This window comes from Calliopsis andreniformis, chromosome 10, assembly GCF_051401765.1.
Source record: "Calliopsis andreniformis isolate RMS-2024a chromosome 10, iyCalAndr_principal, whole genome shotgun sequence".
Classification (NCBI taxonomy): domain Eukaryota; kingdom Metazoa; phylum Arthropoda; class Insecta; order Hymenoptera; family Andrenidae; genus Calliopsis; species Calliopsis andreniformis.
Window position 1 is genome coordinate 16931233 of NC_135071.1, and position 141366 is coordinate 17072598.

The 141366-nt window shown below is 43.9% G+C and overlaps 5 protein-coding genes across 16 annotated transcripts; 1 reads left to right on the forward strand and 4 right to left on the reverse strand.

The window, feature by feature from the left end:
* Positions 1 to 579: 579 nt before the first annotated feature.
* On the reverse strand, positions 580 to 75862 carry Nfi (Nuclear factor I). Of its 9 annotated transcripts, XM_076387774.1 has the most exons (13): positions 68222 to 68390; positions 65024 to 65447; positions 61810 to 61965; positions 35156 to 35347; positions 34645 to 34828; positions 26587 to 26640; positions 26323 to 26421; positions 20770 to 20910; positions 16937 to 17080; positions 4801 to 4988; positions 3252 to 3614; positions 2526 to 2760; positions 580 to 1765 (listed from the first exon to the last, which is right to left on the reverse strand). In XM_076387774.1, the coding sequence occupies exons 2-13, from the start codon at positions 65024 to 65026 to the stop codon at positions 1539 to 1541; spliced, it is 1986 nt and encodes a 661-aa protein (XP_076243889.1). In that variant the 5' UTR covers positions 65027 to 65447; positions 68222 to 68390; the 3' UTR covers positions 580 to 1538. The 9 variants fall into 9 exon arrangements, 8 of the variants coding, with proteins under 8 accessions (XP_076243889.1, XP_076243887.1, XP_076243888.1 ...); XM_076387772.1 differs by lacking the exons at positions 65024 to 65447; positions 68222 to 68390 and adding an exon at positions 75663 to 75862 and having other exon boundaries at positions 26323 to 26415; XM_076387773.1 differs by lacking the exons at positions 65024 to 65447; positions 68222 to 68390 and adding an exon at positions 75663 to 75862 and having other exon boundaries at positions 3252 to 3578.
* A 2702-nt stretch (positions 75863 to 78564) lies between these two features.
* On the reverse strand, positions 78565 to 80403 carry LOC143185121 (uncharacterized). Its single transcript, XM_076387855.1, has 3 exons — positions 80329 to 80403; positions 78710 to 78889; positions 78565 to 78666 (listed from the first exon to the last, which is right to left on the reverse strand). Exons 1-3 carry the CDS (start codon positions 80401 to 80403, stop codon positions 78565 to 78567), a joined length of 357 nt encoding a protein of 118 aa, XP_076243970.1.
* Arpc4 (Actin-related protein 2/3 complex, subunit 4) lies at positions 79228 to 83927 on the reverse strand. 3 transcript variants are annotated; one of them, XM_076386348.1, is made up of 5 exons: positions 83814 to 83927; positions 81473 to 81554; positions 80898 to 81224; positions 80652 to 80822; positions 79228 to 80582 (listed from the first exon to the last, which is right to left on the reverse strand). In XM_076386348.1, the coding sequence occupies exons 2-5, from the start codon at positions 81473 to 81475 to the stop codon at positions 80577 to 80579; spliced, it is 507 nt and encodes a 168-aa protein (XP_076242463.1). In that variant the 5' UTR covers positions 81476 to 81554; positions 83814 to 83927; the 3' UTR covers positions 79228 to 80576. The 3 variants fall into 3 exon arrangements, with proteins under 3 accessions (XP_076242463.1, XP_076242464.1, XP_076242462.1); XM_076386349.1 differs by lacking the exon at positions 83814 to 83927 and adding an exon at positions 82164 to 82216; XM_076386347.1 differs by lacking the exon at positions 83814 to 83927 and having other exon boundaries at positions 81473 to 81614.
* Positions 82398 to 84731, forward strand: LOC143184280 (uncharacterized). 2 transcript variants are annotated; one of them, XM_076386346.1, is made up of 7 exons: positions 82398 to 82553; positions 82630 to 82675; positions 82753 to 82924; positions 83002 to 83088; positions 83166 to 83193; positions 83256 to 83714; positions 83811 to 84731. In XM_076386346.1, the coding sequence occupies exons 1-7, from the start codon at positions 82475 to 82477 to the stop codon at positions 84632 to 84634; spliced, it is 1695 nt and encodes a 564-aa protein (XP_076242461.1). In that variant the 5' UTR covers positions 82398 to 82474; the 3' UTR covers positions 84635 to 84731. The 2 variants fall into 2 exon arrangements, with proteins under 2 accessions (XP_076242461.1, XP_076242460.1); XM_076386345.1 differs by having other exon boundaries at positions 82400 to 82553; positions 83256 to 84731.
* A 135-nt stretch (positions 84732 to 84866) lies between these two features.
* LOC143184279 (uncharacterized) lies at positions 84867 to 92941 on the reverse strand. Its single transcript, XM_076386344.1, has 8 exons — positions 92581 to 92941; positions 92240 to 92436; positions 91972 to 92163; positions 91643 to 91897; positions 91517 to 91564; positions 85322 to 91416; positions 85113 to 85232; positions 84867 to 85052 (listed from the first exon to the last, which is right to left on the reverse strand). The coding sequence occupies exons 1-8, from the start codon at positions 92598 to 92600 to the stop codon at positions 84966 to 84968; spliced, it is 7014 nt and encodes a 2337-aa protein (XP_076242459.1). The 5' UTR covers positions 92601 to 92941; the 3' UTR covers positions 84867 to 84965.
* Positions 92942 to 141366: the final 48425 nt, after the last annotated feature.

Here is a 141366-nt window from a genome sequence, read left to right on the forward strand (position 1 = left end):
AGGCAATTATCAACGATACAATTTATAAAGTTATTAATCATTATTATCATCCGTGGATCGTGGATCGGTTATTCTCAGCTTCGATTTGTTCGTCGATCGGCTCCCCTCGACCGTTTGCTTCTTATCCCTTTCTCTCTTTCATACCTTTTTTTTGTGTTTCACTTTCACGATTTTTGTAAAAACGCTTCGTTGTCGAGAAGAAGCCCCTTCCGCCGCTATATCGCGTCTAAACAAGCGTGTGTGTTTGTGTGAGTGTGTTTAGTGTTCCTTCATAAATATTATAAAAAAATATAATAGAAAATTATAATTTCGTTATAATATTTATAAGCTACTCGATTGGCACTAGAAACTTTTTTCTTTCCTCTTTTTTTTTTTTTCTCGTTTTGTTCTGTTTTCGTCGCTAAACCCTTCCTCGAAGAGTGCAGATTCGTGTGTTACGGTCTCCTCTACTCTAAAGTATTCTAAAATTTTACAAAATATCGCGACGACCGTTCTGACGACGCGACGAACGCGGCCTCGTTTGGTGTATGTACAAAAACGCCTTCGGAAGGGTTCTCTCGAAGCAGGAAGAACAGGAAACTCTTAGCTGCGAGATCGTCGATTATCCTCCTAGTTCCCCTCTTTTATCTATCCTCTTGACACTTTAATCGGCGGGGGCCGATCGACGAGTACCGAAGAACGCTCGAACAAGAAACGAAAGGAGGCCCACGCGTCCTCCTGCAGTTCAGAAAGAGAAAGAGAAAGAGAGAGAAAGAGAGTCACGAATTACACAGCGCTGAGAGAGGAGAAGAAAGCTTCCGGTGTGGCTGGGAGGCCCTTCGACGAGCACAGTAATAATTGACCGAAACGTTAACCCTCTGAGGTCAGAGCTCCTACGTCACAGTTCACATCAAGCAAACCTTCAAGTCCCTTTGAATAAATCTACCCCAAAACCGCGTTGCTTTTCTCCCAATCAGCAGAAGACACCCCGAGGAACACCTCAACCCACCCAAACCCGAAACTCCTCATCTACCTCAACACCTTCGCTGCCCATCAGAAACCACAACCCATCTCCAAACTGCCAGCCTCGCACCTCCCCGTTAACCAACCACAGATGTCTCACGCGATGACGCGTGAGCGGCCCTCCGAGGAAAACGCCTCGTCACGCGCCAGCGCGTGATCGGCAGCGAACGTGTCAGCAGGAACCGAGACTTTCAAAGGTTCAGGGACCCACGAACCAGGAACAGTATCCAGCAGACCTCAGAGGGTCAAGTGTTGCCCCGCGTCCCTGGGACTTCGCCTACGATCGCCCATCGATCGATCGATCTCCGTGTGCCTCGCCCCTACCGGAAGTGACACGGTTCCCCAGCGCGTCCGACTACACACTACGATCAGACTCTCAGGCACTCGATTCTCCGCGGGCTTCGGTCGCGAAGCTGAACACGACACGAGGAATCCTGACGATTCCCGTCCGCTTCTGGGTAACTATCGTACGCGGTGAGCAACGACCCCGTGGAACATGCGAGCTTCTCGAGACTTTCCGGTCGGCGCCTCCAGTGTCACGGGGGAGACTTGGGCCGACCGCTCTTGTCCTGCATCACTTGCTGCTGCTGCTGCTGCTGCTGGGCGGCCTGCTGCTGCTGCTGCTGGGGCGTCGGTTGCTGCTGCTGCTGCTGCTGGTGATGGTGGGACGTCGGGTCGCCGCCCACGCCCAGCTCGGCGCCCATCAGACCACCGCCGCTCTTGTCTACCACGCTGCTCGTGTGCACGGGGTGGAAGTAGCGCTCTGGAAAACGGTACAGGCGGTTAGAGGGCAGGCTCTTCTTGGGCTGGGTACACTGCGGTGAGTAGCTGTAGCTGTGGTACAATTTTTAAGGGTTTTCAAGTGCTGGAGGCTTGCGAAGAGGGGTTCTATTTGTCGTTGAGTCGTCTAGGGGCTGGGGGCTTTCGGTTTTGTGGTGTTGAGGGAGAAGGTTTAGTGAGCAGGGGGTTTCTAAGAAGAGCTACTGAATGGCTTTTCTTAGAGTGGATTATGTGCAATATTGGGGAATTTGAGAAGGATCTTTTTTAGTTATACGAGTGTGTTGCGATTGAGGCAGAATCTGAATTGTACAGAAAGTATATGTAATATCTAAGGTTCTCTATTTTGTAATTTTTGTGTCTCATGAAGGAATTAACCCATCCTTGTACTTTTTGTAATATCAGAACGAGTAGACTGTGGATCTTTATACAAATTTCTGTTTTATCTTATATCTTTATCTTTATAGCTCATTGTCTATCACTGCATGAATGGACTAGAGAAACCTGTGACTCGCTAGAAACTAATAACGAGTGAATACTACACTGTACTAAGCCTGAGAATAAGTAGCCACTTCCTCAAACTCTAAGAACCTTAAAAATTGCAATGAAGCTATAGCTATGCACAGCGATGTAGTGTTTTAGAAGTGTTCCGGTACTGTTTCTGCGCTGCATGATGGTTATCTTGGTCAGCAGATGGTCGGGACTTGAAGTATTAAATTCCTTGAAATCATGACACTATTACTGACCCTCGTCCATGGTGGAAGGCGGTTCGCTGGCAGTTCCAGTGATGATGGGCGCGATCATATTATAATCGTCCTCCAGGTTGATGAAGGGTGCAGTGTTCCAGCGTGGTGGCACGTTAGAGACTGATCTCTGAGTGGCCACTGGCCTCGTCACCGAAACGGGGGACGAAAAGAGGGAGAGGTTCGTCGGAGAGATCACCCCTGACATCGAGCTGATGGAGGGGTACGTGAATATTTGCTGCGAAGAGAAGAAGAAGACATTAGAATCATTGTGAATAATTAAGAAGTTAAAATTGATATACAACTACGTTTTTGGTGACTAAGTATGGACTTCAAAATAATGCAGTACTCCCTTTTTTGACAAACAATTATGAATTTTATAATAACGTAGAAATACGTCTTCAGCAATCAACTATGGACTTTAACCCTCTGTATCAAACGACGTATATATACGTTCTGTGTATTTAGTTAAAATCTGGATGACGTACACACACGTTCTGTACACTTTGATCGACTCAGGTGACGTATACATACATTCTACATATTTTGATTAAATCCAGCTAACGTAAGTATACAGTCCATGTATTTTAATTGAACCTAGGCGAAGCATATATACATCCAAAGAACTGTTCTTGAACACTTTTATTTCTTCCAAGACACCCCGTTGATTCAAAGGGCTAAAATGATATAAAACTACGCCAGCAGCTACAAAGTATGCGAATCCCTCACCTGTCCAGGTTGGGAGTGAAAGTGAGCAAAGGTGTATTCGCGGCTGGTGTGGGGCGCGGTGACGAGGATCCTGGCTGGGCTCTTCCTTCCTGCGGGATCGACGGAGCTCTGGCAACCGGAGCTGACGAGGCCCACAGCGGCCGCGGCTGCCATCTGCTCCTGGTTCGACGCCAGCTCCGATGGGTCCGTGGGCGAGGTCGACGAGGTGGGGGGTGAGTTTGAGCTCGCTGCCGTCAGCTCGCCCGTTGACCTGATGATCGCGACGGGCCTGGCCATCGGGGCAGGCGGCGGCGGCGGGAGCATCGAGCTCGGATAATACTGAGAGAACTTTTGCATGCCAGTGCGGGGTCCAGCTAGCTGCGCCTGGAAATACCACACACCCACCGATCAACGTCGTCGACCCATGCGTGATCCACTCACCCCGTTTACTCTCTAGCAATCTTAGATACAGTTGAGGCGAGCCCCTTGTTTGCCTTCTCGAGGATTCGATGGTGGAGGTGGAGATGAAGGGGATTGGTACTGTTTTATAGCAGTGGCAGTGTGTATATTGAGTAAGGGTCAATGGCAATGTGTGTTGCAAACGTGGGGCTACTCAACGTGTCTCAATTTTAACAATTCTAGACACTCTACTTATTAACATATATATATGTATAAACATTTTGAGAAAATAAGAATTTGGAAGACAATTTTTTGTAATTCCATACATCGCAACGTTAATATTGATTCTAGTTTATGTAAAAAAAATAGTCCAGGGCGATTGGAGCACGGATGACCACAGGTCGCAGAATCCGCCACCGTCGTCTCGACTCCCATCACTCAAAAGCTCCGTTCACCAAACTTTGTGTACCATATCTGCCAAAGAACACGAACTTTCAATCCCAAATTTCTGTGTATCTGCCATTAAGCTGGGTCTACATTACATGTTACATAACAAAGTTATGTAACGTTTTCGAAAACAGGAAAGAGACATATGTATGACATCTCTTTTCTCTATTCCCTAAGGATGGGTCTACACTACATGTTATATAACTTTTTAAGGTACATGTCCACTTGTGAGTAAAACTATCGCGAATTACTCTCGAGAGTGTTTTCAGATAGTGAATCTATCTCAGACACTATCTCTCAGTTACTCTCAATGCAATATGAGATATTAAATACACTATCTGAGAGTACTACCAATAAGCAACTCGCGATACCTTCACTCTCAAGTGAACACGCACCCTTAGAAAACAGAAAAGAAAGACATAAAGACACTCTTTTCCATTTTCTAAAAAACTACACAACTTTGTCATACAACACGTAATGCAGACCCACCTTAAAAAGTTACACAACCCTGTTACACAACACGTAACGTAGACCCAGCTTTAACCCTCTAATTCCACCTCAAAACAATTACAATTCACTGCCAAATGTCCCCAGGATATTTTTCCCTGAAAGAACTACATTCCCCCAGATCTCGAAATTGCTCAAAAGAATTTACAGCAATCGGAACAGAGCTTCCTCGGCCTGGCGTCGACGACGTGGCGGCTTTAAAGGATCCGGAAGCTACCTGGGGCAGTTGCTGGGTATTCTCGGCCTCCTGGCAGACGAACGTCACGAAATCCGAGAGGGTGTCGTGACCGTTCTCGGGGTACTTGACCACCCCCGTCGAGGCGGGGTGCTCTGGCTGGTAGTAGGCGAGACCGGACATACTCTGACCGGAACCACCGGCCAGTCCTTCGTGCGGAGAGTGCAATCCTGAAACACAATTCACCACTGTCATCGACTGGCTGTCGTTCGCCCAGGGGGCCACGACGAACCACCCCCTAAACCCATCCACCTGGGAATCGACTCCGTTTCGCGCCCCTCCGAAGGGGCGGTGCTCCTCTCGTCAATCATCCTGACGTTATTACGTTACTCCTCTAAGGACTTAATGGATAATTTATTCGCGGGAGAAGCTGCTATCCGTGCGTTGAATAATATTAATAATTATCGAATCTCGTGTTAATTGAATGGGGGAGTTGAAGAATAGTGCAAGTCCAGAAACCACGTTTCGAGATACTGGATATCAAAGTGGAGTCCTGTGCATTTAACACAGAGGGTGTTAAGTGCATTTCTTTTCTGCATGGCTTAATATACTTTAGCTCTGAGATTCAGATGTGGGATCTAATAGGGTTCACTTGTTTTCTGTTTAATTGAATATACTCTAGCTTTGTTCTCCAGATATAGAGGCCACTAGGATCCACTTATTTCGTCTGATTTAATATACCCTGCTTCTAAGGTCCAGATATGGTATCAACTAGGCTCCACTCTTTCTGTCTGACTACAAACATTTATTGTCTCAACCCGCTTGAGCCCCAGGGTTCAGCTATACTCTTCAGCTGTACTCTTATATTTCAAAATCTCTGATGCTGGACATGCACTGCTCGTCAGCCCCACGATTCAATCGACTCGATAATAAGGCAGCTCTACTGCAAACACTGGCAAGTGTCTGAACTCGTGACGCGAGATAACGTCTAGATTTCGGTATTAATCGAATGCCGGGAAGTTTTCGAAGCGCAATCTGCAGACAGTGTTAATAACCGTTAAGACGGGGAGCGTTAACGAAGCTGGAAAGTTAGCCGGAACGGATCTCGCGGCGAGAGTTTAGTAGAAGAGGGAGCAAACAGAGGTAACGATTGCCGCTGTAAGTCTGTTAGGGGGTGGTTTTAGTGGTGTTTCAAGGGGGTGAGGGTGGGGGCGACCAACTATAACGATCGTGTTAAGTATATATATATGTATATATATGTGTACGCATATATATACACACATATATAGAAGGCACTCCAAGCGTGAGGCTGGCTGGCTGAAATGTACATGTATTTATATACGCGTGTACGCGCGCGTGCGCGTCATCGAATTCCATTTTCGCCGATTCCGTGAACGATTGGGGAAATATCAGCTCCTTGTATCTCGGGCAATGAAACGTTATTTTCGATGGAAGAAGTTTGTTGAGACTCGTCAGAGTGCGCGCGAGCGCGCGCGCGCGCGTTCACGTATATCACGCACATGTGGATATATACATGTATGTATATATACATATGGTTTATGTATATATATATATTGGTTATATGTAGACAGATAAAGATATATATAGATATATATAGTGCAACAACAAACATCAAACAGCAAGGTAACAACGATTAAACAACACATCAAGAAACATCAAGGATAACAACAACATCAACATCAATAATACAATGATATACATATATACGTGATATATATATGTATGCATGTATGTATGTATATATATATATGTATATGGTATAAACAACAACACCAACATCGCAACAACAATAGAGTATAGTAATATAAGGTAGTATCGTACGGAGAGAGAGATAGAGAGAGATAGATAGAGAGAGAGAGAGAGAGAGAGAGAGAGAGATAGAGAGAGATAGAGAGAGATAGAAAGAGAGATATACAGACAGAGTGTGTATGAGCATTAAACAATAGTTCAATCAAGGTTTCCAAAATTAATCGTATCAATCAATCAATCAAGGTCAATTAAGTCAATGTAATTAGAATATATATATCCATCCAGCATACGACATACCCAGAGCATTGGCCGTGTGAGAGTGAGTGAGAGACAGAGATATAATTATTGGTGTGCACGGTTCAGAGCCAGGGCACGGCCTCGATCGTTCGGCGATCCATGGATCCAAGGGTCCCGTGGAAGTTCACCGCGTCGATTACGCGGCAACGACGCGAAACAAATTCGAACTCGAAACTCCGTCTCGAAATTAGAATTCTTTTCTCGAGAACCGAACGTCCCGAGGTCCTGAGATTCAATGGGAATGCCCACCGAATCCCAGCAGCAACGAACCTTCCACTTTGACCCGCGCGGAGGGACTCGCCACGACCCGAGGCCGCGCCCTTAAAAATAGTAATACGTGAACAGGTGGGTGTAACAGGGTGGGCAGACAGACAGACAGACAGACAAACAGACAGACGAACAGACAGACAGACAGACAGCGACAGCTAGCTTACCAGGTAGACCGGTACTACGCAGTTAGCGAGAAATGCCGTCCGTCTGTCTGTCTGTCCGTACCCAAGCCCCAAACGATACGATATTTTCACGTAACTGGAACGAGCCAGCGGCTCGACCGATCTCTCCGCGGCTCGCTCGAACAAGGGACAGGGGTTCTTGGCCAGGTTATAACCTCCGAACCGTTCTCGGTATCCTTCCCCGCTTAGGCGACAGACAGGTCAGTCAGACGGACAGGCAAACGGGGGCGTTAGAAAAATAATATAGATATACACATATAGTACTATACATACACAGGTGAACAGGATACGGATCGCAGAGTACACTTGTCTCCGTATAGAGGCATAGAAGGACGAGACCTCGGTTAGATCACCGGTTCAGTCGCTTTCGTCGATTAATCGACCCTTATCGGCCCTTCGAATATTATTGTGCCACCGAAAGGAGAAAGGAACGATTACCGCGACCCTTGGGAGTGGGAAATGCAATCGTTCTTTCTTCAGTGGTGGACACTGTGCCTCGAAGCTCTTTAGAAGCTTAGGAGGTGTTCTAGGGTCAGATGAATTTCGGTGAGAAAAAAGTGCAGGGCAGAGGTCATCTCGTTCGAAGGTCCAAGTAAAGAATGGTGCAAGAGATTTTTGGGGTTGGTAGAGGTATCAGAGTTAGGCACTGGAGGTTTGATTCAAATGAAATTAATTATTTGTGAATAGTGAATAAGTCTGTATTTGAATAGAATTCTACTTGAATGACAGTGTCGATGAAAGTGTCAGGCTTAATTGTGATATTTTATTCAAATGAAAATTTATTATACCTGTGGAATAGCAAATTTGATATAGACATGGATTCTAGTGGATAAAAAGTTATTCACTGCTCGTGAATAATTAATTTTATTCGTGATTTTTGGTCAAATGAAATCTGCCCAACTCTGTCTAGGGATCGTGCAAGTAGAACAGGTCAGGCGATGATCAGACAGCGCATCCCTCGTCTGACTATGGCCGCCCGTAGCTACTCGCGCGACTCCAGGTGCACCAAACGCCATTACATAAGTTCTACGCTCGTCAAGCGATTCAATATCGAGCTTCCCGAGCTGGGAAAAAAGGAGAGAAAATTGTCCGATGCGTGTGTGTGTCAAAGGACGTTTGTCCTGACGCGATCGGGAAACTTCTCGCAAGCTTCTTACTGGAGCTCCATCCGCTGAACTCCAGGAAATCTATAAGCCTTTAATCGCAAGGAAACAGAATAAACAAAATCGCGGTCCTACGAGTAACTCTTCGCTCACTAAATCCATCTCGACTATGTGTACCATATGCTTGAAAGCGCAAGCCTCGTCGATCGTCCAAGGACGACAGTCAAAAAATAAATGGAAGAGAAGGGAGACACTGAAGGGGAACCAAAAAGTCTATCTCTGCTATAGGCATTTTAACCTCGATCTACGATTCGGTAGATGGAATTTACTTGAATTTGGTATTCATTTTTTTATCGATTCAATTACTGGGTAACCAGAAAAGTTCTATCGCTGATGAAGATATAATAAGGTGTCTTATGTCGCATTAAAAATTTCAAATTTTATAAAAATAGTACAGTAGAAATTACAAATTACATGAGACTTGGGAAAAGCTTAATACAAGGGTGGATTAAAAGCCAAAAGTAATTTTATTTCATCTTCAAAAGTGACAGAACTTCTGTTACCAGATCTCGCGAAAGAAATCCTGCGAAATGTCATGCATGCTGCCTTGATTTAATCGAATCGCCAGGTAATCTGTATCGCGAGGTTCAAAAAAAAAATAAAGTCGACCCTTTCGCCTCGATCTCCCGTAACGAAAACAGAAAACCAAGAAAAAGTGTGTGCAGGGGTTGGAATGAGGCGTGGGGTTACCAGAACAAAATCTCGGCTCGCCTACCAACGACAGCATTGCGCCAACGATCGTGCACACAGCTGCAGGCGGCTATACAGAGCGAGCAACAATTATCATAAATATTCGTATACACATCTATTTAATCGTTATAATTATCGCCAACGTAATTACCGCCAAATATACGTGTACACGTCTATTTATGATAATCGTTTCACGCACAAGTATATGTATGATACATACATATATATATAATATAATAGAGAGTGAGATGCAACACCGAGCTAACACACAGTCTCATTAAGGGCTAACATATATATATAATGTATATATAGAACATTCTTGCTTTCTTCGAGTTCCTCGTGACTCGCTGCGGTTTACCGTATCGCAATCAGACGTCAGGCGGATTTCTCGAGGATCCCCCTGTGGTAGACAAAACGACCGGAGGATTAATCCACTTCCTTCTGCCGACCTTTGTCCCTCTACTCCCTTCCTCTCCCACCCACGCCCTTTCGCCCAAGGCTCCCACGGACCGAGGGGAAAGGGGACTCTTCTCATCGACATCGAACTTCTTTGGAATAGATTTCAAGAAAGGATCTCAAGAGACGGTCGTTATAATTTCCAACAGATGCTCAATTGACGAAATTGAGGAGGTTTCGTTATCCCCTATTCCAAAGAATTCTAATGATATTATAATTTGTTAAGTGGATCGTGACAGAAGTCCCTCCCTTTTATTTTGAAGACTAAGCTTAGAGATTTCTATTAAAAATAAATAATTAACCCTTTGACTGCCATTCAGTATCCCCTCAGACACTTTACCACAGTCAAAGGACTAAGGGAAAGAGAAATATTGTAGAAAAAAGTCTTAAACTCTATCCATAGCTTCCCCATGAATTCCACAAATTTAATACAAGAAAATACTTTTAAAAAATGATCTTAAACTCTATTCAGTTTCCCCACGAACCCCAGAAATTTGATCAGCTCTGAAAAATGTCAGAACTCGGTACACGTACAACACCTCAAAGCGCGGGAGTTTCAAAACCAAGAGGCATCCTCTTGCGCCCAGTATCACATGAAAATTCAAGTTTCGGTGTTACGTGCGATTGAAAGAAAGAAAAAGAGGGCGAAGCGCGTGTAGCGGCGTGAGACAGAGGGGTGTGACTGAATCCAAGACCGAGGGAACGTCCCGAGACGCGATCCATGGAGGCAGACTGCCTACTGACACCGAGTCACGTTCTCTACGTATGCAACGTATGCAGCAACGTTTATCGCGCGTGAACATCGCAAGCACTTCCAATGGACTGTCATCAAACCAATACACAGTATATATATATCAACGACGAGGTCAACACGGTGCAACAACTACCATAACAAAGAGCGTCGAGACTAGGGAGCTCGTAAATTAAAACAGAGAACAAGAATTTCCAAAGAAGAAAAGGAAGAAAAAAATAGGAAACAAAAAAAAGTGGAGAAAGAGAGAACAAATAAAGTGCCACTTTGTTGTACATTGCATTCGATCGACGAAAAGCACGGTGCTTAATTCGGGAGCCGTTTCATTCTCGATGACCGTCGACGGCCGAAAAGCTCTCGCGGATGAAAGGGTCGTGGGTGGGGGTGAGGGTGAAAATGTTCCATCGGGATCGTTCGGGCGCGATAAATCAGCCGTTCGCGATTGTTTTGAAGCTTCCGGCGGAGAGGAGGCTCCTCTGTAAATTAAGCACTGCACTTAGCGCGATTGGGAATAGATCTATTTGAATCGGAGGGGGGAACATAACAGATAAGGCTGGAGAACCGAACATCGTGGAGATCGATAGCGAAGGCGTTCGAGAGAGGATTGCTCGACGGTGCATGCCGCGGCGAACGTCTCCTGCGTTTCTCTCCGTTTTCTCGCCGTTCGTCAGCACGCCCTTTACCCCTTTGCAGCCCTTAGAATACGAGATACCTTCGACGCCCAGAGGGTGGCGAAGCTTCGCCTCTCTTTAAAAGGCGAGTCAATAGAAATCTCGAATATGTATACTATACAAGTAAAATATAGTATACTATATCTACCAATTTTTTAATCAGAAATTCAACAATGAACGAAAAAATGAAAATTCTGTCCTGATCCATACATGGGTCATAGGACTCTAAATACAGGGTGATCAGTTTAACTGGAGAGCCTCCGTGTGTTGGCATCGTTTATTTTAAATGCTGTAGCGTTGTAAGCGCTGCCAACATTCATTAGAGAGGATTTCTACTTAAACTGATCACCCTGTGTATTAATTATGCGAAGGAATTTGTGAATAACTCCTGACCACGAGTTTCCAAGAGGGATGATAGAAGATCTGTTTCCCTGCTGCATCGAAGATACCCCTAGAGTCGAGTGGCGTGTGGTTTACGTGTGTTCGTGTGCAGAGGGTGGCCCTTCACGCAGAAAAAGCCGATGTGCTGTGACGCTTGCGGAGACACCAACACAGACTCAAGAGAAGTATAAAGTGCTGCTATGGAGCAGTGAAGTGGGGTGGGGGGCTGATTGTGCAATTTCGAGCCGCATTGACGATTCGCGTCCTCGTCGCACGCGATTTCGCAACACGATCTTTATTTTATCTTCCATCCCCCTCCCTTCGGGGCTTCTGTATCCGTGCCCTTGCAAGTGGAATTGAAATTCTCGAGTTCTCTATACTCTTAAGATGCAGCGATTCATTTAGTGGAGTTTTGAACAGCGAACTTGTTGAGATTGCAAATTTTTCAATAATTTTCAGCATGTAAAAATTCGAAGATTTGTAGATAAAAAAATTGAAAAGTATGCAAACTAAAAAAATTCAATATTTAATAATTTAATAATCCGAAAAAATTTTTAAATGAATGCTTGAATATTTAAATTTGTGAAGATTTGAAAGTACAAATATCTAAAAATTTGAAAACCTCCACACTTCATTCCAAAAAGGCCACGTAATCTAGAGGATACTGACTAGATTATAACGAAATGGAATGGCTCTCCAAATGAGTTCTTAAATCTTCAGAATATGAAGGCATTGAGATTCCCCGTTTCGAAAATCACTGAGCCTGTAAATCAGATCGAAACTCTAAACTCGAAACTCCCGAAGAAATACTCTCAGAAATTGCCTCCATCTTCAGCCTCCCATTCGATAGTCCATCTAAATCGCCTCTCTTAAAACTCGCGCAATTTTCTCGCGAATCTGGTGAAATCGATCGCAATAAAGCTCGAAGACGCGAATCGTCAGGCTCGAGTTTCAACGATACACAGTATACAATAAAAGAGAGAAATAGAAAAAGACAGAGTGAGAGAGGGGTAATAGAGCAGAATCTACGGGGCCAGTGTGTTTCGTGTCAAAATTGAAACGCTTCTGAAGCCGTCTATGGGGTGTCTGGCTGTGTTCATGTTTTTCTATGTATGTATATGTGACGTGTGTCTCCACTCGTCTACGTACTCGCGTCTGTACGTGCGGCAGAGAGAAAGAAGAGAAAAGGGAGGAGGAGAGAGACACGAATAAGTAGAGAGTGAGAAAGTAACCATGGAAAGGAGAAAAAAATTGACAAACGTGACAGAAATAGAGGAAAATATTCGAGCTGTATACGACATCGTGATGCATCGTGTATACATACACGCGGACACGGACACGTGGAACGAACTCGCTGGTGTTTCTGCTCGAGGAGAGGGTGATTCCTCTCGAAGAACCGAGCAGTCGACACCCAGCATCATTTGTAACGTCACGCAACACCTGAACGATCATTCGCGATCGTGTGTGGTCACCTGCATACGTGGTCATGGCAATTATTCCTTACTTTAAGTTTCTCATCACTCGTTCGCTATAAACGTCAAATTTTTTTAAATAAAATCGATTCACGAGTAACTTTAATAATTCTTTACACTGTAATAAAGCATACTATGAAAGAAGAATGAAAATAAAACCGTTCAGGAGTCAAAAAGTAGGTTTCACTTTCAATCCTATAGGTTTCAGTCTCCATTCGTATTGCTCCGACTAAATAAAGTTGCAGTCAGTAACTCTGTACTATCTTCCACGCTGTCGGTTCACAAATTGACATATTCTACTGAACACAATTATAAGTTCACGACACTGCTGTTGGTTTCTGTGATTCAAGTACATTTCTGTGATTCTTCAACAGAAGAGCCATTTTCCTCGAAACTCAATTTTGGTACAGAAGCTCTTCTCGCGACCAACACTATCTACAATTGTTTAATTCCCAGTGAAGTTGTCCTCCCAATCCCCAGCCCTATAAATTTCCCGCTACCTTCGCAACAGTCAGCTGTGCAATTTGGTTCAGTTGGTTCCATTCCCCCAGTTTACCAACACCGTTAGTGTCAATGATTCACGACGAATCTCGTTCCATATATTTCCCCAACAATATCCCAGCGAAGTGATCGACGTACGCAGGTGTTCCACACGCGTTCGTTTCAGCGAGTCCCACGCACACGGCACGCGTCCGCCGCGTGTACACATATACACGTATGTACAAATTCGTACGTATGTATATATACGTATAATAAATATATATAGAGATAGATATATGTATATATATAGATATAGAACAGTCAATAACCAGTCACAAAGTACCTTTTAAGTCGAGTTAGCGAGCTTCTCTCTACGCTCGGGCTCAGACTGAAACAGAGATCATCACGGTGTCATTTTCACGCGACATTAAGGATTCCTCGCGGACCATCGATCCTCGATCCCGTGGATCGCTGTGACCTACCCGCTCGTTGATGATTTCCTGCCCTCGATCCCCCTCCCACGATCGACATGTCCTGTCTCCTCTGTTTTAGGATTGCTTCGAATCGAGCTGAGAGACTACTTCATTGTCAGGCATGGATTACAGAGAGGCTAGAGGGGCTATGACACTGGACCTCGTTTTTTAAGGAGATTGATTTTTTCATAATTAAAATAAAATAATTTAATAGAGAAATTTCTTGAAGTACCACAAGTCGTTCTAAAATTATTATTTATATTCATTTAATAAATTCCTTCGACTGGCCCACATAAATAGAATTCTACTGTAGCTGCAATATTTATCTCTTCACTCCACTGTGCGTGCCTCGTTGGAAATACGAAACCAGAAGGACGTCCGTCCTCGAAGGACCGACGTTAATTTCTTGAACGTCCTTCGGCTTCGTTTCGCCAGTCGAAAAATCGCGTCAAGCCCCACTAACCTACTTTCAGCTTGCGATCGCTAATTTAGAAGAGCATTTGCATCGAACCGCAGCTTAGCTTCATCTCAGATTATTCTCTACGCTCGTTGCAGTTTGCCTCGTTCTTCTAATGCTCCAAACTCTAATTCAACCTTCAACGAGCACCATTTTTCGCTAACCTTCTCGAATCTTTCAGCTCGACTCGCGGCTTATGTTCGATCGTCCCTGGGGATCGAGATCCAGGATCGATTTACTTACATGGATGGTTGGCTGAGCTCAGTTTGGGTCTATCGCACACTGGACATTCGGGGCGCCAAATGCGCTCGAACTCGGTGCACGCTGCGACGGGGATGCACATTAAAAACGCATCATCCCCCAAGTAAAAAGAAGCCACGCTTCCAGAAAACGACGTTACAGTACCATTTAATGGCCCCACGTATCGCCACAATTATCACCCAACTAGAACACTCGCAAAAACTACCCCACTGCTTCTTTTTTCCCAATTTAGAACCTAGGAAATTTTTCCAAGTATCAGGTGTAGAAATTAATTCCTACAAAGTTATAATTTTACATTCAATCAATCATAACTCTGATAATTTTTTTTTGTGGAGATATTCAGAAATTACTTGAAAAATGGAACAAAGTTGCTGAGAGTAATGGAGAATATTTTGAACATTAAAGTTTCTATAGTTTCCTTTTTCTAATAAATAAGGTAAATGTCCCATCACTTAACGTTCAAGATCTCAAATGTCTCAGTAATTAAACAACCTAAAACTGCATGTCCCGATACTTTAATTATGAGGTCCCAGAAACTGGGGATACTATTTTATGACACCAGTTATAACTTTCAATTAGGTTATCTAATACATCAGAATTTAAATTTAAAATTCAATAAAATTAACGTTAATGTTTAGGTATTGGGACATAGTCAGCTACTAGGACATTCACCTTATATAGTGAATTGTCTTTAAAAAGTCACCCAATTAATTTCTACACTCAATACAAAGTGACCGTTTCTAAAAATAAGAAACGAATGTATCGAGCTTGAACCGAGTTCGACCGTCATGGGACGAGTCACTGATCGACGAAGGTCAGGGGTGAATCGTCGGTGATCGCAGGCGAGCGAGAACGAGGGAAGAGGGTGGAGGCACCCGAGGCCGAGGTTCGATCGATCTATCGGGCCTGTGTCGACGTCACATCCGCGTGACCAGCAGCGTCCCGCCAGCGACACTCGCCGACGTCGAATGTTAGACATTTGTTAGTGGACTCGTCAGGCAAAAGCGGACAATAAAGAAGCGCGCGAGGGGTGGGGATCTATCGAACTCAAGGTCGATATCTGGCTTCCTGGGAGTCGTCTCAGGGGATCGCGAAAAAGATAGAGGGTCTTTAGAGAGGACGAAAGGGGGAGCAGAACCACGAGACTGCCCCTGAGCGCTGATCGAGCGCTGTGTCTCTGCGAGTGGCTGTAGACGTCTTTGAACTCTGATTTGCTAGCGAGTGCGCATTCCGATATGCTGAGTACTTACAGTTCTCCCCATTATTAAACGCTACGTTAAGAGAAAACACGCTTCCGTCACTTTTTCTTTCGAGGGGTGTTCTTTCTCGAGGGGATCGCTTAGATTATTATGCTAGACGTACTTCGGGGATACGAGGGTGCACCCCGACGCGGGGACGACACTTTTGGGGGTGAATCCAGGGCGCAACGATACGGGGAACTCGTACGAGTGGAGGTCCCGCTTGGCCTTGTTTCCGAGTTACTGCAGTCGAGTTACTTTGCGTCCTGTGGCAATCGTTGGACGTTTTTTATGGAGTAACTTGCGAGCTTTTAGTGGGACGTGGACTCGTACGAGCGCCCTGTTATCGTTTCGCTCGGCACCCCTGAAGAGGCGTCCCTGTGGCAAGGTAGTACCAGGTGAGTTGACAATCTTTGGCTGATGAAGGATCTCCTGACTCTGGGAGATTTGAGAAGTTTGAGAAATCACGGTGGTGAATTGAAATTTCTAGGGACTGGTCAAATCTCTTCATTGAAGTCAGAACGATATTGTATGGTGTTCATTTGAGACATTTTTTGGAGAATTATGTACTTATTGAAATAATTTGAAAGTGTAGAATACGCTTGATTACTTAGTTAAGTCGAAGCATCTTAAAACTTGAATCTTTGAATATTTGAAAATTTGAATATTTGAATATTTGAATCTTTGAATATTTGAATCTTTGAATATCTGAATATCTGAATATCTGAATATCTGAATATTTGAAAATTTGAATATTTCGGTATTTGAGACTGTTAAAAATTTGAATATTTGAAGCTTCTGAAAATTTGAACATTTCAATATTTGAATACTTTAAACTGTTAAAAATTTGAATATTTAGTAATTTGAGAAATTATCTATAATCTGAATGTTCACCCCTTTTAAAAAAACAAGAAGTCCACATCACCTTCAATTTTATTACGAATACCTTTCAAAGTTGGCAAGTTCTACAAACTGTAAAGGACTCACTCAAAATTGAGCGCTACAACCTAGAGCCCTTGGAGGAACTCTCCTACCAAAAAGTTGTTAAGGAGCCAGGAGATCCTGTCATAACGAAACTGTTCGAACAGCCACTTTAACAAATCTGAAACGTTATCGGGAGCTTATATACGAGAGATAGTGATGGGATCGAGCATTCTGGCACATACCCGTTTGCGAGTGTGGAGAGTCCATTCCACGATGGCCGTCCTCGGGCCTGAGGACTGGCGAGAAGGTTGGCGCGCTCGAAACGGAAACCGTCGGGGGCTTTTCAGTCTTGTCGTTCCTTATGAGCTGATGCACTGGTGGTGGGCCTGTGGGAAAGAAAAATATAGGAATCAGTGACACTATCCTTGCAGTGGAATTCAAACTAAGAGAATGTTTCAAAAGCAAGGGAAAATAAAACGAAAGGAGTGGAATCTTTTTGGTGAAGCACAACTTCGAGAAAGAATGAGCTTCTTCGGGATATACTTCAAGAAAAGCAGTAGCTGTTGAAAGTACTGCACAGAACAAGAGATTTAGAAGCGAAGTCTTAAATCAGAAGTAGAATCTTCTTCATTCCTTGTTTCCCGCCCTCTCATGTGGTAGGAAGTCACTAAGAGCCACGTGAAAGCGAAACTTTGTCTTCTTCATAACACCCACGCAAGACGGCGAAACAAAAAATATACTGTCTTTGAAAAATATTGGAGTGCTCTGAAAGTCTTCCAACCTTGTTGTCATTCTAGTTTTTGCTCTTTATTTCTGATTTATGGATTTAATTTTCTTCAAACACTACGAAATATTCAAATGTTTAAATATATAATTTTTTTTAAATGTCTAAAATCCTTCATTTGTCTTCAATACGTGTGGGAAATATACAATAAAATTTGTTAACATCGACAGAAGACAGAAGTCTCCTTGTCTGACCAGTGACTGAATCTACTGTGAAGTAAAAGCATCCTCACTTAATGTACTCTTCAAGCCACTCCTGTAGCACTTACTTCAGTCCACTTCTTTCATTATTTTTACACAAACTAAGACTCATTACTCTCTCCCAGAATTCTGCATTCTAATTCTATACCTTAAAACTTAAATAATAATCCTCGATGCACTAGATACTCCTCGAAACGAGAAAACTAATCCACACTACCTCTCTCACAATTACGTACCACTTCATCCCTCGCTTCCTCAATACCCCCACCCTCCAAGCATTAATCATGTACCACTGTGACCCAACAACTACCCCCATTGTCCCTCAGCAAATAAAAAAGCCCTGTTTCTATTCCTCCAGCCGAGGAGCGTCGCTATAAAGAAAAGATCAATCGATCCCGGTCGCGTCTCGGCGTCCTTGGCACAGAACAGAGTCCCGACGCGAGAAATGCAAGCGAGTTAATCTCGCAGAAAGGGGCGCGCAAGAACCGAGCAGACACGGAAGAGCCTGTCTTGGTCAACGCATTTGCATGAGCGTAAAGCCATCGTCGGGATCGCCGTTTCGCGGCAATAAAATTAGGTTCAGCCGAGCGGCGATATTTACGCCCTGGCTGTTAATTTAACGACAATACAGTCAATCAAGCGTCCTCCACCCGCGCGTCGCCGCCATAAAGGCAACGTATGTATGATAAAAAGGGGAGCGAGCCGTAGAATGCGGTTGGCCACGGTCCAGGTATGCTTATTGCCGGAATTTTTCTCCTCCGTGTATATTTTGCCTGAGAAAGTGGTCATTTTATTCCGTCCGTAAATTCCGTCAATCCGCGACGGGGCTCCACCCCCTCGTCGCGTAAAAGTCGAAACTTTCGACTTACTTCCAACCCACCCGCCTGCAACCACCCTCTGCACCCCTATTCTTCGCGCGTGTTTATCTCTGTGCACGGTTTCGCTTGCCTCGCGAATATTTGCCCAAGGGCTGTGGGGTCGTCTGCGATTTTTCGGGGGTGGGTGCTGCTCTCCAGGGGACGCAGTGTGACAATTAAGAGATATTTTTATTTGGAGAGAAGTTAATACTTCCTGGTGGAGTCTATGAGTAAAGATTGCATCACTTAAATAAGATCACTGTTCTGTATTCTGTGTTTCCGTATGGCACCAGTAACACAGCTTAAATTATAAATCGAATAGCATATCTGAAGGAGATAATTCGAGCAATGATAATTGGAGAGTAGACGCAAATAAAATGCAGAAAAGGTTTCCCCATTCACAGTGTACAAAGAGGATTTTTCCAAAAGGGGATTCCTCTACCATCGCGAAATTAGCACCGAAAACACTTTGTGCGATATTCGTGAAACCCCTATTCTTCTGCCCCCTTTCTCTATCTCCCTCTATTTTTTTCCCCCGAAAAAGCCTCCGCGTCCGGAAGTTATTCCTCTTTTTCATCTCCATCCAGCGACTTCCGTTCCGGAGGGGGTTATCGTTTGATCGATGAAAGAGTTAAGAGGGGTGAGAGCGAGTGCAGCGGGGGAGGTCGGCGCAGGGGTCGTGATAAAGGGAGGCCGACGGGAGAATAGAAAGAAAATAGAGAACGGAAAGGGAGAAATATAGGGAAAATGATCTATAGAACGCTGAGCAAAGTAGATCCCGATAACAAAGGACGCCCCGATAAGCCGCCGGATGAGATTGAACCGAGGGTGGCAAAAAAACCGTCCGACCCATGACCGCCCGCAAATTTGTTACTTAAGCCCCGATCCGATTCTGGCAAACTCGAACGATCTGCTTGACGAGCCATCTTGTGCATTTTGCTAATTCACTTTGCAGGAGAAAAATCACGGTCTTTCCTTGAGGAAGATCAATGCTCTCTTGATGTCGGTAGATTATAATTAATAAAATTCCTCGCCTGTGCTTCCAGAAAATAGGAGGATTTCCTAGGTGGAACTCAAATATTATTTCAAAGACAGTGTATGAGCGATTAAATATATCTATCTGCTAAACAAATATTAATTTTGCACAGACGGATTCGAAGAACAGAACTTGAATTTGAGGGAAACTGGAGCGATGTGCTATCTAAGTAGTGGTGAAAAATAGGAAAGTTCCAAGCATGAGAGTAATGGTCACAGTTGACCCGAAGGAAATATCGAAAAGGAATAAATCGAGACGATAAAATAGACTGTAAAAGAGTTCCGTGTTCCTCGGTGGCACGCAAAACGACGCAAGATGTCGTAGAGCACGATTCCGCATAGTCGAGAGTGTCCTCGAACGGTTTAATTTTAGTGGGCGGAAAAACGATAAAAATACCGTAAAATCACGGTTTCGCAAACAGCAGCTTGTAAACAAGGTCTCTGTGCGACGAGAGTGGGCGAGTATCCCGACGAGGTGCATCGCGTTGCGACGGGATTGCATCGACTGTGAAGCATTCGATTCGCGATAGGTTGGATCGCCGCGCAATATGTAGTGGCGCTTCGAATCACAACGCTCTGAATCATGTAACACCGATTCTTTGCACTGCCAAGTGTGAGGCGTCTATTCAGAGGACTTGGAGTCACAATGTGTCAATGGAGAGCGTTTAGTCTCACAGTGCTTTGGACTCACAGTGCTCGGAATTTACAGCGTTCTGGACTCACAGCGTACTAGATGCAAAAAGATCTTGATATACAACGCTCCAAATAATTCTTCCACTTGAGAGCGCCCTGAATCACAACACTCTCGACTCACTACGTGTTAACTTCTACAGTTTCAAAACCACGTATCGACTTCTACAGTTTGAAATCGCAACGCATCAAATTCACAGCGCTTCAAATCGGGGCGTCTTCGACTCACAGCGCTCTCAATTACAACGCATCGATTCCCATCCCCCCAAGTCCCAGCTTCTCGATCCCAAACGCCTCGAGCCTCAACGCATCGATTCCAAGCGCTGTGGACCCGAAGCACCGATTCACAGCGCCTCAGCATGCATCACAGAACAGCAGCACCGCGAGGCAGCGCATTGCCCCAGCGTCTCGCCGCGTCGCGATGCAGCTGCACAGAGGCTCGCGCGGCAACGTGTGACAGCGCGCGTCCACTAAAAATAAGGACGAAAGGCAGAGGTTTTGAAACTCACTGAAGCTAGCCGCTGGCTGAGCATGATCCGCGGCCGTGGCTGCGGACGGAGGGGTGTAACTGCTGCAGTAGTACGGCGGGTGCTCTATTTTGATCGTGTTTATTTGAGGCTGCATGTCGCTGAGGTCATGCAGTATGGACGCTGAAACCAGACACACATTAGCGGTTACGGATCCTCGCGCGTTCGTACGTCATCCGCTCCTCCTCGTCGTCCTCTTCGTCGTCTGAGTCGTCTGAGTCGTCTGAGTCTGAGTCGTCGTCTTACGCTCCCGATTCTCGCGAGGAAATCGCACTTCCGCGCGCTTCCCTTCGAGAAACTTCCCCCTCCCCGAGCATTAGCGAGGTTGCAGGGGAGGATGTGGCTTTTTCGGGAGCGCATTTTGTGGAAGTGCACTCGATGCATCGAGGGTGACGGTGAAAAATAAGCATTATAGATTTTCATGGGGTTCACAAGTCTTTTTGACGTTAGCATCCCTTAGGTGAATTTTCGAAAGCGTGTGTAATATCGATGCATCGAGTGGTTGAATTTATAGGGCTTCTTTCGAATATTTCGTTTGTGGAAATATTCTTTTCTTTGGGGAAAATAGATATACAGGGTGTCGAAGCTGAAGCAGGACACGTGAATATCTTTTCTGTTTTTAATGACACGAGCTTTACTAAAAAAGTAAAGAAATGATCAAACACAGAAGATTATTCTTCTCTCGAAATCATTTTAATTATTTTGTGGATGATTTTCGTGTCATTAAAAACAGATGAGATATTTAGGTGCCCTGCTCCAACTTGGACATCCTGTACATCTACATAAGTATGTTAAATAATACTGTAATTAACACATTGACTGTTGAAAGTATCTCATACTACAATATTACACTTATTTTACACCCTTCCTAAGACCATAAACGCTGCATAAGAGTTGACAAAGTAAATTATCATAATTACTCTGAGATAAAGTTGTAAGTTAAGAGTGCTCACCAGCGATCACTTCACCAGTCAACTTGTTAATGTTAGTTCAATTGCAAACACATTAGGGTACGAACACATTATTACTGTCACGTCTCGTGAAATCACGTTACATATTATAGTAAATTTGCTTCATTCCAAACCAAGTGAATTCACTTTACATACTACAGTAAATCCATAGTATGAGCCAAGGCTTTCCCTTATTTCACACCTATTTTGCTATAATATGAAACAGACTTGCTATACAGGGTAAGTCACACACCTGTACCACTCAAATTTGATTTTAAACCTCTCTAGAGTATGCTCCTCTTTGATATGCTCCTCTCAATACAAATAATTTACAAGAAAATTCAGGTAGTACAATTACTGTGCTCCACCGAAACCAATAGAATCTACATTGTTCTTGTGCTCATCTCGTCAGGAGCTCACTATACGCGACTCACCCTTTGTATCTAACGCGAGTTCGTCTGACACTAATGTGTTCTTACCCTTACAATAACAGCATGCAGTTCATCCAGTCTACTCGTAATCTAAAGTCACCAACGACAATGCATCCCTACGCGATCCCCTCCCAACGATCGATCAGTCTGGTCTGAGAAGAAATCGAAAGCGACCTCAGTGCCTGTGGGAGAACAGCGGCGCGAACAAGCTCGTTTGAAGCGGGCGGGGTCGGTTAATTAATCGTTGCCCGGCCATTAGAATACGCTCCAGTTACACGTTGCGCTGAATCAGCGGGACCGTAAAATAATAGGATTCCGGTTTGTCGCAGTTGGCGACGCGTAAATATAGGGATCCCCGTGCACGACGGTCAACGACCAATTAGGTTGAGCTAGTGCCGCTAGAATTTGCATCCCGTGTAAGCAACTCGCTCGTAAAGCTGCGTCCCTCCCTGCTAGAGACACTGGATCGCGACTTCGGCTAGGGGGTTGTCCACCGCCCATCCAACCCTCACCACCGACGACCGCCACCACCAACGACCGCCACCACCAACACCAGACAGCGGGGAATATCTTCCGGACTTCTTTGGACCGCGTAATTTACGCGACACTGGCGATTGTATCTCTTCTGGGTCTAGTAATTTTATTGCCAGCAATGGGGGAAACTATTTCGTCCCTGGGACCTGTAATTTACGTTCCACGGGGATGGAGGGTGGGGAGGATAAAAGGTCACTTCGGCTGAGAAGATTACTTGAGGAGGTGGTCGTTCTCAGGTTGGAGATTTTAGAGAGTTTGAATCTTCTGGGGTGATTGAAGTTTTGGGGAAGTTTGGGAATTTTTGGGAATCCTAGGTTTTAAGGGACTTGGAGCATTTGAGAAACTTTGATTTTGAGGATCTTGGAATATTTTTGTCTATTTGAGACTTCAGAGAATTTTTCGAAACGTCAAACCTGTAAGACTTTATGGAATTCTGAGATTTCTGAGGTCCCTCAAATTAATGATATTATAAAACAAAAAATAAAACTGTTTAAGAGCAAGTATATCTATTTATCTCGACGAATTTCTAATTGGACCACGTGTGCTGACGTAGTATTGCTGCAGCCATTCGCGTTTCGTTTCCCTTTTTCTCCCCCAACCCCGAAAACACATCCTCCACTTTTTCGCGACCACTCGAGCGAATCCACCCTCCTCTCACAGAAAACGCTCACGACAGGATTTTCCAGCTGCGATCTCTCTCAACATGTCTGGTGCTTCATACAATTACACTGACCATACAAGGGTGCAATTTCGTCCTTCGTGTAGAAAAAATTTGTGTCTAGTGTCTACCAGAAGGATCAGACATATTAAACCAAAATCTAGCTAGAATTTCACAAGAGATGGTTCCATTAAAGACATTACAAACAAATAACAGATCATCCATAAATCTTCGATCTCAAGAGTCACGAGAATAAGCTGCTTTTAAGGAGTTAAGATGTACTTTAATATTCCCCGTATTTCCTGGTCCTCAACCCCCAAAAGCGCAACTGAAATCCGCGACGACAATCGCCACCCCCAAGAGGCAGCGTGTTTCTATTATGCCCCGTCTTACACGTCCCATCACACACCACCGACAGGATATTCTTCTCTATTTCACATCATCCACCCCCGCGGAAATTGCGCCCCTTTTTATCCCTCGAACATCGGCAGAAAAAAAGCCCCTGGAAAATACCGTCACCACCCTGCGGGCCTACCCTTTTCCCTCGATTCCGCCACACATGCACACACGTGCAGGCGCGCACGTGCACCGTGCATTGTTGACAAAAAAGGAGCGACGTATCCGAACGAGGAGGGGGAGTGGCTGGGGGCTGGAAAAAATTCGTCGAAAATCGCGCACGGCGCCGGGGCCGTGATTCAGCGAGCTCTTTTTTTTCGCCAGCAGGCGGGCGAACTTTGAAAAAATCTCCCGGAGACTTGGCTCAGGGGGTGAGGAGGGGGGTGAACGCCAGTCGGATGGTTAACCCTCCATGGCGCGAGTTCTCGTTGCTCGTGGGTGGACCGCGGTACCAGAGGCGGCGGAGCCCTGATCGGGTTGAAGGGAATACTGTAAAAGACTTTTGGGAATGCAGAATCGAGGCAGAACCGAACCCTGGCTTTTTCAACCCCCGCCCTCCTGGGGATTGAAAAACCCTCTTCAAGGTATTGAGTCTCTTGTATTGCGAACTCTTTAAACCATCCCGCTCCGCTTTCTTTTCACTGCACTGTCTGCCTGATTATGGGGAGAAGGAAAAGGGTCAAGCACGGAGCTCTCTGCTGGCGTGTGCCCTTTTTCTCGTTATCAAGCGACTCGGTACCAAGAGGTGGTCTGAAGAAATAGAGGGGCTTGATGGGTGCAATTTTTACGATGGGTTAAAGCTGTCGGCCCACTTAACGGCATAGCACATCAGTTGCACCAGACTAACATCAACGTATGCAAATTATAGTAGACACTGTAAAAACTTGACACAGTTAAAGGTATAATTAAGAAAAACATAGGTTCCCAAATCTCTCAATTTAACATTACTCAAATATTCAAATCTTAGAATTCTCAAATTTTCAAACACTCCAATATTCAAGTACTCAAATACTAAATCCTCAAATTAAATAGCTACAGACTTTCCCAATCATCCCACGCATCAACAACTCCTGACCCTTCCTAACATCAAACCGAGCTACCAGCGAATAACCACTGTACCACCATAAATTTAATAACAATCAAGCCCTCCCATTAGCCAAAAAAAAAAAAAGAAAAGAAAAAACAGTTCTAGAGATCGTCGAGAGACAGCAGGAGGATTCAGTCACCCCGTGAGCGAGACGAGAGAGGGAGAGACAACGATAGGCCAGGAGAAAGAGAGGCAACGGAGGCTCTCTCAGCAGCCTCTGAGGCCGTGAGCATTGTTCCCCGTCTATTAATACACCGGGTTGCATACTAATCTCCTGCCACGGTGACGGGCGGAGGGGGACAGGGGGGGATGGGACGAGCAGGGAACTGCAAAAGGAGTGGAACGGGGGGGAGAGAAGGGGAGGAGCGTGCAGATGCATACGCCGAGGCGTTTCGAGGCTCGCGCCCGCTTCTCGATACGCGCTCCCCTGCCCTATTATTCCATTTAGCGACGATGCACGCGTGCCACGATGCTCCCTTCGTTCTGCATCGGCATGAAAGCCGATTTTGTTTGCCTAGAAACCGCTGAGACTGCTCGGACCGCTCGGGGGTGGCTACCAAGAGGCATATCTGGCGAAGGGTGAAATATCTCTGGCTGTGAGGCAATGCGAGACGAGATAGGACTTCGAGAAATTTTGGTCCTTGCGGTGACTCGAGTACTTGAGATGCAATTTTGGTATTTATTATAGAAAAGATAGATTGAATTGATTTTTCAGGAGTAAGAGTATCAGGGTGGAATTATTCTACGTTCGAGTAAAATAGAAATGAGAACAAATGTATAGAAGGGATGCAAAATGAAGAGTTGGAAAAATTTGTGAATTAAGAAGTTGAATGTTTGAAAATCTGAAGATAGAGAGCTTGAGTTTGAAATTTAAAATCGTCTGTGGTGAAGAAACTTTCGCTACCTTTCCGTAGCGAGGTCCTTGTTCTTTAACTGATAGGGCTTCTCGAGTGCCCCCATCGTGAAGAGAGTAAAGGGTGAAGGAACACCAGGCAAAGTTCTGTGCGAGATTGCGAAGCGTTCATCAGGCTCTTGATACTGAGAGCATCGAAGTGGTCTCAGGCATGTCGAAAGGATAACTGTCAAGTGGCGGCCGCGAATCGCATTCCGCCTCTAAAAATACGTTTCCCGTTCGTTTACCGCCGACATTCCTCCCGATAAACAGGCATCGATAGCGGAGCAGCAACGTCACCGATAACGAAAATGGTCCCCCAGCTACTGTGCACCGTTCTCCCCTCCCTTCGACCTTTCCCCCTCGATCGCGAGCATCATCGTCGTTGGTGACTATTATCGAAAGGATGCTTTCAAAAGGTTTTCCAGATTCGATTCACCGATTACCTTTCGAAAGCATCCGTGGCTATGGTTCCTGAACGAAATCTCTGTTCATTTGACGGATCAGAGTGACCGGAGACTTTCGATAACCTAATCGTTCTCTGTTAATATCCATGCAAGAACCCACTGGTGAGAAAGAGATCGTACCTTTTGAAAGCATCCAGAGCTCCTTCGAGCTGAAGACACCTGTCGCTAGGATCGTGTCATTGCAGACAACACCGTTATATAGTTCGTGGTAGCCTGCACCTGGGAACAGAACCCAGTCGACGATATGTTTAATCGTTTCTTACTGGAGGTCTCAAGTTGGGTGAATTTCCATGGGGATCAATGAATATCGCGTGCTACGATTCTGAACGAGATCGAATGATTTTTCTTTTGCTTGAATTTGGGGTAAAGAGGAGGGAGGTTTACCTTTTCGCCGCCTCTCCTCTTCCTTGCTGGCGTTGCAGATGCCGTTGAGGACCTCTGGAACAGTAAGATGCAACACGCCAATTAGATTAATGGGGTGGTTAGTAAATGAGAGGGAAAAGGAAGAGCAAGAAATGTCGTAAAGTGGTCTTGATGGAAAAATTGGTTCCTCGTATTTTAGTTTGTCTTCTATCCCCTTCTCTATTAAACTCAACTTACAAGGAATGTCACTTTAGTATCATCTTTCGATTCCGATGAAACTTGGTATACGAGTATTTTTTTTAGCTATTAATATTCATATTTAGTGAGTGAAAACCACCCCCAAAGGCAGAGTACAGAATACATTTTGGTGAATATCTCGAGTGTCATTTACCGCATCTTATTGCTCACAGAAAACCACTCATTTTATATATTTATTATCTTCTCTACCTGCATTGGTATTAACTAATGTTCCAGATATTTACGAAATTGTATTTTCCACCGCCGCTTCAGGGTGAACACAAATATCAACAGCTAAAGAAAAATAGAAAAGAAGACACCCAAGTGATGTTTCTCATCGAAGTAATAAATTTTCAATACTATTTCAAGTCCAATACATCGCAATTTTGATCTCCTCTACTATATTCTAATTAATAAACATCCCTTTATTCCTTCGCTCAATTTCCTCTTCCCTCGCCTTCAAGCCAAAGCCACCCCGCCCACTCTTATCACTATACCCCTCTTCTCAGCTCATCGAGGGAAATTTCCTCTTTTCTTTATATTACACCATCATCGTGAAAAACGATTTCGGGGATTCCTGAGAGTAGAAGCAAGGTTCTCGAGGTCTCCAAGACCTTCTAGCGCCATCCAAGAGGGTCAGATTTGGGAAACGATATCCTCGGCGCATCCCATCTCACCTTCGCTGTCACACGGTGTTTTATATCGCGGGCACCTTACGCAAATCTCATTACGCAACATATCACCGAAATACACGGGAGGCCCGGAACGGTGCACTCGAGTCCCTCGTCGAGGGTTGGCCGAGCGCGGCGAGAGTGCACAGGGATGACGGGATTTATTCGACGCGGATGGAAATTCGTTGGAAAACACTTTGCGCAATCGGGACCCTCCTCTCCCTCGTTCGTTAAACAACGACTCGCAAAAACCAACCGACCCGCTATAAATAGACGTTAACAAACATACGCGTCCACTCTTGCGAGTTATTTTTAATTGCGACTCAGCCTTATGTCGTCGTCGAATCTCGATGCTGTGGAGGATGAGTCCCCTGCGACCAGATCGCGAAATGGCTCGTCTTTTTCTCCTTTCTGTGGATTCCAGAGTTGTACTAACAGAGCTATACTAATTTTCTTTCTGTGGGGAATTCTTGTTTAGTAGATATTGAAGGTATCGATAGAGATGAGGAGGCAGACTTCAGAAGAAAATTCAGGTGATAGTTACTTGGCTCACCCTGTACATTTAGAAAACTATTAGCTCCTAAATAGTGTTTTCGATTTACCTGAACTACTAGAAACTAGTATTCTATGAAACATAAGAAAGATCAGCGCCCAGAAATAGTGACTTCAAGACACATTTAGCCAGCCATTTCTTTTTCTATGTTTTCCAAGATCCAGCAGCGATGATAACAGCCCCCAGAATGATATATCGACTAATTGAAAATGAGGGAGATACTCTAGCATCGATAGATGATATTTTCGACCACTTGCCAAAGCAGTTTCGTAGAAATAGAAACATTTCGGGTAGTCAAATGATCCAGTTAATGCGACAGCGGGAATTCGTTCGCGAAATCGACGCGACGACGAATTTGCGCTCGCGAGATTAATTGCGACACCGAGAGCGAAGGATCATTCGCCGTGTGAACAGCAAAATTAGTCTGGCTGGTGGTCGACAGGTGCGTGTGCGGCGCAGAGATTTTCAGAGACTGTTAGATAGGCGCACAGGCGGTCTTGGAACAATAATAGAGAGCAGATCTGTTGACGCTATGTAATCCATAAACTGACGAGAAATTTTTAGCAGCTTCAAGGACGATCTCTAACTCTTCCTGCATATATTTAAGAAACTTGATCTCAATTTAAAAAGGCAAGAAGAATTGTATGAATCGTGCACTGATAAAAGAAAAAGCTTGACTAATAATGATAGTAATAGTGAGACCATCAAAACAATTGAAAGAACTTCACTAGAAGTTAAAAACTAAAATAAAAATTACAGTATTTTATAATATCCTTAGTATCTGAGGTTCTATACAAAAAATTCACAGCCAATCTAGTTCAGCACTCTCTATAAATCTGTTTAAAAAGCATTAGTAGCAATGCTTTTCAGAGGACTTCTCGTGGAACAGGCACAGTACTTTATATATATAAATCAATAAGATCCTGTGAAAAACTTAATTTTGACAAAAATGGTCTTGGGTTACTCTGGCTGTGAGCTACAAAAATTATTCACGTATATTTCTCAGGAATTAATATAGAGGATTAATCCCACCCCCTCAACGCAAAAAGTCATCGCGAAGTCATGTTTCAAGGGTAGCAAAGATTTTCTCTTTCAGAGGGCTGTTTTTAACAGGACGAATGGTACCCAGCATGGAAGAAGGGCAACGTGATAAATCGCAGGTACGAGAATATTCGTTTCAGGTATTCGCGGCAGCACGAATGAAAATCGAACATATAAGCGGGCGAGCAACGTGTCTGAGAAAGAAGAAGAGAGAGGGTTCGGTACAAGATGTCCGTCGCCTATTTATTTATAGAGCGAGCACACATCGGCACGCATGGTCACATGCTCGCGTGCACGGCACACCGACGAGGACGCGAGCCTGCTCGCAAGCGCAGCGAGCCTTTTCCTCGGACCTCCACAAAATCATCCAGGTCCACGCTGGTCCACGAAACGACATTTCATTATTCACTTCGAGATCACTTATCGAGATTCATTCACTCGAGTTGAAATGTTAGAAACGTGGTGGTTGAGATGTTAGAAAATGTCCACGGTCTCAGTAAATAACAGGGTGAATTCTCAACTTGGGGAAAGTCTGAAGGTTCAAGAATTGAAGACAGTCTCAGTGTCAAGAGTCTCAGAGCTCGATCAAAGCTTTTTCACACAGAACTTGGGGCACTGAGGTTCGAAGCTTGAAAATCATTTTTATCGACACTGGAATTTAATGAAAGATTAAAGGATCCCAAAAATGAAAGTGAGCAAAGCTTTCGTATTACAAAGTCTCATACTGTCTTTGAAAAAAATTCTCTAAAAGCTCCCTCTTCTTCGTCCTCTCAACCAGAAGACTCTCTTAAAAGTCTTCTTTAAAAAATTCTTTTTAAAAGTAGAGTCACTGCCAGAAGGATAGAATTTTGAATGAATTTAGCACAGAGATCAAAATGATCCATACAATTATTCCTAACAAACATTTAATTCCCCAAAAACATATTGTTTCTCTTTTACTATCGACTAAAACTAAGTAAGTATACAACTGATAAGTATAAAGAGAAGTATGTTCCTCTAAATTACATATTTTCTCAAAGACCTGCTATTTTGACCCTCCAGTAAAACAAAACAGACGTAGCGTTAGTCTCGATAGTTCTACTATCAAATCGTCAGGGATGTGTTAATTTTTGGCAAATAACCCCCCGTCCAGGCGACTGCAACGTAATGAGAAGACCATTCGGCAAAAAGGACAGGGAAGCCCACGTGGGCAGCGGTTGGAAACGCGACCTAAGGTCTCCCCCAGTTCTATTACAGCCGGGGCCGGATAATCCGAGTCACACGGACAGCTTTTCCCGAGGAGTTTTCGAGGCGGTCGGCTAAAACGGAGCCGCTGGTTCGCAGGCGAGCGCGGTGGCATCGCGAAAATGCGATGTCCGAGAACGACACACGCGTGCAGGCACCTGTCCTCTCTCTAACACTTTCATAAGAGACGATGATACTTACGCAACCGAGCGATATTTAGCTCTTAGGGCGAATTCGCCGCGCACCGTCTCCTCTGTCCCCGACCCACTCCTCTCTATCTCTCTCTCTCTGATTTTATCTTCTGTTTTCTTAGATTGAAGATAGATTCCCTCGACATAGACTCCCGACCGACGAGCTCATAGCGAGAGGCTCGTGTCTGACAAGGAGAAGAGCCCACGAGCTTTCGCTTTTAGAATAAGACTGGGTATAATTTCTAGTACACATATAGTGTGATTAAATCCTTATACTGTTCGTCGAAATGGGTTCTTGTTCTTGAGAAATTATAATTTCAAGTTTCAATATAAATATAGGCAATGTTCAACGCAGACACTTTGGTAGTGTTTTAGTCTGTAATAAAGATTGTGTACTGTGCATCTACTCTAGCGAATACCTATAAATATATAATCCTCAGTGGTGCAAGACTCGACTCTCAGCTATCGATCAGATATTTACCAGAAATTCTACACACAGCGTGTCCCACACAAAAATCAAATTTCTCAGTTCTCTGTACCCTACGATAAGAAGATAAAACATCTCTGAATGCCTCCTACATTTTAAATGCCCAAGAGAAAAGGTACACCCTTTACACATTGTCTCCAAAATACGTCGGTACTATGCAGAGACCTCAAAGGAGCAGGAGCCTCGAAAAAGGAAGCTGAAAGGCTGCTCGATATTAGGAGGCAACAGGGCGGCGAAGCGAGATTGAAATATTAAGGATCCCTGGTCCGCGTCTCGGCGGTACTTCCCTTCTATAATAATACCGTCTATTAGGTCAGTCGAAACGAACGGAGCAAGTGTCTACTTTTAGCATACGTCGACGCGGCAGATAATCCGAAAGGGTCCCAACGCGAGGCGAAGCCTTCGACTATCCGGCACGCGTTCGCAGCCGCGGAGTTTATATTATTGCGGTGCCCGTGTATATTTACAGTGAACCAGGAATTTTTATGATGTTGATCGCTCCCTGGCTCGCTGGATCCGCGATTTTTTCATCGTCCCGCTGGTTATAGTGATCGACGAGAAAGAGAGTAGCTTTGGCTATTGTCACAGAGGCCTGGTCACGAGATCTCTGAGGTACGAGACAGTGGGAGAGTAATTCCCAGGAGACGTTCAATAAATTAAGAATTGGAGAACTTAGGGTACGATGGGGGGAAGAATAGGGGAAAGGGTGAACTGGGTCATGAGATTTCAGGAGATTGTGATTTGCAGTGAGATATGATGGAGTATAGTAGGGTAGGGTAGATTAGAGTGGTATAGAGATTGGTGGAATGTACTGTGATGTCTGTAACGAGATGATCTTAGTTGCTTTTTTATGTAGGATGGTGTTGGATAGGTCTAAACTTTTTGGTGAAGAGAATAGAACGAAGTTGATTACAGTAGAGTATAGTAAAATGGGACAGATTAGGATAGAATAAAGTTTTGTAAGGTATAAATAGGTGGATCAAAGTAGAGTGGAATAGAGTAGAATAGAGTAGAAGTAGAATAAAGTAGAATGGAGTAGAGTAGAGCACAGTAGAGCATAATAGAAGTAGAATAGAATAGCATAGAATAAAAGTAGAATAAAGTAGAAGAAAGCAGAACAGAGTAGCATAAAGTACAATTAAGTAGAAGTAGAATAAGATACAACAGAGCAGAAGCAGAATAGAGTACAATAGAGTAGAAGTGGGATATAGTACAACAAACTAGAAGTAGAATAGAAGAATAGAGTAGAAGTAGAATAGAGTGATATAGAGTAGAAGTTGAATAGAGAGGAATAAAATAGAAATATAATGTAGAAGAATAAAGTAGAACGCAATAGATTAGACTAAAATTCAGTAGAACAGAGTAGAATTCAGTAGAACAGTGTAAAATCCATTAAAATCTACTGAAACGAAATAGAAAAAGCTAACATAGACCAACAGAGAAGACAGCAGAGTAGAACAGACTAACACTCAGTACAATATAGTAGAATACACTGTAATACAGCACGTCAAAGTACCCTAAAATAAACCAGCCTCCAATCTACATCCCACCCTTACCTCCCATCTCACTGAAACGCAACACAGCGTTGAGCATGTCACCAAGTTGAATTGACCGGTAGAAGATCAACGATCGATGAAAAGGATCATGGCGCCAGCCCAGTGGGACCATGAACGAAGGCGAGAGTGACTCGGCGACGAACCGTCTGGAGAGTGCCCTAACCTACCCCATGTCTTGGCAGCGCCGCGTTTTTTTCTCTTTCTCGTAGGTGGCCGCGGGTAGGCCTCGCCAATTTTTGCGTCAACCGGCTGTAAACATTAGAAAGCCAGCTGCCAAGGCGCGCTACGGGTTCGTAACCTGCGAGCCAGCGGAACAACGCGGCCCGAACGGGTTGTGCCAGGACGCGTGCACGGAAATTACGTGTTCCCCGGCTGAGTCAGTGAGTTCGATGAAATCCCGACGAAAGACTCGGCGAGGCTGCCAGTCGCGGGCTTTTCTGGCAGCTGATCGATCGAAACGTCGATGAACGGACCTGGGACACGTGCTCCGCTTCCATCCTTCGTTCTCAATCCTCTTTAGAAAGGAAATGGCGAATTTCGATGGAACTATAGCCAGTGGAGGTTTAAGAGGGAAACCTGAGGTTTCCAGAGACACTAATATGCCTTTGGATACGCTTATGAGATGGCTAGCAGGAAATTTCTGGTGGTCTGATGTGTTTCAGGCTCCCAGGGATTTTAAATGGGGTTTTGGAAATCCCTAGGGGATTACTGGGAGAAGATTTGAAGAAGTTCAAGGTCTCTAAGTCTTTCGAAGACCTCGATTTGTCTCTGGATAGATCTATCAGATGACTGTTAGTAGATTCCTGAAGATTCGTAGTCTCTGAGGCTCCTAGGAACCTTGATGCAAGACACGAACTCAAGAGCTTGCACTAAATCACACCACAATATTTTCGAAGCAACTTTCCACCCATTAAACCTTCAAGCGAGTGATCAAGAATTAAACAACTGGTAGTACAAGAAAAAAAAATACTTCAAAATTGCCAATCAATGTGGGAAAAAGCTACACAAAAATAATTAAAAAACGTAGATACATCTCCAAACACGAGCCTTACGCATTGCAAAGTTAAGTCTCATAAGAATTCCCCGCGAGAAAAGCCATCTCAATCGATTCCACAAACTATCATACGCCGCCTCAAATTCCTCTTTAAAATCACCTGGGTCCACATCTGGACCGCCTTTCGACGCTGCGCAAGATCGATTATTCTCGAAAGTGATTCTTGGAGCCGTCGCGAAAGGTCTTGCCAATCGGATCGGATGGTTATAGATCGGGCGGCGCGAGAACGGCTGGTTCCTTCGGGGTCTTTGTCCCTTTGGCAGACGGTGCCAGCGAAGAATGGTTCTCTCGCGCGCGGGAACCAGCGCCATGAACGCGAGCCCCGTTGTATGGGGGCCGGGTGAAATTGGCAGAGCGTTCCAAGAAACTTTGAATCGAAGCCGAGTGGAGTGGACACTTTGAATGGACGGATGTGCGAGTGAATGAACGAGCGTCCGACGAAACTGACGCGAGACGTCGACCTGCTTGGGTCTGCTCCGATCAGCCTGACTACAGGGTGGCAGTTTTCGATCAAGTAAGAACGACGACAGTGTTGAAATCGAGATGACAACGATAGAAGTTGAGGACGTTGAGAGTTGATATCGTTCGAAAAAAAGAGAGTGCTCAGAAAAAAGTGTGATTGTTGAGCCCTTATGAGCAACAGCTGCTGGAAGTAGAGGATTCTAGAAATCAAGATTGCCTCCAACCACTCACAGCGCATACTTAAATGAAGATACCACTGATCTATAATAACCCAAGTTTCTACTATCTCTAATTTAGATCATAATTCAAACTTAATCAAGCTAGTCTACGTTCTTCAGTTTTTAAGACAGAGTCCTACTAGAGTGTAGAATACCTGAGATCACGAGACGCCCCAGCATCCCGCCCTCAGTTCTAGCAGCCACTTCGCTCAGATCTCAGACATCGTACAGGACTCGTGAAGCAAAGACTTAGCAAAGGGATCCCTCTGCTCTGACAACTCGTGGAAGGAAGAAAGAAAGGAAGCTAATTTCGCGGAGGAGCGAATTTACGGGTCGACAGATCCGGGTACAATCGGATCGAACGGTTATAGTCGTTGTCCCTTACCGTGGCTGGTGATAAAATTGGCGAGGTAGAGATCGAGTTCCCGGACGGAGACGTTGATGTGATAGGGGTTGACGCAGAGGCCCGGCTGAGCGCATTCCGCAGTCTTCTCCAGCCGCTCCCCGTCCGTCGACTCCAGTGGTATTGCCTTGAACAGGATCACCATCACCAGGTCCAGCCTCCATACCTGTCGGCAGGAACGACAGACCAGTCGTTTATTAGCAGAGATTTCAAAATATAAATGTCTCAAGATTCACTCTGAAGCTTCATCTTGAAAAACTCTTAGCGTCTGAAAATTTGAAGAGCTGAATCTTTGAGAACATTGGAAATTAAAAATGTTCAAGTTTTTCGATATGAGAATTTGAAGCTTTGAGAAATTAGAAATTTTAAAATTCGTTCTAGTAGTCATAGTCAATGTACCAAGAATTAGAATTGATTCTAAGTTAGTCTAAATAGTTTGTCACCGCGGGCAGAGCCGAACAAGTAGATTAAGATCGTTCCTAGCCAGACGTACCTTGTCGGCCTGACGCAGGCAATCGATCCGCCGCATTTTACCCTTCTGATCAGGATTACTTAGGACACACATTGCTGGCCTCTTCCCAGTGATACTGAGCACGAAGTCCTCCCTGTACTCCTGCGTGATATCCTTTCGTAATTTCCCTAGAAGCCGCGAGGCCCATTTCTGTTTCACCTCCAGTTTCTCGTTCTGCAACAAAACAAAACCATCACCATAAAACTACTGTTCCACAGTCATCCTCTAAAAAGAAGCTACCAATAAAATCATTATAACTCCCGTTTAATTAACTCTCATCTAAAATCTGCAAGGATCAATCTATCAATCTACTCGCGCAAATAAAGAAGACGACAGACTAAAATAACTGCTCCACAATGATCCTCTGTCGACGAATTCCTGCCCTATGTCCCAAGCATGTCCTCCACCAATCTTCGACTCGAAGTTCGCATCCTGCACGATCCACAGAGGAAAAACTCATCCGTAAAAGGGAAACGTGGCAGGAGGAATTTCCTCTCGCTTGAGGCTACCTCGCGGCAAGAACGAACTCGAACGAACTCGAACGAAGTCGAGCGTCCAAACGACAAACCGTGGAAGTTCTCGCGGCCTGGAGGGAAGAGGAAGCGGGCCGAGGAACCGAGGTACACGATGCATCATAAATGTTACAGCAAGCATATTCCGAAGTTCCCCATATCGACGAGTCGCGGCAGCTGTTGATCCGGAAAGTTCCCATCGAGAGTTTACAAACTCTCTGGCCGATGGCTCGGGACCAAAGCAACCGACGACCTCAAACTATTCGAAACGATATGCGGGATCACGTTCCCCGACTCTCTGCGACAACCCGTCTCTACCCCACCCCTTCGCGATGCCCCTTCTACGCGATATCTTGACCTTCCCTCGCGCGTGTTCTACGTGGCTGCCCACGTTTTTAATCAGACTCGCGCTCCTCTGCATAACCCATACTCGATGACGGAAGTGGAGCGACCCGCTTACGAAATGCGACGTGTGGCCCCTGTGTACTGGACTATTCAAATTAGTCACTGCAAGAGTGGGAGATGAGGGGGAGAAAGTACGCTTTTAGCATTTGAGAGGGTAGTAATTACTGAGAAACTACCCTTGCTCGATTTTATGATATTTCTCTGAGAGTACTTTATGAGGGTATTTTGCGAGAATATTTCATAAAAACCCTAAAATGTGTATCTATATTGCAATATTGAGGTAACAATTAGAAGATTAATAAACTCTCAAGTCTCTTCCTGACGTCTAACTTCCTCAACTCATCACTGACCCAAAATTCAGATCATACTCTCATTCCCACTATACCCCAACTAGAACCCTACAAATTATAAATAATTAAAGAAACAATTACCCAAAGCTCCACTGTACTTCAATCCTTCCACATCCCCCAGCACCTGTACCTTTAATCTAATCCAACTTCGACGGCCATGACCCAAGGAAGACAGCGACGTAGAGGGGCACGAAAAGAAATCGGTCAAGTCTTTCACGCGGCAGGAGCTCCAGGAATAGGTATCGCTTGCGGGTCGGTCGCGTGCACGCGCGATTCCTGCCTCGCTCGCGCGAAGTTTCGCGGGCTCGCACGTGCGTGCCGTGAAGGGGCTAGGCGGGATAGATCGACCAGTGTCGCGTCGCGGCCCGATGCATTCCGCGCGCTTTCGATGCATTTCTCAGGGACCTTATGCACCGGTGCATTTGCTATTCCACGGGTGACGAGGGCCACGAGCGTGCTCTGCATAACCCCGCCTCGCGACGCGATGCGCTCCACTCAGAGGTCGTCGTCTTCGTCTTTGCGCTTCGCGGGATTTCCACGCTGACAGGAAGAACGGTCGCGCGATACTCTTCAGCGTATGTACCTATAGACACGCTTTCGAAGGATGATGAAAATCGAGAGCCACAAATGAGAATTTTTTTTTTAAATTTGGGTAGGTGAGAGTAGATAAGAATCAGTGTGAGATAGTTACATTCAGATTTTGCAGATGAACTTAGATCTGTTCGTTGAAGAGTTTTGAAGAAATTCTCTGTGATTTTCTTCTTGTAAGAGTATCCCTCTAGGAGATAGATTAATGAGTATTTAAGTAATTTGTAACCCCTTCACGCTCGATGTTGCCCACATGCAATTATTAATACCTACTTTTAGCTCCCAGAAAATAAACATTTAATATATTGTATTTCTTTTTGGTACTGTATTGGTGCTATAATTTTAGTATTATATTTCTTTCAGTTTTATATACATAACAGTGATCCCCGAATAGTACGTACCAAGCTCAAATTTTATATGAGGCTAATTTAGTCCCCCATTATCCACGAATAATAAAAACAGACTGTTCTTCCTAGAAATTAGTAAAACATTCAGCCCTGCCACCAACCCTTTAATTAAAAAAAAATTACTTTCTCGAAAACTTAAGTTTTTCCATAAACCTGGACCTAAGACTTCACAGACCCTTCAATACACTTAAAATAACAGAATCTTAAATAACATCTCTTCACAAGTTCGCAGACATGATAGAATCGAAGTCCACCATCCCTAGCTTAAGTCGACCCCTGTCCTCGTTACAAATACATCAGCGAGCGACGATCTTATATCAAGGAAGCACCGTCTATTTAGTGGTTCGCGCGAGTCGCGCGTTTTTCGCGCACGCGAAAGGATTTCAGGCACGTAGGTACACTCTCTCACGCGCAGAAATGTCACGCGGGACGGCCGCGGTCGACCCAACTGTGGGAGAGACTCTCCGCAGCTTACGGTGCATCCTGCATAAACCCGATCAAGTATGCCGAGTGTGAAGGTATCCCCGCGAACGCATCGCTCGCCGCGTACCGTGACATGCGTATGTACACCTAGGCGCGGCAGTTTACCTCGTTCACGCTGCCGATTTCTCGCGATTCGCTATTCGCGCTTCGACCTGGCTACGTGCTGACCGACCCCTACGATACGCCGTGCTTTCCTAGGCGCTTCGCCTATCATCGGAATTCTTCTATTTTTATTTTTCGATTGAGGAACAGATTTAAAGCCAAGCCATTTGGGTCAGTCACCGAGATTTTTGGTTAAGAGACGAGTCTTTGGGATGGCAAAGTGGTCGTGACACTATTTGTACTATTTTTTATTTTACTTTCTCTAGGAAGCAAGTACGTGATAAATGAAGCATTGTTGAAAAGGCGATTTTAGTGTTTTGGGGATATTGATATTCATAGCTTAACTCTGTAACTTAATTATATCGTTTTGCCTTGCAAATTAGGGATTTTTTAAAAATTTCTTTAAAGTTGCTTTAAAATTTCTTTATATTTTAGAATTTGAAGTAGATATAGTAGAAGCTGAATATATAGCACAATCTTTAAATCACTTTTCTTGAAACCTATAGATACATAAAAAATTGCTCAGTGACTACCAAAATAAAATTCCTGTAGATTATAATTAAACGCCCTTTCTAAAATCACAGAGAATCCCAGCGAATAACAAAGAGAATCGAATATACGGAAATTTGAAAAGTGTGGGGCTAAAAATCGCATTGGAGCACACCCCCGTTCCAATCGACTGCGATTTTAGACCCACGGGAGCTAACATTCAATTTATCCAGCGATGCAAGAAAATCTGAATATACTTCTGTCTCGAGCAGCGACCTCCTTAAAGGCGAATCGAAAGACGACGCCGTTTCCGTTCACCCTGGATCGTCGATTACCATCAGCGAGGAATTCTTCGAGCCCGACTCCGAGAGTCGGGTATTGAATAAAAGCCGTAAGTTTCTCCAGGTAAATAAATCTCAGAAGGCACTTCATTTTTATGCTTTTCTTTCTGTACGACATTCACGTACAGGCCGTTCGATCGGCCTCTCCCTGCCTTCCTCTCGTTCCCGGGGAGGCAGTAATCGAATTCGTCTCACTTCGAGCCAACGAGCTCTCGTTACATACAGTCAGTGAAATTGAACGTAAATACCCCGCGTCGAGGGAAGGGACGCTCCTCGACGATTTGCCGCGTTCCGCGTGATTATCCGAAAATAAGCGACCCTCTCCCTCGAATTTTCATTCGAACGATTCCACCCGAGAAGAAAATCTGACACGGTTGCTCGCGGCATTGTAGGGGACGTTCTTGTAAAGCTGTACAGTGTTTCACTTGGTACAGAGTCTCGGTTTACTGACGAATACCGAATGATACATTTTTAAGGATAAAATGTATGTCTGGTAGCTAAGAGAGGGTGCATACATATGTGAGAGTTGAAAAGATGAAAATTTTGATAAGCTAGAAGATATAATAACTTTCAGAATGAGTCTGTAGAGAAATAATTTGACGAATCCATGTGAAACAGGATAGAGGAGGCCCTCTAATTATATAAGAGAAAGGAGAAAAGATATACGAAAGCAAATACGACAATATTACAAGCAATATAGAGGTGGCAGATGGATAAAAAATTGTACCTTACAACCTATATAGAACGAGCTTATATCGAAGAAATACTGTACCACAATCCCAGCCCATGACAAATAAAACTCCAAAACCTGATCAGCCAAAATTTCCCCAAGATCCCCCAAGGAATACAGTTTTCCCAGTATTATTGCCTCTGACCGTAGAATTCTACTCGAGAGTTTCTCGAACTGTTCTCCTCTCTTCGGGGATTTTCTCCAAGCAGGATCGATTCCTCGGGGCTCCATGGAGCGAGAAAATGTGGCGGCAAGGTAAATTTTGCAGAAACCGTCGCCCGACAATATCAGAGCCTTGAAAGACTCAAGAAAGGGGGAGGGTGACGGAGGCAACAGAAGCGGATTCACAAAAGCTGCAGCTATTTCGGGCACAAACATCCCAGGAATGCGGGGACGACGTCGAAACGGAAGTGGCGTGCGGAGTGGCTTAAAAAGGGGGCCAACGGTCCGCGGGTAATCCCAGGGAAGTAAAGGGGAGCCCTCAATAGCAATATCCACGAGAAACAAAGCCCCTCCGCTCCTCCGTGCCCGAGGAAAAGGAGAAAGAAAGGGGGAGGAAGTTGCTACCGCGGAGCGATTGTTGGAACGCGGAAGAGCATCGATGCACTCGGACGTTTCTATTTCCGTTTTACATCTAGCCGCGAGGCCCTTACCGACCGCCCACGAAAACGGAGGATCTCGAGGAGAGGAGGAACTAGAGGAACAGAGACAGCCTATAAGCATTGTTAATATTTAAATTCGATGGTACTTGAATATTTAATACTGAATTATTTGAAAATTTGAAGATTTAAAAATTCGAGTATTTGAATATTAGAGATAATAGAGAGGTTGAATTTGAAAGTCTTAAATATTTTCGAATAAAAATAAGTCTGAAATTTTGAATGTTTAATATATTTGAAATTTGAAAACTAGGGAAGTCTAGGATTTTATGATATAATATATGCTACTGCTGATAAAAAATACAATAAATAGGAAAGGAATTCTCTAGCCCAGCCCACGCTTCACGCTGACCCTTTGATGTACCCATCCCTCAGTTCCCTTAAAACTTGCGCTTCGTGTCTAGAGTAAGTCACAGTGAAGGAGCACACCTCTGCGCGACCGAGACACGGAGGCAACAGCTGCCGCCGATTTATTTTGGATTTGCCGCGAGCTGCGAATATATGACACGTTGTATGACACGAAGCATACCTGACACGATGCGAAAGAACCAGACGTGTGTCACGCTGCCCTCGCGTGGACGTAATTGCGATTAGAGTTCGAAGGAAAAAGAGATACTGGGACATTATTACAAATTTAGGTGCCATTCAGTACATGTCGAGTCTATACAGAAATGCATGTGGTAATAGTTATGAATTTGGCACTGCATTAGTGTCAGGCATTTCATCACACGAAAAGTTTGAAGATTTCAAACTCTTGAAATTTTTAAATTTCAAATTTTCAAATATTCAAATTTTCAAATTTTCAAATATTCAAATTTTCAAATATTCAAAATTTTCAAATATTCAAAATTTTCAAATATTCAAATTTTCAAATTTTCAAATATTCAAATACTTGAATATTCAGATTTTCAAATATTTGAATATTTAAATACTCAACACTTCAAATCTTTTGATATTTCATTCAGTAATAATACTGAAATTTTGTTAAAGTATGTAGATGCTCCACATAATTGAATTCAAATAATCGGTATTCGTGATCGGTGGATTACAGTCTAACAGAGGATCAAAACTTCACCAAGAAGAAAGTCAAGCACCACCGAACGGTAAGACATCCTGGAACACTATTCCAAGCTAGAGCACTCCACCAAGCTCGAAGCTTAAGTCACCAGCGAACTCAAGATTTCCTAATCCTTCACGGGCAACTCTAGATGTTTGCTTAGAGTTTCTCGAACGTGCATTAGCTGCATCCACGAAATCGCGATCACTGGCTCAGAATAGACGATCGAGTAGGATGACTTAATTGATACCGCATCAAAGACTCCTCTGTACGTTTCAGACTCATTTCCCGAGTAATATTCTCCAAAGCTGAATATACGTCCACAATTATTCTCGTCTCCCTGTTTCCTCGCCCCCTCGCTTGTATGGCTTTTTAAAATTCTACCTGCTCCATTATGCGAATACGCGTACCCACTGCATTAAGTGCATCCTCGTATTCGCGTGCACCGAAATTATAATACATATTACGAGCGCTCTTCTCGCGGATGAATTTAGCGAACACACGCACGTCCCTGCGTACAGAACGACCCTTCCCATCCATTTCGCTTCCGGGAAGTTTAAAAAATTGGTTTTAAAAATTGAGAAATTTTCGTTACATTTGCAGCAAGAAAAGAATATTCAAATTTACTCATTTTCGTAAACCTACTAGGTAATGTACCTTAATGTGTAGTAAATATTAATGAAGAGATATCATAAACTGGAGATATTTAGATATAAAAAGGGGTAGCAAATTAGGTCCCAAATTCTGGTACTTTCGGTAACCCTTTACGTTCCTTAAATTAGCAGTCTTTCTTTGAATGTTTGGCCCTCTCGTGATTCAGATCCACAGATAATTCAGAGCCATCCTGGATCCTCGAATATCCACAGCCTTCGTCTAATTACCTCCCTCGACTCTTCATCGCAGACAATCGGCTATTGAGGAAGGGTTAAAAGTCTAAGGGGGTTGATTTGGAAAATCGACTAAAGCAAGGGCTAAGGAAAATTTTCTGAGGGTGCTTTCTATAATTTTAACTAGCTTATAGCTCATAACGAGGTAATACTATACTGTGAAGTGACGCTTTTGGTCAAAGGAAATCTGAGCATGTCATCGAGCTAGCATCGAGGCAACACTCTGTCACAGCCTCGAGTCAGCCTCCAATGCGACTCAATGACAGCCCCTCGACTGGCTCAAACAGTCCGACCACCCTCAATGCAAACACACTCGATAACAATCGCGAAACAATCCACGCTCTCGAGCCTCTCGAAGCCTAAAAGCAGCCAATCAACGACTACTGGCAAACTCGATCAAAGAAACACCGAATCGAGCCACCCTATATAAAATTCTTGCATATATCGTCTAGAATCCTACTATATGTTTGTCTGTGTACATACACTCCTGCTCAAAAGTATTAGGACACTAGATCGATCCTTTATATACGCAAAATTCATTGGAGATATGTGTCCTAATACTTTTGGGCGAGGGTGTATGTGTATGTGTGGATGTGTAAACGTAAATGCGCCCCTCCACCACCCTTAAGAAAAGAGGGGAGAGAGGGAGGTTGACCCCACTCTCAAAATGCTCAACTTCGTCGTTGCCATCGCCCCTCCACTGCCTGCCACCCCCACTGTGCTCACTGGCAACCCCCACCCCTGTCGCCGCAGCGAGAGGCTCACGAGCTATTTTCAAGCGCGGGAAATAAAGCGCAGACCGCATTTTTAGCCTAACGGCCGACGGTCAGCTCGTTTTCGCCTTTCCTCTCGCGGGGGATGGGGAGGACGAAGGGGACAGACTCCGTATCTAACCCCCGAGGGAGGGGTTAATTGGGGTTGCGTAATTGAGCGCGATGCGATCGACAAGGGATGCGGACCTTTTTTTCTCAGCTTTAAGTAGAACGCTTCGTTTACGAGGTAACTGGGAAATTGTTCAGTTTTTTAAGGGATGCTTTTGAAGCTTTCGGGGCAAGTTGTATAGTGATCATTTTTTTGACGGTTGCTTTTCCTAGATTTGGATTTTTGACTGTAAGTAAGTCAAGTTTAATAACTTGTATATTTAAAGGTTCGTTAATTTAAGTTCTGAAACACTTCGTATATGGATAATTGAGTGATTTAAAAATTCGAGAGCTTAGGTATTCAAAAATTGGATATTTTAATAGCAGAAAAATAGAGAATTTAGAATTTTGAAGATTTGAGACTATATATAACAAGATTTGAAGACTGCAAAATCAGAGAATTAGAAACATTGGTACTTCAAAACTGAATAGTTTGAAAATTTAGAAATTCAAGAATTCTAGAATTGAGGAGTTCAAGAATTCAAGAACTGAGAAGTTCAATAATTGAGAAATTCAGTAACTGAGAGATTCAGTGCTTACAAAATTCAAAAATTCAGGAATTCAAGAACATTAGCTCGAATTCAAAGATCCACAAACAACAGTTCCCCTAATTCCGAAACGCAGACCACACTGCACATAATCCTCCACAGTGTATGCAACCCTTAAAACCCGATCCTCGCGGAGGAAATTCGCCGAGAGGTAGAAACGCACGCAGCCGCCGTTGTCCAGTAGTCGCCCAACAATTCGAACAATTCCCTTTCTCCAGTTACGACGCGGCGGTCATAAAAAGCGTCGGCGGTGCTGAGGGGGTGAGTCTGCGGGGAAGTTTTTGAACGAGCCACGGCCCTTTAACACGCGTTACGGTGTAATTTCGGCTCTAAACGATATTCCAGGGCGCAACGAGGACGCTGGGCCGCCGAGTCTCGAAACTTTTCCGCGGTGGTTTGGGGAAGTGAACGTCGCTCGCGCTGGGGGTGTCACGGGGTGGTGGCGGATGCGTTAAGGAACGAAAAATCAAGGAGGGCTGGCGCCAAAGCCACCGGCGGAGTTTTAATATTTAGATTCAATTACGAGGAGAAAGAAGGCATCGTTATGCGGCAAATTGTCGCAGCCTGCTGGACCGCGAGGGGTGGCTGGGGGTGGGGCAAGCCTGACGGAGAGAAGAAGAAAGCTCGAAGGGGTGGGCCGCGTTATATAGGGACCTAATGGACGCCTCGAGTGCCGTTTTTCGGGGTGCTTACTTCGCGAAAGTTATTGTTATTGGAGACACGAGGAACGATTTGCGTGGGGGCAACTTTTTCCACGGGGGCTGAGGGGCGGGCTGTTGCACCCTTGAAATTGACAATTAGAGGAACGACGGCCGACTGCCGGCGGCAAATCTTTTACAGAGGATCTTAATGAATTTTTTTTTTTTTTATACCGAGATGGGGCGGGCTTTCCCAGGTTTATGTGAGCATTTTTCCAACAGTACGAGAACTGCCGCGACACTTTTACTCTTTCTGCTCTGGAGGCTCTTTCACGCATCACTTAGGGTGGAATGGTGTCATTAATCGAATATGTTTAAGACCCTCGTGATACTCACATAAATTAAGTTTTGTGTTTCTATAACGTAGTAAGTATATCAAGAATTAACATTTACTTCTTACTTAGTATCTAATTAATAATACTTCTAAAAGAAATAATGACATAACGTATTCACAGATACGCAAAAAGGAAACAGCTTCTTGAAATCGATTTCTTCACCAATATCTAAGCCCTAATTTATATTTTTTTATTGGAAGACAACAGTGAAACAGAGAAATAGCGATGACTTTTGTCTTGCATCAATTTGCATTACTAACTACTTGTACGTGCAAAGTATGAAAGTATTAAATCAGTTTTTCTCCCGCACGGAACGCTTGGCGCGCTCAAAAGGAAAGGCGCTACTGTTCGGTGACGAAGAGACAGAGAGAGAGCACGTGGCCAGCTTCTTGGCGTACGCCAAATCAACAAGGTTAGCCCCCTACGTACCGAATTACGGGTTTACGAATCTTTGGCAGCCGGCGAACCAAGGTTGGGTCGGCCATGTGCACGCGACTTCCCGTGCCACGTGCTGTTTCGCGTAAAATCGCTCGCGTTTCTCTGGCCAATATAAAATCATGTCCAAATATCCCACGTAGTCGGAAATCGAGCGTGATTCTCGACATGGATCCGAAACTACGATAATTTCCGCCACGAGGTATGATGGAAATTGCGAAACTTGAAGACCATATCGTTGGAAATGGGAAATAAAGACAAGTTGGATTTTTCACATTTTTGCTCACAGCATTTGGACATCTTAAGATTTTTCATATTTCAGACTTTCGAAGTTTCAAACGTTCACATTTTCAAATTTTTGAAGTCCCAAGTTTTCGAAGTTTCAAATAATCAAATACCTACTTATTCAAGTTCCTCAATTTTCCAAGTGTTAAATATTGAAATTTCTCGATAACTCTGTATTCAAATTCTCTACATCTTCAAGTATTCCATATTAAAGACCCATGTATCTATACGTATGTCCCTAGGCTGTACACAGATGACAACCCTCTACGTATCTAAAATTCTGCGCACTCTGAAGTCCTACACGCGTGGAACTCCACGTGCCCCGAAATCCCGCAACCCCAAAACTCAGCCTCCCCCGAAACCCCCAAAAAGAGCCGCTGCGCCAAGGTATCATCGAGCTAAAACCGTCTGGTCTCAAGCAACCCCGCCTCCGACGGGAAATCCAGCATAAACCAAACACGCCTCGAGACACAACGCTACAACCCTCCCCTGGCTGGTGAATAACGATACAGCGACAGAGGAGCGTTTCTGGAAGACGACAAAGCGAATAAAACGCAATTCCGTGGCCGTGCTACGTAATCGACGATTGCCCCCAGACGGTTCGTCGTCTTTCCCCCTCCTACGTCGAGCCCAGATTGCGTTCGGAAAAATGTCTTTGATAGAACGTCCCGTCTTTCCTGCTTCTAGCATTCAAAGGGGTTTCGACTGCGGAGGACGGGGGAGGAGGTTAAATTCAGGCCAACCCCGTAAGTGTACAGAGGCTGTGCGCGATCTAGAGGGTGGCTCGGAACTGTAGATCAATGGAGAGACAAATTTTCTCCTTTAAATATATCTATGATGGAAGACTGAGTAGCTGAGTATTTATCTATCTCTTTTAGAGGAGGCTGTTCTGTGTACTATAAAGGGCTTTGGAGGCTTGAGTTAAAGATTTGTGTAATTGGATCTTGAATTCTCGAATACTTGGAAATGTTATGCATAGTTGAATATTTGAGACTTCTAAAGATTAGATATTCGAATATTTAAATACTGGAATATGTAAAAATTCTAATATTTGAGTACTTCATGTTTTGAGACTTAGAAACTTTAAAGATCTCAGTATTTAAATATTGAAATATCTAAAAATTGTAACAAGTATTTCAATATTTCAAATATTGACTCTTCAGAACTTCAAACATTAAAATATTAAAATATTGAAATACCTAAATATTCTAATTCTCGAAGACTTAAAAAATTTCTTAAAGTGTCTCCGAAGCCTCCTAAACCAATTTCTGTCCGCGCTCATGGAATGAGCCACGCTCGTTTCATCCCCCGTCACTCGATCGACACGTTTGCACCCTTGAATCGGCCAGGACAGAGATTTGTCCCGCAGCAGAGTTCAGAGGAGCGCGTGCACGTGCAGCGTAGGACGACGTCCCGGTGCACGCGTGTGTGCATCGGCGGCTATGCGCCTATCGATTCGGTTTTTCGGCCGCAGGCCGCCTCGTTTCGCCGCTCTCCGCCTCTGTCGCGACTCCGCGCTGTTTGCCCCGTGTTTACGCGCGCTTATCCTATCAAAACCGTGCATATACGCGGTGTAACGCGTGTCACGGGAATTAAGCGAGGAAATGAGCTGCCCTGACGCGGAAATTTTCAACCCCCCCGACGTTCCCGAGGGGAGGGATAAAAAAGTTGGCCCTCGTCGGGGCGATCGATGCACTTTGTGCAACGTTGCACTCGGCTTTTCGGGGATTCCCCTTCAAGAGGCTGTCGCGATTACTATGGGCTGATTGCTCGAGTAATTGATATATAGGGTGGACCATTATTATCCTTCCACGAGATCAGCTTTCTAATTTCAGTTGCCGCTGGGGTGAAAATTGATATGTTTTGTTGTGTATTATTTGAGGTCGATTTATGCAACCGCCGAGCAAATATTATGTATACTAGTGAAAAATCACAAATACACGATTAGAAATGATGAAACACTATCTCTACGTGTTTTTTAAAATCTGTAAATATAAAAATATTTGAAAATTGTAATATTTAAATATTAAGACTGACTGAAAATTTGAAATATTTTAGACTGAATTTCTGAAAACTGAAATAATTAACTACAGATTGAATTATTCAAAAATGTGTAGTCGTGGGATTCTCATGAACTCGAGTAGGTATCTAAAAATCGAAATAATTGAAACCTTGAATACCTATCACAAATACCTACTGAAATATCTGAATATCGTAAAACCCCAAAATATCCAACTTTCACATTACAAAATTTCGAAAGAACTTCGAGGATTGAATATAAATTAAGGCTAAAGTGCAGTAAGGACACCGAGCCATAGATCATCCCCGAAGTAGCCTTCAAGCATGCCGAAAAGAAGCAGCGAAATTCGGCAAAACCGAGTCTGCGAGCAGGTTACATAAATTAGCCAGGGGAAGAAGCTTCGGAAGCTCTCCCATAAATCCAGGCAGCGCGTCCTCGCTCCTCCGTAGCAGATTTCTCCTTTGAACCGTCGGCGAGCCCCGTTCGTATGCACATGTACGCGATGGCGAAAAAGGTGGAGCGCGGGCCGCGGTGTGCAGCGAGGGCAGGGGTTGGTTCGCGTCGATCGAAAATTTATGGGAAGCCCATAGGTGGTGGGTTCCGGTTCCAAGGGGGTTGGGCACCATCGGTGGACGACGATGGCGAAGGGAAGGAGAGGCTCGAGCGCTGGGATAGACTCGAATATATTTATTAATTTGGCATGCTTCCCGACTGTATAGCCGCTGGCCCCTTACGTTACTACGTTATGACGCGAACAAAGCGACTCCGCGATTTCTTTATAGGCAATTCCGGCCTCTGCATAGAGCGTTGTAAATATCGCGACCCCTCCCACGCTCGAGTATCACCAGCCACCCCGTTTAACCTCCGCCACCCAACCTCCTCCCGTGCGTTACCCTCGCTCCCTCGACCCCCCTCGGGGCGCTTCATTCCGCGGCCCTTTGAGCCGCGTCTTCGCGACCGAGACCAAGTCTTCCACGCGAAATCGCCGCGGGTTTCGCGTTAGACAACCTTCTTGGCCATTTCGAGTTACGACGCGCGATTGCTGGGTGATTTCGTCTGGGGATCGGAGTACTATGGCTTGTAAATTGCTGAGACTCTTTGGGTGAAGGTTTGGGGGGTTGTACTGCACTCGTTTGAAGAAGTTTTGAACATTGAGTGGTGGTAGAAATAGTAGGGTGATGTGATGAGAGATTCTGATTTCTATTCTTTGGTGTATGGAGATAGGAAACGAGAATTGGGATTGAATATGTGGGGCGTGAATGGACTGTGAGAATCGAATAATTGAAAATTTGAGACTTGAGTATTTGAGTATCCAATAGTCTGAGAAATCCAATAGTACGAGAATTCCAATAGTTTGAAGAATTAAAATAGTCTGAGGAATTCCAACAGCCTAAGAATTCCCATATTTCTAAACTCTCAAGTTAAGAATTCAGATACTTAAGACTTAGATTATTTGAATATTCGACAATCTATTTGAAACTCTATAAATTGAAATATTTCAAAATTCGACCAAAGTAGAAATCATACCTATACAAATCACTTCTGCAGTACCAACACCTACTACCAGCATCACCAATAATAGCACAACTAGTTCTCGTCACCCCTCCTCGATAACTAAAGCCTGAATATCGCCCAAAACGGCGCCACATAAATATATGAAAACGTCGCCAAGCGACCCATTTCTCAAAAAGAAACAAAAAAATAATCTCCTCAACGAAATTGCCAGAAAAAGGCTCCCTCCCTTGACGGATCGAGGAGAATCCGCGAGGGCAGGACGATTCCAGGATCAGATACGCGCGAGGATAAGAGAGGCCGCGAGTTTTCTAATCTGAGTGCCGAGCGTTGCGAGATCATAGTCGCGAGGGGATGGGCGAGCATAATTCATTCGTGTCTGCGAGGCAGTCGGGCGTCTCCTTGGGGGGTTGCTTCAATCCGCGCGCCCCTCGAACCCCTTTATTTTCGCGGGTCGACTCTTTCTTTCGCCGTCGCATGGAATTCCGTGGACAGATTTATTCAGCGGGGAACGATCGTTTCAAGACGATATTTCCTCGATTCTTTTCCCCGTTATTCCGCGACAATGGGGACGAGAAACGGCGATCCAGAGCTCGCTGCTTAATCAAACGGCGAATAATGTTTCTGGTATTAGAGAAGAATGGCCCTCCGTGATGTTTCACTTTAATGGCACGCGAAAAGTTCTTGGGAATATTTAACCGATTCAGGGAACCAATTTATCGCAGTTGGGGATGAGTGATTTAGCATTTTTTGGAAGCCTTAACTTATATCTCTGGGTCAAAGAGTTTCTATAGGGTGGCTTTCATCACACCCCCTTAAGAAAACTGTTGTTAGTTAAAAATGTGAAACTTTTCTGAAGAGATACACAATTTATATTTGTAAAATTATTCGATTATGAAACTATGAAGTATATTTTAGAAAAAAATTGATAATTTTTTGTGGTAGTTTTCCTACGTGGACCATTTTAGAATTGAGTGAGTCTTTGTTTGTCATGCACCACAAAATTTATGTTGAAGATTTTTGACACGTCTACTGAATGTTCATACATCTTGGTCGATCATATCGTCCTTGTCTTCCCTGAACATACTGCACTTTAAAAACGCCTGAACATATAATTTGCTATACCCGACGAGGGAAACACTGACAATAAATAATGCATTCTGGCAGTGATCCGCTCAAGCATATAGGAAACCGCCTGTCAAACGTGAATTAGAGATTAATACCAGCGCTATATAATAAATATTGCATGAAAACTGCAACTGCAATAATATTTATAGTCGAAGAACTTGGCACTGGAGCTAGTGTTTGGGAGCAACGAGAATAGAATTTGTTTTTACAGTAAAAAGAAAACAAACGACAAAGCTATTTATTTAACAAAACGCTGTGTTAAACAATACAATTCCTCTTGTCGTGAAACGACCTGTATGCATATGAAAATATGAACACCTTCATTTTCGAAACGAGAACTAATAATATCACTGAAGCAGCGTGAAGGTGTCGTACGAGGATCGAAAACGCCTCGGCCAGAAAGACGTCTACTTGTTCCTCTAGAAACAACGCGGTAGCACTGAGATATCGATTAAACCCCCGTTTAAAAGTTAAACCGCCAGAATTGGGCCAAAGTGGGGGACCTAACGAATCCAATCGACTTATCGAGCCGCGATGAATTTCGCAGTTCTTCGCCACCCTCGCCGCCAGCCCTTAATCCGGCCTTTCCTCGTGTACCCAACAATCAATCTGACAAATCGAATTGGTTGCTCGCGCACTCCAAGCCTCGGCCAATCGAGCACTGTCTCAGAATTCGCTCGGCCTCTGGTGAAAGACGGCCAGAGGAACAATTGCGAAAGGAGAGAATTATGAACCACTAGAGAATTATTTCGCGACTAGACAGAATTATTAGATGATTAAATTGAATTATTAGGAGATAAATCGGGGGTTTGTGCGATCGAATTGCAGCATTTGTAGTAATCCCTTTTTTTAATATTTGGGATGAGGAGTGTAGCGTGTATGAATGGTTCAGTTTGCAAAATCTTAACGCAGTTAACTAAATAAAAAAAGAAAAAAGAATATTTGCAATTGAATTATAATACCGATATCACGCCAGTCGAGAGTTAAATGAAACGAGCAGTGGAAACAGTCGATCCACCTCTCGACAGAGTGAGACAAGTCACGTATAAAGCTCGCTTCTAAAGTAACGACGTCTCGCCACCCCGACGCTATTATTATTTAACAAAAGAAAGCGCAACACTGCAGACTTGCAGAGTTCTACGTCCTCCGACACACAATGCAGCACAACTTAAAAGAAGTCTAAAAAAAATTTCATATTCATCAGAAGCCTACACATTTTCTGTCTCCAGCACCCCGTCTTCAAATGACCAATCAGAATCAGAGGCCTGAGAAGAAAGGGGTAGCTACCCCAGAGGATCTCCAGAAAGTAAGAACCACTGAATCTTCCCTTGACTCGGCGAAACCTAGCTCGATCGCTTGCAAAGCACTATTCACTTCGCCCCTCCCCCTCTCTGGGCCAGGAAGTGAGAGGCTCCGAAAATAAACGATTCTGGAAAGACGAGTCCCTCCCTCCAAGAGGCAGAGACCCACGAGACGTCGGCGGTATCGTTCAGACGCGAAATAATCTGCTTCCGCGTTCCCTCCCCCCGCCGCCCATCTTCCCCTCGACATCCATTCGGCGTTTTATTGCCAAGGAGAGGCATATCGCATATGTCTCGGCGAGAACCCTTTCGCGTGGGCTCTCCCACCCTCCGACACCGCCCCCGCGTGTTACGGGACGGCGTGAATATCCAACACGCTCGAAGAAACGAGCGTGCCTCCGCGGAAACGCCGGAAACAATGGCAATAAAATTTTCGGAACGGCCTCAGCTCTCTCTCGCTTCGGGCCATCGCCCACGCGCCCCCCACCAAGCGTCCTCGATGCTTCCTCTTCCTCCTGGCTTTATGGCCGGGAATCTGCGCGCGTATCGCGACTTCCGGTACACCTCCTGGCACTTTCGTCCTATGGACCCCCCTCGACTCCTTCAGATCACCCTCAATCCTATGTGACCCCCCTTGAGATCCTACTTAAGACCCTGAGACTCCTCTTGAGATACTATTTTAGACACTGAGACACCCTTTGAGACCCATCCTCGATCTCCGTGAGACTTCCTTTGAGAGATCTCTTGAGAAATCCTGAGACTCCCTGATACCCTCCCCTCAGAACCCTTGAGAACCTCTGAGATCTACCTGAGATCTCCTTGAGACCTACTGAGACCTACTGAGACCTACTGAGACCTACTGAGGCCCACTGAGGCCCACTGAGGCCCACTGAGACCCACTGAGACCCACTGAGACCCACTGAGACCCACTGAGACCCACTGAGACCCCCTGAGACCCCCTGAGACCTCTGTCAGATCCCTTGAGACACACTGAGACCCCCTGAGCCCTCTGTCAGATCCCTTGAGATCCCCTGAGACCCCCTGAGACTCCCTGAGACCTCCCTCAGACACCCTGATATTATGAAAAATCCACTGTTATGGTGTCCAAGAAAGTGAAGATTTTTGTAGTATTTAACTGGGGAGATTGTGAGATTTTTAGGATGCTAATTTTTAGAGAGTACTGAATTAAGAGATGCTGTCGAAAATCGTCGATGACAGCATCCAGGATAAAGGATCCCCCTGATTCTTAGATCATTGAGTTGTAGAATATTATAAAAAGTCGACCATGTGAGAATTTAAAAGAGTCTCATTTCTGGTATTTATATGGGAAAAGAGAGAAATGAGTGTGGAGTTTCGAAGTGCTAAGTATTGTGTCTATTGGACCATTGGAGGCCAGTTCGAATCTTCAAGGAAGTCAGTCAACTGTACTGTATCTGTACACAGAAAACATTCTTGCAACACAGAACAGGCAGAACTCGGAAAGAAGGTCATATCCGACATACGTTTATAAGAACTTCGTTTGTTATTTTCGTGTCCTGAATCCACCCCTACACTACTCTTCACGTACAAGTTATGCAGAGCGTCTTATATAGTATCTTACACTGATATGCAAATTAATCTAAACACAGCCCATTTTATCGAAGAAAATACTTGACATGTATTTCTATTCAAGAAAGCCACAAATTTCCACTTACAAAAATATAAAAAACAGATTCATTAAACAAATATAAAATACAAATAAAAATCAGTGCATCACACATATGTCCCGATAACATCAAACGCGTGAAAGATAACTTACTGAACGAGACACTCATAAAATTACTTTTAAGTAGAAACAGCCTGTCCCACACGGACACCCGAAACTCCTTCATCTTCCTCCGTCACCAACTCGAACCCCCACCAACCCCCCAAATAAAATCACTTAAATCTCCGCGCACACAAAAAGGCTCAAACAATCGCTGCGTGCACACAGATCCCCGCAATACTGTACCATTCACCCATTTATCCCATTCATCCAGCGCCTTCCCTCGCAGCCCCCAACAAATGGGTCTCGTTAACCCCTCCCCGTCCGTGTGCCACCTAAAAACCAGGTCCACCCCTGTTCGAGGAACCGCGTAATCCTATACGCGGTGTATCGATAATTAATAACCCCGAAAGCCGAAACATAATCCAACATTAACAACGCGGCCCCTGTACGCGCGGCGTGCTCGACCACCCGCTCTCCGCCTTCCCACACCCTCCCTCTGTTCGACCCGAGCGTAAACTGGAATACACCACCTCCTCGTGACGAGGAGGTGCGAGGTGCATCGTGATGCGATAGCCCGCTTGAGCTCGTTAGATGAATGGGGCCGACACACATACCGAACAACACTGCAACTAACCGACGCGAGGGGATGGGTATCGTGAAACCGGGGGAGGGGGGAGGGGAGGAGGAGGGGGAGGAGGTAGAGGTAGAGAAGGGTCGACAGAAAGAGAGACGACAAGGGTGCCAGAGGTAGGCAGAGAGAGCGAGAGAGAGAGAGAGAGAAAGAGAACAGCAGCGACACAGGAACAAAGGGGGAGGGTTTATAGGTGGATGGGCGGGTGTAGGACAGAACACGAGGGTGGAACAGAGGGGGGGGGAGGGAGAGGGCTCTGTGGTGGTCGGGCCGAAGGGCAGAGCGGCGGGGAGGGGGATTCGGAGGACGGGGCTGCTAGTTTGCATAAATTTAGGAAATACAGGGTGGAAAATCGATATCCGCATAGAGATTATAGATGGTGGTTGGTAGGCGCCGCGTAGCCGCAGCCTCCGTCGCGACGGCGTATGCGCTACATGTCTACGCTCTCTCTGCCACCCCGCTGCCCCCCCCTGCCACCCTTCCCCTCCTCTTCGACCCGCTGTCCGCCGACCGGCCATGCCCCGATCCCCCGACCCTTCCATCGTGCCCGAAAAGCGCTCACCGTGTACCCGTGTACTCGGATACTTCGGTGAGGGGGTGTTGGTGGCTGCACTCTCTGCACACCCCGCGCGCACTTTGCACCATCCCCTTCGTCCCCTGCGTCTGCCGCCCTCTTCTCGCGTGATAGCGCTTCTACACGTTCTCCGCGTCCTACAATGTCCCTCCGTCTCGGTTCCACCGACGAATCCTCCGTCTTCTACCACGTTCGAAAACCTCCTCCTCCTCCTCCTCCCTCCCCCCCAGTTGTCCTCGCGTCCCCTCGCAGCCCCAATCGCTGTCTCTGTTTCTCGAATTCGGTGTGCGTCTGGTTTTGTCTCCTCTCGTTTCACCCTCTTCCTCCCTCGCGCTCCGTGCCTTCTTCCACCGCTGCTGAGTCCTCTCTCGCCGTCGAGTCTCTCGCTCACCCCTTTCGGCTCGACCACCCTCACCCCCGCCCCTCGTTCGTGCAACGGAATTGAAGTAGTCGATATCGTCCTGCGGCCTGTCTCGAAATTAAGAGAAAACGACCGACTCGGACCCTCCCCACCCCAGGAAGAATTTTTCTTGCTCCCTTTCTCTCTCTCTTTCTCTCTCTCAGACACACACACTCTCTGTCTTTCCCTCGCCAACCCCTCGGTCGACTAGTACAGCGTCACTCTGGCAATTTCTGCCTCCCTTCCGCTGCCACTGTCTTCCTCTGCTCCGTTCTCCTCGTTCTGTTCCTCCTGGCTGGATGCTAGTCTTTTTTTTTTTAACTGTTTCGCTGCCGAGCAACGTGTTCCACGTTTTTCGCTTTCTTTCCCCGCGCGGACTGGCGGCCGCCCCGTGGGAGAGGGTGGACAGCGGAGGGCTTTTTCGAGGGCACTTTTCCGCGGAACGAGACCCTTAGAGGAGGGGGGTAATCGCGTCTCTGAGGGGAGCGATTATTGGGCGATTCGAAACGTAAACACGTGGAGTGAGAGGGCTTCGATTAGGGGTTCGAGGGTGAGCGGTAATTTGCTGGGTAGTAGAGATTGGGGTGATTTTTGGAGAATGGGGTGGGGGGATTTTTTGAGTTTAGGTGGAGAGTCTTGAAGATTTTTAGGGGTGAAGGGGAGTTTTGGATATCGTGTTGCAATCCCTGGGGATGTTAAACTTTTCAGGAATATTATGGCAATTTTAAATATTGAATTATATATTCCAGTGTTTTGTTGTCACAAAATCATATAAATGTGGATGAAATAAATTATTTTATTTTAACTTCAATCCAATGATCCCTGAAAAGTTTAAGGTTCTATGAAACTATGGAACTTTCTTCTATCACGTGAGCTACCTTGATGTATGCTTTCATAAATGAGCACTAATCGCCACCTTAATTAAAGGGCCGAGAAAACTTTTATCGAATTTCCCTATTTCCCTTTTTCCCCAAAGTTACCTAGATGCCCCACTTCAAAGTAGTTTCTAGGCGCTGTGATACCACGTTCCTTGCAGTAAATCTTGCTAGATCGCGAGATAAATATGAAGAAAGAGATTTCAGGGAACAGATAACCAACTTCGGAGTCTACCGAGTTAGAAATAGACTTTCCAGAATCGGAACAGTAGAAAACAGTTTAGAGACAAGATATCCCCTTTCGAACTGAGTAGGTGTCTCGATGCCATTCATCTTAGCGAGTGCAAATCGCCTTTTTCCTACTTATAGGTCACTCCAGACTACAAACTGCCTTTTTGATTTTACGCGACAGACACACGTCTGCCAATCAGATTTTTTTCCTGATTCCTCGACTGACTTTGGACTACGAATCACCTTTCCCTCGCCATACAAAAGGCTTCAGACTGCAAAGTGTCTGCTTTCCAATTCTATGAATCTTTGGACTACGAAGTGCTTCCTAGTTCGCACTTTCTGGCTGGGGATTGTCCTTTCTTTATATTAACCTATAAACTAGTTCTACTGTGAACTTGGTCAATAGTTTCTATCCTACCACTTTCTTCTCAACATGAAAGGTTCTCAACTAGAAACAAGCTCTGCATAATAAATCCCTGTTTCCTGAACCAAAGACCTAGCAAGCCTCTCATAGTCTCTTCTACCTAATAAGTTTCAGATTACAAATTGCAATCCTCGCAGGGTCAGCGATAGACTACGAATCACCTGCTTCAATTTATATGACAGACTCTGAGTTACAAATCACCTGGCTGTCCTCAGACTACGAACTGCCTTCTTTCTATTTATTACGGCCACTAGAAGCCCACAGTTTCGATGTTTCATCGTTCAAGCAATTCAGAATTAAATTTAGATGAAATGAAAACGCTAAAATAGAAAATAAAGTTCCCCCTCATATTCTCATACTTTTATATTTTCTGAGTAGAATAATAATGCTTCTCTAAATTAATAAATTACTCCAGATACTCCATCCTACGAAGATACAAATGCACCAGAATTCGTGAACTATTCACAAACAGTATGGAAATTAAATTTCCTACAAATCGACTGTTTTTGGTGTTCACGGATAGAAAATTTGTGAACTGTGTACAGACATAATTTGCAATGTTCAATGTCCACAAATTGTTCCCTGGTATAGACCCAGCTTAAAGAAGACATTGCTTAATTTTTCCAAAAAAAATGGGGGAAAACACTCGTGAAATACCCTTTTCCAGGCCATCGTGGCGCAGAGTTCAGGGTCCGAGTTGAACGTCCCTATTCAAACGATCTCGTTCACCAGCTTTCGAGGATCGCGATTAGAAAGAAGGCCTGTCGACGGCCGTTTCGCGAAACGTCCATTCCAATTTTCCGAGGACGAGCGTCGCATGTCAACGAGCCTGTTTTCGTTCTTTTTTCCCCTCCCGCCGACCCCGTTCCCCGCCGTGTCCTGTGTAAACGCGGCATAAAGTGTATCGTTTTTCTGGCTCTTTCTGGAAAGCATCCGCGACGTACGTGGACGGCGTGTCGAGCGACGAGAAAGTGGACAAACGGGGCTCGCGAAACGTTCGGGTTCGGGTCGACGCACCTCGTGCCACGACACGCCACGAAGGATCGATTCGTTTGCGTGGAAAAACGACGGTTCGACCCGCCGAAAATTCGACACCACCCACACAACGATATTTCCCGATCGAACTGCCTCGAAAAGCCATTCCTCGAGCTCGCGCGAGAGGATACTATTTCGGGACTAATTTTATCATGCAGGAGCTCGCGACACTCGGTCGATTTTTATTGTCACTCTTCGAGGTCCATTTGAGGGACATTTAAGATCCATTTAAGATCTATTCAAGGTCTGTTTATGCAATCGACGAACCGAGCAAGAGCTGAGCAAATGTCATATATACTAGAAAAAAGTCATAAATAGACAATTATAAACGATGAAACACTATCGATGTGTACTTCGTCGGTGTAAGCGATCGGCTCAGCTCATAGTTGTCTCGTCGATAGTATAAATGGGGCTTAAAGGTCCATTTATCCTCGATTGGAGATCAAAGTGTTTTCGGTGAAAATTGGGATTTGACACTTTGGTTTTCATAAGGTGTGTAGAATGTGATAGAATCACTTTAGAAGTTTCTCTAGATAGTTATTTGTATGTAGGAAATTCCATGTTAAATTATTAATTTTTGAACAGAAATATAGATACTATGTAACATGAAATTACACCTGCACCAGCAAAGATGAATAACACTGAACCAGAATTACGTAATTTTGGTAAAAGTATAGCGATCGCTGAACAGTGTTGTCCGCGGGACTTTTGCAAAGGAAAAATAGTAGTTTCGATTAAGTTTGTAAATGGGTTCGCCGATGATGGCCAGCAGCCTTTCCGTCCGCGCTCGCAATTTCATAAAGCCCGTCTATAAATGGCGGAGGGCTCTGCCGAGCCTGCAAGGCTTCGTGCGACGCAGATTAAATGCACTTCATGTAAAATTCAACGTGACCCCGCGCTGCCCCGGGTATACTTTCGTTTTTAAAAAGTTCCATTACCGGAAACGACTTTTGCCTCGTACGGACGCCTATGATGGATTCCGAGGGAAATTCTTGGGCGAAGAGGGTTGGAGGGAAGTTTACCTAAATATCCTAGATACATTATATTATTAACCTGATAGGGAAATATTTTCAAAACTTAAGATGTCGAATGTCCCAGTCAGTGGGGTACTGAAGAATACAATACCTCAACACTGGAATTATGTCCCAGTAACTGAATATACTTTCTACGATATATCTTTATTTTTTATTAGTAGGACTGATAAGAGACTTTTATTAGAATTTAAGCTGACAATTAAATAAAATCAGTGTGCTGTGCAGATACTGATACATGGTCAGCTACTGGGACATTTACCTTACTTAAAAATAGATCCTTAAATCTATCTTTTCTTCAGAAACAAACCTCTGCGCCAATCTCCTCCGAAAAAAATTAGTAAAATAAGGTAACAAGGGCAAAGACAGAGCCAAGAAGCGAAGAGATCCAAGGCAACGTTTTCCCTCGATTTGCAACCCCTTTCATCGTGCACTGGTCGAAGAGGGTAGCAGAGGGGGTGGTCTAGCGAGGAGATAAAAAAAAAAAGGGTATCCAGTGGCCGACGATTTTCTCTAAACTCCACGATATATCGATCCTGGAAGGAGTCCTTTCACGAGCGCATCGGTTCCCATCCGCGTCCGTCTGTCCGTCCGTTCTTTCGTCCGCTAAATACCGCAGCATCGCGAAATTAAAATATTGATCGAACGCCGTCGCGAGGGAGAATACGAATTGCGGTGGAGAGAAGAGAAACCACCCCCTGCTGGATGTTTCCTGCGGACGAGGCTAAAGAGGGGCTGGAGAGGGGCGAGGGGGCGGCAGGTGGGGTGGCGATGGGAAAGAAAAAAAGAAAGGGAAGGAAAAAGATTGCGGTCCAGCCGAAAATTCGAATGTCAATGACTGGTCGAACCGAGCCGACGCCAACTTAGTTGGATATCGAGAGGTTCGTCGACTCCTATTCTTTTCCACCGACTGCTCGCGAGGGGTGAATGGGTCAAAGAGAAATGTGCTTGCGCGATTGCATCTCGCGACAATGGTCCCTTAATTTTAAAACGAAGTTCTGTCAAGATTCCATCAATGACATGTTTTGGAAGCTAATGAGACATTAATTGTAATGCAATTTTCTGACACTTCTCTCAATAGTCTTCATTGGAAATCTTCATTTTCTTTATTCTTAATTATGTGGTGTAGTATTATAGACAGAGTTGAGTACTCGACTAAAATTTCGAATAAATTCTGCCTTGAATGAAATGAATTATATAAGAATGTTTAATAATACTTGAAATTTAAATTTTTATGGAGAATAATAATAATAATAAATTCAAGTAATTGAGATATTCTTGAACAAAATATTCTCTTAATACCACATAATTAGTAACTTGAATTTCAAAGCTCGTAAATTGATCCCCAGCACCAGGTGAAGTATAAATATTTTATTTAATGAAGGCTAGCGGTGATCAACGTCCAATGGTGGGACCGGAAGCGGAGACATTCGAGGACACTGAGGAAAGTTTTTGCGGCAACTTTAATCGCGAGCATAAGTCTCCCCCAGCTTTCGAGAAAAGTTACTCGCGGCCTGAAGTTTCGATTACACTCGACCGACTGTTTTCCCAGCTCCCAGCGACTTCCGGCTGGCCCTCGAAGAGACCCGTTTCCTTTTACCAACGACACTTTATTAGGAGAACAAGCTTTCTTATCCAAACCACCGAGAAACTTAAGATTCTTCTGTACCCCCGATTCGCGACTCTTCGTTACGTTTTACAGCGAGGGATATTGGAGAACGCTTCGGCTTCCGGTTTATTCGAAGAGAAACTAAATGTTTCTGCTCTAATTATTATTATTTTTAATTAGTTGTTTGTGGTTCATAAAGAAGCAAGATTTATTTTGACACTTTTTTCGTCTCGGACTTTTTCATGTATTTGGTGTAATTTTTTTACGTTTCTGAATTTTGTTAGTAATTTATTTTAATGCTTGAATTTTATACTTTTGCCTTGTGAACTATTTTTAAACTAGTGAATTAATATTGTCTAAATTAGTACACTGAAGTTCGAATAAAAATGAAAATATTAAATGAAAATAAATTGTAAATTCTCTGTACAGAGTTTCATGTTTGCAACCACCCTGAAGAATTCCAAGTACCCAAAAAGTCCAATTTCACCCTTTATGTCCTCCATAAACCCAATAATAATATCTTCATAAACGTTTCACAGAACTTCCTCATCCCAAGACTAACAATAAATATGCACTCTCTGATTGTAAGTGTTGGCATCATTTCACAATACCTCAGAGAACCACAAGGACTTAAGATTTATAAACACCGTCAAAATTCTAAGCATACTTGGTTCACGAGTAATATTTTAATCCGACTGACAGTTTGCAGTATCTTCAGAACGTAAAGGGTCAATAACTAATTTCATTAAAGATTCGGTGGGGGATTTCGCAAGAAATTCCAAGGGTCCCAAAATTAAGCCTGCGCTCGGTCGTCGATTTTTCAAGCTCCGCGTAGCTTCATTAATATCCTCCGTTTCGCACGGATTGTTCTATTAATAAAAGTGGCCTAATGGCGATCGTTATAGGACGATCGAGAACCGCTGGCTTTGAGGCTGTGAGCGATAGCGCGCGTCACCGGGGACGCTTTGCTCCCGAAATAGTCTCAAACCTCATTATTTTTATTCTTAACCATGAAATTAGTGAGCGAGCCTCGCGGTTCGACTTTCGTGCACATCGTCTGACATTTATTTCACGCCCTGCCGCGAACTTTTATCGGGCAACTTCTATACCTGCCCTGGAACGCCTACGTTTGAGAAACCGAACCCTGTCACGCGAATTCGATTCGAATTCAGGCATTCCTACCTTTTTCTAATCGTGCCATTCTAATTATTGCCTCGCGGGTATCACGATCCCTTAATTGTACCGAAACTCAAACTTAACCCTGGTACCATCCTCGCGTTTTTTTTGTTAGTCCAATCGCGAGTTTTATTTTTTCAACGAGTTTTATTATTTTGAGAGAAATTCGAAACAGTTAGGGTGGGAATACTACTATCACGTCACGTGAAATCATGATACATATTATAGCAAATTTCTTTCTTATTATGGCAAAATAGATCTGGAATAAGGGAAAAACGTCGAGTCATAGTGCGTTCATGTCACGTAATATATCAAATCTGTTTCATATTGTAGCAAAATAGATGTGACGCAATGAAAAAGTCTCCACTCATGCCATGGATTTTCTATAATCTGTTACGTGAGTTCACGTGACGTAACAGTAATGTGTTCCCCCCTACTGTTGATATCTATACTTCTAAATTAATTTCAACCTATCCTGAATCATTACAATCCAAATACTATATCTCCTTTCTGTAGAGAATAGTACAAAAATTATGTAAAAAATCCTTTACTATCTTTATAGCTTACACAAGTATACTACTGTACTGTACTATAGTATACTAGTGTTATACACATAAGAAACATTAATATTAAAACTATGCCTATCCTTCCTCCAGAAACTACACAAATCAACATGTTAAAAATAAATTATAATAATTAAGAATAACTCACTTGGAGCTCCTCCTTGCACTGACGTTCCTCTTCGAGACTCATCCGCTTCTCGTGCTTCTTGTAGTAACGCCTCTTGGCGGCTTGAAGGTTGAACCACGTGTACGAGAAAGACTTCACGAATGGTAGGAGGGCCTCAATGAATGGATGGAACTCATCCTGCGGACACACGGTAACGACGACTGATTAGGGATGTCGCTTTTCATCCCTCGAAAACGAGACTGAACCCTCGCACTCTTTCACTGATCACCAAACCCTCGGCCGACGTCCTTATCGTTCGACATTCGGGCAAGGACTGTTTTGACACTGAGGAAAACACTGAGCGTCCCTTGTCGAGGTGGGGGTCAATTCCGAGAATTTAGTATGGGACTTGGCTGAGGGTTTCGTGAAAGTTTATGACCTTTTTTTCTATGAGGCTTAAGTAATAAATGGTTTAGAAATTTTTGTAGGGAAATTATACCTGAGAAAAACTATGGGATTTTAAGTAGTATTGTAATATTAGGTTGATTGGAAAAATGTGACAAATTCTTCTGTTTGAAATGTTAAAATATTGGAAAGTTAAAATAAAATATTTAAAGTAGGTAGAATTTAATAAAAAATAAATTAGGTATATATAATACTGGCGAATAGATTTGACTTATCTTTAAATTTGTCACGAAATTTCTAAATCAACTTAGTATTTATGGTGGTATTATTTAGTTCCAGCTGGAGGGTGGAAGGAATGCAATTAGGGAAAATTTAAGTAATGAAGGTTCATGCTATAACGTATATAAATATGGAATGCTTTTCCTGTTCTCGAAGAGTCGAATGGGTTAGCTTCATGCAGTGGATTTACCATGCGTGGACCTTTTAATCATTTTTGGAATAAATTAGCATGCTGGATTTTCAGCAGCGAAGAAGAAAGAAAAGGTACAGTTTACCCCTAAACGAACAACTTCTATTGTTTCACTCGAGAGCACCTATCCTCAGAAGAATTTAATTCACCCTTATACAGAATATAAAACAAGAAATCGTAAGGTAACAAAACTTACAAACATTTAAATATTCCAAATTTTAAGCTTTTTCAATTTTTTAAGTGTTCACAATCTTTTGCATATCGAACTCTCACCGCTTACAAATGTACACTGGTACAATTTAAAAGATGCATAGTAAGGAGAACAGTGTCTGACCACTGACTGCATGTATCTACTGCAGCAGGTACAAGTAGAAACGTCTCACAGGCGCGGTGTCCATTCCTCAAACTCTCAGAATCATATTCTAATATTCTAATGAGTCCAATACACTCACACATAACACCAAAATCCAAAATCAACTTTCTCAAACCCAAAATCCAGAACTAAAAAATTTAATCCCATTTCCTCGACTCATTTTCTCTTACACAATCCAATTTCCACTTACACTACCATGCAGAAGTATCTGAACACTCTCACATTAGTGAAAATGCATGAAATACACTTTATTACATATACTAACCGATACCAAACATTATTCTCAACAGTATTTGTAAACCTCATACAATAATCGTCTGAGATAGTCTGTATCCAGAACTACAGGGTGATTAGTTTAACTGGAACCCTTGAAATAGGTGTTGAACACATGGAGGGTTTCCAGATAAACTGATCACCCTGTATACTACAGAATTTTAATCGAAGAGAAGTGAACGTACTTCATGCATTTCCCATAATATCAAAATATCCAAACACTCGTGCACAACAATGTATACTGCTTCTGAAACACCCTATAGAATCAATCCCCGTTTACCAGGACCTCGGTGTCGAAGGTTGAACCGAGTCGAAATCTGTTCTCGAGAGTCGCCCCGTCCCCCAGGCGAGTGGACGTCAGCGGAAGGAAAAAAGGTCTCAGACATCAGGGAGAAGGAAGCTGCTCCCCTTATCGCTGCTCCGAGCTCTTCCGGCGGATCGAAACGTCGATGAATCTCCGTTTTCCGGTCGCGGGACCAAGGGGCAGGGGGGAAAAGGCCACTTCGTACGGTCGATTGTAGGTCGAGGATCGTGCATCCCCGCGCGATCGTCCCTTTGTGAGGGAAATGCCACCGCGGTCGGAAGGGGGATGTAAACATCATTTCACGGGGGATCAATTTTCGGCGACTTCCTCTATGGAGCACTCTCGCATGAAGATCAGCCCCCGTCCGCGGAATATTCATCGTCGGAACAATAACGTACGCGCTCTCATCCACCGCCACCTCACCCACGCCCACGCCGCCGCCACCCCCGAAACCATCGAGTCGTGACGCGATGCGCTTTTGATCGAAAGAGCATCGAGTGGACGAGCTGTACGCTAATGACTCGCGATCGAGCTGACGGCGAGCTGGGGAGGGAAGCGTCGGGGTGAGAAATTTCCACCCCTTTTCGGGGGATGTTTGTTTAGGCCTGAGTGGACGTGGGAATTTGAGGAAAGCTCGGAGAACAGAGGAGTTAAGTCTTCCAATCTCTGAAGTTTCAAATATTCTAATATTTAAAAATGTAAGTTCTTTATGTTTGAAGGACTGAGATGTTCTTCAATTTCTTTTACTTTTTATGTAAGCAGATTTTCGAATATTTTAAATGTTCCAAAAAGGAGTCGAATTTTTAGATACAGCTGTACTTCAATTTTTAAGTATTAAAAGTTTCTATATAGGTATTTGAATTTTTGAATTTTCTGCTTTTGAAATATCCAAGCGTTTAACTATTGAAGTATCTGTTTAGAGTTTTGAGGACTTCAGAAGTATGAAAAATTTGTAGATACCCCAGGTCCTCTCAGAATTGAATATTAATTCCAATATTGTTCGTAGGAAATCTCATACAAGTAAAAAAGAAGTATCCAAAAATTTCTACCTTGTCACAGAAACACTTGATTCCAACTGATCACCCATAACAACCCCGCTCATACAAAAATTCCACATTGTCTGTACATTTTCAATACACTTAATAGTTACCACTTCACCCCCATTCAATCTCAGCCACCATCACGCTCCACAGCCAGCAGAACCCGAGACAAGACCAAATCCCAGACCTCCCACCCCCTTCAGATACCTAATCCAGTCTCGCAACCATCCACAGAGCCCGAATCCTCCACAGATTCCCGAAACAGCCCAATCGACGATTACGCTTTCATGAGCGAAGCAACGAGAACAAGGTGCGCAAGGAGGGAAGGTAAGTGTACTAGGTCGAGGAAGAACACAAGGGTGGCCTGTGAACAAGCGTCAAACGACACGAACCATCGAGTATTCGCAAGCACTGCGGCTGCTGTGGCACACTACCGTCTGTCTGTCCCTCCTGCCGTCCGGCTGTCAGAAGCACCGATTCTCGCAGTAACAACCGTCAGGGTCGCAATACTCCTCCGCCACCCTGTCGAAGATAGATCGTGGCCTCATCTGCACCACCTCTGCGCCCCTTGCTCCTTCCCTTCGCCCTTTTTTCAGGGGACCAAGCTCGGTCCAAGTAGAGGGTCAAAGTCGCTATTCCTTCTCGCAAGCCTTTCTTGATTCCTGCAACTGGATCGTCTCTTGGAGCGCGCTTGGCTCGAGGTCAGACAGAGGTCAGCGTGGGCTCGCCTGTGGACTCGCTGCAGGGTCACTGGGACTCTTCAAGGATCTTGGATCGGCGTGGACGACAGCGGCGAGATCTTCAGATGATGAGCTTCTGTTGCGAGAAAAGGGACCTTTCACGATTTGCTCTGTCACGAGGGAGTTTGGTATACGACGTGGGGGAAACTCGATCGTGGCTTTTTGGTTCAAGATTTTCTTTCAGGGAAGTTTAGATCTAGCTAGCTGGAAGTTTAAGTTCTGCGCGCTTTCGTGGAACTACTGGGGTATGCTTCTCGAGGAGACGTTCACCGCGTGCTACTGCGAGGAGAAAGCTTCCAAACTTTCTATAAACACTGCTCTCGAACTTCGGGCGAACTACATGGATACCGAACTCGATCGACAGAAGAAAAGAACCTGGTACAATACAGTGTTTCCTTGATATGAACTGAGTAACTAGCTTACGCCAAGAGACACGTTTCTGAAGTCGACTCACACTTGTGATTGCACGTGGTGGTATTTTCAGAATGAATCATACAGTGGGCGACCAAACTCTTATGATCAGACAAAAATATTGCATATTCTACTTACTTCTATCTGAGAAAGCTAGGATTTCTATAAATTCTTATTCTTATAATAACAAAATTAACAATCTAACTCCTCTTGATCAATAACTCCAGTTCATGAATTGCTTGGACTTTTGTCTATTTCTTTTTCTTTCCTCTCAATTGTTAATCTTGTATATATCCATAACTTACATTTATTCTTTTATGTACAAACTGTGCATATACTTTTTGAAAAAATAAATAAATAAATACTTTTGTGCCAAAAATAATTCAATTTTAAATATAATAAGAATGTGAAATATAATTTTCAATTCCATTTTCGTCCAAACTTCAAGTACTTAAATGAGTATTCAAAGTATGTACTTATAGCTTGATCAGTCACTGTAGTGAGTCACAGTATCTACAGACAGAACTTTCTTCTCTACACGATTTGGGGCTACAGCGAATATAGAAGAGAGATTATATCGAATACTGACGTGTCGAGACTTCACCAGAGAGTAGATACACACTTGGAGTACAAAAGATACGAGACTGAGACTTTAGCGAGGCCAGCAGAAAATCTCTGAGACACGGCTGCTTTGTCACCGCGATTCGACGAACGCTCGAGCACAAGCGACGCTTTGGCTTGCACATATGCAAGAGTGGTGCGACTGTGTGCACGCGTATCTATACGACACGCTGTTATTTTCGGACGGCGAACGAAAAATCAAAGGCGTTAAGGAGGTGGCGCACAGTGACGCCGCGACCGTCGTCATCGCGGAAGAAACCACGGGGAGGGCAAGGACGTGGGAGAGGGGGCGGCCAGGGACCATTCTTCTAGAACGTGAGATTCACTAACAGGGTGATAACTAACCTTTACACTCGAAAAGTGAACACGAGTTTCGTGAAAGTAATAATATCAAAAGTATTCAGCAGAGAATTTAATGAACATTCTTGCAGAAGCAGACAATTTGTCTTGAACCACAATTGTGGGTCAGGGGACTATGGAAACATAGGTTCAGTTTGAGAAAATTGAAGATTTTAAGAAAATTCTTGTGACACTTGGGAGAAACATGAAAGATGGTAATTTTTTCGAGAAAATTATGCTGAAGAATAGCTCAGAAGAATTGCTAAGGGTGGCTGAGTTGACACGTGGCTGCTCATAGAAGTTCAAGACTATACTCTGAATAGACCAGAGTAAAATTACCAACACTGTAAAATGAGACTCAGTGTCACTTAGACCAAACAGGCTATACTTGCTGTACATTGCAATTCACATTTTTGATAAAACTAAACTGGGCCACTAGTACGGGACTTGGCTTCAAAAACATGTTCTTCGTTATGAACTCGCCAGTAAGTCTAAGTTTACGTCGAAGAAACACTGTATCTAGAATTCGTAGCCTAGCGAAAAAAATACAGCACCATCCCTCAGAAAGAAAGCATTTTCTCATTTTCCTCAATAGTACTCCAATTGCAAAGGAAATAGTTTACAGGAACTAGTGTCTAGTACCCCTACTACGTTCCCCTTTTTAATACTCAATAATTATTTTCATTTCTTGTAATGAGATTCACAATTTTCCTAAAAACACGAAACAATTATTCACTATATACATTTTCTAGAATCTAGACATTACAATCCTGAAATCCCTTATCGCTGAAGCCCCTGTCTCACTTAAGAACTTCTCCCATGGACACAAAAGAAAACTGGTCCTTAAATGATCATAATAAAAACCTCTGCATTTGCATCTGTAACGACACGCCAATAATAAACATCCTTCTACCTAAGACACGTCCAAAAGGAACGCAGCAGGGTTAAAGATAACCGCGCGAAAGTACCAAACTCCCGCGCCCCAGTTCGCGACGAAGAGCCAGGGAACATTCCAGAACTACTCCACTTCCGAAAAATCATCAATCGACTTGCGTCACTCGATATCCCCCAGCAATCGCGAAAACTCGCCGAGGAAGAGGTTCTGGACGACGAAGGGGGCAACTGGCGGGCACACGTGTCGCGGGAAGCATCTATTTGCAAGGCGAGTTTTGGTGCGTAGTTGTCGGCAATAAATCGGCGCGGATTCTGCGCGCGGAGGATGTTTATCCCGTCGCGTCGACGGAGGCTACGTTCCCTCGACGATCCCCGTCTGAAGATAGACCCGACGGGAGCACCTCCTCCCTGAAAATCGGTCGACAGGTGCGTTTCGCGATCGTTCTATCAATTACATAATTACTTTCCTCCCGCGAGCCACGATCAAGTTTCCTCGAAGAGGCCTTAGCACAATTATAGAACACAGAGCACAAAAAGAAAGAGAACCGTGGAAAATCGCGACATCGAGTTGCACTCTCTACTTACTAGCAACGACTAAGGCTAAAGATTCTTATAGAGAGAAGGTATCCTAAGTGAAGAGGATCCTCGATCCTGTTTCCTTCGCGAGATCAGCCACTCTCGATCAGCTGATCCTACGAGCCGCGAATCGTCCTGGGAGCACGACGCTCGCGTCGCAGGATCGAGCACAGGGGCCTTCCCTCACTGGTCGGGTTTCGTGTCACTGAACCGAGCCTTCGTCACTGATCCACTCGATCCGATTTCTATTTGATTACTGAGTGGCCTGTCGATCGGTTCCTCGATCGGTTCCTCGATCGGTTCCTCGATCGTCTCGCGATACGGCGCACTGGGTACCGTTACGCGGATAAGAGTCGCCTCGAGCTCCTCCGCGGGTTGCGTTGAATCGCCGGAGAAAGACGAACTGAGCGGACGTCTGCGACGCGAGTGGCGCGAGCCACGCAGGGAAAATCGACTAGCGCGAGGCAGAGCAGGAGGACCGTCGACGCCGGAGCGACGGGTACGACGTCGGTCGTCGCGACGACACTGAGACGCCGGCCGTCGAGACGCGCGTATCTAGACGCGCGGCGAAGGCACCGCGCCGCGGCCAGGTACGGCACCCCAAACAGTTATTAATAGCCTCTGTCCTAGCTTACTAGATTTGCCCTCGAACCGACGCAACTCCTCGCTCTCTCTTTCTACCCTGCTTCGGGAGTCCCCTCCCGTCGACCTGACGACTCGGATACGGGGCTCTCCCCCTCTTGGATCCTCTGAGGGAACAGCCGCGCGGGGATTCTCAGCGGATCGGCGATGAGAGAAGATGGGACGAGATGGGACGAGATGGGAGAAGATGGACGCACCTGGGTCCAGATGGGATTAATTGGAGCAAGATGGTAGGAGATGGGTTGAGGTGAGACGAGCTGAGACGTGATGGGACAGGATGCAGTGGAGCTGGGTCGAGGCGAGACCAGTTGAGACAAGATCGAACAAGATCAGACAAGATGTGGGTGAAGAGGTGGATCGAGCTGGATTGAGATGAGACGTGCTGAGAAGGGATAGGACGAGCTGGAATGAGCTGAGATATAAACGAGATCAGACAAGATGTGGGTGAACTGGTAAGAGGTGGGTCGAGCTGGATTGAGATGAGGCGTGCTGAGAAGGGATAGGACGAGCTGGAATGAGCTAAAGTATGAATGAAGTGGGATGAAATGGGTCGATCTCAATTAAGACGGGGCGTGCTGAGACAAGGTATGGACGATCTGGGACGCGCTGAGACAAGCTGTAGCAAGATGTAAACGAACTGGGCCGTGCTGAGATAAGATGTGGACGAGTTAGGGTGGGATGGATTGATCTGAGTTGACTTGGGTCGAGATGGGACGAACTGAAACAAGATGGATCAACCTGGGTCGAAATGAGACACACTGAGTCATACATATGAAGATTTTCATATTGGGAGTTCATTTTAGAAGAGCATTGTAAATACATCACCCTTGAAACCTTTGAAGCCCACTCTGACCATTAAAACGTGATCTTACTCGAGAATCACAGAAATTTGATAAGGGTTGTTACTGCTCTAAGCAAATTATATCTGTTTTTATAGAACAATCTACGTATAACTTAAATTACTAAAAGTGACTAAATTTTATTTTTCTAAATTGAATTCTTATTAAAAAAGAAACTAAAAATCAAAATTCACTGTCGAATCAAACTTACAGTACACAAGTACTAAAACTAAAATTAAAAATGTTATAATATATCTATTTATTCCTTTAAAAAAGCGAAGCAAGTTTACAAACTGTCTTTTCAAAAAAAGTTTCAAATTATTGTATATTCGCCTTCCAGAATCCTGATTATAGAGTAGAAGTAGAAACTCCAAACAAAAATGCTTGAATGCAGAAAATATCTGCACTGAATGTAGCAGAGCTAGTGAATTGTTAAGAAACTCATGCTAACTTTTCTAGCAGAGAAGTTCACCTCGAAGTTTGAAACTCCTATATATGTAGGTCAGAGAAGTTTGCCGCGCATTTTGGTAAACGCTGAACCAGAATTTTTTTCCAAGTTGCAGGAATTGCCCGCAGAAGCGTTCCTCTGTCGTTTTTCAGCAGCCACCGAGCGTAAAATTCACGCGCTGCGACAGTTGCCTCTAACAGGGGTCGTCCCAGAGGGCGATCAGCAAATTGCGCGAAACTCGACGAAGAAGGCGGAACAGTACAACTGATTCTTGCCACGTTTTAATCCCCCCGTGGACGCTGCTGTCCTGCCTGCCGCTTTTCGCGTCAATAAACCCGCGAAAAAAACCAACGAGAATAGACTTTTCCATACGCTAAAAATAGGCTTGCATTGTGAATCAACCGTTCGATGCTGTGGAAGCTGAAAAACAGATTCGATGCATTTACGCTTGAACTTGCATACTGCGGAAAAACATATCGATTCAGCGAGCTGAGAAACACAGAAACGGGGAAAAAAAATCGACGAAATTTAAATTTGAAATTCAATATTAAGAATATTTCAATACCTAAAGCTTCGATATTTAAATACTCGAATATTCGAAGATATGAAAATCCCTAATTTAAAGAATCTTGCAAACTAAAACCCTAAACATCACCCTCTGCTATTTCTCAAAAACCACCCTCAATCTTCCCTCCTCAAAGCCTCCAAAAAATCTCACCCTTCCTCCAAGAATCTTCACCCAAAAATTAGCCTCCAATCAGACTCCCATCAGTCCCCTATCCCCTCAAGGAAGGCAGCAGCAGCCAGCCAACAAGTGCGACAGAATCGACCCCCCACTAACTCAAGCTCCGCGAGTCCGAAACTCACCCCCATAAATCCTGCGACGTTCGCGATCGCGCGGGGTTAAGCGCTGCGAAGACCCGACCCTCTCCCTGTAAGAAACAAAGTAGACAGCGAGGAGGAGGAGGAGGAGGAAGAGTATGAGGGTTGAAAGAGGGTTGAAAGGGGGTGGGTTCGCCTGGAGTCCGCAGTAAGAAACGGACGGCCGAATGTCGGACGTTTGTAGAAGCGTGTTTTGCGGGACGGTCCGCGTGTTCCGTCGCTGGACCGAGGACAGGGGGCGCGGGGGGGATGGAAAGAGGGTGAGAAGAAGCGGCAACGGCGATGGAGGGCGAGGAAAAAGAGCAAGAGACAGAGAGGGTGGCGAGCACGCGGCTGCTGTGAGCGCGATCGATAGCCAAACTCCTCTCAGTCTGCCATAAGATAGACACTGACATAGACTTCTCGGCGTAGATAGAGAACGCGTTATGCATGGACCCCCTGCTGTGCAGATACTCGCAATTTTTGATAGGACCACCACCCACGACACCGACCCCCTCGACGCGCCAGCCGATACTTTATACGCGGGAGATAAGACAGATTGGCTGGGGCGGTTTCGTAAACGAAATGGGGTGAGCATTGCTACTGTCTCGAGATGCGAGGAGTTGAGATTTGCTTCTGAGGGTGGGAGTCTCCTCTCCAATTGGACGTGATGGGTGTTTAGGGTTAGTCGTGACCTCGGTCAAGGTGATCGTTGTGAGGGAGAAAGGGAGAGGGTTATTGAAGTCTCTGAGAGTTTTATACGAGTTTTATAAAATACACTTATCTCATGTTAGTGTACCAAAAACGAAAGAGAAATAAAGTGTACGATATTCTAAATGAGTTTTTATGTCAAATTTCTCCCCAAAACTAGTTACCAATAAAAATTCTACTGTAAGTCAAAATGACCCTGCATTCGTCTCCCGCGACCATCGAAACCATTCGCCTTCCTAAGGTTAAGGGCCAATGCACACGAACGATATTTTCACGCACGCCTTCGTTGCAATCATATATTTTTCTCTGTTTTCCCAATTACAAACAATGAAGACAGATATATAATCGCAACGAGAACGCGTTAGAATTTCCCTAGTGTGCATCAGGCCTAATAGATTAAACCTCCAGAAATTAGGAACCTAAGAGCTCACAGGACCTCCCTTCCCAGTTTGTCAAAAAAAAACTTCTTCTAATGTGCATGTGAGTTCACCGTAACTCACGAGGTGCTAATATTAAAAGCGATTAGAGCGAAAAGAACAGGGGAGTCCCTCACGTGACGAGCAATTTTCCCGCTGGAGGTGATCGAGGATCGGCCAGGCACAGGGGAATCACGGTGGTAATGCACGCGTCCGACATATCGGAGCACACCACCCAGAGTAAATACCGTGTTCGCCGCGCTAATGACTGTTCTAAGTTTGCTGGAGGCGAGGACGCCGGTTCCCCGAGGACAACGAACCCTCCACGGCTATATCCACGCGACATTTCGCCGTCTAAGTGGGCTACGAAATTCCGATTGCCGCGGCAAAGAGTTCACGGAGCTTTTGCCCACGTTGCTCCGCAAACTGTCCTCAATTTGTAACTGGGGAAAAAGCTGAAGCGATGGACTTACTCTATGATCCCTCTCAGCCTAGAATCTTAACCCCTTGCCCTAGGTATAGTCTACGACTGATTACTCTTACTTGTGACACAAATTATATTCCAAATATTAAAACAGAAATCGCTGCATCCTTGAGCTTAAAAAAACTGGAAAAACTGTAAAATTCTTTAGCACTCAGTGATTACCTAAGTCACCTAAAGAAGTCAATTTGAGTACCCAGACAAGTGACTACGCCAAGCCTGAACTCTCGATAAACCTGAATCTAGCTAGTCTACCTTAAAACCGAAATAAATCCCCTAAATAGCGAACCCATCATCGTCAGCATCGAATCAAGTCGAGTCTGCCTAATCCTCGTCCAAGACTAGCAGAGTTGATCAGACACCTACGTGAAAGCAAACAACGCGGACTGAGCAAACAAACCCAGCGCCACATCGGCCCCAGTCATCGAAGGGCAAGAACAGAAGGCTCGGAGGTCGAAGGGCGCGATGGGGCAATCTAAATATAAGAAACGGGATTGTGCCACGTGACTTCGGGTTACGTAAGATTCGTCATTGTCGGTATAAATAGTGCCACGGATTCCTTACATAATTACGGTCGAGCGGGGTTGAGCGGGGTGGGGACGGTTCCGCGCGTAAATGAAAGCTGCATTGCTGAAAATCAGCTGACGGGGATCGAGAATGGAACTCGAACGATCGGGACACGGCAAGCACGTGGAACAATCCCGGACAGGTTCGCGTGCGGCCCGCCAATATACGCCAGGACGTGTTTATATGTGCATCGGTATTTACACGCGCCGAGCCAACGCTGCTCGGGCGCCGCGTCCAAGTGCAGCGTTACTGATCGCGTTGCATTCGCCACCCCTCGAATATCGCGCCCCACGTCGCCGGCCGACACCCTCTGACACCGCGTTATGTGCACGCCCCTCCTTCGCTAATCCTCTTTCGACGAGACTCTTCCCCCTTTTTTTACGCCCTCGTCTTTTTCTGTCTCGCGAGAACCGAAGGCGCTGCGGGCTTAATAAATTAAATACTCTGTGCCTCCCACTACTAATTCCTTTTTCCTTTTCTTTTGTTGGTATTGCTGTGGTTGACTGTGCCATTGAATGGCTGAGGGTCCTTGAGTGAGGGGATATTGGTGTTAAAGGAATGTGGATTTTTGGAAAATTTCTATTTTTATGAGTGAGAGCGATTGGGGTACTGAAGTCTGATGTTGGAGATTTATTTCAGTTTTGTGACTCTAGAGATATGATTATTTGGGTTAGGTAAATGTCCCAATACCTGGGCAATTAAGATGTCAAATGTCGAGGGATGTGTGAGAAGTATGAATTGTATATAACTCTTCATCTCTAATGTAATAGTAGTTTATAATGCACATCTTTCTAACTGAGATTTAATACCCAATATTTGAAACTATAAAAAAAGTGGAAATAATCTCCTTACCATCCCTAAAATTTTATTCAACAATTATTCCTTTTCATTTCCTACTTATTTCTTCAAACTACGAGCCAAGACAGAATAGCTTCGCCATCCACTAACACTTCAAGCGTGGATAAAAGTCCCCATTGACCAGCGACGCTAACAGACCACCCCCGAAGCTAAACAATTAGCTCCCAGCTTTAGGATGATTACGTAATTTTCTGATTGGCCACGTCTAGCAGATAATCACCCACATTTCTGGTATTCTACGATCGAGAACTGTAAGGAAGTCCAACCACTGAGCTTAGTGAAGAATTTTCGCGACGGAGAGCGATGAATCGTCGAGAAACGCGATTCCTTGTTGAAAGAAAGAACACGTTGCGAGGTGAATCACAGAATCGACGAGTTTCCATGAACACGAGCGAAAACAACGCTGTTTACCGGATGCGTCGCGATCACTGCTGCCTGGAAAGCTTCGCGGTGCACGCGAGTCGCACGTGCTCGAGACATCTTCCAATCCTGGAGCTTGTGATCCACTCCTTTCGAGTGAATCCACGATTGACAATCCAGTTGGAAATAATATCACAGAAAAGAAATGGTGATGAAGTAACTGAGACATTTTTTTGAAGACTGCTAACGATATTTCAACCCTCTGATATACAGAATTTGCTATTTTTGGTTGGAGATTTAAAAAAATTCATTTGGGAAGTTGGGTGAACAGAAAGAGGAAAAAATAAGGTAATTAAGAATTTGTTGAATATACCTATCTAATAGCTATCTATTAATTTGATGTCAAAATTTTGTAATTATGGCCTAGAATGCATCTATTTAAATTGGGGGTTGAACAAAATTTTTCTTGGAAAAATAGACTTTGGCTAGAAAGAGATGAAAAGAGAAATGGAGATTCAGAACTTTTTAAAAATAGCAAGTGAAGTTTCAACCCCCTCAGATTATGATATTAATAATTGAAGAACCTTCATTTGAAAATTAGCTAAACGTAGAGTAGATGCTTACACGTGGGGCACTAAGTTTGACTAATTCTCTTAAAAAAGAAATGAAAGGGAGACTCAACCACAAGAGACAGATTAGAAGTATTCCTCCCTAGAAGATATCCACGTGCCTTTAATTAGCAATAGCATGTATAAATGTCTAATTCTTGTAACTAGAATATCTAAGAATCTTCTAGAATCTAGAAAGGCTGTGTAACACCTCTTCAACAGAATCTTTCCTACCAACTCCAGAACTTGCAAGAAGTGAAAACAAGCACACAGGAAACCGAAACAGTATCTAAAAGAAAAATCCAGCAACTCTCAAAGAAACTTCCTCCAAAAGACCCCTACTCCCACTCACAATCCTCTCAAAGTCTCCCCGCAACCACGCGACAATTTCCCAGCACACAAAACCCAAACCCACCGCCTCCACCTCAACAAAAGTCACCTGTATCTCTCACAAGTAATTCCACCCTCAGTCATAAAACCATATCGCGCGGATCTCCTCAACATCATCCAGCAAAACACACTCAGGGAACAACACCAGCACTCGTATCAGTTAGCAGTTCAGTAGGAAGCGTGAAGCGTTAAGCACACCTTGGCATAGAACGAAACAAGCAAAAAGTAATCGCAAAGAAGCTTCTGTCATCTAAATGATCGAACAGCACCTGTCCTACGGAAGGGGCCTGCAGGTAAGTCGAGACATCCGGTTCCACCATGCAGCTCCTCAGAGTGTCCGGGATGAACATGAGTAGCTGGGACGTCGGCCGTGGTACAGGCTGAAGCCGGCTTGCACCGCGCTGACAGTCCTCCAGCGAGCGTATGCCCGCCGACAGCGTCGTCCTGACGTCCTGGTACGATCGTGGTCACCACGGCAGAGGGTTCTGCCACGTCTCCCTCCAGCTGATGCCCCGTCAGCCTCCAGACACGCTGACTACAAGCTGCACCAGCGGCTGGACCAGCTGGACGCTTTCGAAGCAACCTTCGGCTGGACTCGCGACCCGGTCCAGGCTTCCACGCGCTCGCCCCTTCGCTTCCACACCGACCTGGTCGACGAACAGCGGACAGACTCGTTGGAGGCCGGTCGGCTAGGTGTCCAGCGAGCGCCACGAGGTGTTTTCCTCCCCTGATCGCGCGCGGCCACGCACCCGTCCTCGACGCGCTCGCTCGTTTCCGCGTGGCAACTTTCGATGGAGCTGCTGGTGCTGGTCTGGCTGGTGAACCGTCGGCTGTCGGGTGGTGGCGGAACACCGCACCCAGGCACACGCATCCTATCTAACAACCACGAGCCACAACTCCTAACTCTCGACTTTAGGCCCTCTCTGATGCTCTCTCGTGCCACGCAACCACGGCTCTCGCTCGCTCCCTTGCACGCTCTCCCTCTAGCCACCGAGCCCTCCCTCTACCGACTCCCTACCCCTGCGTTCGACCTCCCTCCTCGCTCCCTCTGCTTGCAGTCTCTCCCTCTCCTCTCCCTTCCTCCGCGACTGGGTAACCCTTGCCACCACGAGTACCGACTGTCCCTCTTCCTCTGTCTTTCCTCTGCGTGCGTGTGCCTCTTCAGATTCTGTTTTCCCTCCTGTCCTGTCCCCCGTCACTCGACCGCCCCTTTCGCGACGGGAACGTCTTCGGGACGTGGACCGACGTGCACGACGTGAGCGCGAGAACACGCACCGGCTCCGCTCCTTCTCCGGTTCCCTGTAGCTTCCCGTTCCCGTTCGGGAGACGCCAGGCCCCAGACTACGCCGACGCCGAGCGTCCGCCGCCGCGTCGGCGTAAAAAGCACGCGGCGTCGCGCAAGCTCGCGGCACCGCGCCGCGAGGACGCCTCAGAGAGGCACGATGTTTGGGAGGGGAACGCAGAGAGAAGAGAGAGAGAGAGAGGGAAAGAGAGGGGTGAACGAGGGCTGGGAAGATCGAGGGAGATAGAGGGAAAGGAGAAAACGAGGGAGTGTGGTGGAGGGGCGAAAGCTCGTCGTGAGAAGGGATGAAGAGTGAGAGAAACCTTCTGTGGGATGGAAGAGGATGCAGGGGAAAAGAAATGGAGGAGAGGAGGGATAAATAAAAGGGGAGGGCTGGGAGATAAATAAAAAGAGAAGCTGGTGGAGGGGCGAGGCTAGGGGTAGTGGGGGGAGATTGAGGACTTGAGGGGAAAATTGGGGAAAGATGGGACCGATGCGGTGGAGAACGTTATGGGAATGCGAGTTTTCAACCCCTGCGGTGAGGCAATTTGTCTGGTTATATTGGAAGACACGGAGGTAGAAGAAAAGAGCTTAAAGCTGGTTTTTTGTATGTTATACGAGTACAGTGTTTCCTCGATATAGGCTCACTGACTAAGTCTATTTTAGCTATTTTATTTTTTACTGGATGGTGGTACACCATCTACTCTGAAGTTAGAACGGAATAAAAAATATAACGTCACCCTTATTAGTGTGACAGTGTAAAGATAATTAATCGACTTGACTATGGATCATATTTTCAAAAAAAATATGTTATCCGTATTTAAAACTGAAATCACCCTTTCAATATAATACTATCAATCACCATAACAGTGCCACCATAAAACTAAAAATAAACTTTCTGTTCTCCACCACAGTATCAATGAACTTTTGACAATGTTTCAAGAAGATCATGGCATTCAGAATAAAGAAAAACTTCCCTAATTACAAACACAAAGAAAGATAATCAATACAACAGAAAAGAAGCTAAAGAAGAAATCAAAGAAATTCTCCACAAATACAGATGAGACTAACTCGAGAAACAATAACAGCCATTGAAACCCGAAGGACGCGAGGAGATATAAAAAGCGCTCAAGATCACAAAGAAGCCCGCCAAGAGAACAAACCACTCGTGACAAAGACCAATGATCCCTTGACCAAAGTCTCGATACGCGAGACTCTGATATGCAGATAAGGGTGAAACAGAAGCATACAGAGGGGGTGGAACGGAAGCTAGAGCAGGAGCTAGGAAAACTGGCTCGGGGATCGTAAGCTTCTATTTATCCTGCTCGTTTTCGTCTACCTGCCTCTTCCTCGGCCCTCTTCTTCGCGGGCTATCTACAGCCACCGCCGCCAGTCTCTCTCTGGCCGTGTATTTTTGGTCGCTCGTTAGGAATTAGCTCTATGGACCTCCGAAGGTCTCCGCTAGCAGCCGAGTTCCTCCCTTTCCTCTAAACGACGCTCTCGGCGGATCAGCCGCGCTAAAACTCCCCCGTTACGACCGACCTCGAGGACAGCGTCGCCAGGGAGAGGGTCGAAACGACGTCCCCACGGAAGTTTGTCAACAATCTTCCCGCGAGCTTCTCCCTCGCGAAAATAGCGCGCGCTGGAACGCGGTAATCTCGGAATCGCGACCGCCGCGAACGAGATTACGCGCCCCCTTCAAACTACCCCCAGCGACGAGATCTGGGGGGGAAGTTTCTAACTGGCCGCGAGACGACAGGCTTAAAAGTTTCCACGAGGATTCCTGTTCGTTCAGTCTCTGCTCCCTGTGGCGTTTGACCTTTATCAGGCGACTTTTTCACGCGAGTCTTGTGAAAGAGGTCCAATAATTTCTAGGATCTGATTCTGCTTCATAGGTCCATGTTGTTTGATGGGGATGAAGACACTGTTAGTGGGAGGTACACCAAGACGCGTGTAGACTGGTCGAAACGCGCGACAGCGATGCCCCGTGGCTGGAAAACTCGCGGACTGTCACTGGTGAATGGCTTTGCAGGCCTGCAGGTCACTGTTCTTCGCTGGAGTACCCTTCTCCTGTGGACAGAGCTGTTGTGGACGTGATGGATTCCTGCGATTCGGGGAGAGCTGGGTGCTTTGCGTGTTGCGGGCGATCAGGGGCCCTGGAGAGAGGAGACGTTGGTAGAATTTGGGAATTGGAAGACGTGTGGTACCTGGAGACTGCGATAGAAATGGATTTTAGTGAAAATTGTTGCAAAATGGTAAAAAAGTTTGGATGGTCTGATGATTTTTTGGGGAACCTTGTGAGTGAATCAGAATTGGAGTAATTCTAGATTAACAATGAGATGACCTGAAGAAACCTATTTCTAAGGAGAAAGCAGTACAGGAGTTGATGTTGGAAACTTGGAAGGACTAAACAGGGAACACCTTAGAGAGGTGAAATTTGGGAAGCATTGAAGTCAGAGAACAGCTTCCAACTAGGAATAACAATTAACACTATTTTCAATCAAACACAACATAGCTCTTTACACCTTCAGGATTCTCAAAGCACAGTAGCGTCATGATGATTCTTCTCATTTATTTACATTTGTATTAGTATTAAATCATATGGTTACAATGATCCGTAAGATAAATAGAATTTTATAAATGCAAAAGAAATTGCACGCTTTACGCACACACCACCGTCTCTCACTGTTCACGTTTGCTTCGAGCACGTCATTCAAGATTTTAGCGAGAATGGAAAGTAAAGCGCCAAATTGATCGCGTATTCAAAGGAAAATACGTGAACGCGATCCGCTTAATGGAATTAGAAATCAAAGAAATCGCGATGTCGAAGTCCCCCACTGTGTTTCTATCTGAATTTCGATGAAAATAGTTGAAACATTCAAAGTACACGCGTGTCATACTCCGCTAAGAATATGCGATGCCGCAGTAAAGATACAATTTTCCTCCTATCTACGATAAAGAGTACTTCAGAACTCCTTAGCGCTATCCGTAATGATTAAAACATTTGTAATTACAGTCCCTCGATCGCTTCTCTATGCTAAGTAGTATTTTGGCAGTTGTTCAACACATTACGATATACCAGTGTCGGTGGACGTCAGTTGTGGTTTATAATTACTAGTGTTAACAATGCACAATATAACCGATGACTTCGCGATTAGGAATGTCCCCCAAAAATTCCCGGTACTCGAAAAAATAAATCTTTCGACTATAGCATTTGTGCTAGACTTGCAAGAGTACATAACATTAAATTATAAGTGTCGTTCAACGAACCACTAAAGTACCTTCGTTTGCATAGTTTTTACTGTTACCGTGTGATCGTAAAAAAGGTACGCTATGGGCAGATTATGCAAAATTCGTAAGAGAATCACAAGATCGAAAAAGTCTAGACTCAAAAAGGTCTATACCGATACCTCTACCAAAAAGCTACCTTCGACGTGTGTAAAGTTTATAAAGTGGTTTTCAGTTTCGTCATTTACGATATTTATATCCCAGACTTCGGAACATTAAAATTAGTTTTAGAACGACGCTTTTTGAATAGATGCCAGTTCGTGTTTCTTTCCTTCTTTAGAAGAAAAAAAACGTTTCCTGATCCCAGCATCTATTGCCTTTCTACTTGTTACTGACTCGTTAAATTAATACCGTATTGTACTTACATGTACATCAGACTTGTTATTTGTTATACAACTGGAGGTAACATTGAGTACGTGGTGAAACTGAATGGACTTCATGATTGGAGAACAGGAATCGGTGTTTGATTAGAGGGTCGATTTCGGATAGGATAGGAAATTGTCCGTAAAATATTTCTAACTGCGATAACCAGCTTAATTTACGGGCACTGTTATTTTTAGCGACCTGGCGTTTGCAATTATTGCTATGTTTGTAACACACCTTGTCCCAGGAATTAAAACTGAAACCAAAATTGCTATTCACGCAACTGCATATAACACTATAAAATTAATCTATCTTATATACTGACCCTTTTCAAGAACTCTTCAGCACAAATGCGAGCCCTTGCATTCATAGATAATTTCATCTCGCTGATCTCTCTGTCGATCTCTTCCATAAAATGAATGACAAAGTCTACAATTTTGTGTTTGTACATTTGTTCTACATGGATGTTCGTGATTAAGAAACTAATATCGTAACCCTGTAAAAATAAACTGATATCATTGATTCTGTTCGTTTTCTCTAATAATATTCCACAAATATAAAGAATACATACCTCTACTGGTTTCCTCCTCAAAATTATGAAATGTTCTGCCCTCATTGTCATAAATCTTGTGAAATTGTGACACAGAATCTTTTCAAGATCGTCTGCCTGTTTCACAGCAATGCTTATTCTCATACTATTTATGCTAGACTCAATCAGCACCTTTTCCTTATCATTCCTACTGATCAATATCGGCGTAAGAAGAAGCTCTTTACTGGCTCTCACTTCCACTTCAGGCTTGTTATGTTTCTCAACGATTTGAGATGAGAAATTTTCCAGACACATTGCAGCAGTAAGTGTCCGCCTTACTGCTGTCAGATAAGGCTTCAGCGTCCCAGACTGCAAGAAAAGGGAATTTAAAATCACAAATTACACTGTCAGAGCAGTAACTCTGATAACCATAAAATTCACTCTGACATTTCGTCAAATAATATACAACAGACAATTGGCATAAAAAGAAACCGTTAAAAAATGAGTAGAAATCCGTGACGTGGATATCATGTCTAACCCATAAGAGAATTTACATTATCTCCTCAAGGAAAACGAGTGAACATAACCTAAATTCTAATTGGAGTAGAAACGCTTACCATTTTATAAAGAAGGAGACTACAAAGATCTCGCGAGCCGCTCGAAATCTAACAATATCGTGCTCCTCCACGTTCGCTCTCTCTACAAAAAATTCACGAAAACACGTGAGAAATGACACATTACGTTCTGTGCATATCAAAGGGGGGTTGGGCCCGGCCGATTTAATTTCAACGGCGTGGGGCGTGTTCCCAAGTTCGCTGATAACGACGACTATTTTCTCTCTCCTTTTAATCCACCAACTTCGACAGAAATGGAAACAACTGTCAACGAATCTAAACGAATTCAGAACACATCCGCTAAAGGAATTGTCGCGTTTCTTTACACACACGCCTGCATTCCTGCAACGTGTGTAATGATACGCAATACTACACTACAGTATAGAGTAGGCCAAGTGACTCTTTCTATTGCTTATACAGATTTTATTTTTAAAACCCTTTTTATCTCAATTAATGCTGAATAAAACTTAAAATATACATAAATAAACGTTATCTATATGAATTATGCACTGTGCCAAAAATTTGTATAATTTTTTCAAGTTCTGGAGTAGAAAACCTACTTGAGCTACTCATTGCGATAAAAATTTATAAACTGCAATGTAGAACAAGGCTTTTTCTAAGCAAATAAAAATATAAAGTACTTAATCTACGTTTTTCACTTTTGTAATTTTATGTATCTGCGTTAAAAACTTACAGAATAATTCCTGGAGTATAAATTCAGCCGAGTGTGCACCTCCGAACTTGGACATTTTCGAAATTTGTTGTTTTGAAATAAAGGCACTTGCACAGAAAATGTGACTCACATTCCTTCGAGTCCACTTGAGCCCACTTCTTCGAGAGGAATGATTTACGTTCGGTTGTGGCGCGCATTTTGTGCATCACCACGCTCTCTAGCGGAAATGATAGGAAACAACTGTTTAATGTTTTTCCCTGTATCGTACAATACGAAATGCCCAGTGTTGTGAATTTTGCAACGAGAACGAATGTATTCGACCCGTGTTTACGATGGTTATTTGTAAATATTATCGACAAGGCAATTGCCGTTATGGACAATACTGTCAATTCGAACACATAAATAACTTTAGTAAGTACAAAATTATGGTATAAAAAAAGTTTCTTACTAATAACGTTTTTCTTTCACGCTAAACTTGTTCTTTTAGGAGGCAACACTAAGGTTGAAACTTACAATGAAGATGAGGACACAGCGTAAGTACTGTATTATTGCAATAAAAATTTAGCATATTTGAAGATATAGTTGATTTACTTTTTGTATATTAAAAAAGGGTTACTGTGGCAAAGGAGGTACTTAGTGCTGAGAGGGGAGGGCAGTGGTTACTGTCGTGCTTTGCACCCCTCAAACAAAGGCCATGCATACCTGGCATGGAAGATTTGTCCCCAGAGGAAGTACGATGGGAGATGTACCAAGCTCAGAAGAATGGAATGGTCGAGCAAGCGGTTTGTATACAAAATTATAGATGTATTGTAATGGTAGAAACATTTACAAGCTATTCTACTTCTATTGTGTTTTTTAGAAGTTACGTTTTCAACAACTTTGTCAAGATATGAAGGCAAAAAGAGATGCTCTGAAGAATCCAACTCGTGAGACTATAGCAATGCTTGTAAGTAATATACATTGAAGCATCCTTGTTATATGAAAAGTCTTAAAAATCTCTAATAAAATATATTTCTTTTCCAGAAAGAACTTCAAGGAAAAGGTCAAAAAGGTAAAGTATAACTGGTAATCTAATTAAACAATCATCTAATTTCTTATTTTCTCTCCAATTAGGGCTCCCTGGCAATACCACAACTTCCAATGTATTTGGGAATAAAACATATACAATGCCAGTTCATCAAATGAATAATCAATCAATATTTGGAAGGCCAACTACCAGCTCCAATCCTGTATTTGGTGGGACCTCAACTTTCGGCAGTAATTTAGGGAACTTTGGCAGTCCAACCAGTACCAGTTCTATATTTGGATCTACCTCAAACACTTCTACGTTCGGAACAAGCGGTTCCATCTTCGGTGGAGGCGCCGCACAGTCTGTTTTTGGGCAACCGAGCGTTTTTGGAACGCCCAACCAAGTGAGCAATGTTTTCGCCAGGCCCCAGACATCCCAATCGACTACATCAGTATTTAATAACACCGGAGCAACCTCTAGCCCTTCACTATTTAGCGGTTCCACTTCCCAGTCTAGTCCATCCATCTTTGGCGCAGCTAAAACCTCTACTGCTAATCTGTTCGGTGGGTCTTCCACTTTACAAACTACGAACCCTATGTTTGGAACCACCGCACCCTCCGGGACATTTAGTTCTGGAATATTTTCTCAATCAAAAACAGTACCTGCTTTTGGAGGAGCGCCCATCTTCGGCGGTGGAGCGAATTTCGGAGCCACACCTGGGTCGATATTCGGCGAACAACCAACATTCGGTGGATCCAGCAATCTCTTTGGCGGACCCAACACGACAGCGCCTACTTTCAGCTCTGCTGCTCAGTCCACGAACGCATTTGGGGCCACTACAGTTGCTCCGAACGTGAATATATTTGGAAGTACTCAAGGTGCCACGCCTGCCATATCCACGTCTAATGCGTCTCCATTTGGTACAGTTACACCTACGACTAGCAGTCCCTTTGCCACTGCAGCCTCACAGTTTGGAGCTACCAGTTCAGCCGCGAGTCCCTTCTCGGCACCTGCGTTTGGAATCACAACAGGGGCTGGTGGTGAGGCTTTTGGTACTAACGTTACGTTGTCTGGTACACCATTTGGTGCAGCGAGTACTGCAATTAACTTTGGGACAGCTACCACTACAGCAAGTCCCCTGTTCACAACTTCCACATTCGGCGAAACGAAAAGCTCACCATTTACCAGTACGATCACTACTGCTACTACTACAACCACGAATCCATTCGCGCCTAGAACGCAACAGACTACCTCGCCTTTTGGCAATTTCATGGGGAAATCGGCGGCTAATACTGTTACAGTGTCCTCGAGTGAATTGTTTGGAAAGTCTCCACTCAGTTCCATAATGACGACAGCTGTTATCGATGATAGTATTTATTCAATACAGGGTCAATTAACTGGTGATGAGGAAAGTATGTATTTAGCGGAAAAGTTTACCTTTGGGAAGATTCCGTTGAAACCGCCTACCAAAGAGTTGAGGTAATTTATTGTTGGGGATGTTTAATGAAAGATATATGATGCTGTGATATACTCGTTTCCTATGTATGTGCAAATTAAGACAAACTTCACTGTAGCAATGATGAATAATATATTTGTCTGTGTCTGTTTTATAGTACTTGATAAAATGTTCCCTATGTGAACAGATCCATGTCTCAAAATTATAACGATATGATATAATAAAACTTTGAATTTACATTATTTTAAATTCCAGTGAGTTCATTTCCAGAATCTCCTTTAATTTAATCAATTACATAGCTATTTACATATTTACAATTATCCATTGGTCGGCCTGTTTCCTCCACTTTTACTCACTCTTATACATTTTTGTAATGTATTACGCCAGGAGGAGGCGGTGGGGGAGGAGGAGGAACGCTATTGCCAAATTGACTTCCTTCTGATACCTAGAAACAAGATTAATTCAATTTTAATTCAATCTCAAGCTCAGTATTTGCGAAACAAACCTGTGGCAAATGGCAGAGTGGGTTCGTTGGATAATTAGTTCTCTGTACATAAGCTGTAGACTGATTTGGTGGCTGTGACAAGCCAGAAGGTATACCATTTGATGATTTGTACCCTGTGACCTAATTAAACAATTGCAATAATTACCCAATAATCTGCATTAAAAGCTACACGGATACACAGAATTAGAATAATCAAGGGATTCACGTACTTTGTCATTCATCTCGGGAAATATAGTGCTCAAGTTAAAGTTGGTCAAACTTGTGCCAGAGGGATGATGACTCATAGTCATCGGGTTGCTCGAGACTATTCCTCCTCGTGGCATGTTTGGATTCATCGGGAAACCAGCTGTTGCCACAGAGGGTACTCCTTGAGGTCCAGCCACTGACGGTGGAGGTGGTAAACTGTTCACAGCTTTTGTGTACACATTTGCCTGTGGATGATTTTGATAAAGGGGGCTAGCATGCGGTGGTGGAGGTGGTGGCAAGAATGTAGAGTGATGGTAATCTTCCAGAGGTGAATTGATGCCAGAAAGAGGGAACTCCAAATTCTGCATTGTTCCATCGAGTCCTTTCCTCTTCCCTTTCTTCGCGTTCGTAGAATAAGTCCTCTTATCACAATTCTGATGCTTTCCATAGTGCTGATGATTCTTTGTATTGCTATTTATATTGGAAGTTGATGTTGTCACTGTGGACGTGCTAGACGAAGTAGCAGTTGAGGAGGCTGCCACATTGGGTAGAAGGAACGCGTTTGCTTCCATGTAATCAGTGTTATCGTGCAATGGCATCATATAGTTAGTAGGTGTATTGGATATGCTGGTTATAAAATTAGATGTAGGATAAATATTTGTATTGGAAGAATATGTGTATGAGTTAAAGTTCTGATTGACCATTTGTCCGTAACCACTTCCATCATCTGCGTTTGAGAAATAATTGATGGGCATGACTGAGTCTGCAGTAGGTAAGCTAGCTTGAAATTTGTTCTGAGGATAGTTAGTAGTAAACTTTATAGAGGCATGTTTATCCTGATTCGTGTCATGTACACTGTTATTGGTTCCTATCAATGCTTCTGCAGTATAATTGCTTTTACAATTTCTGCTCCTCCAGTGAACATTATTCTGCTGATACTTTTGTTGCTGCTGCTGTTGCTGCTGTTGCTGTTGATAGCTTTGATCCGAGAAATTGTGACCAGACGATTTCTGTTCTTCATGTCTCTGGTGCAACTGATCACTGCCTGAAGTTTGCTTCCTAATATCCATCTGTCGTTTACTGTTCCCCCTGGGACTGGTATTACTTTTTCTCTGATGTTTCCTAGCTTGTTGCTGTTGCTGCTGCTGCTGCTGCTGTTGATGCTGGTGTGCATGATGATGGTGGTGCTGATGATGATGGTGTTGCTGATGATGTTGTTGGTGAGATTTCTCAGCCTTCTCATGTTCCACTAACTGACTAACAGAAAGGAATGAGGATCCAGCTCCTGGATGTTGAACAGTCTGATTATTCAGCACAGTATGGAAATCGCGTCCTGTAACATTCCCTTCTTTATCTTTCGTGGGATCCTTACTTTGGTCAGAAGGAACTCTCGAAGGTACTTGACCGAACAAGAAATTCTGTTTCTCAGGTATATTGGTACCTAGATCTAGATCACCCACCAAAGTTGGAAGACTAGAGGGAACAATATGCTGATCTATACCCTTAACTGTTTGAGCTTGCTCGATATGAACACTGGTCTTCGTGGGAGACCAAGGAAACGGTTGCTCCTCGGAATAGAATACTTCTGAAGTTCTCTTTGGGTCGCTTTGCAAAACTGGTAAATTAGGAAAACTGTGGGCTGCGACATCGTAATTATTATAAAACTGATTCGGTGTTCCTTGATTGTACGACGGAGTCTGAGTGAATAAATTGTTCTGACAGAACTCAAGCTCCTTGCCAATAGGCGGCAGTATGATGTCAGTAATGTTCGTGTTATGCTTGATTTCTGGTGTCATCATCCAATTCACGGGCGCCCTGATAGCATGCTGTTGTTGATTTCCTTTTGACTTTGTTGTGGTTTGTTGCTGCCCATGTTTTCCATCGTTGTACGCGACAGTATCATGCTGAAGAGGAGGAATCTGTCCTTGAATCAAAGGCTGGTATTTATTTTGATTCTGCTGCTGTGATTTATCTGGATACTTGAAATTCGAGCTAGCATAAGTCTCCACAGAGTACTTCATTTGGCTACTAACTTCAGGTAAATCAAAGTTCACCTGTGAATCATAAGTGGACATTGGATAGACAGCCTTATCCTGCTTCGTAGGTATAGGTTGATGATTCTTCGGTCCATGTTGCTGCTGTGACTGCTGGTTCATTCCAGAATACTCGTTTTGAATATACTCAGACTCCATTCCATACTTGGACTTATTATTCTTATTTTCCGCGCTAAATTTATTATAGTCATTACTACCCGAAGAAGCTTGACTCTGACTCTGCATACGACTCTGCTTGCCAGATGGTGGAACATTTGTTTGAATATTCCTTACTTTGGTAGGATCTACGAAAGGTGGCTTCTGTGGTTCCATCCCAGACTTCATTCTCGATTTGTCAATATTTGTTACGGTCGAGTTTGTTGAATAGACATCATTTGTTAACACATTGGAGAAGTTCTGATTCTCTTTATGCAGAGGAACATAGCTATAACTCTCACAAATAGTTTTCGCGTCTGTATTATCTGCTTGACTCGGTCCCTGTTCATATTGCACCATATTATTACCCCCGCCAACGGGTGAAAAGGTGGTCCAAGATAGAATACTAAAATTGGAAGAAGTGTGAGCAACAGTGGTTGTTGATTTTGCATGATTGTCAGTGACAGTGCTCTGCTCGTAGTTGGACGTAGCAACGAAAGAAGTTGGTTCTTGAGAGTACCTTGAAACAGAGGTATTCTGAATCAAAGATTTACTGCTCATGTTATTTGAAGAACTCGTGTTAATCTTCTTCAGATCCTTATTCGTATAACTATAATTCTGAGTGTCTTCTCCCTTCCCTTGGAACATATTCGTGCTCTGGTTTAGAACATTCTGTTCAGCTTGAGTGCTCATGGATTCCTTCACTCCATACGAAAATGTTTGAGCAAAGGGATCAATATCCATTTTCTTCGTGGAAGTGTAATTATTGTCGCGTCTGTGATCCTGTTCCTGTGGCTTTGATCTCAGAACGTCGTTCAACTTTCCCTCCTGATCTACAATGTTACTAGTCGTCGAATCAGAATCCTTATTTATTTTCGTATAGCTACGTTGATAATGATTCTCAGATGAGTTCGGTATAGAGTCTTTCTGATAGCTCTGATTTCTGTTAGAAGTACTTGCATTACCAGTTCCCGTCGAATATGGCACAGAGTCTTTCCGAGGCAGATTTTTGTTCTGATCAACAGGGAAATCACTGTGGGAATTCTGAACAATATGATCCTTTTCGTGCACTGTGTAACTCTGATGATTGTTCTGCTGTGTAGTTAAAGCGTGGGTGTCTTTCGGCTGCGAGTCGTAAACAGTTTGCATACCTTGGGAAGAAAGAATTGGAAGAGATACATCCTTAGATTGTATGGAATAATCCTGTTGCATGTTCTGAGATGAAGTTGGAAGAGTTCTATCGACATGACTCGAATAACTAAGTCGATTGTTGGGTATAATATTAGAATCATTTAGAGAATCTTTACCATGAACCCCATAAGCAACACGAGAGCTGTGAGAGTCTTTATCCTTCATCTGAGACGTGTAATCTATTTGCATAGACTGTAAAGGTAATGACGAAGTGTTCGTCGTCGTTGTGGTGTTAGTTAAGTGAGAAGCCAAAGATGTCTGAGACACACTAGCTGCCACATTTTGATGTACTCCAGCTGAATTCGCTTCCTGAATTGTTCTACCATTGCAAACATTTGAACTCTGTTGCAGACCAGATAGGTTGTTATCAACAACTGTTGAATAGCTAGACAGAAAGTCTTGAGAGGTGGAATAACGAACGCTAGTGTCACAACTTGAAGTCTGAATTGGGCAACTAGTTTGGTTCGCCTTGTTTGAGGTAGAAACAGTTCCAATTTGAGAGGCAATAACATTTTCACTACTTGTATTAGTAATCGTGTTCTGCAAACTTGTTGTGAGCTGCCTCTGACAATTTTCCTCTGTTTCTGTATTAGTATTGATCGAAGTAGCGCAAGATACGTTTGCTATGGAGTATAAACTTGCATGGGAAAATGAATTTGAAGTAGACTTTTCCAAAGAAGGCGCCAATACACTTTGCACTATTTTGTAAGGTTCCCGCAAGGGTTCATTGTTCACTACTTTAGGTAAGGCTTTGGTAGACGAGCTGCATTCCACTGGGACAATAATGTCTGAGTTCACTGGTTCACTAACAGGCGGATTTTTCTTCTCTTCACACGTTACTTTCAGACGTTTCTCCGCAATTGCATGCGGTGGAGATGATGTTTTTATCTTGAAACTATTTGGTTCCATTGCTCCAATTTGCAGAAGCATGGGTGGAGTCTGACTGTGATACTTGAAATCTTCTTTCATTTCTTCGTCTAAGACCTCGGTTTTACCATTCAACGAAGATACCAATGGAAACGCCATCAGAAATGCCGCCGTCGGAGATATGGATTCAGGATTGTGGGAGCTGGAAGGTACTTGAAGAGAAGCGAATATATCGTTTGAGAGGTCCGAGTGTAGACTATCAGTCCTGTTGCTGATGGGAACGAAGGTATTATCTGTGTTGTATGACAGTGGTGCTTTTGAAACTTCGTCTTTCGACGTCTTCGATAACTTCGTTTCGTCCTCGACTACGCTGACTGGAAGCAATGACGATGACTGTGTTGTGGTGTCTGACGTTTGAGCCACCGTCGTTGACTCTGACTTTAATGTTGTCGTAGTGTTGGTATCAAGATTGAGAATAATCTTGTTATTCTCTGCGTTTGTTGTCCCGTCAACGACTTCTGGTTCTTTAGGTGCTACTTGCAACAGATTGTCCAACTCCGTGCTTAGATTGCATACTTCCTTTATCTTTTTTGATTCCACAGATTCTTGGACGACTACCTCAACTTCTGCCAAAGGTGATTTAGCAGTAGGAGAACCAATATTGCTATCAGATTTCTTTAATGCGCTGTCTACAGAAATATTCAACTCAGTTTCAGGAGAAACTGGTACAACACCGTTATCAGATTTCGATTGAGCCTCTGAAAGGGCGACGACTGATATTGTGTCTGAAATTGACGTATTCTGAGGTTTCTTAGTTTCACACTCCGCGTTGTCCGGTTTTATGCTATCACCTGATTTCGAAGAGTCAGAGATATCTTCGTGATTAACATTAGTAGCACCCAATGAAGTTGGGCAGTCTACATTTGATTCGGTAGAAGATTCTTTCTCATTTACTTGAGTAAGTTTCTGATTTTTATCTTGGGCTTCGTTCGTGTCCTCGCCTATCTTTTCTATAACGTGTCTTAAACTTTCAATCGACTTGCAAGTCACGGCAAAATCTGCTTTCGAGACAGGTAGCGAATTTATCTTAGCGGCAGTTTCAGTATTTTCATTTGTTTTTCGTTTCTTGTCGGCTGGCTCGACGATAGATTCATCTTCTGCGCTCGAAGGCCTCTTAAGCAAGCCTTTCTGCTGCGAGTTTGCATCTTCGGTATCCTTTACGCTCTTTTCTTTCTCATTTTCCTCCTCCACTCCTTCCACTTGTTGCTGAGTCTTGCCAGTCTTAACCTGACTTTTATTTACTTTCGGCTTTACTTCCGTGTCCTTTTTATTCACGCAATCTTTCGATTTTTCTAGCTTTTCTTTATGAACCGCTGGGATAGGAACTTTATAAGTCATTGTAGTTTTCGTAACTTCTTTACCTTTGGGCAAAATGCTCTTATGACCACCGATCTTCGACGCGTTGATTATATTTTTTACATTGGATGCCCAGTTTTGTGAATCCACAACCATGTTTGCGCGAATGCTCGGGACTGTGTTCAAAGTGACTTTTTGTACTGTATTAATTAAAGTTTGATTACAGATAGATACGACGGGATTTTGTACACGATTTGTCAAGGGCTGCATGACAATCATTTGATTTTGTTGTGTATTGCTAAGAATTATTGGATTTGCTGGTTGCTGTTGAGTATTTACAATTATATTAGATGTCATAGGTGTCACCAAAGGCATTAGTTTACCTCCAGACAATATCAGAGTGTTTGGTGTTAAATTAGTTACAGAATTATTTATACATGGTGTTAGAGACTTTCTCCCATCCTTCTTCTTTGCTTTCTTCTTTACTTTCTTCTGGGAATCTACTTTCTGCAATGCTAAAAATAATATTTATGCAGAATTGGTCCTATATGTAGCTACAGCCTTATTTAAAATTCATCAGTACCATTACTTATTATTTATACTATTAATACCTACCATTATTTGCTTTACCATTTAGTGAACTAGCGACTGCTGCATCAGAACCTAATTAATCAAATAGTTAGTGAGCTATTCAATCTTTTTACACGTACAAAAAGGTAATACTTTAAAAGCAACATTTACTTGCATCTATTTGGCGACATTCTGTGTCTTTTGATCCAGTCTCTGATGTATTTCCTACTGTCTCTGAATTCTCTTCCTTACTATTTGCACAGTTTGCTTGGTTCTCTTGATTCTCAATGGAACTATTCACATCTTTCAAATTATCACTATTCTCCACCAATTTTTTGGCAGATGACTGAGAAGAAGCTACAGATTTCCTCTTAGAAGGCACTTTAAGTTCAGCAGACTTTTCCTTCTTGTTTTCAGAACTTTTAACTGAAATAAAACATTCTGTAAGCACTCAAGAATTCTTTAAACACATTTATCTTTCTATTCTTCAACTCCCTTACTTTCTTCTATCTTGCCTAAGTATTTCTCTGCATCATCAACATTGATTTTATTCGACCACTTCAATGGAGATATCTTTTCAAGAGCTGGTTCTGCAGGTACAGAAATTCCAGCTTCTCTCAGTAACGTTGACAATAACTGCATGCGAGAGAACAGCTGAGTTACCAGTTTTTTAAGCCTAGCTAATTCTTCCTCTGCATAGAAACAAAAACAGAAATGGTGAAGAGGCAGAATGAAGCACAGCATCCGAGAGTTATTAGACGTCCTTACTGTGCGCTTCAGAAGCATGAGCGGAGAATAAATCATCCATACGACTATGGAGGTCTTTGATGTACTTTGAAGCATGGATCAGGATGTCGACTTTGTTGCGTTTGCGACCATCCTGATGTGGCGGCAGGAGATCCGCCAGAGTTTTGAAGTACGTGTTCATACGTTTTCTTCTGTCTCGCTCCCATGTTTTCGCTTTGCTGAGGAGACGTCGACGTTAACGGGCGTTGTGTTAGTACTCAACGGAACTTCACACGACAGCAAACATTCTGACTCGTCCTCTCGAAAAGGGGAAATCTTCCCCATAAACGAGGAGGTTAGATAGCTAGCTGATGGACACTTACGTGTTCTCCTTTCGAGGCATAATTTATCCCCTTGGCATCGTTTTGCGTGCAGAACGCGCTGCGAGAAGCGCAGATTGGTCACTTGTGGCTGACATTACACACGACCGACAATCGTTGTCGAAAATTTGACATTTCGCCCCTTCTGCTGGCTCGATCGCCGAACACACGAAATAAAAACTGATGGACCTCAAGGATCGCGACATTTGCTCAAACCTGCACGCCATCTACCGAGTTTCGTCCATGAACGTTTCGATTTGCTTAGTGATCATTGATAGTGTAGAAATCAGCTGAAACTTCCTTATCGATCTATGTTAATATAACCATTAGGAGGTAAAGTCTGTAAATTCCTACTTGGCTTTAAATTACAAAAGGAAATTTATCCCTCAAATAATATGAAATATGTATGAACAAATTTATCTCATAAGTAGAATCCAATAATGACAATTTATTTTTCAATTAGAATTTTATATTTAAAGTACAAGACCTAGACCAAAAGGGTAGACAAACTGAATTGGATTTACCTTGAAGTGTTCGATGGGGGTGGATCACCTTAGCAATCTTCTAGAGGGACTCTGTGGACCACATCCTTAGAAACCCCTTGGAGAGGTTTGAGTAGGGATAGTCCCTGAGGAAGGGTAAGGTAGGGTAATAAAGGTAAGGAAAAATTAAATATGTTACTTGAACTCATTTGATGATTATCTGAACCCTCAGAGTGTAAAAATTAGAAATATTAATGAAATTCATCGGTGAATGCGCTGTTTAAAATTGTTGCTGACCTAACAGCTAATAAAGATGGAAAAATTAACATTAAAGGTCGGGGAGGAAAGAGGTATATATAAAATAGGGGCAACAGAAGAGATAAATTGAAAATTTCAGTAAAAATTTCAAAAATTTGGAATATTCTAATTTTTGTGTATTTGAAATTCTGCCGTCAACACATAATTTTAATTCCTGTCACCCATAGTGCTGTAATCAGTCTAGACTGAATCGATAACTTTGTGTATGATTGGAAAATGGTAAGAGGGCTTGCAATCCCCTCGAACGTACGATAAAAATATACATTGATTAATGAATGGTATACAGTTTTCTACTCTATTAAAGTGATTTTCACTTCTGTTCGTGTCAACAAAAATTATATCAAACATCTTCGTCGGTAACTAACCAGTGTTCCATCGTTTTCAAGTTTCACTGAGTTCCCTGCAGATAGCGCCGACAGTACTCAGCGCGATGCACTTGCTGCATCGAAATTGCAAAGTGCATCTTGGAGCATCTCGCATTCCCGCGACACGAAATGCATTCGAATGCCAAGAGGATTGCCTTGAAGGCGTAACTAATACAAACTAAGAATCGCTGTCTCTAGAAACCTTCTCTATAAAAAATGAAAATCTAGGTGCTTCAATTTTGCATGTTTTTTAATATTAAATGAATTCTGCGATCTTTTGCACGCTTAAAATATCCATAAACGCCTAAAAATCCACAGTTTAATGATCAGAAACATTTCGAAAATTCGGCGAGCGACTTTCCCTGTGGCGAGGCCGCATCAAAAATACCCAGAGGCTGAGTTCTGGCGTCGCGACATATTTTTTCCACTTTCATCTGAACAATTTGGCGCGGGATTTCGGCGCCTTCGGGCACGACCGTTTATTTGGCAACGCCGCCGCGACTCGCATATTTCACTGTCAGCCTGTTTACAATAAAATTAACTCCTACTCGTAAGGAGTAAACGGGCTTCGCGTTTAGAAAAAGAGGAGGTAAAACTGTCGCGAAAGAGCGTCAAGTGCAATATGTGAGCGGGCATATTGCACTTGCATGGAATGCAGCGGGCTGCTACTGAAACAGCAAAACTCGAGTGACTATTCTCCAATGACTTACGAGACCGAGAATATGTATGTGACATTAATTGGGAAAGTAGTCCAAGTCAAAAACCTAATTACTTATTTTGTAATGTAAATGGAAGCAACATGAAACAAGAGAAAACTTAAATTTTTCTAAGTTCTTTACTCACAATTAGATCACTTTCATAATAAGCATATTTATGAGCTGACTAAATTCTATGAAATTTTCATTTACAAATACTGCATTAAATTAATTTTTATTCCCTAAAGACTCTCGAAACAAAAATCCTCACAAAATATTCTAACTTTTCAAGAACCTTGGACTCTAATTACAGACACAAAAATCGAAAGCACTTCGTGCAATTAATTCACTGGAATCGTTTATCTATTCCATACGAATTTAGCTAGTCAACATAATTAGGTCTCCATCAAGTTCAGTCAAGATTACGTTGCAAAAATCTGCAGCAACGCGAGTCGTGCAGATAAGGAACTCTGTACTTCCATTATCCCTCGGACTTAATAAAGACGCTCGTTTACAGGCGGAAAGTGGAACTCCACGAGCCTCCGCTCCACAGAAAGAACAAGAAATCGTTTCCAAGTCGATGGCGACGCGCAGCAGAGCACCCTAATTATTCAACTGTTAATCACCGAGGAAACATTTATTTATACATCGCGCCCGTGCGAAATTCTAGTTTTTAACAGCGCAGCGTAGCGCGTGCGGCACTAATTAATGATTTAAGCAACACTCGGCCGAGTTTCGCGTGTACGTTACTCTCACGCATCTACGTTTACGCTCATCGCCTCGGAGCCCTGGCCAAGGAATGCGTTGCGTATAATTACGATCACCCCGTGAGAATCATTTATGCAATTAGCAGCTCGCCTTTCAGGAAATGTCTTCGAAGGAAGCCGACCACTTTATCGTTGGGCTTGCCTTACGAGCTGCGCTCGAGGGGAGGTTCCGGTCTAGGAGGCTACGAAAAAGGTCATTTTTCAGGATTTCTTCCTTTCCCTTTTTCCCACTAAACTAACCTGAGAAAACTCAATGAACCTCGTTAGTCTCGTTAGTATCAAGTTATTAGTATCGAGTGTCAAGTTTTGCCGCACGACTTCAGAATCATTCCACCCCCTGCGAAGCATCCAAGAATAAAAATTATAAACCCAAGTCATATCCCCAGGGTTTCAGTATCAAGCTACCCTTTCACCCTAACGAAGAGGGGCGTGGGGGTGTCCGAGCAGCTCCAGGGTTAACGAAACGAGCCAGCTTATCCGCTCACGGTCGACGATTCGAAATCGACGACGGTCACGGGGGGTCAGAGGGTGTGGGTCGGTCACGTCAGCGACGCGACGACGAAAGCTGATAAGGGTGACGACAAGAAGAAAAATTCGTGGCGTGGCACGGGTGTCTGCAGGATTTCGCGTGGAGGAGCGACCCAGCCAAAGCACTGGTATTGATTACGAGAGGCCGCACCCTCGCCCACCCTCTGCCACCCTCGGTCGGGGGTTGGCCGTCGCAGACCGCCGCGACACTGCAACGAGAGAGAAATCCTGCGCAGTCGTCGCTGCATCCCTCTGCGCCTAGACCCTCAGGCTCCGCCGATCGATCGCTGCCCTCCCGATTTTCCTCACGAGCTACGTTCCCCTGGATTCCCGGGGATCTGGGGCTGCTCTCCCAGGGGCCCATGGAAACGACTCTTGGGTTACTGGCTGAGACGCCTTCGCGAGATTTCAAAATGCATAAGTAGGGTAAAGATGTTAGAATGTGGAATGTGGGATTTTAAAGTTTGATACAAAGAACAGTTATTTTTCTTAAATAAAGGGGTTTGGGAGAAAAACTACCCCTGAAATGGAGAACATATTCTGGATTTCTGAAACGAAGCTCGAGTATAGGGGAACCAGATTGTATTATAGAGAAATGTGGTATAGGTACTGTGATGGAAACGTAGGTAACTCCTTATAGAATTTCATGACTTGAATGACTAATATTAATATTAATTATTAATATTTTGGTATTGTAGAGTAACATATTTAGTGATTCTCTAAAAATGACAATTGAGAACTCAGAAAGCTTTAAATTTAAAAATATGACGTATGAAATATACTCTCTGAATTCAATTTTCAACAGAATTTCATTATTCATTCCCAAAATTCTTCGTACCTCTGAAAATAGACAAATACTCCTCAAAATCAGCAAAAAATATTGCCAACCATATCGAAATCCCAGAAAATGGTGGACGAGCCATATTCCCAAACTGGGATACGAGAGGGTCGCGCCCAGCTCAGTTCCTAGGGGATGCTGCCCCAATCAGGTCGCCGTTCAGATTATACTCTCTGCATCTCTGCGCAGCATCCCCTTGGACCAACCCCTATCGCGGAAAATGGCGGAAATTCTGCGTCCAACTTTGACCGAGTCGTGTCCACGCATTGGAGCGTCCATCTTAAACGCGAGCCATAAACGACTGGCATGAAACTGTCGAAAACGTCGTCATAAACTAGATTGGACGATTAGCTGTGCAAGTGGGGACAGTAATTTCTCAGAATGTCGAAATACGACCCAGTCGAGGCGACTCTCGAACGTTTGATACCCAGCTGATGATCTCGGCTGTGTTATCGCTGATGTCCCCTCTTCGAGGGAAGATTTCGCAGTCGAGATACGTGGTTGCGCCAAAGCGTTTCAGGAGCCTCGAGTGCCTCGCCTTTTGCAGCGGCTACGTCGACTCGTTCGACCGGTAGTTCGCTCGGGGAACAGGCACATGCCTTCGGTTTTCGTTCTTTCTTTCGATCCACTTTCATTGGCATGAGATATGAACGTTTCCGAGGAATTAATGTCGGCCACGCGTGAAGTTACGGGCCTGAGTTCGAGTACTCGGGGATGTCCTGTTCTGGTACAGAGTGGCGCTACTGGCATTCGAGTTACACGTGTATGGATATAGAGGAGATATTCCACGGGTGATGATAGGATAAGCTGAATGATGGGATCACTGAATACATGGCTGCAACTTTGGAAACTCGTGGTTAGAAGGCAGTAGGGATGAAGAAGTTGAAAGTCCATCCATAGTAAATATTTGATTACAGTCTTTGAAACTTTATGGTATCATACATATATGTATTCCTATATTTTAACCTAAACACTTGGTATTACTGTGCCTATTCGTGGACACTAGTAGTACCTAGACAGAACAGAATCTAGATCCACTGAAATCATCAACCTACAGAACCCAAGACACCTAGACCCCAGAATAATAAAATCCCATTGTCAACTCACCATCATTCCCCTGAAACCTGTCATAGATCTACTCGATCCAAGACCAGTAGAACGTAAACCCAATGTAATCCAAAATCGATAGAACCTCGTCTCAGTAGAACCCATACCTCCTATAAACGCCACCTACCGGAAGTCCTCAGCTAACCAGGATCTATTTTCAGTCACCTAATCCTCTCCACAAGCACAGCCTTCCTAAAACAATGCCACGAGCAGCAGCAAGTGTCAGACAGTCCCCACGGAATCGTGTCACCGCGTTTGCCCAGCAAACACTCTTCCACGTTTCGTAGGACACGCTACCATCGAAGGCCTAACGAATCGATTCGTTAGACACATCGCCGAGTAAACAAGCTCATATAGCTCGTATACATAATTCGATCGGCGCGTACGGTTCTCCCATTAATATTAATGATATCGTTCTCCCTCGACGTTCCTCACTTTTATTTCCACCGCTTCGTTTCTAACTCCGCCTTTCTCTCCCTCTTTCGCTCGGCGCCTCGCTCCTCGAAGACAGTGGAGCGCCGGTTGCCAAGCGGCGCGGCACCAGCGCCCGGGAAAATGTAAATAGGAAACGCGAGGACAAAGGAAATGGAAATTCCTCGGTCGCCCGTGTTCCGTTCGAATATAATAAGAACCGAGACTGTTCCTTTTTTTTTTTTGCAGAGTAATGCAGCCTCGTTGCGCGCGACCGAATGGAAATTATATTCGTGCCGCTTGCGTTTCAATGCGCGACGAGGTTACGTGACACCTACCCAAAGGTCAAGAGGTTCTCTATGAGCCGACACCGACCAGCCACTAACACTCCCCGCCGTCATCGGTGTGCAGCCGGTTCAAGGGAACGCCAGGCTTTACGACACCTCCGCGACGGTTGTTTAAACAATTAATCCAGGACCCCCGTGTCCCCCTTCGTGGCGTTTCATCCACGGCCAGGTGTACGCGCGCGAGCCTCCGCGTGCCAGCCTTGCAAGCGACGCACAAAAGTGGCCGATTGGTATTTCCACGCTGAAGGCTGACATCTCTTAAGCATCTCGCGGCTCCAATGGCGCGAACGATAGCTCTTTGTTGGTTGGATCGAGTTCTCCTGGCCCGCGAGAGCTTGTTATTGGCTCTACTCGACGTGTAATCCTTGACGTCTTTGTGCCACAGTGGTGTGAGTAACATTGACTGTCTCCAGTTGGGAGACAGAGGCTTGCATTCAGGGGGAACTTCTGTTTGCTACCTGGATGTAGCGCGTTGCGATGGGGACACTTTTGGAGTTTGTAGAGGAATGTTATTGGGGTCTTGGGATCAAGGGAATGGTGGATTAGGAGAACTGAGAGGGAGTAGAATTGAAGGAGAGTAGAGCCTAGGATAAGTAGATTCTAGAGCGAGTGGAACTTGGGGCTAGTTGAACTTGGAGCGGTGGAACCATTGAAATCTAGAGTCAGTAGAATGTAGGGTCTGAAGAATACAGAAACAGTAGAGCGTAGAGGGAGTAAAGAACCTGGGACCTGTACAAAATCTGGGATCAGTAGAGAACCTAGAGTCTGTAGAATCTAGAATTAGTAGAACCTAGAGACAGTAGATCCTAGGGTCATTGGAATCTCGCACCAAAAGAACCTAGAATCAATGTAGAACCTAGGATAAGTAGAATCTAGTGTCAGTAGAACCTAGGGTCAGTGTAATCTCACATCAATAAAACCTACATAGCATCAGTAAAGATCTTAGGGACAGTAGAACTTAGGATCACTAGAACCTAGGGTCAGTATAACTTGAGCTCAGTAGACCCAAAAGGTCAATAGAACCCGAGACTAGTAGAACATCATATCTACAGAACCCAAAATTACTGAAAAAAGGAATTAATGAAATTTAGTATCAGCCTAGCAAAACCTAAGTAAAACCTAAAACAAGTGAAACCTGTCATAGTAGAACCAACTTAGAAAATGTAACTCTTAAAGGTAATGAAATCTTTTACAATAAAAAAAGGAAGAGTTTCCTTATCTATCTGACAGCAAGTGAAATACCCATTTTCGATGGTTCATTTTGCGCTGAGGCTACCATGCATACATCGATCCATCGCACCTGACTTTAAGGCCTCTCTGTACCCTTCGTAATGACCTACATACGCCGTTTTAAGCGTAACAGAGCGACCGTATAAATCAGCGGAAGACAACGGGGAGCAGGAAATGAACACGTGCCAGAGTCATTGATTTACGATCCTTGGAGCTCGAGGAGCGCGTAAGAGGAGTAGGGTTTCATTGAAATTACTTGCAACTTTGAGACGTTCTTCAAGGAGGATCAATACCTGAGTTGGGAATCCCTTCAGACGCCATTGCAGGCCACAGTCACATGCATACGTGTCGAAAAAGTGGACCTTAGGATAGACACTAATTTTGGTGGGCATTGTGGCTGCAGTCATATAAGTGGTTAATTTTGTAAAATATTTCTGTATTAAATGTTTATTTGGAAAAGGAGAAATTAGAAGGTTATGTTTAAATTCTGATCCTAGATTCTACACTGATTCTAGTTTCTTTTGACCCGAGGTTCTACAGTAATCCTAGTTTCTTTTGACCCGAGGTTCTACAGTAATCCTACTTTCTTTTGACCCCAAGTTCTACAGTAATCCTAGTTTCTACTGACTCCAGTTTCTCCCATGCATAGTTTCTCCTAGCCCTAATTCCTATTATCCCAAATCTCAAGTCCCACTACCTCTCACTTCCACTGCTTCAATGTTCCCTAGTCTCGATCCTCGTCAACTCCCGAGATTTCCCCCCAAAAATTGATCTCATTCGAACAACTTGGAAATCCAGTTTCGAACACCATGACCGAAATCGCGAGACTCGTTTCCTCCAAGAGGCGACAAGGAAAACGAGTCCACTCGAGTGATAAACGGTCCTGGTCCGCGTTAATCATCACTAGGGAAGCGCAACAGGTTCCAGGGGCGACGCGATTACGATCGATTTATATACGAAGAGGCCCTTCGGGAGTATAATGAACGGTGCCCCTGATCGGCGTGTGCGCCACAGATTGCTTCGCAAATTTTCTGGGAATCACGACGCTGAAGGAGTTCCACGGTCGCCAGGGGACTCGTCTTCACCGACAATCCTCGATCCACGAATAGTACCTGCTCGAAATACCTTCAAGTTTCTTCAACCTAGTCGAGGGCGACCTTCGATTCTTGGTACCCTGAAATCTCTATTGGAATCGCAATTAAGAGGCTCGACAACGATCGAAGAGCTAGCTGGTAGTTCTGGAGCGAGCTGTACGGGCCCGTAGACACATTCGTGGGGCTGCCTACACGACCAGGCCCCGAGGGACCGACCAGTCTGGCCATATTAGTCCACAGAGGCCACGAGGAGGCTGACGTCAGCAAGGGTCACGTTCTCCTGTCGCGACATAGAGTCCTAGACACGTTCCTCGTCTACTGCGTGTCTGTATGCATCTCTATGAACACTTTGGAATCTTGCTTTTGACTCTTATATCTATCGATTCGTCGTGGACCAGTAAATTCAGTAAAAAATGCTCGAGGACTTATCCTAGAGAAGTGATATAGTTATTAAGAGACGACAAACTATTAAATTGTGAATAAAATTAGGGCTCAATGGAGTGTAATTAGGACTAATTTTAAGGTCAGAGATAGAAGAGAATAGACGCCAGGAAGGGCTAGGTATAACTGTATTCCAAGGGACTAGAACTCGGAAGCCCCAGACTTCCGGCTATTTGCCACAAAGTTACTGCGATGCGATCGGCCGATTAAATCTACAGCGTACTTCGAGCCTCGTGGGGGAAGGGTTCCACGAGTTCTTTTCTAACGAGCTACATTGTTGCACGCCACTGACACGTTCGTTTCACACGAACGCAACATGGTCATTCGATGCTTCCTTGATATTTGCATGAGCTTTCGAGGCATGAAAGAGTTGCAAGGGAGACTTTCTGCTGGGAAGCAGACCTCAGTAATCCTTTGAGGAATCGTCATGGCTTTTACGTTACTTTGAATCTGGGAACACTTGGTGACCAATTTCATTATTCTCAGTAGACTGTCGTTAAATTATACTTCCACTATTAAGTGGACTAGATTAATCAAAGTTCTCTGTATACCATTGATTTCAGTCCTTAAAAAAAGGACTTTCATCCATATTTTCAGATATTATTTTGTTTACTGTCATTATTAATACGTAAGATTAAAACAAAAAATCACACTTGTAACAGAAGTCCTTTTTTTATTAGTGACTCTAAGCTGAGAGAAAAGAAACAAGAACAAGTGTCCTAAACTCTGACAAGAGACAGAAAATCGTATAAGAGGAACATTCTCTCGTCGCTTGTCTCCCAGTCGAAGCTTTCCACGTGTTATCAGACTGTAGTGTCTCTGAGCAGGGAGATAGTGTGTTTACGCGGTGTTTCGCGGCGAACCGTGACACCCTGACTCCGCTTCGATTAATAGTGGCCCAGGCGATAACCTCTGCGAATCGGCTCTCCAATGCTACGGAATTTCTGCTTCTGCCGATGTATTTATAAAGCTGATTCATTTATACGTTTATTCGCGACGTTACATCCTTGGATGTGCCTGCCCTCGTCTCTGGTTGCTATGCCAGAGAGTCTATCACAATCGAGGGTCTAGTTGTTGACGTGTTCCTCGGCTCGCGCAGCCTCGGCCTACAGATGGGAACGCTTCGTTTCTGAGCTCCTCGAGGCACCGCCCTCGCTGGGACTGAATTAGGTTTCTAAGTTTTGCTAATCCTAAGCTCTGATACTACTGAAGTCACGTAATCGCGGGATTTGCTAAGCCTAGGCTCTGGTTGTTGGGGTTCTCCTAGTCGCAGGCCTTGCTAATTCGACGGTCGCGGGGTGTTAAGCTCTGGGGAATTTCTGTTCCTAGTTTGATCGTTCTGGGGTTTATTGGAAACATAGCTGTATTGAAAATGGGAATTTGTATTTGAGAGAAATCTGGATTTTTTGAGTTTGAAGTTTGACGTGTGTCCTAGAGACTAAGACTCTCTGGATTTGGTAATTAAGGAAATTTGGAATTGAAGAAATCTCTGATAGATCTAGTTTACAGTAATACCATCTTTCAGTACTGATGTGATCATATGGTGAGTATTTAAATATTAGAATATCCCAGTTCTAGTTAGTAGAATTTAGGACTAGTACAACCTAGAGTCAGTAGAATTTAGAATCAGTAGAGTCTATGGTTAGTAGAACCTAGGGTTAATAGAATTTTGGACTGAGAGAACCTAAGACTAGTAGATTCAGATAAGATCTAGGTCTACAATCACCAGAACTTCACACCAAATTTTCAAAATCACCAATCTTCCATTTTCAAAATTTCTAGCATTCTAATATTCAAATATTCATATTTCCTCGACAACGCAATATCTAATATCAGGATTCCAACGTTAACAAACAGACTATATCAACACATCCGAGGTCAATTGCAGCACCAATATCTCACTTCACTTCTCCGAGATGAGAGTGACAGCGCACGCGAGCAAACTTCGTGTCCTCCGTATAATTCCAAGGTGCAGTGACTATATCAACAAGCACACAGGCGCACAGGTACCTAGAGAACACTCTACTTCTAATCAACCCTAAATCTAGCCGCATTCCCAGTCCCTTATCTCTCTTCCAACGCTCGAGGAAGCTCAGAACCGGAAGCGGTAACGATAGTCCAAGAGATCCGCGAAGGTCCCAGTGGAAATCACCTCTGGTCACCTCTGCGTCGAAGTTGCTGGCTCGCTAATTGAATACGAGCCAAGGAAAACGTCGGTGCGCGGTCAGGATGGCGAGGCATTAAATGTGATTTGAAAGTAAGAAGCGTACGACCGCGGCGGAAGCAAGTGGCTCGCTGTCAATGAATATGTAGGTTGGCCCTCGACCTCGTGTCTCCATACGCGTATGCTCTGACGGTAGCTCGCTCGTGCACCGTTCAATGAGCATGCATGCAGATCCATCGATAACGCTGCTCTCGATTAACCTTTTTATCTCGCGTGGCATCGCGCGTACTCGTCCAATTCCACCTCGACGCTCCCCCGCCGACGAAAATTCAATTTTGCAGGAAGAGATTCGTCAATTAACGCCGAGGATGAACGACTCGAGGAGGGGGACGAAGACTCAGCAAGCGATTCCTCGCGCTGGAGGATAGAGGAGGCAATAAAGCGGTTAGCGAGCGTTTTTAAGCGGCGAACATTTAAATGCGAATTTCGTATTTGAATAATGCATACGGCGGGGCAACTTATCGCGTCAATATTTCCTCTGCAGGATGGTTATGAAGCCGTGCCACGTTGCAGCCACGGAGGATGTCTCGAGCGTACCAGATCAACGAGCAAAAATAGCGAACTGCACAATGCGAATATTCGTCCTCGATCTCTGGGGACCGTGGCGATCCTGACCAAGTAAAGAAACGTGTATTGCCTGGATTTATTCACTTTCTTGTGGGCACTGCGCGACTGTGAGAAAAACAGGGGTCTTGGTTCTCCCTTTTTTTTTTTAGGATGCACTGGAGTAGATGATGGAAGTAGAGAAACTTGAGAATTGTGAGATACAAGTACGATGGGATTGACTCTTGGGGATTCTTAGGGCAGGGAGTAAATGGGAGGAGGATTAGTGGAAGTGGAAACTAGGACTGATAGAGAACAGAGCCAGTTTTTACTGTAATGGTTCCTGGAGGGTTAATAGAGTACTGGAATCAGTGAAATCTTGAATTAGGAGAACCTCAAGAAAATGTAGAACTAATAAATCCTAGAACTAGTAGAATCTAAGACTAGTCTGGAATCTAGCACCAGTGAAACCTAGAATCTTTAGAATCTAGGGTCGGTGAAATTTACAATTAGCAGAGAGTTTAAGATCACTACAATCTAGGAACAGTAGGATCTAGGATAAGTAAAATCTAGGGTCAGGAAAGAACATAAGATCAGTAGAACCTGTGTTTGCAAAATTTACAGGCAATAAAATTTAGAATCACTGGATTCCAGGGTTAGTAGAATCTAGAGAACCAGTAGAACCTAAGATCAGAAGAGAACCCAAGACCAGAGAACCGAGGATTACTCGAATCTAGATCTAGCAGAAATCTAGGACCTGTAAAATCTTCCACAGCTAAAATCTAGTTTCAGTAGAACAAAGGATCAGTAGAATCTACATCCAATAAAACCCATAATCAATCGAACAAGGTAATCCTCTTGATCCTACGTTCCACTAGTCTTCACTTGCCCATGTAAAACTTCTCAAGAAGCAAACTTCCCACAAACCCCATACCCAGAATTCTTAAACTTCCACTACTTTTACAATTAATTCCCCTTCTCACCCCAATTAAAATCGATCCCCTCTTTATTAATACCCTTCCCTTTTAACTCTAAATACCTGAGCTAGACCTCGAATATCTTCTTACACATAAATTCTCATAACACATTCTACTCGAAATTCCACGTTGCAATCTTGTTGCAGCCATGCACTTATGCCTCTTTATAGTCTCATTTGCAAGATATTCCTGTGTTCCAGGGCCTGTCCTTTGATCTACCCAGAGATTCTCAGCAGCAGGCAGCGCTTGGGCGTGCAAGGTACAAACAGCCGAGCTGCTGCAAGATTCCAGCGTTTAAAATGCGCCAATGTCGCGCAGAGAGAGCGAAGCTTTCGATGCGACACGTGTTGTCGCGCGAATCGAGGATTGAACCGCGTGCCAAGCGCTGTCTCGTTGGACTTTCCACGCCACTTGCTGGCGACAGTGTTGCGCTGCAAGCTGTTCCTCCTTCTCATCGGGAACTCCGGCTTCTGTCGCGTCCGACTCTTTACATCGCAATATAATCTCGTTCTTGATCCCCAGTTGGCATGCTGTCAATACTACAACGAAAACGGACCATAACAGCGCTATCAAAATAATTTCGTGAGTAGAAATAGCTTCGGTTCAAGGAACCATGAACCAACGCCGAGGATACTACGTTGACGCCTCGAGTATACGTTTAGTTTCTCAGAGATAAAACTGGGAAGATGAAAAAAGAAAATTTCTCTGATTATGATTAACGAAGGGAAAACGTAATATCGTTATCCCTGATTTTCCTAAAATATTTATTTCTAGTATCTAGAAAATGCCATCGTCAAAGGATCGACACTTCATAAACGTCCTTATCCCAAGTGCAATCACGCCTGCTGTGCATTGCCCAAAATTCTTTCGAATTCTTTTCAAATTCGTCACCGAAAGAATCTCAAAGCAAACGTTTCAGTCGCGACTTGGAGGACATTGCGCAACGCAGACTCCTGCGGCACGCGGCCGAGGCAGCAAGAAATCTGAAACAGCGGGTCGAAGGTTGTGATAGGTTCGCACTTTGCTTCGCGATCGTAAACACGTAACGACGCGTGTTATGTCGTCGTCGTTGGCATCTCGCGTGCACACGCGCGCGGAGGACGTTGGATCTCGCGTCTATTATTAGCCCTCGTCGCTGTATGCATTCGTAAGTAATCTCTTATCGATAGCTGGCTGTCCTTTGCACCTTCTCACATCGACGTTCCTCCTCGCCCAGCGATTTCTCAGCCTCCTTAACAGACAGGGACATCTGACCCTTCGATATTCGATATTCCAGCGAGGAATCGCTGCAGAGAGGTTTCTTCTCTTGCTGTGAAAGAGGTTTCCTGAATTCTGGAACAATTAGCCCGACGATTAGGCCAGTTCGTCAAACGTCAGTGTCGAGTTTAGCTGATAGGCTGGCTGGTCGTGTGCTTCGTCGCTGAAGAGACGGCTAGGAGGCACGTTCTCCTGCGAGTCTATCTTTAAACTTCTCCGCGTTGAAAATAACTCGACGACTTTTGCTTGGCTTCGTTGTGTTCGCGAGCGACGCGACTCTTCCTTCTCGTGGGCGTAAACGGGCCATAGGAATGCGCATAAAATTACGCTAAAATCTTCTTTTCCTGCGCGCGCTTCCGTTCGACTGTTCAACTGCTTTGTTCGACGACCAGCGTACCTATAATATTCTGCTGGGCGTTGGGCATCGACTTGATGAGGAGTTTATAATAGCTGACCGAAGCATTTAACTCATTAAGACACTTCGAAATGCCATTTTAAAGTGAAAATTTGTGTAGAATTGGTCTTAGTTATTTAGAAATGTATGGAGTGTGATTGTTCTGTTGTAATTAAATACAGTAGAAGCTTGATTAGCAGGCTTTAAGTTGAAGAACAAGCCTGGTGACTTATGACTTATTATTTTTGTAGGATGATCAAATTTAAGATACAGAGGATTTACAAATAATAGTAGGTATTTAGAATTGTTAGAGTTTGGAACCATGAGGAAATATAAAATCAGTAGGAATTAGAATCAGTGGAAAATAGAATTAATAGAACCTAAAATCACTAGAATAGAACAAGAAGAATATACAAATATTAGAATCTAACATAAGTAACACTTAAGCTCTTTAGAGACCATGGTTAGTAAAATCTTGAATTCAGTAGAACCCAGGACCAGTAGAATCAACAGTTGATAGAACTTACAGTTCACAGAATCGCAGATCAGTAGAAACTTGAGCGTATAGACTTCAGACTAGAGCCTCAGGTTGGTAGAATCTAGGGTCAATAGATCCTAGGATCAGTAGACGACCCAAGATGAGTATAGAACCTAGGATCAGTAGAAAATCTAGGATCAATACTAGACCTAGAACCACTAGATCCTAGAATCAGTAGAACGTGGATCCAATAGAACCCAAGCTCAGCAGAACTTGTTCTAGTACAACCTAAAATCAGCAGAACACAAACTCAATAAAACTACACGAAATAGAACCTGAGACCAACTCATAGAATCTAAAACCTGAAACCAATAAAATTTCAGACAACTAGCACCTGGAACTCCCAGAACATAAAACCCAGAACCAAATAGAACCTAGTATAACCTAGCATCTAACTCCCAATAACACGTGAAACCTCTACAATCCAAGATCACCGCAATGTTCCATATGTAAAAGGCGGCGCCAGAGCAAGAAAAAGTCGAAAGGCTACAAACTAGCAGAGAGGCTAGCCCCAGGCTTACCTAGTCGTCGCAACGAAATCGCGAACAAACGTGGCAAATTACGGTTGGCTATTAATACGCCGACTGGCCGAGCAACATTCTAAGCGGGCAGAACGCGTTGTTTCGCGCCGACGCTCGCTCGCCAAGCAGAACGAAGAATTTCAGCTCGCCTACTTCTCCTTGTCCCCGCACCTGCTGCTCAGGCATTCAGGCAGGGACACGCAATTACCTGGCGTTTTTCTCGCGGGACGATTAATAACGCACCCCGCGACACGCTCTACAATTACGCCCCGAGTTAATGCGGGCCCGCGATAAACGGTCGCTTGGAATAATCGAGCCTGCAGAGGATCGATGCCTTCCTGATACTCGGCTAGCTTCTAGCTGATTGCTTTCCTACGCTCGGTTGACTCGCGCGGCTATCAGGAAGTCTATATCCTCTATTGGACTACTAGGCACTTAGTTTACATTATACGTGCGTATTAGAAGCTTTAGAAATTTCTAAACGGCTGGCGTAGAGGCGTTACACTCGTTACTCGCTAATCACCTCGCGATTTATTAGTAATAATCTATTTATGGAATGAGTTACAAACAATTTATTAGGGCGAGTTAGTACTTCAGATTTTTTAAAAGTTTATTCTGCCTTGGGGCAGATATTGAAAGAAGACATGGTCCTCTAAAAATTTGAAAATTCGAATATTCAAATGTTCTTAAATTTAAATATTGGTGGTATAGGATTTAAAAAGGACTAATAAATTACTTCTCGAAGGAATAACTTCTCATAAAGTAAGTTCCATAGTTTCTTCTATATATCTTCTCTACCTTCAAATATATGTACCTCCAAAATCGCTGCGTCTGCTCCATCTCCTGTACCCTCCACAGCATCGTTCGGGCGAGACTTCAACGAATTGCAAAGGTGTGGAAAAAGGTGAGGATTCTTGAGTCCAGGCAGCGTCGGGCAACAAACAGGGACAAGACAGGCTTAGAAAGGAATGCAGAGCCAGCGGGGCAGAGTTGCTGCGGCTAGTCAGCGACGCCTCGGCTCTCATTTGCAGCAATACACGCGCCTATGACCGCAGAACACGGTCGTAGATACAATACAGGGCTGGCGAGGAACGAGATCGTCCTCTTTCTCTCTCCCTGGGTCTTTATCCAATCGACTCAATCGACCATAGGTGCGACCGCCAGCGATATCCATTCAATTCTATCTCTGTCCACCTCTGTCTTCGCGAACGTTCGGCCAATTTGTCCGTGAAGGGATCGACGGGGATCTTGCAATTGGATTCTCTTGGGGAAAGTGTGGATTTTATATCACAATAGAATAGAATGCATAGAACAGTTCAGAGCAGAAGTTGGTCAACTTTGATAGACGAGAGGAGAAATTATCGTAGGATCATCGTAGGATTTTTCTAGTGAATTAAAACCTGAAATCTTTACTCTAAGACACTATATCTCGATTTCAAGTTTAATGCATATCTATCACTGTGTCTTTTTAATTTGAGTGCAGGTTTGGTATATAAAAAATTGGAAAATTTGAAGACACACACAGACTTCCTAAACATTTCTAAACAGCAGGAAGCTCAAACCTTCTCCTTTAAATTAAAATAAAAAGTAAGTCGCTGTGTTTTTTTCTTGAAACGTTACAGCAGTTGAAAATAGCCCCTGTGGAAATACAAATCTTATCTCGTAGTTCTCTGTTCAATCATGAACCAATATTTTCTTTGAAAAATGACACACGTACAATTTCAGGTTTCAATCATAAATACCTTCCACGTTCAATTTCCCTTCCGAGAAATCCAAGGTTTACTTACAGCCCAGTACCAAGAGTCCAATTTGTAGTACATGGTTCTCGAGACGCGGAGGTTTCTTTTAATTTGCCAGCCGTCCAATTAAGTCCCACTAAATAGGAGTCGTTTATCCTCGACAGCCGGGAGAGGATTGAATCAACCGGCTGCCATTGATCGAAGTAGCCCGAGGTCGTCTTCGTCCCATGATCGTGACTAAAAGGTCACCATTAACCTTATCGAATTAGGCGGTAGACTCCTTTTTCAGTGAGCCGCTGTTTCATCGAATCGTGCGAGCCTCTGGTTTAAAATCTTTCGAATTTTCGAACGTTCAAATGATCAAATATTTTAGTGTTTTAATGATACAGTGTTTTTATATTCGGATATGGAATAGAAGAGCAGTGAAAGGTAGAGTTAGTAGAACGTGGGGAGAGTAGGACTTAGGATCAGTGTAGAACCTAGGATCAATGAAGAACTTTGGAGCAATGTAGGACCTAGGATTAGTGTAGAACCTAGGATCAGTGTAGTACCTAGGATTAGTGTAGAACCTAGGATCAGTGTAGTACCTAGGACCAGTGTAGAACCTGGGATCAATGTAGAATCTAGAATCAATGTAGGATCTAGGATCAGTGGAGAACCTAGGATCAGTGTAGAACCTAGGATCAATGTAGAACTTTGGAGCAATGTAGGACCTAGGATCAATGTAGAACCTAGGATCAATGTAGGACCTAGGACCAGTGTAGAACCTAGGATCAATGTAGAACCTAGGATCAATGTAGAACTTTGGAGCAATGTAGGACCTAGGATCAATGTAGAACCTAGGATCAATGTAGGACCTAGGACCAATGTAGAACCTAGGATCAGTGTAGAACCTGGGATCAGTGTAGAATCTAGGATCAATGTAGAACTTTGGAACAATGCAGGACCTAGGATCACTATAGAACCTAGGACCAGTGTAGAACTTATAGTCAGTAAAACCTTTTCAACTTTCCAAACTTCCAAATATTAAATGTTCAAATTATTTAAATATTTAGACTGAAGAATTCCCAGCTATGCAAATCTTCAATTTTGTAAACTTCCTAATTTTCAAAGTCTCTAATCTCTAAATATAAGAATTTTGGTAGATATGCTCCAATTGAATCGCTAGGAAGTATTGAAAGAACTAGACCTCTTCCATCACTAACGATTACCAGCCGCTTATTGCAGCAGCTTTTCGCCTCGTCGAAACGGTTTTTGCGCCGATCCTCTGCTCCGTTGCTCACAGCAAATTAATGAATCAGCGACGAGCAACCTTGCTCCCTACGACTACTGTCTTCCTACGCATGATTCCTCCTCGTTGGGGGATCCATACACCACGATTGTCCGGGATTGCGATTACCTACTCGTCCAGATGCAAATTGATCGCTGTCATTCACTGTAACCGAGATTGCTTCCTAGCATATATTTAAGATATTTTTTTTAAACAAAAAATATTAGGAATCATGAACTGAAAAAAAATATTTCGCTCGAAAATACTAGGGATATCCCTAATTAATAAATTATTTCAAAATAAACACATACACATGTGAGTCCAAATTTATTTATTATTTATCTGTTATCTATAATCAATTATATACGTATATAGCCACTTAGATACTGATTTAATTTACTTACTCTAAAAAAAATAAATATTTATGGGTATCCCTAGTAATAAAAATATTCCAGACGATATTCTTGGTTAATTGCTTCCCAGATATAATCAGCGCAATAGTTCTACATTTCCCGAAGAAACTTGAAGGATCCCGTTTCTTTCGATGATAGCAAAGGTTCCCACCGCTGCAATCCTTATCATATTTATTATTGTCCCTCGGTTCTACACAGTTTATCAACGTCATACGAGGAAGTAGATAGGGCAGCAACGATGCTAACCCAGCCATGTTCTCTGGACGAATGCAGCTGATAAGAGGGACGTCTGCCCGTTCCTGTTTCTACGTGGACAGTTAGGAGTGGCCTCGTCACATTTCTCTAAACGTCTACTTTATCTTTAACCATCTTTTTTTACGCAGTACCTCCTGCTCCTTTTTTAATATGGGGTTGTCAGATTTTCTTATTTACCAATAATAGCGATGATAAGAAGTGAAACATGTTGAAGAAATGAAGAAGTGGTGGAAGGTTGAATTAGTAAAGAAATATTCTTCACAAATGGATACTAATTCAGGGGCTATAAATTAGGATGAAATTGAACTCCTCTAGTGAGTTGAAACAATGAAGAAATGAAGAAATGGCGGATCGATGAATAAGTGACGAAATATCCTTCACCGATTAATATTAATCCAAGACCAATAAATTAGGTCTTAGGTGAAATTGAACTCCTCTGATTAGTTAAAGAAATGAGGAAACAGACAGTCGAAGAAATGAAGAAACATCCTTCACAGATGAAGGATTTTCCCTTAAAAATCCTATAAAATTAAGCTACCCTAAACTACTAAACAACAGAAGATTTTAATTCAAAACTACTTCACACTCCTCAAAATAAATTACTAACAAATTTCAACATTTCCAAAAAGCTAAGGATTAAACCAATTAAAACAAGCAATTTAACAGTATCAGAGGTCGAATAAATTGAAGCACCTCTCAAGGGACAACCAGGAGCTCAAGTGATCTCGAAACGCTGTGCTCCAAAATAAGACTGGACCCCGTTCAAGTCGGCCCAGTCCACGGAAGATTGTACAGTGTCCAAAAAGAAGAGGGCAATCGGTGGATTAAGCGGTCGATAGGATCCCGTGCACTTAGGGCTACAAGGGATAAAGCTCCGGCACTGTCAGTGGGCAGGGTGGGACGAAGGGTGGACCAACCGGTCCTTGGTCCGAGGTTGCCTCGGCTTATTCAGTCAACGAACTCTCCAGGCCCACGACGTGACACTGACCCCTCCAGGGTAAACGTCTCCGGCTGGTTTATCAATGTAAACGCGAGCAGCGTTGGCGGAGGGCAGATGGAAAACTGTGAAAATTCTCGCGACTCTTTAAGGGAGAGAAGAACTATGATTCTGTTTGTTTATCGATGTAAACGCGAGCAGTGCTGGCGGAGGACAGATGGAAAAATTATGAAAATTCTCGGGGCTCTTTAAGGGAGAACAGGACTACTAGTCTGAACTCGTGTGGAATTCACACTTGAGCGATATCAGTAGATAAGAGGACACTTGTCCCTACATCTTGCAGCTACTTAGTTAATACTGCTAATCCTATGATGACACTAGTATCTGGCTTAGAGCTTCTGTCTTGAGTGTTTCAGTCTACTCCATTTTGGTGTCTTCAATTCTGTATCTGGGAGTCAACGTGACTCAAGTCCTTTTTTGTTATTTTTGAGGAGAGTTATTCTGTCTTGTATTTTAGTAAAAGGAAGAAAAAGCAGTAAAAGCCTGTAGAGAACTTAATTTGGAATAAAGTGGACGTGAGTTAGTCTGACTCTCAGGTATGGAATTATTCTCTAATGGATATTGGTTAGCTTTCATTCTAATTATTAAATTCTTTAAAGTCTTGAAAATTTCAGGACCCCTTTAGTAGCTTCCTCAATGACCTTCATTGACGCCCATTCTCAACACTATCCCTCAGATTTCTTCTTGAAAGTGAGCATTGCGATACCCCTCAAATTAATGGATAATAAATGCTTGAGTCACTCTACTGAATTAGAATACAGTGGAATGCCATTAGAAAGCGAGAGAAGAGATTAAAGAAGACTGATGCAACTATAAGGAGTCTCTAACAGACGAAGAACTGTCTTCGTGAACAGTGTCATGACCATTACTGACTCTTGTCCTAATTTTCCCACAAATACTGCATAAAATGCGCGAAGCCTGCCATCTCACTATTTCCTTGCCTAGCGCTGTTGAAACTCAATTTGCAGTCGCTCCAAGTGTCAATACGCGAGTGGGTACACACGCAAAGAGGTCCTCGTCGCCTTCAACCTCTTTGTGGCCATCAGCCTAGCTTTCTATCTTCGAGTATATAAGTATGCATTGTGAACCCAAAACTCTAGACTCGAAATTCTGAATCGAGACACATATCATGAATAATTTTAATCAGTGAAGGATATTTGGCAAGCTATAAAAGTTTCATGTACTCAATTCCTCGGATCTTGTTCAATCATTTGTATACTGAGATTCAACATTTGTGTCTCCTCAGAGCAAAGTATTTCTAACTTTCTAATATTTAAACGAGTACCTACACTTTAATTTTGAAATATTCTTTTTTTAAAGATTCAAATATTTAAATTTTCATGTACATTCAATTTTCAAATTTCAAAATCGTACTCAAATTTTCTATTTTTCTATTTCCTTTATTTTAGGTTTCACAATGGCTCGAACACAAATAGAGCAATGGAAAGAAATAGAAGATAGGACGTGAAAAATGTTGGAAAGTCGATCGCAGGAAATTTGCTCTATCCAATCAATTCGTGTGCTTTCCTGCTGGGGAAAGCAACGTCTGATACGCTATTGGTAGACACGCGCTATCGCCGAGTATGCCTACCTGTCATTATTCCGATATGCTCGTGGCTATAAATAGGCGAGAAGATAGCGCAAGAATTTCTGTAAGTTTATATCTTCTTGTTTGGCGAACCAGAGAGTGCAGGGAGCAGTTTGAGATCAACCCAAGGAACGGAGTATAAAATCTCCACTTTGTATTAATAGGAATATTAATAACAGATTCTCTTCTGCATTTTTGCCTTATCTTTCAGTATAAAATCACTCTTTCCATTTATATCACCAATTCTGTGACACTTTGTACAAACTATTTGCTACTTCGTCTGTAGATCTATTATACTATCAATACTTCTAGACTTCCATTATATTTTTATGGGACTGGTGCACCTCTTTCCACCTCTTTCGAGATTTCCCTTGAACCCACAATCTATCCTCAAAATGGTAACTCCCTTCCCTTTCAATCCTCCATCCCTTTCCCAAATTTTTCAATTCTGATTCACAACCCCTTTTCCTCGAATCCTCGATCCATCTCCAGACTGTTGACTCCACCCCTTTCAAGGCTCCTCTCGAACCCTCCCTAGCATTATCTCCTGGATTCGCAGAGGGACAACGAAGAATCAAGACAGTGGGCGTCTCGTCTAGAATTTCGGGCCAATCCTCCGGTAATTACCCTGAAAAGACGCGTGTATCGAGGTCCAGGGCCGTTGCTCGTTACCACGGGGCCCCTCCCCCCGTCCGACGCCCTCCCGCGGACAGCTGGTTATAAATGGTCGGTCGTAAAAGTTGTGCGTGTCGCGCGAGAGCGACAGAGGGAACGAGAAGGAACAAGCCGATTCGATGAGAGACGACGGTCCCGAGCAGTCCGTGCACTTCATTACGGTAGGCAAAAAAGCGCCGGGACGCGCTGCAACAGGCACTTGCGCATCCCCGCCAGGAAAGGGGAGGCGAGGGACTGTTCCTGCGCTTTCGTCAGCGATGGCAGTTCAGTTCCCTCGAAACGGCTCGAAATCGACGCGAGTCGAGGCTCGAATTTCAGTACGAGCATCTCGAGACTACGACGAGAAGGCTGGAACACGATCTAGCGACCTTCTGGCTTCTATTTAGAGAACAGTGGGAGAATCGGTACAGGATGGTTTTCTATAATTCTGCGGGGAAGGAGGGATGAAACGTGTGGAACGAAGAATTCTTGTGGGAGCTTCTGGTGTAGAGATGATCGAAGTTTAGGTCAGAATGTGGGCGATCAATGTATTATTCGTGTCCCGTGAGAAGTCCCTTCGAAAGCGTTGATCTTAATGTGTTTAAAGGGACTTCTTTTGGGATACGTATAATACGTACCCTTCCTCTTTTATAAGAAGTCCCTTAAGAAACATCAGAGGCAATGCTTTCCAGAGGACTTCTCACAGAACACAATTACTACTATTTCTTCCCCAGTTCTTCAACTCAGTCCCTGATGAACGAAGACTCCTAGAAGAAACTTTGTCTAATATTTCCCGCTTGTCCTTCGACATGTGATTTTCACAGGCTTTCGTTTCAGACTGCGCTTCAGGCCAGTGGCAGCGTCTCGAGGCCATCGCTAACACGCTCTTCAGCTTACGGTTCCTCGGTTCGTTCGCCGCGTTCCTCGTATCGTCCCCCATAAATCATCCCGATGCCCAACCAGTGTCGCATTTCCATATCCATATTCCCAACACGTCCGACGAATACTTCCCTTCGATTCACGCTGTAGATCACACTGTGATCCCCTCGATCGCCCGATCGAATCGTCGAAGAGGAGAGCCTGGGGCGCGTGTGCCTTCGCTGGAGATGGGACGAAGTGATACTTGCAAATAGGTTTGGATTTTGTTGGACAGCTTTGAACAATTGGCGAATGCAGGAGAAACTTGATTGAATGGACTGTGTTCTGTGGTATGTATTACAGGGTTTGGATTGTTGAATGGTAAGGGTGTAGAAATGCAGAGATAGAGAGATGAACAAATTAAGAGGAACTATCCCTCAAGATGTGTTAGTGCTAATTTATGAGCTATCAATTAGAGTAAATTTGATCTCTTCTGAAGAAATGAAGAAATGAAGAGTTGAAGAGATGAAGAAATGAAGAGATGAAGAGTTGAAGAGATGAAGAAATGAAGAGATGAAGAAATGAAGAAATGAAGAAACATGCTGCTGTTCTTCAGGGATGAACAGATACTAATGAAAAACCTACAAACTACATTAAACCTACGCTCCTTGAAGAGTTGAAAGATTGAAAAATTGCAGAAACGAAGAAATAATTTTCCTTTGTCCCCAACCACGACAGTGTTTAACACGCTGACACTGATCGAAAACGCGGGACACGGGTTTCGAAATTGCTGGAAGGAAAATCGTAACTGAGTTATGCGGCTGCGTGCAGCTCGACGTCCAGACGAGGCATCGATCACCGATACATAATCGATCGTCGCCTGGTTCCGTTGTCTCTGATACATTATGTAACCCTCGCCTCGGAGCAGGGGCTGCACCGAGGCCTTTCGTTTTCATGAATACTGGCCCCGCTCTGCCCGTCTGCGATCGAGATCTCGAGGAGTCTCCTTCCGATCGCTAGTCACTGATAACCGCGTGCAAGAAGAAAAGGAAATCATCGAGGATTACTGCAATTCTATTTGTTCCATCTGGAAAATTAATTTTGTCTCAGATGGTGGTCTCGAAACAGTAGGTTTCAAGTTTGCTCAGCTGTGGGAAATCATAAGACGTTTGAGGTGCACATTTGTATTATCAATTATTATAGTCAGCTGTGTTAAAGTAGAAGACTTATTATTGAATTTTAATTTATTTTGAATTTTGGAGTCCAGGTATCGAGAGACATTATATGGAGAGGAATAGAGGGCACTGTTAAGCTTCTTGGAGATAGGAGAACATGATCCACTGTGTAATTGGTGAACAAGAGGACACTGCTCAAATAACCCAGAAACTTCAAAATATAATATACAAGTCTTCGTCTACGATATTTTAAGAAGTATCGGAAGCAAATAAGATAAGGCGAAGAAAAGACGAAGGAAATACGCTGGTATTTTCCCACGAGCTGAGTTGCAAGCTTATCTACAGATGAAAACTTGGGGCGAATCTTCTGTTGACTCTCCAAGACGTCGATCATCGATCAGTGTCCTAAACTCACTGTCGATCTCCATGCTATCTCATCGAGACTGTTATCTCGAGCCTCCGCGTCAGTATTTGCAAAACGGACTGCGAAGATAGGATTCTTAAGGGGAGTTGCAATAACTGAACCTTGAAAAGAGACTTTGGATTTCTCTGGCGAGCTTTTATCGAGCTGGACCTGATTCGAATGGAAACTTAAAAGTGGATATGTACTTTTGTAATGTCAAATAAAATTCTATATTATTTGAACTTGCTGAAGAGGTCATAGGGATATTTAACCAATTTTTTTCAGCTATAGAATGTTAAGAAATTTATCGTAGAAACTTTTGTGAGAAGAAACGAAGGCAGGAATTTTTCAGTAGATCAGGATAAAAATGGACAAAATTTATAAGACACTATAAAGTCTTATAAAACACTGTACCCACGTATTATGGTGAAGTTTCAAAGAGGTTACGAGACAGAAAAGGTACATGTATAAGTGAGTGTGTCATGCTGCAGTGATTCATGCAACAAATATAATTTATCAGCGAGCTACACGCCTTTGCGCAGACTTTTTACAACTCTCATTTTTCCTGTATCTTGTCTCTACCCCGCGAAAATCCTGACTGCATGGCAGCCCTAGAAATTCTATTTTTAATCACTTGAAGACTACTTTCTGCGTACCAACTTATGGTCCATCTTATTAACAATGCAACTACAACATACAGATAGCTAAATTGTATATAAAATAATGTTTCTGTACCATAAATCGAAAGCAAAATAAGGAAACGAAATTGATACATCAATTTCTCACCATTTCCAAATCATTTTATTATTTAACAACTTCCATATCTTACGATTTTGAAGACTTGAACCAACAAAATCTCGAAAATCAAAACTTAAAAATACAGTGATTTCAAAACCACGAAGATTTAAATCTCTAAAAATTCGCAAGGTATTCCTTTCTTCATAAATTTTCAATTCTCCACCTCACGGGACTCCAGAGTGTGTCTACAGTTATGAAGCACCCCTGACCAAGCCCCATGGCTGAATAAATTTCACTGTCGATCTGTACGTCGGTGACAATAATTCAGAAGACAGTGATGCGAAGAGCGCGTTAAAAAAAGAACTCGGATCGCTTAGCCGCGGCCGATCGCTTCATTCTCGGAGCTGGTTCGCTCGTTTCTTCCAGCGTCGCCCGCGTTTCCCCGCTTTTTCATCGTCCACAGGCTTGATTTACACGAAACAAGTGTCACGGCTGGATATATTTAGCCTCTGTGTCGTCAGGGACCGCCCCGCTGTCCCTTGCACTGGATCATACGCGAGCAGAGGCTCCCAAGAGGAACCATCGACGAATTTTCGAAATATTATATAATCTCCCCTTACGACGAGCGATCCTCGCGAATTTCAGTAATCGAGGGGGGTTGAAATCGCCTCTGACAGAGATTTGCGTTCGCAGAAACGATAGACGGGCGAGTGGCGTAAGAATACTGGAAGCAGCGACGCGAAGGGGGTGAAGGAAAAAACACACGATGCCCTCCGCGGGCTGGCGAGGGTTGTTGCCATGCAAGGGGTGGAACTCGCCGAACGACCGCGCCCTGGCCGCAGTAATTGATTGAGCCGCGCCCTGCGAGGGTGTTAGCGCGTGCTTGCGACGACCTCGAAGCTTCAGAGGCTCTTGGGAGTGGAGAGGAAAGAGTTTTGGATCAAAGAATTGGATTTTGAGAGAAAATGTAAGATAATTCTTCAAATAATGAAGTACATTATTAGGTATCTCGGTTTTCTAGGAATTAATATTCGAAATTCAATTTCAGGACAGGTATACTGACTTACCTTGTACAACTACTTCAACTTTACAAAGTTGCATTTTAAAGGATACAAATTTATGAATTTTCAAAATATTCAAGTATTCAAATATTGTTGAATAATATTCAAATAGATATGCAAGTAGATATTCAAAATATTCAAATTTTGGGACTCTCAAATAATATTGGAATTCCTCGCGTCTTAATAAATCCTATCTTTGAACGAAAAATTGAAACTTCTTCCATTCTAGAGTGACAGTCTCAAGTCCTCCCAGATTGTGGCACAGTAGTCATACAAAATTTAGTCGATTATTAAATAAGGGAGGCAGATGGCTACACTCCTGCACCGCCAGAGCTTGAAACAGAAAACAGGGGTGATTGCGGTACCCAGACTCTCGCGAAGGGGCGGTGGTGGCGACGTTATAGGTGGATGCGCGGGTGGTGGCGGACCGTCACGCCACATAGTGTGATAGCGGCGCATTAAACGACCAACCCCTGGCCAGAACCCTTGGCCCACCCTTGGAGCCTCCACCAACGAGGGAAGCCAGGAGAAGTCGAGAAAGCGGCTGATTCGAGATCGGGATCGAGCTGGAGAATCGCGGGTCCAAGATCGTGAATTAATAAAGAAGGGCTGCGCAAGAATCGAAAATGAAGAACTGAGATAATGTTTGCATATTTGAATGCTTAACATTTTAAATATTTGAGAATTTTTTAATTTGAGTATTTGAACAGTAGATGCAGTATTTTGTCCATATTTTGTCCAGATTTTTCAAGAGATTAGAAAAGATCTCCCAGATAGCATCGACCTAGGTCTTCGAAAGGAGTGACAAGGGTGCAAAAGGAAAATGGTGGAAATTCGATCCTCGAGAGCGTGACGAATACAGAACAAAGTTCTTCGTAGAAACCTTCCCTCGAAGCGTACCATAAATATCAGTAGAATTAATTATTTATGCTCCCAACTTTCTCCCAAGAAGCACAAGAAGGTAGAGAAGGGATGAAGGAAATTCGAGACTAACTGCTTCCAGTAGCAGGCTAGCCGACACAGTGGAACGAATTCAAATATATCAGGGCTTTTCTTTCCAGTAGAAGCTTAAGAAACTTTCCTGCCTGACGAATGGTATATTCTTTCCTTACGGAATTCCAGCCAGAATTTTCTGTCCACTCGAGGACAGAAATATGAGGAAAAGCTCAAGGGACGAGCCTGACTATTCGACCAAGTCAACGTGTCAGCAAACATATGGGAAGGGCGAAGTTATACTGAATCCTAATCGAAGGGCTGACCTTTTTAGCTTGTAGGGTGTCAGCCTTCGGGGGACATTGATACCAGACAATATCGCGCGTCGCGACGAATCTATTTATAGAAGAAACGTGCCAAAGCGATGGAAAGCATGCGCTATGGCCGACCTGAAGACAGCACGCAAACCTTCACCTCACGTTTCGAAGCTCGCCATTTAGGGTTCAACACTTGTGTCAGTGTTACGATAGAATGTGACGAGGACGTTGTGACTCTATTCTGCAGAATTATGAAAGAAAGAGAAGCAAGATGGTCTCTAAGGGATGCTAAGAAAAAATTGATATAAATATCTCTAAATTATTCTTCAAATATAAAAAATTAAATTTCTATTATAAAGACACTATAGGGTGAAGATGTCTAATATAACCTAGCAAAAATTAAAACACTGTCAATTCTATTGAAAGATAATTTAGTAGTTATCCTTTATGATCCAGGACTCTGTAATCTAAATAGTTCCGCAAGAAATAGCTTATCGTGTTTGTCCTGTGTGATTCAGGACTAAGGTTAGTCATTCAAAATACTTTAAAGTATACTTTATAGTATAGTATACTTTACATAGTATATTTTAAAGTATACTATAATATAAGATACATAATATAAAATATTTTATATTATTAAAGTATACTTTAACACTCCAGGAATAACACAAGCTCTTGAAAGATTCATACACGTCGTAGATCAACGACCCCGTCCCTCAATAACTACACGACCACCCAAAAACTAACGATCCTATCCACGCACCGCAACACCCTGTACAACATCGAGCTTACAACAAGTTAACGCTCTGTAACATGTTCAACCAAGGGCTCCACACTTCTCAGCCGCTCCTCTCTCTCTCTTCGACTCACAGATCTCCCGATTTCATTACCCAGAGCCATCTCGAAACAATTTCCTCGGTAGCCGAATGATGCATCGCTCGCCACGGCGAGGTAATTCAATGTCACCGTAACGAATGGAAAACCGTGGAAGTAATCGAAGCTTCTCGCGGCGTTGCTACCGTAATCGTTACCGTTACGGTTGGCCGTTAATATAACATGTCCCGCGGGCAATTAAAAGCAAGGACAGGCAATTAGCGGCGCCCCTTATCGTCCATCGGCTCCCTGAACGCCGATCGCAAGATCTGATCGGACGCCACCGAGATAACAGCGTTATAGCTTATCACCGACGATCTCGACCGAGGTTGTGGAAAATCGATCGGGACGAACGCGATCAACGCTGTTGTCGCGAGACTAGGAACGAGCTACTAGGTAGGATTACCAGTTTGTGGAGCATCTGTCGAGCGATTACATCGATAAGGAATCTTGTTGGGATATGCTGGAGAATAAATTCAAATGGAGGAGTCGAGAGATCGTTATTTGAATAGGGTTCAGATTTCTGTGTCCTTGCATTGAAATCGATTTACAGAAAAAGGATTTTCAGTGAAAGTGCAACAGGGTACTGTTTTTTGGAGAAACATGATCGCAATGAAATCGTGCGTCAAAATATCGCTCGTGTGACCTGAGTTTGGCCCTGAGTGTTCAGCTTCAGTACTGTCTTACTGACTTGTGTTCTCCTGAACGCTTATTTTTAGGTGAAAAAATTCTTTCGATGCTCTTTTTCCTTACTGAAAATATAGATTCTATATTCTAGATATTAATTAAGACCTTTTTGAAAATGTGACAGATCGTTTTGCCTCACAACCACGGATATATCCATAAGTAAATTTAAATTAAAAAAAATAGTTCCTCAATCTGTATACAGAGTTCTTTTTTTATGATCGATTCTAATTCAAAGGGCACAGAAGCGTGGCCAAGTAGCCAGCTCCAAAAGTCTGAAGAGCGCTTGGAAGGACACTGTTGCACGGAGGTAGAGGAATTCACTGGTGTCTGTCACGTTATCGAGGATCTCGGGGTTCCAGAGTCGACGATCGTATCTGCGCCTGGCCGTCCGGTGGACATCGATTTTCCATAAATACAGATGCGATGCTAATTAGCTGCCAGTTGTACTTGACATGCTCGTTTCTTCTGGAGAACTCTTAACCTTGCACTTCGAGCGAATGCGCGCTATGATTTGCTTTTCAGAATGGGATAATCGTTCTGTTGAAGCTCAAGTTATACATAGAAATCGAGACCATCGTGGTTGAGAACACTCGCGAATGTCGGCTATGCGAATGAACGTGACCTTTCACATAGAGTTGGGTACAGGGTCTTGGCCGAGATCGATAAGTCACCAATTGATTTTTCTGAGTCTAATAGATTGGTGGAGAGTGGTTAATGAAGGGAAAATGAACGAGAGTGGACATTATTACTGGAGATCGCTAAATAAATACTGTTGGGTTGTAGAATGGGCTACTAGAAGCGACTAGGGGCTAGTAGAGGCGATTGGAGGCTATTGTAAGTTACTAAAATTATAGCTGGCGTCACTAGGGATTACTAGGGTCTGTCCTACATAGTGGCTCCTAAACCACTAGAGTCTATTATGAGATTACTAGGGGCTACTAGAGACTATTATAAGTTACTAAAATTGTATTAGAAGTCACTAGGGGCTAGTAGAAACTACTAGTTGAAGCTCCTGTGGGATTGGACGAGGGTTGATGTACCAACCTGGGTAATCCCAGAACAACTCCACGATAACTAAAAAACTTGTCTATTGTAAGTTGCATTTATACCCCTTTGAGACGATAAAATAAACACAGTCGATACTGATTGTTCTTCGATATTTCAAGGTCGAGTTATTACGAATTTTACTATGCAGAGGTATCTGATACTCCCACCAAGTAAATACATAATGACTAAAAAAGACCGTGCCTAGCGCTTTACACAACTGAAAGAGTTAACCTCGACCCGAATGTGAACTATTATCTACCAAGGTGGATCTCCCCTAAAAGATTAAGGCACAGAAGTTTCCTCGCAAGTTCCTCGTCCATGTTGAGCAACCCCAGAGGCTACCAGGTGATTCACGAGATAGCACACAACGAACGCTCGCGCGAGCCTCTCGTGGGCGTTTAATTTGTGAATGACCGAGGGGTTCTCGTTAGCGCCTCGTATGTTGACCTATCTTTAAGGCTACCTCGCTCCTCCCCCCAGCCAACACGCTTCCCTTTTTCTACTGTAAAAGCTTCGTAATTGCGGGGAAAGTATCCTCGAAGGTGAATGAGTCACCTCAGCGGACAATGGAGGGCCCTTTCACAGGTAGGCCCTTCAAGTGGAGGAATTCCGAAGGGTCCTCGAGGAAAGCAACAAAGGTGACTCTCTGCTGCTACCTCTGGGAGTCATGGACTCCCTTTGTTGCCAAAATTTCTTTCAATTGGGACACTTAAAGCACTTGGAGAAATATTTACAGTCGATGGAGAAGCAATTGCCAAGATATCTCACGATGAATCAAGCGATTAAGAAATTATTTAGGATTCTAAGGGTATCGATACGCTTGGATATGGTTTAAGAGGCTGCCACGCGTTTTCTGGCGTCCAATCAGTACGATGACCTCGAGACCTCGTCGAACAGGGGGATGATACCCCGTGGAGTAATTAAAACCTCGAGGCCGAGCGCGAGCACGAGAAGGGGATCAAACGAGTCCAGCGGCCTCGGACGTGGCGAGCCAGTCTTTGGATCTCTTGAGGATCCGGCCACGAATGCCGAACAGGCTTGGGAGTTGTTTGACCAGCTGTTACGAAGGAACAAACCCTCACCACGCGTCCTCCTTTCCTTGCCTCCGTGGCAACGCTTTCCCAATTCGGTTTCCTCAGGCCCCAGCACACGTCCACTATTTTTCCGAGTTCTGCACCGAGCTTGGCCTAATGTTTCAATACAAACATTGACACTCGAGAAACCTCAAGAAGGGATTAAAGTGCTTGCTTCAAACAGAGTCAAAATAATTTATCAACTTTTTCAAGGTTCCCAGTTTCTAGATATTTCAATATTTAAATACTCGATTTTTCAAATACTCCAGTATTTTAATATTCAAATATCACGTCATGTAATTTCACAAGATATGAAAGATGAGATATTGTCTGCAAGATTCTAAATATTCAGATCTCTACTTCTCTCACAGTTTCGGTCTTCCAAATTCCACGCTTCTACAGACAGCCACGCTACCCTCAACACAACCCCTCAAAGCGCATGCCCTACGAAGGGCATCAGTGAAGACCAGTTCGATCGGTTTCTTCCATCGATATCTGACACCGAGTGATGAATTATACACGGTCGGTCGCTCCAACAATCGCTCCGCCTAATTGAGATATTCAAATCTCCAGGTGAGCCAGCCTCTATTTACGCGTTCTGCATCGGTCGAGCCTGGCTGACGCGTCCAGAGCTCGTCCAAGGAGTGTGCCACGCCGCGTGTAAATCGAGCATCTCTATACGCGTCGATTCACGGTTGCGTCATCGAGACGAGCCCGTCTCTCCAGGGAGGCCGCATATGCATTCATCGGGCCCAGAAAAATGCGTCGCCTCGATACGGCACTGTTGCTGGCCGATCGTGGGCCCATGGATGGTCGTTGGGTCGGTTCAACAGACCGTTGTAACAGTACCTCACGTGCCATAGGGATCCCATAACCGGCTGCGCGTAAAAAATCCACTCGGTTGCAATCGGCCGCTCGGGATGGTAACTGGTGATGCAACTAGGCCGATGCGCGTGCACCTGAGCGGGCGAAAAGGGGCCCGTCGGGCCCAATGGCGAGAAGATATAACACGGTTAATGAGAATATTCAGAAATGAAGAAACAGCAACAATTAGGATGACGAGAAAGCAGACATTGGAGTATTGTATTTTTAGTTTTTCCAATAGGGGATTTTATTCTTGAATTTTATTCTGAGAATCTGTCTAAAGTATGGAGTCTGGATTTTCTTTTTGAATTTTATTCAGAGAATTTGTCTAAAATTTGGAGTCTGGATTTCGTTTTTGAATTTTATTCAGAGAATTTGTCTAGAATTTGAAGTCTGGATTTTGTTTTTGAATTTCATTCAGAGAATCTGTCTAAGATTTGGTCAAATAGAAGCAGAGCTGTGGTCCTGGAAGAACGAAAACTCCTCTTGAAAATTAGGAATCGTGGAGCCCAGAGTGCACCCTACTCGAAAGACCCTCTATCGTTATCGATACATCTGAAGATCCTCACGTGGCCCTCGACATGATTCCCGTGTTTTTTAAGCCACTCGAACCTGATCGTTGTCGGCGACGTTAATTAACAGTCTGCTCGTATAAATCTCGCGCGAGCGCATATGGAGGAGAGTAGCGATCGCGCGCGCGCGCGAGTGTTGCGGTCGCGCGAGCGAAAACCATCGGCCCCTGGGATACGAAGCGTTGGATCGAATATTAAGACGGATCGGTGGAACAGCAAGAGAAAGAAGAACAGGGGCAACAAGAAACAAGTGCACACGCGAACCTGCGTCGCTAGCGATGGCTTCTGCCGCGAGCGAGTTTTTGAACAAGTTCAGTTATCAATCCTCGAATTTGTTGGATAGTTTGAGGTGTATAGAAGCTTGAGTGGCTCAGTGATTCACGTGAAATCGATGATGGCATGGTGAGAGTAAGGTGTGTTAGAAAATTATGTGATTCAAGTGATTTAATGCTGCTCGATGCCATTACTAGATCACTACTAAGAGGGATCAATGCTGTGTAAAGTCTCGTCCACGAGGAACGTGTTTCTACGAGTAGAAGAGATTAGAATAGGATTGAATTAGTTTTTTATTTTTTGAGGAGTAAAGAATTTTTTTAAATCATGACCATCGGATATTGAAAAAAAAGTCCCTACAAAATTCTAGTCACTTTTGGTAGCCTGCACGCATCCTCTACCGACTTTTAACGTTCAGTATGTATTAAAGGCTCCTTTGATTCTCCGTGACTGCTCGCGTGAAAGCAGCCAGCACAGTGGAAGGATGATTCATCAGACTTCGAGTCGCAGACGAATCGACCTCTTTCCGCTCTCGACAACCCGTATCATATGCAACTCGTGCGTACACGCTCCCGAATGTACACGCGTGCACAGGTATCGCCGAGCCTGTACAACGACCTCTTTCACCGCTACCACAGACCGCAAATGCAACCCAATTTTTGCGCCAAAAAGAACCAACGGAACCTGACCCCGCCTGTGACGTCGCCTGCCCTCGTATCCATTATCTTTCCCTTCTGAAACACGCCAGATATCGCTCGGTTCTTGCTTTCCATCTGCGCTGACGACACGTGACGAAGAGGACCTGTCGTCTCCTGACCCTCTAATTCCCATCACGCGAACGCTGCTCCAGCGTGGATGACTTCGTTAACCACGCGGTGAGATCCTCATTATTTGCGCCACGGAGGAATCTGTTGTCGGGACACGTATTAGCAGCGTCGTATGTGGCGACATCCGCTAATCAAATACAAGTGTTCGCCAGCCGCGGTGTTATGAAGACGTAGACGTGGCTGAAGCTGTTGGACCACTGATACCCCGATAAATACGCATTAGAGGCTCTATAATTGTCCTCGCGTGCGTCGCATCCTCGACCACGCGGAAAATGAGAAAGTGAATCTGTTACTGTAAATTCAGGGAGAATTGAAGGTGAATGCACCATCTGTAGTTGAGAGTCTTTGAGCTTTTAATAGGTACTAGGAAGTTCAATTCCGAGTGGTTGTAGGTATTGTAGAATATCTACTCGACAGAGTAATAATTTATCTACTTTCTACATCTAAGACTTCAATCTCAAATAAAAAAATCCCAAGCCCCCTAACCAAGCACCCTATTTACTCTCACATTCTTACTAAGACTGAAGACCCAGATTGCAACTAAAAAGATTCTCTCTTCCCACAGTAAAAGTTCAGAAATTTCCATGTCCAATGCAGACACCAATAAAAATTGAGAAACCCTTCCAAAATCGTAACTGCAAATTAACGAAAGTTCAGAAACCGTTCCCCCCACTTGTTGGCCCCCTGCTATCAAACCCCATCCGCTCCAGCTCTCCATCGACAGGTTTCCTTCGGAGGAGCCGATTACCCGAGCTTATCAAAAGCGGCGAGCCGACGCGAGGGGCCAGTCTATAAATACACGTGGTCGAGGCAGCGCGAAAGAAAATCGGTGAATACGAAACTGGGCTGGAGCGAGCAGCCGGTAGCCTCGAAGAGGAGGCTCGGCCGAGGAGGCGTGTCTGGCTCCCGAAAAGGAAGAGGAAGTGGCTGCTCGAGCAGCTTCGAAAGGGACGACCGCTTCCAAGAGACGGAACCACGTTTTTGCGGGGACTCGCGGAGGTTGGGGCCCGCACGAAAAGTCCTCTCCTCGGTCGATGGACGCCGCGTCTCGGAACGTGCAATTAGAGAACATTGTCTGGAGGGCCATGGTCGTTGCATATGGCGCTGCATCCAGGGTGCAGCGGGGCCCGATGCACCGAGGAGGAAGCACGTTTCGCGTTTTTTGGTCCCGCAGGGCGAAAGGGACGCGGAACACGTGCAAAGCACATGCGTGCTCGCTCCGGGGGTCTCTACCCTATGCTGTCTCCTGTTCCAGCGTCTCTAGGCTTCTCTCTGTCTATAGGTGGGCATCTACACTACCGTGCACGAGTACAGGGTGATCAGTTTATTTGGAAACCCTCCGAGTGTTGGTCTATTGATCCAAGATTCTACTAACCACAGGTTCTGAGGACACTGGGTTCTACTGGTCCTAGGTTTTTTAGTTATTCTAGGTTCTTTCCTGACCTTGGATTCTATTTATCTTAGATTCTATTACTCCCAGATTCTACTACTTCTAGGTTCTCTACTGATCCTAGGTTCACTGATGATAATAAGTTCTACTGTCCCCAGATTGTATTACTCCTAGGTTCTCTGTTGATCCTAAGTTCTACTTACGCTAGGTTCTAAAGACCCTAGGATTTACTGATCCTGGATTCCAGACTAGTCTTAGATTCTACTAATCGTAGGATTTATTGGTTCTATACAGAGTGATCAGTTTAACTGGAAACCCTCTGTTGGCGATATTTATTCTAAATCCTGTTAGCATTGTAAGTGCTGCCAACACCTATTAGAGGGTTTCCAGTTAAACTAATCACCCTGTATTTAGACACCTCCACGTTAATGGAAATTCATGAAGTACCTACATTTGTTTATTTATAATTTATACTAACTGCTATTAAATGTTGCTCTCATCAGCATTTGTGAACCTTATACAGAATGTCCAAGCTTAAGTACCTCCTCTAGCACAGAAAATTTTCAAACAGAATGTAGAGAATAGAATTTGCTTATTTATCTATCACAACTTGTGCAGTTATAAAACGACTGCATGTATATTATTCACACGAAAGCCCTTGAAAGTAGATACCATACCCATGCCTGAACCTCCCAAGCACGCCAAGGGTCGCCCAGCACATTGCATCTCAACTTTCTTAGAGCCCTTCCCCATACACCACAGATGTCCCATTATGTGCGTTCCTCTGCAGCAAAGCTCAGGGAATCTCCTGTACACCTGCTGTACTCTCCACTATGTGCCGTCAGACTAACGTTAGACTGGCAGCTATAAAAAACACGAGTGTGAGTCAATAATTCTCCCCGAAAAAAATTCTTACGTCAATTTTCAAGACCTTGTTGGAAAGAGAAGGCTTCAAACTTGAAATCTACTACAGAATTGATTGCACAAAAAATTTATTAACCTTTGGAGAGTCGTCTGAATTGGAAAAATATTCGGGGAAAAATTATCTCCTCTTTTTCCTCTCGTAGCAGAGTGGAAAAGCTGCTTCGAAAATGTTCTATCCAGGGATGAAAAAGTAGAAATTTTACCCTTTAAAATGAGCCTAGGTGCACTTCCATACGATCTTTTTTCACAAAGTTACAGCAGCTTAAATATAGACACTCTTTCCATGCAAAATTAGTGAGGCTTTAATTTTCTTGCAAAGTGTAGACATAATAATTTTAATTCACCCTCAAACAGCGAACGCTGGGTCAAAAGTGACCCTGAGTCCGCTAGATCTATACATAAATGTAAAACAGTCCAAGGGTTAATAAAATACTGTTCCAATAGAGTATCTAGCTTTTGGGTATTTCTAATATTCAAGTAAGCAAAATATGGCACTTGCCACAACAGAGTTTGGCCACCAGTGGTATAGCAACTTGCATCGCGAATAATTATTGACTCACCCTAGGAAATGCAAACGAAGACGTCTAAAATCGTTGTTGCGCAAAGGCTGTTAGACGAAACTGTTACGCAAGGATCGAAAGAGGAAGAGAAAGAAGGGAAGACAAGAACCAGTCGCAGGCGTGGCGACTGCACTGTCGGATTATAACCCTCCAATTTCCCCCGTCAACGCGAGCACGCCGCTGACCGTAACCGAATGAGTGGCGAAACGAGAGGTATCGAGGAAAAAATCGAGGAAGGACCGTGGTACGTGGAACCCGTCGAGGGGAGCTGAGAAAGAGGGCGCGAAGGAAGTGCAACGTGCAACGGCAAAATGGCCGACGAGGCGCAATCGAACCGTGATATTGACTGTCGGTACTAGCAAGGAGAACAGGAGGCGCAGGATCTCTATTAGTTATTGCCAAGCGGAGCGAGATATAAATAACGAAGTCGCAATAAATGCGCGGGGCTGCATCGAGCCGAGCCAGCATCGATAATGATGTTGGCTGACAAGTTGCACCGCAGGTTACACGCTGGTACCTACATAACGTACACGAGGCAATATTCCAGCGCTGGGGACCGCCGTCTGTTCCTTAAGGGGAATGCACACGATGACCGCCGAGGAAATAGAGAATCTTTAGGGAATATCTACAGATAGACTGTATAGTATGGTCTATGTCAGAAGAGTCAGGTCTCCAGAGATAATTTTAAAGCGTTTTTGAGATTCTCTTAGGGATTCTATGTGATCCTGTGTATCTGCAACCTCTCCAGTACCCTAGATCCATGCCATGTATAATGGATACCACTAAGGAATGATTTATGACTAGTCGTTCAAGCAATCGATGACAACTCTCGTTTCTTCCCCTCGCTCCCTCTTCCTACGATTAATATAACCGCAGACAAAAAAATCTAGCGTCATGATCTCGACTATGTGGCAGAAGCAAGGGTCGCTTACGTGCATGGTATCGCGATCTCTCGTGTGGAACGACCTTTAGACACACCAGCTCTCGCGACTCTGACCCGTTGTACATAAATTGCTCGGTCGCGCGAGCGCGATTCGCCCGATACCGGAGATGACCGCGTAAGAGCTTCAACCCCTCCCCTCCCCTCACTCCCTCCGCAGAAAACGCTTGTTAAAGCCCTCTCGCGGTCCCAACACCTTCCTGGCTCCTCGGGAATACTATAATTTTTGTCTAGCGCCATTAGGCCTGCCATTTCCCGCTGCCTCGACGAGCCATTACCAGACGAGCGTTTCAGAGCCTGTAATTATATTCGACGCGTAACGGAGAAGTCGTAATTCCTCATTCTAAGCGCGTCCCTGCGTCCTACCAGACGTCCAAGCCTCTCTATCGACGTATTTATACGCGTCCCCTTGGGTATAATTTAATTAACGCTCGAGGATTTTCAATGGGCCAGCATGATCCACGGGCAGAGCGTGTTCTATTGATTTTTCGAGGCGATGACAGTTCGTCATGGACGCGCAAGGTGTCCTATTAGTCGCGGAGAATGGTAAAATGTGATAGCTAAGTTTGAGTATAATTTGGAGCATGGTTCTACTACAGGCAGGAGCGGTTGGGAAAGAGTGTGCAAGGCGCTAGGTGGAAGGACAGGCCGCGAAGCAGCGGCAGGTGCTAATTAAAGCGAGCCGAGGCAAGGTTTGCAGGTTTGCACGCTCGCCGCGAACCGATGTAAATCGAGGCGAGATCATTACGTTTTTTCTTTAATTAGCGATCATTTATCGGGCGATCTCGCGATAGCAGATCATCGGGGCACCTTGTGCTTGTCGCTGGTGACGATACCATCCCCGACCGCCTCGGTTAGTTTGCCCTTTCGTTCAGACTTTTATCGGAGTTGCAGTCAAAATTTAGCCTATCACTTCGGGCTCGTTAGATTACCATAAAATACAACTGGGAGTTAAATTAAAGAGGAATTTTATTCGTAGAATTTTTAGTGGGGGAAAGTTAGAGGTGGGAGGGACTGAAAATGAGAATGGGAGGAGCTAGACGATAGAGTGGGGATAGTTTGATCGTGGAGAGGGAGAAGCTCCGAGTGACCTCGAACATTCTACTGAGAGATTTTCTGAAGTTTTAGTAAGACACTGTTCTACATTATTAGAAATATTATCTGAGAATTTCCTGCCACTGCTTTCTGTCGTTTTCAGTGGGATCACAAGACCCCTGCCATGGTTTCCCAAAGCACCAATAGAAATGTAGGACTCGTTGCAGTAAGAGACGCATTGCGTCTGATCGCAACCTAACTCGACCGACTAAATTTACTCGAAACGGAGTGTGTGACACGTGGGAAATCCTAGCGACCACCGATGGGACGTTAGTCACACACGAGCCACAAATATACATAGGTGTACCTTTCGCGCGTCAGAGTCCGATTACGATACGTCGGTTACCGAGGATTTCCCAACAGTCATTGGATTACTGGCCGAGCCTAGTTTCCCAGTTACCTTCGTGCTCGACGTGTCCTGAACGATCACCAACCGCGAATCCATTTTCAGTCAAACAATATTACCCATTGCGAGTCATGCTAGATGAATTTCCATTTTAATGGAGATCCAATCTCGCAGAAGTAAATTTATTTTCATGGAAGCAAATCATTCAGTTAGTATACTGAAGAATATCGAACAGTAACATGTAGAATATGCCCAAGCTTTCGGTCAGTGCCACTAATTTCAAGAACTTACCCACGATTATTTTTAATAAAAAATTTTTGAAGTTGAATACGTATACATGTTACGACTCGCCAGCGGAGGGTTAATAAAATTGTAATTCTGAACGAACAGCGGTTCGTTATACGACTAATCACCTCAAAGATTACTGTTCTCCGATGTAACGTTATTTTTAATACCGTTTTAAGTTATCTTCAATCTGGAATGCAAATTATGCCCCTTCCATTACTCGAATCGATACGACACTTGTGTTATGCCGTAATGGGAGCCTTGGTCTCACAAAATTCCGTGTTCCACCATGGTCGGTCGTCAATTTCATTCTATTCCTCTCGTAAAAGCGAGGTGTGTGAAAAGTGACCGATAGAGGGAGAGAGAAGGTTTGCGACATCAAATAAAAGTCCCTCATAAATCTGGCTGGCCCTTACGAAAAGCCACTTTGATACGAAATAAACTCGAGGAGCGTCTGCTTCCGTTCTTCTTCCACGGGGATAAATTTCGGCGCTCCTCGAAAGTGGCTCGCGCGGGTTGCGCAACCTTCGAAAGCGTCTCGCGAGCAACCTGCTCTTCCAAGACGACGCGCGCGAACGAGCACAGGAAGGAAAAGGAAGAAAAGGGGCGGGCAGGCATGGGGGCAACCTCTCCACCGTCGATCTCGATCGAGACGTCCGATTACGAAGAGGCCTGGTAATATAATTTTAATAAACTCGTTAGCATAATTGCTCGCCTGGAAAGGCTCGAAAGTTTCACGTCTGCTCGGGCAACCTAAAGTCGTCTGGATGGAGAAAATGGCCCCGTTTGAAAAAGGGGAAACTGGAGAAGAAAATTGACTGGAGGATGGGGGACTTTCAACCTTGAGTGTCTTCAATTTTAACACTTTTGTGAGTTTCATATTTATGGATTTTGTAGAATGTGGAGACATAGCACTTGCAAACTTGGATATTTGAATATTTGAATATTTGAATATTTGAATATTTGAAAATTTGAATATTTGAAAATTTGAATATTTGAAAATTCAAATATTTAAAAATTCAAATATTTGAATATCCAAGTTGCCTGAGTTATAAGTAAAACAGTTATAAAACTCTACTAATGTGGCCCAGATTTTAGTACCACAATAATTAGAAAGTGAAATACACCTTATAGTATTTGCAGGATGAATTAAGTTCCACTTTCCCGATTCCGTTCACGAAAGTAATAATTCGACAATAATCGTCAGAACCTCGATACACTCGCGTACGTCTGACTCATTCACCTGCAACCACCGAGGTGCCACCCTACAAGCCACAAATTGAAATCAAAAGTAACATCTATTCTCCATTAAGAGATCGCTGAAAACGTGTCCAAGAATTCTCCAGTCGCAGTTATCGCGTCGATCAGACGCAGAGCAAGCAAAGATCGGCTAGAGCTGAGAAAAGGGATCACCGAGGGCAGGGGATGAAACCGAACGGGAGAGATCAAAGGAACAAGAAACGACAGGAGGATGGGGACCGAGGAGAGAGTGATCCAAGAAAAAAGTGGAATGATCTTGATCCTCTGGAAGCGACAGGGGAAGCTGCAAGAAGATTCCAGGGAGGAAGAGGACACGTCGAGGGGCTGAGGAGGAACAGGCAAAGGGGCAGAGGGAACAAGAAGGGCAAGAAAAAGAAAGGGCCCCGTTTCATTCGGGGCAGAGAGGTGGAGGGACGGTAGAAACATGTGATAGCCTGGAGGACGAGGCTCGGCAGGATACGCGACCAGCTGCCTCGTTCTTTTCAGGACTTTACGCTGGACGAGCTCGAGATTCGATGAGAAACGCGACGACGCTGGATCCTCGCTCGAATTAAGCCTCGAAATTAATGAGAATACCTAGGCGGATTTATCGCGTGCCGTTCGTCGGGATCGTTGGGAACTCGGAGAAGGAATAGAGCCTGATGACTCTGCGGGAATATTCGACGAATTCCAGAACCTGTGTTTCTTATTCTGAAATTTGTCTGCCGAGTTTGTCGAGGGGCAAATTGGCGCTCTATTTCAACGGTGGCTAAATTGTGGATCTACTAGATTCCTACTGTGGCTCTTAGGTTTTGGAACATCTCCTGAAATTCCATAGGAAAATTTTTTGAATGCCTGAGTACCTGAGTGAGTAAATGAGTACTTGAGCAGGTGGTTGAGTACCTGATTGGGTACCTAAGTGAGCATCTGAGTGAGTACCTGGGAGAGTACCTGAACGAGTACCTGAACGAGTACCTGAACGAGTACCCGAATGAGTACCCGAATGAGTACCTGAGTGTATACCCAAGGACCTGATTAAATACCCGAGAACATATGATTTTTTTCCCTTAAAAAATAGTAATCCTATAATTTTCCTCAGAAGTACATAATTATACTCTTTTAATGTATAATTGTACTCCACTCACATTAAAATGTAATATAAAATGTAAATATAAAATAAATATGATAAGAAATCAAATTTTCTCCGATTTCAATGACGATTTTGGTAAGATTCAAATCAAGATACCTCGAGTATTAGTTAATCCGCAATAATTTATAACTTAGAAGTTATCTTACCAGAGTATTTACAAGGAGTTCTGGGTCGAGTCTTCTTGTAATAGATTGAACACATGAGCATCAAGAATTTTGACCGAGTTTTACATCCAATCTAAGACAGTATTGTTAGAATTTTCCTTTCCCATGGAACCTTATCCAACATAATAAAACGTAAAGACAGAAGAGACAAGAAAACTTAAAACGAAATCTTTTCAGAAAAAATCTTAGATAAATTCTTCGAAGGGAGAGATCGCAGATGAACCTTTTACAAGAAAGGATCCACTATAACACGAGCCATAACGAAAGGAAAAAAATCTTCATCAGTGGCACAGAAATCAATCTCTGTTTCCCCTACTTCCAGTATTCAAATGTCAAGAGAAACTAACCAAGGATCCACTCAATCCCAACAAATCCCCCCTAATTTACGACCACTAGACTCAGCAAACTGTTCTCTTGGTAACATAGCAACCATTTCCATTACGAATAAATGAAAAATGTAAATGGCTGTCAACTAAGTTTCAATACTATTGCGATTACCTTACGAAATATTCATAAAAAGAGAGAGAAAAACAAATATATAAACTTAGAAACATTTTACTCCAAATATTTTCCACGAAATTAAATTTCTTGAGTATCTACTGATATTACTAAAAAATCCTAAAATCCTTGACTCCTCCCTTAGTGGACTTTAAGAGTCCTCAGGGCCTATTTTAGGGAACTAATTCACAAGAATATGTCCGATGGAATTCGTCACCCGGTATACAGTGGAATACTCGACACGAGATCGTGGCGCGGATCTACGAACGGAAAGGGGGATAGAGGAGGCACGATGAGGGGGGATTAACATTCGTGGCGTGTAAGTTAACGTCTACGTCGTCGTGGCACGATGTGGCCGTCGCGTTCAGGGACGAGCCACGGGGACAAGCCGAAGAAATGAAATTCAGGGCCGCACGCAGTTGATGTTCAAAAACGCTCTGCCCCTCGTGTGATCCCCCCAAAAACGTTTATATTCCTCTGGACAATTTTCTACTGCTAACGATTCGCGACTTCGATGGCTGCCCTCATCGAGAAACCGTCGATTCAAGGCCCCTCGATGTTCCTTTCAACGAGATCTATTCGAAGAGATTTCTCGAGCGATGGCCGCGCTGATAACGGCTGATAACGGATATAAATTATCGAGCGCGTGCTGCCTCCTCCATTGACGCGATAATGAAATTGGGGGCAAATCGGGTACAAAGTTCGACTAGATTAGTGGCAGAATACTAGAAAATCATGGTGAGTAATGGGAATTGTATATTGAACGTATATTGAAAATTGTGTGAATTTCTATAACCACAGGTTACTAAAATAAATTCTAGTCCATGAGAAAACTTCAAATTAAGCTATTTTAAGAAAATTCAAGTAACTTTCACTAAAAAGTATTTCAAGTTAAAAATGTAGCAACTCAAACAATCTACAATCCAAGTATCTACATTCCTCTAAGTATAATTACCCATTCTGTGCTCCAATTTCCAGATTTTCCCGAAATCAGTTTATAAAAGACTCCTCTACTAGTATCCAAAAAATAATAATAGAATAATGTCTATATAAAAACTCTGTTTCTACATCTTCGAAAAAGAGAAGAAAATACTGAAATCAGCCTATAAAAAATCCTCTAATAGCTTCCAAAGAAGACAAGACACTAGAAATATCCATTCACAAACTCTTTTCTACATTCTACGAGAAAAGAGAACGCAGAATGGTGACGATACTCGTTTTCACGGCGCGTCGTGAAAGACGCCCGAAGAAGGAAGAGGCCCAGGAGTAATCACTTCCCTGTTTGCCCGAAAATTTGCCCACTTGTGTGCTCAGCCGAGGCTCAGCGATAAGCCACAGAGGCTTCGCGCCGTGGTGGTTGACGGTAGTTGGTAGATAAAGCGAGATTGCTTACTGTCCGCGCGTGTAGGTACACGGTTCGGATGACTGGTCGGCCGCATCGCGCCTTCCCTTATCTTATCAGGGCCGCGATTCGACCTGCGGCTCGGCGTGCCGATGGATCGCGACGATAAATGAGCGACTGGGCACGAGGCAACGCCGAGAGTCGACGCCACGGCGCCGAAAATTGTCGAAACAGGTGCCCCTCACTCAGAGACGAATTTAGGTAGAAGCTGAATTGAGTGTCGCCTAGAGGGACAGAATTTAGGTGGCAGCAAAGTATGGGAAAAATTTCGAACAGTTATTTTCAACTTCAAAGTAGATAGAAAATTATATATTATATATACGAGTTGAGCGATTAAATGCATTGGTATTGCTAAATATACAGGGTGATCAGTTTATCTGAACCCTCTGAGTGTTAACAATATCTAGTCTAAACGATTTTAGCATTGCAAGAGCAGCCAACACCTATTAGAGGGTTTTCAGTTAAACTGATCACCCTGTAAAACATGTGTGGGTCTAGAAAATTTTTAAATAATAGATAGTACTAGAAAAGTTTAAGTAAGATAATCGATTTTGAAAACAAAAAACACTTTTGGTTCTAGTATATTAAGTGTTTTATGATTCCCTTCACCTAAGATGATAAAGGTTCATTTTTATTCGAAGCTAATATTTTTAAATAAAAAGGTTCAGATTTAAAATACTTCCAAGTTGAGAATTTATGCAAGATTCAAAGAAAGTTAAAAATTTCGCAAACTAAACCTACTTCTTTATATTCAAATCTTCAACTCCAAATTAGCCTCACTTCTGGGTGGTTCGTACATAATAATAGAGCACATAAATTAGTCTCCCTTCTGAAACAATAATTCTTTCTTAAACACTTCAGGATGTTCATCGCAAAAAAATGCTCTGAGAAGAATCATGTCTCCCTGAGATATTTCTCTGCTCCGAGTGCTCTATATTTACACATTATTTTTTCTGGAACTCGTGCCCAGCAGAAGCCTCTCTGACCAGGAAAATATTATTGTTTTCCAGATTTTTCTGTCTGCTTTATACCGCCGCACGTTCCCGTCGATTTATTTTTCTTGTCACTGCACTCGTTTTTCTCACCGACAGTCGCAAATACGTCAGGCAAATTCCGCAACAAGGATTTCTCTTACAATTTTTCTTCATGCAATTGGGTTGCTATTACTATAAGATAAGTAGATTGAAAAGAAGAAAAGGGAGAAGGTAAATACTAAAATAGCGGATCAAGAATTTATTGTTCCTTGAGCAATCGTTATATCATTATACCATCGTCGATCAAGGATGATAGCTTCCCTCTCGTCTTTGATTATTACACAATCGGACAATTATTAATGCATTGGGTTAACCAGATGATGGCGCGACCATGTGGGAAGCGCTTACAGGAAGAGCCTCGGCGTGCATATGAAGTTACTCATCTAATTATTCCACGAAACGTCCAAGCTCCAATTCAGGAGATTGCAAATTTTGTTCAGCCTTCGCAGAAAGGAATCAAAGTAGGACTAGTAGCCATCTTGAGGGGAAGAGTACATCTATGGTTCTCAGGTAAAACGACCTATGTCACATTTTCAGAAAATTTCAGTGAAGGGCTTAATTGAGATCTAGAATGAAGAATGAATATTTGCAGGAAGAAGAAAGGACACTAAAAGAATTTTTTGACTTCAAAATAAGAGTTCCAGAAGACAAGACTAAAAGACAGTATTGAAGTCGAAAACTTGAAACGCTGATGTGTCGAAAATAAAAACAGGTGACGTAAGTCATTTTGCCTTGTGACCGCAGATACTACAATATATTCTTTTATTAATGGTCCAATCAACGTCAACGAGCACGAAGGATAACATTTCGACGTCATGCAACAATGCCATTCCTTGCCCTCGCAATCTGCATTCAATCGCCCTAATCAGAGGTAGAGAACTCGATATGGGACAGAATTAAAACACGACGAGCACGAAAACGAGGACCCTCGCTGTTGGGCGTAAAATCGAAGCGTCGATTCGAAGCATATCGAAGCAACCACGTGGATAATCAGTTTCTATCGACTGGAAAAAATCATGAAATCTTATCAATCTCAGATATCTAGTACAATATTAACGTGAGCTTACGTCACTAGGTACGATAAAGATTTGAAAGATTGCATTCGATTGAAATTCTTACAGGGACTTTGAAAAAGAATTGTCGTCGCAGAACAAGTTTCATTCCGGAAGCATTAAGTCCCAAGTGTTGCCAAGCGAGCCTCGCACGCAATTAGGTAAGGATCTCGGATTAATATCGATCGACGCGCATTTGCATATTTATGAAACTGTGCATACTTTGTCGCCAGACGTTTTTAATTAGTCCCCGAAGCTCGTGATTTTATCGCGCTCTTCAGGCATCAGAGTAGAGAAGTCCCTTCCGCCTCAGCCCTTCTTTCGTCTTCATATTTTTCTATTAACGAACACAATAGACACTATTGACGAGTATTGCTGCTTCTCAGAATGATCTGTGCGAGACAACGGCTCGTTGTCTCTAAATGCATCGATGCAGCGAGTACGATGTCGACAATGAACTTTCTAAAACCGCTTTGGCCTTCGGCCAGAGTGTTTTGACTTCGTGGACTAAGGTACAAGGGAGCGCAGAGCATCATAGCACAAGAATTTTTGTGAATTAAAACAAACTCGGCAAGAAAAGGAATTTGATGAAATTGATCTAAAATAAATATGAACATGGAACAAAGTTTTTGAAGATTATAGGACGAGATAAGAGAGACGAATTCTTCGTGAAAATCTGAACCGAAAAGTCCTTTACAGGTTTTCGACCCAATGCTCCGTTCTCGAGATACACGCGATCAAATTTTGGTTGCGCCGAGCCTCAGAGCGCATGCGTCGTTGCTAGTTGCGCAATGAAACTTCGATCGCTCGTATCTCCGGAACGAAGCTACGGATTGAAAAACGATAAAGGACTTTTCGACTTGATTTTTTATGAGGAGTTCGCACGCCTCGTCTCAACTTGTAATACCTTCATGTATAATGTCATTCATTATGTATCAGCCTGACGAACAATAGATATTCTCTCAATGAATCGTATAAATGAATAAAAAAAAGAGGCTCACGCGACGGTTCACGATTATGGCAGGCTCTTCGCGCACGCGTATTGCAACAGCTACTTAAGATGCGCATTCGTTGCGCGATTATTTCAATTACTTATGCTTTTCTTGTGCCTTGACTCGCTCGGCAAGGACAGGCTCCTTTTTTATCGTCGGCTCTATGTAAAACGCACGCAGTTTGCCAGTCATGCGCTATTACGATCCCGTTCGGCCATCGAGAACCGGATTTCTTGCTTTTCGCGCGAAATAACCCGCACGCCAGCCAAGGGAATAATGAATATCGACTTGAAATCGAACGACGGGTATAAAGTCCAGCTCTCGACCGTCTTCCAATCGCTGGCATTTCGGCATTAGCGCGGCAAATGCACACAGGCAATACGCTCGATCGTATTTTGCTAATTGCCACTTTGGTCGAACTGCAGACGATTACTTCGAAAAATGGTTCACATAAAATGAAACTCGAAGCCGATTTTCGACCTGAAGGGAATGACACGGTGATTCCTCGACAAATTTACAAGTCACTGCAAAGTGATTACTGACATTTACATAAACTCTTGCGCAGTGACAAAGCTTGATGTGCTGGGTGCATTCGATTAGTAATTTAAATAGTTTCCTTAGCCAGTTGCCAGGGCTGGCTTAAGAGGGAGGCTAGGACTGTCGAAGCCTCTCCTCGGAAGCGTGACGCCTCGTGGCTCGATAGATCAGAAGGTGGTAAAATGAGCGTTTCGAGACGAATTTATTTCCTCCATAGTCTCAACCCCTCGCGGCCGTGCTGGTCCACGAAAAGACCCACGCGATGCTTTACGATCGCAGCACCGTTTTCGAGGCATTACATTCCTGACACGCCTACACACTCTCTCGCTCCGGGGCACCGTGGCCACGACTTTTAGAAGCATCATTTTCTACCTCCTACCGACGCAATGCCACGCAACGATTCCTCTCGTTCTTTCGCCGCACACGCGTTGGTCCGAATCCGATGCCCACACGCACGCGCACACACGCGCCCATGCTTTACATCACGTGTACACGTGCACTCGATTTATGCATGTACCGCACGCACCGCATAATTTCACCAATGGAAAATTATTAACCCCCCCGGTTCGCCTCACGTGACTCCTAGCCGATATTTTTACAGACCGCGCGGCGAGTCGGTTATTTTTCGATGGAGAAGCAGCACGCAGCGTGTGCGCTGCTCCATCTGGGGGAAAACGAAGGGAAGGATCTAGGGGAATGACATGTAGAGGGCGCTTCTTGGAAGAATGGAATGAGAGATTCTAGGGGAAGATAATTGAAGGACGATTATTTGAGAAAATGAGGCGAGAGGTCAAAGGGAGAAACTATGGACTGTGATGCTCTGGGGGAAAATTGTGGAGCATGTGATTCTAGGGGAAAACTATGTGGAGAGTTTCTGGGAGAAAATGAGGGCGTGAGATTCTAGGGAAAAATTATGGATATGATTCTAGCAGAATACAGAAATGAATTTTTTACGAATTTTAAAGAAGCTTCTTAAGAGAATTATTTTTTTCATGGATGGAATTGTGAGAGTCAAAATTCTACATTTCAGAACGCAGATACGTGTCCTTTATCGCGGTTTTCGCTTGACTCGCTTCGAAGTTGACACCCTCCCACTCTCTCGCGAATCACGCGAGCCACGAAAATACACGTCGACTGTCTGGGCTGTCGGAATTCCAGCAACGAAAACATGCTGAGTGGCACACTCAAAGATTCGAAATATAGAATTTCTCATCCAAATCTGTTTGAACCTTCATCAGGTAATAACAAAATTTTCGACACCTGTGCAATAATTACTGAATTACATTGCAGTTACATAATTCGATGTGTAGTTACTAATTTCTTTAGCGACCATTTTAAGGTGTTACAATAAATATGGCGATTGACTTTGGCAGAGTCACTGTACCGAACCACGCTCGTAAAAAATTATGTATTATATGCTAATCCACCCCATACCGACTCTGTAATTCACACTGTCATATTCTAAGAAACTGAGAAGAATTCAAATT

Bases quoted from the DNA above. Each gene is read 5' to 3' on its own strand.
- LOC143185121 (XM_076387855.1), bottom strand. From the start codon at position 80,403: ATGAAGTCCATTCAGTTTCACCACGTACTCAATGTTACCTCCAGTTGT. The intron at 78,890-80,328 runs GTAAGTACAATA...TTTCTATCGCAG, and splicing joins ATAACAAGTCTGATGTACAT to TCTCCAGGTACCACACGTCT. The intron at 78,667-78,709 runs GCCTGCAAAGCC...CGAGTTTTCCAG, and splicing joins CGAAGAACAGTGACCTGCAG to CCACGGGGCATCGCTGTCGC.
- Arpc4 (XM_076386348.1), bottom strand. The intron at 80,823-80,897 runs GTATGTATTCTT...TTATTTTTACAG, and splicing joins TGAGGAGGAAACCAGTAGAG to GGTTACGATATTAGTTTCTT.
- LOC143184279 (XM_076386344.1), bottom strand. From the start codon at position 92,600: ATGCCTCGAAAGGAGAACAC. The intron at 91,565-91,642 runs GTAAATGTTGCT...TTGATTAATTAG, and splicing joins ATGTCGCCAAATAGATGCAA to GTTCTGATGCAGCAGTCGCT. The intron at 85,053-85,112 runs GTTTGTTTCGCA...TCTTGTTTCTAG, and splicing joins CACTCTGCCATTTGCCACAG to GTATCAGAAGGAAGTCAATT.
- Nfi (XM_076387771.1), bottom strand. From the start codon at position 75,743: ATGTTCATCCCGGACACTCTGAGGAGCTGCATGGTGGAACCGGATGTC. The intron at 61,966-75,662 runs GTGCTGTTCGAT...GTGTGTCCGCAG, and splicing joins AGGCCCCTTCCGTAGGACAG to GATGAGTTCCATCCATTCAT. The intron at 3,615-4,800 runs GTAGCTTCCGGA...TGGTATTTCCAG, and splicing joins ATACCCAGCAACTGCCCCAG to GCGCAGCTAGCTGGACCCCG.
- LOC143184280 (XM_076386345.1), top strand. From the start codon at position 82,475: ATGGTTATTTGTAAATATTATCGACAAGGCAATTGCCGTTATGGACAA. The intron at 82,554-82,629 runs GTAAGTACAAAA...TTGTTCTTTTAG, and splicing joins CGAACACATAAATAACTTTA to GAGGCAACACTAAGGTTGAA. The intron at 83,089-83,165 runs GTAAGTAATATA...TTTCTTTTCCAG, and splicing joins GTGAGACTATAGCAATGCTT to AAAGAACTTCAAGGAAAAGG.